General features: G+C 42.8%; 1 protein-coding gene across 2 annotated transcripts; it reads left to right on the forward strand.

Annotated features, from left to right (window-relative positions):
• Nucleotides 1-17174: 17174 nt before the first annotated feature.
• On the forward strand, nucleotides 17175-113807 carry COL3A1 (collagen type III alpha 1 chain). Of its 2 annotated transcripts, XM_081903351.1 has the most exons (51): nucleotides 17175-17403; nucleotides 49748-49950; nucleotides 54723-54773; nucleotides 56749-56868; nucleotides 59933-59995; nucleotides 63351-63413; nucleotides 64692-64745; nucleotides 66763-66816; nucleotides 67705-67758; nucleotides 69543-69596; nucleotides 70618-70671; nucleotides 72014-72058; nucleotides 73779-73832; nucleotides 74833-74877; nucleotides 76979-77032; nucleotides 78768-78866; nucleotides 79771-79815; nucleotides 79927-80025; nucleotides 82320-82373; nucleotides 82545-82652; nucleotides 83325-83378; nucleotides 83513-83611; nucleotides 84845-84898; nucleotides 85309-85407; nucleotides 85869-85922; nucleotides 86019-86072; nucleotides 86871-86924; nucleotides 87941-87994; nucleotides 89761-89805; nucleotides 89967-90065; nucleotides 90164-90271; nucleotides 91042-91095; nucleotides 92183-92236; nucleotides 92342-92395; nucleotides 93990-94043; nucleotides 95633-95740; nucleotides 95842-95895; nucleotides 96874-96927; nucleotides 98400-98561; nucleotides 100304-100411; nucleotides 101760-101867; nucleotides 102695-102748; nucleotides 103113-103220; nucleotides 104787-104840; nucleotides 105643-105750; nucleotides 107815-107868; nucleotides 108035-108142; nucleotides 109602-109875; nucleotides 110672-110859; nucleotides 111715-111957; nucleotides 112621-113807. In XM_081903351.1, the coding sequence occupies exons 1-51, from the start codon at nucleotides 17325-17327 to the stop codon at nucleotides 112765-112767; spliced, it is 4374 nt and encodes a 1457-aa protein (XP_081759477.1). In that variant the 5' UTR covers nucleotides 17175-17324; the 3' UTR covers nucleotides 112768-113807. The 2 variants fall into 2 exon arrangements, with proteins under 2 accessions (XP_081759477.1, XP_081759478.1); XM_081903352.1 differs by lacking the exons at nucleotides 17175-17403; nucleotides 49748-49950; nucleotides 54723-54773; ... (1 more) ...; nucleotides 59933-59995; nucleotides 63351-63413 and adding an exon at nucleotides 63951-64115.
• Nucleotides 113808-121896: the final 8089 nt, after the last annotated feature.

Genomic DNA, 121896 nt, shown 5'->3' on the forward strand with positions numbered 1-121896 from the left:
CTGTGCCACGGACCCAGGGTGAAGGAAAGCTTTCCTCTGTTATTTTAGCTGTAGCATGGGAAAGGATTTCACATGATGTTCCAGCCCTAGTCAACACAATTAGCTGGTTTGACCTACCTTTAGAAAATGCCGACTCCTTAGCGCTGCAAATGCTACTATGTTCACACTGTGAGTAAGCCTGGAGAATCATTTCTATGTTCCACTAAAGCAGGTCATTGTCCAAATAAACTCATCTTCAGATGGCACAGTTTTGGGAAAAAATATGGGAAACTGGAGATGGTTCAGACCTATGAGATCATACAGCTGATGTACACTGCCATGAGTCAGTTGGTTCTTATTATGCAGTTATTTGTACTATTGGGCACTCTGCTTTCATTTGTATCAGGGGACGGTGTGGTTTTATGATCTGAGGAACTCTTATAATTCTCTTCCAAGCCTTGAATTTCCCATGAATTGAGATGGCAAAAGGATCATCTTAATGGTCAACAGGAGAATCTTTGTCTTGGGAGATTTTGTGGGATCTCATGAGAGGGGGAAGTTGGGCTTTTAAAAAAACAACAACGAGTTGTGCCCTCTTAGCCTCTGACCTTCTGTAACCCATGTTGCCACATTCCATATTTCCCAGAGGGTCTTTCAATCCACTTCTGAATCGGTATCCCAATTGGGTATCCCAATTTGCACAAGCAGAAGTGTTTACTGCCAGTGCAGTCACCATTGGAGGCAACCCAAGAACTAAACGTTGACTGTAGTTGCTCCTACAGTAGCTAGTAGTGGGAGAGACTCTGGTGCCATAGAACCTGAACCGCACAACAATCTGTTATGGGTTTTCATTCTCCACCATTTACTCCTTATGGATGTTTTTTGTTGTTGTTTTTAACATATTTTTTTTATGAAAGATTTCTTGGTATGTGCAATGTCTCTTTTTTCAAGTTAATACCTTCCAAAAAAGTTTGGGATGACTTCTGGAGGACATCCGAAGTTAGGCTGATAGCAGGGACACATCTACTTCTAAGCACATCTACGACAGCTGCTTAGATGACACCTTGCAGTTGGATAGCTGTAGCAGCACATACATCATGTGTGTAGGTGAACAGTCAAGTAGACTGTATATAGCAAGCTTCTCAAACTTTTTGCAATGAGAACCCTTCACTTTAAACAAAACTCTGGCGGGAGGCAGTGGAAGACAGGAGTGCCTGGCGTGCTCTGGTCCATGGGGTCACGAAGAATCGGACACGACTAAATGACTAAACAACAACATCCAACCTTTAAAATCTTCAGAGGTCCTGCTTAGCTTGTCCTCATCTTCTGAAGCCAGGTGGATGGCAATGAGGAACAGAGCCTGCGCAGTGGTGGTGCCACATTGGAATGCTCTTCCCTTCTCCCAGCATTCTACTCTCTCCTTATTGACTTTTTCAAAGGACCTGAAGACTCTGCTCTGCAATTAGCACAATTTGATACTGCTGCTGTATTTCATTTCTGTTGCTAATGGCTTTTGTTGTTGTTGTTTGAAGTTCCATCAGCTGCCTTATGAGCGATGAAAAGGCCTGGGACAAATATTTAAAATTATTAAATGGGCAAAACACAAAGAAGCATGTGAAGTGATTGTACACACAATCGTACCAGGACTTCTTTCACATAGTGTCTTACCAGTAAGAGGGTTACCTAATACATCTGAAGAAGTGTATCTGAAGAAGTGTGCATGCACACGAAAGCTCATACCAAGAACTAACTTAGTTGGTCTTTAAGGTGCTACTGGAAGGATTTTTTTTTGTTTTGACTATGGCAGACCAACACGGCTACCTATCTGTAACTAATACAAACTTGCTAGCCAAGGGCAAGGAGAGTCGCCCAGGAGGAGATCAGCTGAGTCAGTCAGGAGCAGAACTTTGGCAGAGTTTGGCAGACTGTGGCGGATAAGAGGTAGAATTTAAAGCAAGCGTTTTTTATGGGGCTGGCTCAGACATTTACTGGTTTCCTGGGGGAATGTGGTTTTATCGGTCTTAGCAGTAAAATAATGCATGGCTGGTATCATTAGACACAGGAGAGAGTGAGAAGGCACTTCTGAGAAACTGGACAATTCAACCAAAGTCAGGCACTATGGACAATATTATTTTACCCAGGGTTCCCAAATTTCTACTTTCAGTTCTAGATGGGATCAGAAAAAAAGCAATGTGAAAACTCAGCATCTACTCAAGAAACATTAATTTCCTGCTTCTTTCTCACAACAGGACACAAATCACCCTGACTTCCAAAAGGCTCTGGGAGACACACGACCATTTTTTACATTCTAAGCTGTCACCAGCTTATTGTCAACCAGTCCCCAGAGTCTTTCTTTCACATGGCAACATACACTAGCAAAAGCATATTTCTAGAATTTTTGTAGGAAGCGAACATAGCAAAGAAGAGAAACCCAACAACGAGGCTATCATGATTGCAGCAAGAAGGGCTTCCATGCTTTTTTTGAACTTTATTCTGTTTGTTATGGCTTTGGGCTCAGCTGCAAAGTTGACGGTTATTGTGATGAATGCTTTCCATGAGTAACCCCTAGCTTTTCTGAAGTTATGACCATGGGAAAGGCCAGAAGGAGAAGATAACAAGCTGCATGCAATTGAGTTTGCATGGGGATGGACGTTCCAGAACTCTAACATCTCATCTCCCATATATATGTTGGAAAGATATTTATTCCCTATTCATTTTGACGCCTCCTAAGAATTTGCATTCCTGAGATCAAGGAGCAGGTTTTTATCTATGTTCTTCACTTATTTATTCATTGTTCCCTGTGCCAACACCTCTCTCTGCAAATCCAAAGTCTAAGTATGTATGCTTAAGATAAATTACAATAGAGAGGGGAAGCCAAATGGGCAAATTCATCTCTTTCAGAGTCAGTGTAAGTGAAGACAGTAAAACAATGATGAACTTACTTTGGATAAATGGCTGCCTTTTAAAAACTGAAAGTATATACAAAACTTGATTTTTTATTTTATTTTTTACAAAATTAACGAACTCCCATATTTTACATAAAACTGATATCCAACCTCAGCTCAACCCAGGTTAGCTTCCATCACTGGGTAATTATGCAACGTTGCTATTCTTCTTTGTTGACCTCCAAATGCCAAGAGAAGGTGAACCAAGGACTTGTACATCTCCTTGCATATTATTATTTTTCAATAACATCTGATATTACCAAGTTACAGATTTGCATTTAGCCATGTAAAATGGTAGAAAGCGAGAAGGAATTAAAGAACCTCTTAATGAGGGTGAAAGAGGAGGGTGCAAAATATGGTCTGAAGCTCAACATCAAAAAAACGAAGATCATGGCCACTGGGCCCATCACCTCCTGGCAAATAGAAGTGGAAGAAATGGAGGCAGTGAGATATTTCACTTTCTTGGGCTCCATGATCACTGTAGATGGTGACAGCAGTCATGAAATTAAAAGGCGCCTGCTTCTTGGGAGAAAAGCGATGACAAACCTAGACAGCATCTTAAAAAGCAGAGACATCACCTTGCCAACAAAGGTCCATATAGTTAAAGCTATGGTTTTCCCAGTGATGATGTATGGAAGTGAGAGCTGGACCATAAAGAAGGCTGATTGCTGAAGAATTGATGCTTTTGAATTATGATGCTGGAGGAGGCTCTTGAGAGTCCCATGGACTGCAAGAAGATCAAACCTATCCATTCTGAAGGAAATCAGCCCTGGGTGCTCACTGGAAGGACAGATCCTGAAGCTGAGGCTCCAATACTTTGGCCACCTCATGAGAAGAGAAGACTCCCTGGAAAAGACCCTGATGTTGGGAAAGATGGAGGGCACAAGGAGAAGGGGACGACAGAGGATGAGATGGTTGGATAGTGTTCTCAAAGCTACCAGCATGAGTTTAACCAAACTGCGGGAGGCAGTGGAAGACAGAAGTGCCTGGCGTGCTCTGGTCCATGGGGTCACGAAGAGTCGGACACAACTAAACGACTAAACAACAAATGTAAAATGTGGATGTGCTAGAGACAGTCTGAATTGGAGCCCCAATACTGCCAGACCCTGTTTCTTCTTTAGTTGTCTGGGAACTGCCTGGGTTCTAATGCAATTGGAGCATCTCATCCGCTCAAAAAAGAAACACTGACTTAATGCATTAGAGATTATATCTTCAGTTTTCTATAAATATATACCTCCAAAGAAAGGTTGTATCACAATTAATTATGTACTAACATTCCTATCTATTGCTTTATATCTAGAGAGAGGTGTACATTCAATCACATAGCTGCAGATTCAGGTTGTGCAATTAATGTTCAGGGGAAAAACCCTGTTTCCATTTTTAAAATCCACCTTTTGTAGTAAGGAAAGCAAAGGGAAAATGCACAGGAAAGCATACAATAGCAACTGCTTGATGTGAAGTCATACAACCTTCCCACAATCAAATCAGAACGAAGGCTCAGTAAACAGGTTGTCCCCACAACCTTTGTGCAAACCAGTCTGAATGAATGCTCAGTAAATAGGTTGTCTGGAAGCGCCCATAAAATGCAAGTTACATTGAGTGGAATTCAACATTGCCCTATGACAAACATCTCATCTGTGCAAGTGTTTGCCAGACTAAATGATCCCCACTCCCTCCATGCACTGTTCTGGAGTTTCTCATGACACACCATCACTCTGATGCAATTTCAGGGATGCAGGAGATGCATCAGGAGAGGATGGAGGGTGAGTGCCATTGAACAAGTGGAAGTCCTTCTGCAGGGCTTCTGCTTATGGGCTTCATAAGGTGTCAGGGACTGGACATCGGAGGAGGAATGGTGGAGACCACCCCTCCCTCTGTCAGGTGTCCAGTCCCTGGCCTGGCTTGAACACACAGTAAGGGCAGTTAACTAAAAAGGATGATTTATTGTCAAAACAAATAGAGAAGAAGAAGAAGAAGAAGAAGAAGAAGAAGAAGAAGAAGAAGAAGAAGAAGAAGAAGAAGAAGAAGTAGTTTTATTTATATCCCGCCCTCCCCAGCCGAAGCCGGGCTCAGGGCGGCTAACAACATTAAAACAGTACAACATTATAAAGCTTTGGATGGCTCTAACACAGCCATCAGATGACCCTTCTGAGGAGCTCTTCCTGTTTTTACAGAAGATATTGAACTTTTGCACTTTGTGTCACTTGCTTTGTTTCTGGTCTAACAGCCCTCCCCTTAGTCGACTCTTATGAGGGATTGGATCAGCTCCAATCTCCTCCCGTAGTCTCCCCAGACTACTTCCTTCTCTGTTCGCGCCTGTCTGAATTTGCTGAGAGCTTCTTTGGCTGGGTTCCCACCCTCAGTCATTCCCTTATCAACCAGCATTCCAAGGGGGGGTGGGGGAGTTGGCACTAGCCAATGTGCATCCTGCATGTCAGTTAACCCTCTCTGTTCCTGGCTGCTTCCTTTAGTTGGCTGCAAACCTTCACTGGGAGCTGGCTCATTCCTGACACCCTCGTCCTTCTCCTGAATCTTTCCGAGAAGAGGAGGGCAGTATAGATTTACAACGGTGGTTTGCAGAAGGTCATGACTCAGAGACAGAAGAGGGACAGAAGAGATAATGGAAGAGAAGGAGGGAACAGCAGAGTCCAAGCAGCTCGCTGACACGTTATCATTAGAAAGCATACCTGACCCCCCCTTCTCCTAGGACCCGGCATGCATTGAGAGTAGCAGAACAGAAAGCTCAGAGGCAGAAAGCACAGATCAGCTGGCTCAGGGATGATGTACAATAGGAGAGACGGAGGGGGTGCGACTTTACTCAGAGCAAAGCCATTGGTGGAATGGAGAGCCACTTTTCAAACCTCTCTCTTTGAATATTGAATAAAGGAACTTGGTAAGAGCTCTTTGTGTTATCTGCTTCTTGGCTGCCCAACGTGGGAGGGATCAGATTTCCTGAAGCCTGACATAAAGTGAATCCTACCCATTTCATAAGAATCAATGGAACAGATATTCTCTCCTCCACCAACAGCCCACCCCAGTCCTCATTATCCCCATCTTCACTGGGCTCTTTTAATAGGCCAAAAGGGCAAGGAATATTTTCAGCACACTCACAGGGATACACACTTTTCAACCTCTCTAAAGTGAAAGGATGTCCCAACATGGAGATGCAATAGTCAGGTAAGCATTTCCTACTGGCAATGGCAAATGAAGCAGGAAAACCTCGTATTTATTATTTCTACATATTCCATCAGGCTGCAGCACAGGGAAAGATGGAAAACAGGGGCTTCTCTATTGGTTCCATTGAACGATCAGCTGCATTTGGCTCTTTTTCTCCCTCAACAGTCATCTGGCTGCATCAGAGGAGAGATGTTGATTTCAGAGCCAATCCATTTATTCCAGAAAGCTTATCTGTCCTTCATCACCTGGCAGCGGTCCTTCCATAAGCTTGCAGCTAATGAAGAGAAAGGGAAAAGAGACCACTCCATTGGCTCTGATGGGAGACCGGTTCCACCAGTCTCCTCCCTCCTCTTCAATCAGGCTGCCATGGAGGAAGAGGTAGAAGCAGGGCCTACTTCATTGGCATTGCTGAGAGGCCAGCTCCTTTGGCTCCCCCTTTCCCTAAAATGTTTGCATTCAAATAGACACTGTTCTCCCACTGTTCTTGGGACAAATTCGAATAGGCATGCAAAGTTTCCCATGCAGAGGGCCATCATCTGCTCATCGTTGGAAGATGGACTATACTGGGCATCCACTGCAGCCTATTTTACAGGGCCCAGACTAGTCTCATACGGGATGGATGATGACTCTACTGCTCTTATCCTCCTCTGGTGCCTAGCATGACTCAGCACATATTGTTTGATGTGGCCAGTTCATAATGCAATGCCCTATCTAGCCTGAATGAATGAAACCATCTCTGATCTCATGTTTTGCTTCTAGCGGTCTAAGCTAAATGTTGTGGCATTATTATTTTTCTATAAACAAGTGGTGTCTGCATTGTTTTAGTCTGTTGCTACCATTAAAAAGTTGAATAAAGTCAACAGCATCATTCCCACTAAATTTAAAAGTGGTTGGGACAGATTCCATGTGGGTTAGCTAGTTATAGATCAACTGAACATTTTTAAGGGAATAGGGAGCAGGCTTAATCCCTGTAATGAATGATCCTATAAGGAATCCTATAAGGAAGTGAGAGGGCAGGTCTTTCTATCTCTGAATCCTTTTATACCTGATAGCCTTCCCCACCCTCGAGGGAAATTCCCCCTTCGCACTATAGGACAACATTCTGATCTATGAAACAAGCACCATCTGAAATGTCGTTATGCTGAATCGATGAGTTTTTACCTCATTGCTATGCGCATGTACACACACAAACAAGCACCATCACCCTACCTATAGCCACCAACATGCAATTGCATCCATTTCCCCATGTTTTATGGGGGGGGGGGAATCCGCCTGCAAATCCATCATCATTTGAGTTTATTCTCTAACATTACTTAAAAAAAAATACAAAAATTAATAATATGCCAGTCTCAAATGTATTTACAGTGGGATTTTCTCCCAGATACATTTCCTGAAGGGCGCAGTCTAAAAAAAGTCTCCCTCACAAAGTTCGCAAGAGCTTTAAAGTGGTTTGAAATGGAAATTTGATTGTGGGATGTGTAGGAAATGAAGCAGCCTTATGGTCTCTTGTGGTGACTAAAGTACGAAAGTTGAAGCCTGGGGTTGTAGCCAACTAAGTTCTACACAGAGTAGACAAACTGAAATGAATGGAGTGAGCCATGCCTACTAATGTCAATGGGTCTACTTTAAGCAGGACTACCACCAGATACAGCCCCCTGTGTGTTGTATCTGTAGACATACCGTACTTTGGGGAGGCTGCAGGTGAGGAAGTTACGGTAAATGTTTGAATGCTGCCCAGAGCCACACATAAAATTTTCTCTGCCCATATAAAACAAGCACACAAGGAAAAAGGTTTCTAGTTTGACCTTCTCCCTGACATGCAAATTGTTCTATATGGGGGAGGGGGTAATCTTATGGGGAGGACCACTCAGGCATTTGGTTCCCACCCACCTACATTCTGAAATGGTACTGCCCAATGACCAATTCATCATGTGTGGTCTTAGCACATCTGTTTTTCATGTAAAACTACCAGAATCTCTTTGATCAGTCAACAGCATGTGGAATTCTTACAGTGAAACTACAAAGCCTTCTCAGCAATGTCACCGAAAAAATCCAAACTTGGGTAAAGCACAATGCAACCATCTAACTGCTTTCCTAAACACTCTAACCTTGGACCTACACCCACCATTTGAGTCCTGTAGGGCAGCCAGGGTCTTGAACCAAAAACCCTGGTGGTATCCCAAAACCGTCATGGTAGCTTACAAGCTCAGGGGCCTGCTTGTCTCATGTCCACTGCATTGTAGCCTCATCACCACTGTGGATGTTCAGTGAAGGTTCCTATCAAGGAATCAAGGCAGCAATACTTTGCATGTGGTGCTGAGCCAAATTGCCTCTCCCCATTTTGCTGAAAACCACAGGAGGAGATGGTGCTCTTGGGCAAGGGCCCTGCTTAGAGATTTCCCACAAGCAACTGGGTGGCCACTGAGAGAACCGGATGCTGGAAGAAGAAGAGTTTGGATTTGATATCCCGCCTTTCACTCCCCTTCAGGAGTCTCAAAGCGGCTAACATTCTCCTTTCCCTTCCTCCCCCACAACAAACACTCTGTGGGGTGAGTGGGGCTGAGAGACTTCAGAGAAATGTGACTGGCCCAAGGTCACCCAGCAGCTGCATGTGGAGGAGCGGAGACTTGAACCCGGTTCCCCAGATTACAAGACTACCGCTCTTAACCACTACACCATACTGGCTCTCAGCAGACCAGATGGGCTGCTGGCCTGATCCAATAGGTAGATAATCAGTGGAACTAACCTTCCCTGCTTTCTGCTCAAGGAAGCCTTTTCTTAGATCAAAGAATTTTCGGTCAGTGATGGGATGCAATTAGATGCAACTCTGTCACAATACCACATTTTGTTCTTTAAAAAACCAACCAACCAAACAAACAAACTTTGATGGAATATTCAAGACTTTTCTTTTGGTCCTGAAAGGCTTTAGGTTTTTATAGAGTCACTGGCACATCCCCTACTTACAGTGTCCACATGGGTCACTTCCAGAAGAAGAAGAAAAATTACAAGGCCACACATTCAGTTTGAAAGATGTGCATTCTTTACAACAGCAGCTTGGAACTAGCGTTCCAAATTATCTGATTCATCACTGGCTAATATCGTAGCTGCAAACAAACAGGGCTCCGCCCTACCGGCATCTCCAACTCTCAAGGGTCAGGACTATGTATGCTAACCAAATGCACATCCAACTCTGTCTCTCTCTCTCTGTCTCTCTTTGTAGATAACCGATCGTTGGTCCTCTCTGGTTCATCCGTTTATAGTCATAATTTTGGCTGTGTTTTAAGAGCCATTACAGCTGTGCTGGACACACCACACTGTCCTCAACGTGATTCAGATGAATAATTGCATTCCATATCATCTCCAACAGCTTTCTTTCTCTCACACCCTCCCGCCCCCACCTCAGATTTAGAAACGTGGAGCTTACATGCAGGGGGTCTTAAAGGAAGGGGTGCAAGCCTTTCCCACTTGTGCATCGAGGGACCCCCATAAACCAGAGCAGATCCCCATTTCCCTTGTTGCCTCATTGGTACAGGCACTGCTCCAAGCTTTTTATGGGAGATGAGAATCGTGGGCTGACATGCTGCAACCCCATCTGGCCCATGCCCTCCCCCTGGCCCATGCAGCACAGGCTTTCGTTTCTTGACCAGAAGAAGGTTGGGAAGATCCAGCCCTTACACGTTATATCTTGCCTGTAAAAAAAAAAATCACGTACATGTTTATAAATGGAGCAGAAAATTTAGAGAAGTGTTGAAAGAGGAGCTGATGGATTCTTGGCCATTTCCCCAAAGCATTCATTTGCTAGACCTGCCCGGTGAGATGACATGTTAACTGAAACACGCCGTTATGGTTGGCCATTTGTGCTTCATGGTCAACCTTAAAATAAGAGGAGTAACAAGATTGCAAATGGGTCCTGAACCCCAGTCATGGTATAGAAATGACTGAGCTCAAATCTGCCTACAAGTCTCTATGAGCTGCCAATCATTCTCAGGACTCTATAACTGCCCCCTCTCAGGGAGAACTACATGTTACACTTTGGCCATGTGTAAAGTTAGCCTGATCGATCCCTTCTCCTTTGAAAAGTGTTGTTCTTCTTACATTTCTAGCCCACTTTCCCTCCAAGGAGCTCAAGGTGGCATACATGGTTTTCCTCCTCCTCATTTTATTCTAACAACACTGCTGTGAGGTAAGTTAGACTGAGAGTGAATGGCTGGACCAAGGTCACCAAGTGAGCTTCAGGGCTGAGTGGAGATTTGAAGTTTGGTCTCCCAGATGTTAGTCCAACCTACTAACCGCTACACCACTGGTGGCTGACAAGTAACTGGCATACTGTTAGGCTGCCATACCAGACAAACAATACGTGTGGTTAGTCAGGAGAAGGCAAGATACATAGATGCTTGGATGTGATGCCCTCAGCCAGGCTATGGAATGTTCATAAGGCAAGCATTGAAATAAGGCCAACTCCTGGGGGCTGAGGTCCTTTCAGGCACCCCAAGAAAATATTTGAGGGGGCCAGGGCCTCCCAAAGTTGATGGGCATTGCCATTCAAATTGTGTTCATGTGCCACATCTTGTGATCAGTTATGCAGGGCAAGGCTTACTGGGCCCCCTGCAAATATTTTATTCAAGTTGGCACCCCTGTGGGACCCCAAGAGAGTGTGAGGGCAAGAAGGCCTCCTTACACTCTGGAAGGTGGGGTCCAGGCTTTGCCTTGCAGTACCTTTTGAGTGGGCAGAATTTGGCTCACCCAAGGTGCAGTTTTGAGAAAAGCTTCCTGCACTTCCCATTTCCTCCGCAACTTTTATCAACAAAATGTGGCCCTCATTCTACTCAAGGCTCATCCAGACTTCCTTTTGTGGCATGTTTCTAGGCACAGGTGTGCCGTGTCTGTGTGCTCCTCCACCCAGCACTATCCCCACAAAATGCCACTCTTTAATGCTGATTTGGAACAAATGGCAATTTGGGGTTTCTGTGGATTCCAATTCAGCACAAAAAAGTGCTCGGTCCCAATGCTTTAAAGCACACACCTGTGCTTAGAATGCACAGGACAAAATGTAAGTGTGGATAAGCCCACATTTTGTGTTTCTCATCTCTTTATTCCTGGGTCTGGTTACAACAGAAACAGGTTCTTAGACTGCTTCTTTTAAAGGTCCCAGTTCCACCCACCACTTGTTCTTGTGGTTGTAAATTGTGTCAACACTGTCAGTTTTTAGGTGTTTAGACAATGGGGCTCCTGCACCTTTCGTAGTTGCATAGACTTTGACTATTTTTAGCTTGTGATGCACTCCTGCTGGAATCCCCTCATGCACACCACTATTAAAGGTGCAGGAACCCTCTCCTCTTGTACATCTGGACACTCTAGTTCAGCCTTTCTCAACCTGTGGGTCCCCAGATGTTGTTGAACTACAACTCCCATCACCCCTAGCTAGCAAGGCCAGAGCTCAGGGATGATGGGAGCTGTAGTCCAACAATATCTGGGGACCCACAGGTTGAGAACCACTGCTCTAGTTGCTTTCCACTGGGATAACAGGTTGGCGATCAACCCCAACAAATATCTGGCAGAAAAACATGTGCTAGCATCATTACTGGGAAGGAGAAATCCCAAAGGGAATACAGTGGTACCTCTGGTTACATACTTAATTCGTTCCGGAGGTCTGTTCTTAACCTGAAACTGTTCTTAACCTGAAGCACCACTTTAGCTAATGGGGCCTCCCGCGGCTGCTGCATGATTTCTGTTCTCATCCTGAAGCAAAGTTCTTAACCCGAGGTACTGTTTCTGGGTTAGCGGAGTCTATAACCCGAAGCGTATGTAACCTGGAGCTTATGTAACCCGAGGTACTACTGTATCGCAGCTTGAAAGGAACTCTCTGCTACAGTACTTGTTGTGTTGTTCCCTTCCCACAAGGCAATGTTTTTCCCCCCTCTTGGGGAAGAGAGTAACAAGGAACATAATAATTTAAGGATGTAAGCAAAATCACAGTAGGGAAAACCTGCTGTTGGCAGGTAATTTGAGCCTCAAATCTGCGTGCCAAAATTCCGGGATGTATGCTCATCTCTTTGACCACCCCCATGTCAACAATATAAGGACATTAAGGGCTATCTGATCCCTTATGCTCCATCCTAATGACTGAGATCTTCTGATAGGCCACGTCTGGTGGTTCCCCATACCCCTGAGGGTTGGTTGGCCTTCACTGGGGACTGAGCATTTAGTGTGGAAAGTCCAACTAGGACAGATATGAGATATGAGAAAATACTTATTCACACAACTCCTAATCAAACTATGGAACTCCCCTCAGAGGCAGGGATGGCCACCAACTCAGCTGGCTTCAAAAAGGATTAGACAAAGTCATGGAGATGAGGGCTATCAATCACTACTAGCCATGATGGCTAAGCTGTACTTCCACAGTTGGAGGCAGCAAAGCTTCCCAGTACCATTTGCTGGAAACCATGGGAAGGGAGAATGGTCTTGTGTTCTGCTTGCTGGTGTGCTGGTCCAGGGGGGAGGTTACCGTGGGGCGAGGTCCAGGACCTGAGTTGAGGGTCGGCAGACAGTCCTCCTCAGGCAAAGTGGGGTCCACAGTGGGAAGCCGGGCAAGGACAGGAACTCTGGGGGAAACAGGACTGGATGCTGGCCAAAACAGCTCATCAACGACGTTGCTCCCGCAACCTGGGACCGGGCTGACTGGCCTTTATCTTCTCTGAGGCCAGGGGCGGTCCCGGCCCCCAGGAGACCCGCCTCTCCTGGCCTTAAGGCGAGCACTCTTCATGGGAGAAACCAGTTCCCTCCGCCTCTCTGCCCTAAGCCTCTGCAGTTCAAGAGAGGCTGAAGGGTTACTGGGCCCAGGGGGAGACTCAGCTGTAGGCACTGAGTCCTCAAGCACCTCTGGAGCCAGAGTGAATTCACCTGGTGCCTGCTCCTGAGGATCCAGCACAGGTGTAGGCGCTTCAGAATCAAGGCCCTGCCACAGTTCAGCCGGCCCTGGAGGCGGGGACTCCTGTGCAGGCTGGGATTCCTCCGGTTCAGCCTCTGAATCGGATTCCCAGGCCATCACAGCTGGCTTCACAGAGGCATCTGGTTGGCCACTGTGAGAACAGGATTCTGTACTTGATGGACCAATGTCTTCATCCAGCAGGCTAGCCCTACATTCTTATGTTAACTCCCTATCAGTCAGAGGGTCAGTAGAATGATAGAGTCATGGTATTGTAGTGCTGGATAGTACCACAAGGGTCATCTGGTCCAACCTCCTGGGATGCAAGAAAAATTTTTGTTCAACATGGGGCTCAAGCCCACGACCCTAAGATTAAGAGACCCATGCTTTAGCAACTGAGCTATCTTCCTTGGTGTCTGGTTGCCCAGGAAAGTATAAAGTATACAGTCCGCTTTTATTTCAAACTTTACACAGACAGACTTATAGAACCCATCCTCTTGGATAATGGCATTGTCTCAAGGGAATCTCCACCCCTCGTCTTGCCCACTTCCTGATTCGTCATCATCATTACCTCCTCTATGGTGCCCTCAGTCTTGGAGCTCTTTGCTCTCCTACTTTTAAGGCTCCCCAGGTTCTGGGAGATGGTGGATCTGGAATGCTTTCTAAAGACACCACGTCAGCCAGCTGTTGCTCTGGCTCTCCCATGATTTTCCAGCTTTCCCCCTCATCTGCCTCTGAGCTGTGACCTCCCGGAAGCCCCTGTTGTAAATCTATGCTGTCTTCCTCTTCCTCCTCCCTGGAAGGGTCCAGATGGGGAGGCATTCTCCACCATTCATCCTCTGCCCTGTCCCTGACACTTGGCTTCTTTTAGACATCTTCTGGAAACTGTGCGGTTCAGATAGGCCTTCACAATATCAGATGCCTCTTTTTAACCAGCCAGTATTTACTGATGCTTCATTGATGTTCCTCATGAGGATTTCATGGATGCCTTTATGGATTTTACTACAATTTTGTATGTTCTATCCAACTTTGATATACTTTTATGAAATTGTGAGTTATAAACAAAATAAACAAACTTTTGTTTATTTTAACTTTGGGTGAATGCTTTGCATAGCACAAAAAGGATGGGTGCAAGCTACATTTACCCAGAAATGTCCTCTCAACAATCACCACCAGTGATCTGAACCCAGGTTTACAATGTGTACAGAGTTCTCATGGGGGTGATTTAACCTAGCAGGGTAAGTGATAAGCACTCATTTCCTCTCATTCCTGGGGATGGGAGAAAAATGCAATTTATTTTTCATTTGAAGGTGAACTTACAATATTTGTGATTTTCAAAACATCATATGAACAGAAACAACCATTGGCATTCACCCTTTTCTGAATTTTGCAGTGCAATTCTGCAGTCAAGCAAAGTGAACAAAGATGCATGTACCAGGGTAAAATGTGCATATAACTGCATATATTAGTGAAAATAATATACAAAAATGAGAATCTGCTTGCAAAAATATGTATATTTGTCAAAGCAGCATTTAAAAACATGCTTTGGGGGAGAAAATTGCCCTAGAATTCTGAAGAAATTCAATAAGAAGTTTTTTATAAAAGAAAACTGCTGCAGAAATCTAGAGAATTGAATTTTAGATTGGAAAAACAAGTCACCGAGAAAACTGATAATTGACATATTTGCCCTTTCCCCTTCTTCACAACAAAGTAATTTTTCCCAAGGGTACTTTGCAAAAGAGAAAAAGTCATTGGATCAGTTTTATACATCACCCATTTCCTTCCTATGTTTGCTCATTTTCAGATTTTTCTGAGGGCTAGCAACTTGCTTCTCTACATAAACTGAAATTTTGACATTAGATTCTATAACACTCTCATAGCCATGCAGATTTCTTACCATTTGATAAGAAACAGACAAGTATTATAACAGAATTCAGTCAATAGCACCATTCAGTAAACATCCTTTCAATTCTGCATGGGCTACTTGATGACAGGAAATGGGAAAAGTGGGGATATATCTTTTCTATTTTTAAAAAAAGTCAATATACTGTGTGATCATATAAAGAAGAGGCTCATTGCCATGGGGAAAAAAAATTATCTATCTGCTCTTAATTTTTTTATAATCTCAGGAACAGCCTCAATACAACCTTTTACATGCTTCTCATGAACATTAGTGAAAACAATTCCACATCAGTCATATCCAAACATTTTAGGAATTTAATTATTTTCTCTATCTGCAGGACCCCAGTTGACCTTAGCAGGTCGAGGGTTCGTGCATTAAGTTAAAACATAAAATTGCGTGGGATGATCATGACCCCTACAAAAATGCTCGCCCCGGGGTCATATATTAAATACAAACCATTCATTGTTAAGTTGATTACCTACGGATAGCAACGTTGTACTGTTATTTCAACACAAATGATGCTAAGGAGTCAAAAGGGAAAGCAAACTATCATTAAAAGTGCAACAAAAGGGAAGAAGATGCATTGATTTAAATGGGTGGGGTTTTATTTATTTATTTTTAGTTGTTCATAGCCCACCTTTCAGGGTACAAATCCTTCAAAGGCAGCCTACAATTCACATTAAATACTTTGTAAAACACACACATACACACACACAATTAGCAATAACAATATATAGAAGGTAATCTAAATCCTTCCCAGAGACCAGCTGGTGACTGATGGGCCAGACTGGGGTGGTGTAGGGGGATAGTTTTCTGAGGCACCTGTCATCCCTCCCAGTGGGCAGTTTAGTGGTCGATGAACAACTTGCTCTATAGAAGTGTCAGAGTCCCTGAAGAAAACCAGTGTCTGAGGGCTTGGACTGAATCATAGTTGACTTCTACACATCACATTGCAGAACACCTGTTGAACGAACCTCTCCAGGACCTCTCCCTTTCTTCATGGTTGTCACATGCAGCAGAAGAGGGGTGGTAGAGTCCTGAGGTTTGGACTGTACCACTTGAGAGGGTTCTGCTGAGGTGCGCCATTTTAAAAAAATGCTCCCCTGTGTTGCAACACACAAACGAGACCTACAAACAACCTGGCAAGGGAGAGGGGAAATTTCTAACCTGGCTTCCTCCATGCCATCGTAGTGTTCTACTTGTATGGGTTCTTGAGCACTTAAAAAACAACAAATTACTCCCCTACCTGTAGTCTGAGGTTCTACCATCCATGCTACCACACCAGGACTCTAGCACTTCTTCTCTTCCTTGTGTAGATCAGGTCACAAGCTGCCCTGGATTCCATTCTTGGAAGACACGGAAGAAATAATAGGTCCTCAGCAGCCATAAACTGCTTCAGCAAGCTAAGGGTGCAGTGGTCAAAAGTTCACTGCCACATTTCTCCTTGTATTCCAAAAACTAATCACAAGGGATTAGTCACTACCCTGGCTAGGAGAGATTAAGGATGACTACACACCGTACCTTTAAAGTGCATTGCTTCCCCTAAAGAATTCTGGGAACTGCAATTTACCCCCTCGATCTACAATTCCCAGTCCAAACTACAATTCCCAAGATCCTTGGGGGGGGAGTCATGTGCTTTAATTGTGCTTCAAATGTATGGCATGCGTGAAGCCCAGAGCTGAGCTCACATTCCCTATAGCCAGTAATTGTATGTTTCTGGAAGGTCTGGTTCACATTTTAAAAGCTGTGGCTTCAACGCTGGTCTCTCCCAGAAAGAATTGCATGGTCTCACATGATTTTCTGGGTTCTCTCCATTTTTCTGTGTGCATGAGAGAAATTTCTAACCTTTCAGGTAAACTCAATCCTCAACATGGTCTTTCTGATTTAGAATCACCATCATCATCTAGAACAAAAACAGTCAACTGCTAAGAAAAAATGAAATCCAGTCTTGTCTGTCGCACTTGCATGCCACACATAAAGAAAATCAGCTCACACACCAAAGCCCATAATCATATAATATAACATATATGTGCATGTTCTGTATTCCATACACACAGAGCAGCCGCTGACAAGCACAAACTCTCCAGATGTGTTATGTAGCTGCTTCAGTTGGCTGTTCCTTCTGCAAGGCCAAAAGAAATATTAATCATTTCATTTAATGCTAAGGGGATGGGACCTCCTCTCATATTTCAGAAAGGGGCTGGGAAGTAAAGGAAGCCAAAGATTTTCCTATTTAAGGCCAGAGCAAAGGAATGTCTGTGGCTGAGTTGTGTGAAGGGCCCGGTGGCTGAAAGGGCAGGAAACAATTGATGGTGCTCTTTTGATTTTTCTTCCCCCCCACTTTTTTTCCTTCTCTCTTTTGCACATAGAGTCTCATGTCTAATAATTTTTAGACATGATGAGCTGTGTGCAGGGAGCCGTTTTGCTTTTCCTTGCTGTGTTGCAACCCTCAGTTATTTTGGCACAACAAGATGGTGAGTAATTCCCACTTACGATTTTTCATGGATTTTAAACGCTCTGTTTTTCAACACTTTGTTTCTCCTCTTGCCATAAAATCAGCCTTGAGCAAAGCCATTTTCCTGTCGCCGGTTGGAGCTATCAAAGAGGGTCCTGCTCTGCTCTGCTTTATTCTGTAGCATGTAGTACTAGCCTAAATAAAACAAACTTTATCTGAGCTTACGCATTCCTGTGCACCGTTTTCTTAGCTTAAGTTCTTTGCATCCTTTGCTTTGCTTGACAAGTTCTGGAAACTTTTTAATCTTCCTTTCTTTTAGCTGTTGGAATAAGATCTGTGAATACTAGTTCAGCAAAATCTGGAAGTCATTTTGACATATTGAACGAGGCTGTATCTTCAGCTCCTTGCAACATGACTGTTTTTTTAATATAGTAAAGTATTGCTTTGGTATACAGGAACATGTACCTTTTAAAAGAAGACTTTAATGTCAAAGGAAACACTTTTGCAAACCAGAATGGTTGTTCCAGCTTTGGGGAAAGATTTTCCAGCTGTGTGTGGTGTGTGGGTGTGTTACTTTTTAGACATAAGCAGAAGGATGGAACATACTGCTCTCATATTGTACCATTATTCACCAGAGGCTGCTTCAAGCTTCTACATGATCTGCTAGCAAACTCCTTTAAGATTAAGCAGAGGGAGACTTACATCTAAGTAATTATACCTAGGATTGGGTTGCTCTTGGTGCATGCAAAGAAAAGATCACTTGAAAATGAATTGGTACTAGATGTCCTATACCTTTTGTAGTACAGATGCTTTGTGACCTGTTTTCTTTTTAGATCTTTTTAATCAGTGGATACATTTTGAGCTTTGAGGTGTGCTATGAGGTGTACCAGAAGAAACTGTGCAACGTTTTATTTATTTGTGCACAGAACTGGGTCGATGAAACCAGTCACAAACTATTCATCACCACCAAACCCACTCACGCAATCCATAGCTGCAATTATTGGAAAGGGTTTCTTGGAACATTCTGAAATCCATGTCCAAAACAGGCATCACGTTTCCTGACAGAATTCAAATTCTGTACAAGCCAGGCACTCTAGAGACCATAAGAAAAGGAACCACCAAGAATAATCTTCATTACCTAGCAAAAACTGCATTGCTGAAACACGTTACTTCAGATCTTATGATTTATCTGAGATGCATGTAATAGCAACACATTCAGCAAACAAGTGCTCAGATTTCAATGTTCACCTAAAGGACACAGTCTGGCTGCAATTCTCTTCCCACTTACTTGGGATTAAACCCCATTTAACTTGATGGCACTTACTTCTGAGCAGACATGCAAAGGCTTGCACCCTCAGATAGCTATCCCCACCACGCTCCCCAATATTGATCATACATGTCTACTGATTTTGTGGTTTCCTCCTGTATGCTTTGTCTTTCATGCAACTATTTGCAGTGTGGATGATGTCGGATGTTCAATTCACATCTTAGTGAATATTAAATATGAGTATCCAACTCCATCCCTTTCTTGGTTAACCATCAGTCATCCATCTTCCAAACTGCAAGAAGGAAAAATTAACCATTTCCAGCAAAGAAGCATGTTGTTTTTCAGTGCAATTGCATGAAGGAAACTTCTCTGCATTTTGGTTGCTTTCCATATTCCATTGCCTATTTCACATAGATATTTGTGCCCTTATGGTTATGACTATGGATTCTGACATGGTGTTTGGCTCTAGTTGGGAGTACACATTCTGGGCAGATGTAGCAAAGGATTCAATGGTGCAGCCCAAAATGACATTTTTGCAGATTGTCTTGTCATGGGTGTTTCATTATTTCAGTGCCAGGTTAGATTTAAGAGGCAAGGACAAAGAGATAAAATTACCCTCATGAGACTGAGTTTTTGTTGGCATGGAATAGCTCAAACGCAATATCAGGTAAAGTACTTTCTTAGCAATGTATCTTCCCATACAATGCAAGTTTCTAGGCTTCTGTTCTAGAAGCAATCTCATCTTTCCTCACTCTTCCTCCCATTTTTTCCTTGCTCCCCACAATGGACAATGACAAATCAAAGGCTGTTCAAAACCTATTTAGAGAGATAATGTAGGCAATGAAGCAGCAGTATATGGTTGGTGGGTGTTAGTGTTTATAAGGATGAAAAAGAGAGTTTCTAATCACATTATAAAGTGCTCTGGATGTGTCAGAAAGAATTTCCATTTGGTCTATATCAAATTTAAGTCAGTGCACTGTTTTTCTTAGCATATCTTGCCAACTGACAACCTCTGGCAAGACATTAAGGAAACTGCTGAGGATATACAGAACTGAGAATGATCAGAAGTAGCCCTGCGCAATGTGCTTCTTCTTTTCCATAATAACTAAAGAGGGGAATGAAATAGACTTGCACCATGATTCTATCCTACCTTCCTATGGTGACAGTCACATCACCACCAGTTGCCCACTTTGTGACATCTACATCTGGCAGCTGAGATACCCTATCCTTTATTCTATGCTGATATAGGTCATCTTAGAATCAGGCTACAATGGCATCTTTGGTCTTAGTTCTGGCTATTGGGGAATATCTGAGTATCTGAATGATGGTTCTTTCACCAGGGCTCTTTCTTCCTTGCAAGTCTTGTTTAATTTGTGGTTCACCAAGATGAAGTTTTCTGGTTTGCATGAACATTTGTTTGAGTCAAGTCTTCTCCCTCACCCCTGCCACCGCTCCAGCTCTAACTAACCAAAGCATCAGCACCTATAATGAAGGGCCATCTAGTGGTTGCTAATTCTCCTCCAAAAGAATACAGTACTTAATCATCCTATGCTCCAATTAGTATTGCCCACTGTACCACATGAGCCTCGTACCTAGATCCATATAAATGATGAAAATTTGCTATATTGGTTAAATAGACCAAAAAGACTTGTCATCCAATAGCACATTCAGAAAGTGATAAGTAAAAGTGTTTTTTTTGGTGGGGAGGTGAGGTTGCCCTTGGAGTAATCTCAGCACTATCAATAACTGCAAAGCTTTAGTTAAATTGCAAATGAAAAAATGCAACATTTAATAACTGGACTGCAGCCATGCTAGATAGGCTTGGGGATTAGTGCCAGCCTTGCCCCTTCATGTTTGAAGCCTCCTTATGGGTGCTTCAAGAACAAGTTATGTGATTAAGAATTGCTTACATCTAATAGCTCTGCTTTCTTGACGATACCTTTCCATTTCAAAGCATTCAAGACATAAGGGGCAAATTGAGTCGTGTTTGGTTCTTGTTGGCACGTTTTCTGAAAAGATATGACCCCATTTGGGGTTTTGCCAACATTCAGATGTACAATAGAAGCATGTTCACTGGGGAGCAATCAGTTAAAGTTGCTTTTGAAACAGAACAAAAACATTTGCAACTATCATTCCCTCCCCCATCCCTTACATCAGCCTCCTCTGGGATCTGATTTATATGATACCTCTATGTTGTGGTTGCCCCTTCCTTATGGCTTAATCCCACAGCACAGCAGTAATGTTTAAGTTGGATAATCATGTAGCATTGTCATGTCAGGTGGGAACCCACCAACACCACACCTTCCTGGGTATTGGTGGCAGTGGATGGATAATGTTCCACACAACCTATCCATCCCATCTGATTATTCAATTTAGATGTCAGGGTTGGGATCTATCCATGGGGAAGCACCAGCTACATGAAACAGAGGTAACGTATCAATCAGCTTTAAATTTCCATTCCTGAAGCAAAAACTTGGATAGAGTCTTATGTCACCTGCAATCAGGATTAGGTCATCTGAAATAAGAATATAATGGACTCTATCCAACTTGTGCAACAGACACCTGTACATGCAATGGAATTTTCTATACCTCTCTGCGTCCCTTCCAGCTTACCACATGCTCTCAAAAGCAGCTCTGGGGGTTTGAGGGCCCCTCCAGAAGAAATGTGGAGGAAAAAAGACATCTCATTGCCCAAGCAGAACTCCACTCACACTACGCTGGGTACAACCCCATGTGATCTTCTGGTTTGTCAGTTACAATACAAGCATTTGATGACCTGCACAAAGCCCTGACATTGATTATAGTTGATGGCATTTAAGCTTTAAATGGTGCAACTGAGAAATAGGCCAAACGCAAAACTTTCCCCATGATACAGGCAAGTAGCATGGATGGACCACATTCATTGGACTGAGGAGCCATTGGCTTAAGACTACTTCATGCATTACCTTTTGCAACTGGTTCTGCTTCTCGTAATACATGTGTGTACAGTGGTACCTCAGGTTACAGACGCTTCAGGTTACAGACTCCGCTAACCCAGAAATAGTACCTCGGGTTAATAACTTTGCTTCAGGATGAGAACAGAAATCACGTGGTGGCGGTGCGGCAGTGGGAGGCCCCTTTAGCTAAAGTGGTACCTCAGGTTAAGAACAGTTTCAGGTTAAGAACGGACCTCCAGAACAAATTAAGTTCTTATCCTGAGGTACCACTGTAGTGTCATTTGTAAAAGACTTCTGTGTGGTTTCAATTAGGGGTGGGGAACCTTAGGTATGGGGGCCAAATGTGACCATTCAGACCACTCTACCTGGCCCTCGGGACTAACCCCAGGCTACACATCCTCCTCAGCCACTCATCCCTCTCTCCAGGTAACATCCCTCACCAATGCAACTTCGCACCCACTTTGAGTGTTTTTGCCTGGCTGAAATGTGTCCTTGCTTGCTTGGCTGGGTGAAGCATAGAGAAGCATGTGCGAGTCTTAAAACACTTGTATCAATATGGATTGGGCTAAGCGTAAGCAACCTATTTTCTCAATTATTGAGTTAGTTGTTCAGAAAGGCAAGCCTTTCCATGTGTTGCTTGAAACCAGGGATGGGAATGAAAGCTGCCAGCTTTCAATCTGCACTTGATTTGGAATCTTTGTTTCCCAAGGCTAAGCATTAAAAGCTGTCATTAGTTCACTGTGGGGTGTGTGGAGGGCACAGCTTGTAGATGGCTCTATGCCCAGAGTGCTGGGGGGGGGGCTATTTGCCTTCTGTTTTCGTTCCCTAATGTGGGAAGCGCAACCTTTCCCATCTCCGCTCAACCAAGCCCACTTCATCTCCACCCAAGGCCTAATCATGGACAACTCATTTCTTTCTTGCATTTTGTGTGGGGATGTGAATTACTGGGAGATGGCTGAGCAAGACATGCTTGAGAATCCCTGCTGTAAAGGCTCCTAAAAGCGCACAGCTGCACATAGCTGGCTTGAGCAATGCTGATTGCAACATTTGAAATGAGAGCATTCTTGAAAGCGAGGGCCTTGAGGGGATTCAGAGTGTTGCACAATGTAACCTTCAGTACAGAAAATGGTCTGTGGCTTCCTGTGATTTAGAAAAGTCCAAATCTAAATTAAGTTCCAGGGAATCCACATCCTTTAGGTGAGTAGGTGTTCTTGGAAATTAGGCCAGATTCATAAGTTTGAGGAGGCCTATGGTTTGATGAAAATTAGATAATTACCCTTCCCTTGCATGACTTTCCATATGTGCTTTTTGACTCGAGCCCAAGATCCATCAAACATTTTCCTTAAGAAGTTGGAGAAAGAATCCATTGCTTTATTGCAACAGGGTAGCGCTGAAGTTTCTTTTTCACTGGCGCAGATATTATTTTACTTATTTTTAACAATGTTGAAACAATTCCATAAGGTGCTCCATAGATCTTGATGCTATAAGCAGAACCTCTCTCCCTTTCCAACTTTCCAGCTTAATCTTAGACTTTGGTGGTTAAAACAGAAGATGGAGAGCAAGAATTCAGATGGAGGGCTCATTTCTTTCTTTCCAAAAGTTGTCATCTAGTCTAATTCTGGCATTCATGTTAGACATGCTATCAGTTATATATATATTGGAGAGCCTTTTGCTGATTCTTCCCCCCCCCCCATGTTTTGGTGACCACTGGGAAGTCAAATGCTCATTCAAAGTGACAAGGTGTTAAAATAGAAAGTTGGCTGTGCCCTGGTCTTCTGAAATATAGACACTTTCTCTGCTAATACAGTTGCTTGGTTTGTTGAGGATCTCAGGCTGTTGTATTCTTGATTTCTACCATGATCTAAGTCATTGGTCTTAATTTCTTGTGTCATGACCTGCAGCTGGGTCACAAGCTAGTTCTATGTTGACATGTTCAAGAGAATGAGAACAGATTTAGGAAGGGGGATAATATGTAAGGCCAACAATTAAAAGTGAGTCCTGGGCCACCAATCAAGATGGCATGTTAAGCTCCAAGGAGATGCAACCCAGGCTTAAACTTGTATGACTGTTCAAGCTGCTAGCATATGCTTAAAAACCTCCCTATCCCTGTGAAATTTAATTTAACAGCAGTTTATTTCTCAGGGTGTCCAAGTTGGCATGTTTGCTCAGGCTATAAAGCAATGTGAACAACCCATACATTCTGTGGCCAAATTTTCACCAAGTGACACTGAGCAGAGCAAGGACAGCTGCAAACAAAATGGCTCCAACAAGGCCTTTTAAGGCTCTGTGGTCCTCGGCCCATTCACTCTGAAACTTCGGTGCATTCAAGAGGTCTGCTCAGTCTATAAACCATGAAAATGCCCCAGTGTTTCCTATAGAATCCTAGATGATTAGTTGTTTCACTTTGTTGTTCTGTTCTATCTTTGCATTTATTTATCACCTTTTTTGGGCATTTTTAAATTATCTGCTCCAAACGCCTCAGATTATCTTATTATCTTTTTATAATCAAACAGAAGCCCTACAGGGTAGATGACAGGAAGGGGTAGTCTGAGCAAGATTTTGGACATAGGTCTCCCTAGATATGACCAATCATTATTTTTATAGATTTATTATGTTTCCATACCGCGTTTTCCTCCAATGAGTTCAAGATGGTGTACATGGTTCTCCCTACCCTGTGTTATCCTTGCAACAATCTTGTGAAGTAGATTAAGTTGAGAGACAGTGACTGGCCCAAAGTCATTCAGTCAGCTGACACACAACCTTCTCCATGGATCTGGTCCAGTTCCAAGAAGTATTAGACTAACTCTTTTGCCTCAGCAGTTCTGAAAGAATTTAAGTCCATAATTTGATCAGTGTCGTGGAGTGCACACAACTTTTAAAATAAAGGAAATTCAATGGGGAGTATCCAAGCATTCTGGTTTCACAACTATTCCTGTGAAAGGATATGCTGTTGAGTGGCATGTGGTGGTTGATTTTCTAATTTTTGCACATTGCTGAGGTCTAAAGACGTGATGAATTTGGCTTGTCTTCCTCAAAATGTTGCTAACAGCTTTTAATTAGTCTTTGAATCTATGGATCCAAGAGCCAAAGTAATAAATTATGTGGCCTGCTCAGAACATTTCTTCAACAAGCTTGAGCCTTAATTTAATGAGAACACCCTCTTCCATTTTTCATCCTCCTCTTTCTTAAGCCAGTGCATTTTGCCCAAATGATGGATTAAGGATACAATAAAGATTTTACAGTTGTGTTTTATGGGCAGAACTGGACATTACAACAGACACAAATGTGTTGCTGGGGTGGAGAAGAATATTTGATGCTATTCCATTCATTTGCCATTTCTATTTCATAGTGTTCATTTTGAAATTAATGAATCTCGAACTCCCCATTTAGTTAAGTTTAGTTTATTATTTGGTCTGAAATGAATGACCTCCACATGGAGTGCCAGTCTTACTCTCTTCCTAGTGATGTCTAGTTTTAACAGCAACCAAAGATATGAGGTGGGGTTGAAGAAACTGTGTTGTATTAGATGTTGCAGTGGAGGAAAGAGAAATGGAGCAAGATGGTAATGTCTAGTTCTATGTTATGCTTAGGGGCACAAAAATATCAGTAGCAAAACATGTTTGGACCCTGGGTGAGAACCCAGAGGCTAAGAGTGGAGTGTACCAAAAGGAAAATGAATTTCTATTGGTTTATATATATATATATATTGTAACTTTGTATTAATGTAACATTTTTATATGTAACTGTGTATTTTTGTAATATGCAGTTGCCTGTTGTTGCTTCTTTATTGCACACCACTTAGAGATATTTTAATAGATTAAGCAGCATAGAAATTAAAGAACCATAATCAAATTTTTAAAATAACATAAATCCAGCAAGAAGAATGAAAAACAGCTTTGGGTCTTCCTCCTTCCCCTAAAAAAGCTCAACAACTTTGGTCAATTCAATGGGTAGATCACTGCCAGTGTTTTTATAATGGGAGTAGATTGCAGTCTCTTGGGAGTTTTACATCCCTGACCTAGCCCAATCCCTGCAATGCAGGAATATCATGACAGACAGTCGTCCAACCTCTACTTAAAAACTTCCAGGGAAGGAGAGTGCACCACCTCTTGTGGGAATCTGTTTCACTGTCAATCGGCTCTTACTGTCTGAAAGTTCTTCCTGAAGTTTAGTTGGAACCTTCCTTCTTGCAACTTGTATCCATTGATTCAGGCCCTAGCCTCCAGAGCAGGAGAAAACAAGCTTGCTCCATCTTCTGTGACAGCCCTTAAGATATTTGAAGATGGCTATCCTATTTCCTCCTGCAAAATGAAGTTTCAGTACACACATACACCTCCTTCCCCACCATATTGTTTTATTTCACAGTGATCCTAAATACATTTGCCTATACAATATGGCAAAGTAAGTGTCATCAATTGTTGCATAACTCATGTGATGTTTCATCCTTGGGCTCCAGTTTTATATTCAAATTGTGATCAAGCAGCCAAAGGTTCATTGCAGAGTGGTGGCCTTGATTCAAAGTAGTCTCTTGTTCCAGGTGAACAGTCTTTTCTGTTGCAGTCTAGCTATTGACACAAGTATCAATCACAACATTTCAGCTAGGCTATGAACTGGATCAACTTTTCTTTCTTACTAAATTTCCCTAAACTTGACTTTTTGGTGACTTGGCATATACTGCACTTCTCAGTGATTGAGGTCATGGCATCATGAAATCTACTTCCCTATCTCCTGGTTCAAATCTACTGCTGAAAGTAACATATCCATTTTTTCTTAAGAATAGTGGTTCCACAATAATTCCAAATCATTGTAGATATGAGCACATTCATCTTTTAGTGTTATGCCTCCCCCCTCAAAGCCCCTGGATAACAAAGACATACAACAGGGGCAATTGTTTGCCAGTCAAAATTCTCCCTGTTGCATGAAAAGCTACATGTACTCTTTTTTATTTTATACTCCTAACACCAGTCAGCTGGGTCCGATTTCCAAAGTTTGGAAACTGTTTCATGTCAAGATGACAATGGAAAACATGATATAACCCTTCAAATAACAGTCATTTTGTAGATTTAGTTTGGGAGTGCTTCAACCACTGGGTTTTCTTGGCTGTGTTTCATGAAACACAGCAAAAGAGATTCCTTTCCTATTAGCTAACAAACCACTTCCATTTTCCAAGATTTCATGTTGAACGAGCACTGCACTATTTTTTAAAGTATTTTTTTAAAAAAAATTGTAAGTGAAGAATAAAGAATATGCAGTGTCCTTTAGACATGCCTACTTCTCTCCTTAGTTACATAAAATATATACATGAATGCTTGCCAGCTTGGGGGAGGTGGGCAGAACAAAGGATCATGTTCCAAAACTTACCTCTTATCATTCAGCTGAATTGCTACACCCCTGTGATAACATATTCTTCAGGTACTACAACTTAATGTTTATTTTGCTAGCAACTGTTGTGCAAAATGGTTTGTGCCTAGAGGGTTGACGGCACAGGCCTGCACAAGCTGCAAGCCACCAAACTAATCTAGCATTCTGAATGGAGAGAGGCTTTGATGGAAATTCAAACACACGTCCTCAAGCACATCCTTTTATGCAGCTTGGTTCTTGCAGGGCTGGACCACCCTCGCCCCACCTTTGAACATTTGAGTAGTTTCTGAATCCGAAGGCTGAGTACAAATTATCTCCCTCCTATCTCCCGTTACAATGCAACTGATGCATAAGGCTGCCACATTTCAAACAGTGTTGAGCTATTTTTGTGGAAATACGGTAAAAATGACACTGCCGACATGGGCTGCCATGTGTCTGGATTTTCCCGGATATTTGTCCGATTTCTGCCCGGACACTGCTGCCAACTGGTGTATATTGTATATGTCCGGGGAAATCCTGATGTATGGCAACCCTACCCATGTAACCTGTTTCCTTACCAAGTCATAACTGTGTTGCCAATAATGGGAGTCAGTAGAACAAGATGATGATGATTTTCCTAGTGATCAAGACCCAAAGGAATGACCACTTAAAAATACCATAGGTTGAGCAAACACCAGAACTACCAAGCGATACCATGCAAGAGGAAAGACTAGTACAGTGGTACCTTGGGTTACATACGCTTCAGGTTACAGACGCTTCAGGTTACAGACTCCGCTAACCCAGAAATAGTGCCTCAGGTTAAGAACTTTGCTTCAGGATGAGAACAGAAATTGTGCTACGGCGGCACGGCAGCAGCTGGAGGCCCCATTAGCTAAAGTGGTGCTTCAGGTTAAGAACAGTTTCAGGTTAAGAACGGACCTCCGGAACGAATTAAGTACTTAACCCGAGGTACCACTGTATAGAAATGTATCTATTTTTATTGTAAAGAGCTACAATTCCCAGAGTTCCTTGGTAAGAGGGGTCAAACTAGTCTGGGAATTATAGCTCTGTGAGAATAGAGGCCTCCTAATAACTACCAGTAGCCTTAATCTCCCAGGATTCATTGGGGGAAGCCATGACTGTTGAAAGTGGTTCTCACTGGTTTTTAAATGTGGTGCAGATGGGGGATGGGTCTTTGTTGTGAGAACTCTCATTCCCTATGAACTTCTGTTCCTATTTCTCATGGGTTCACAGTTCACAGAATGAGTTGTAGGCAGCCTCATTTGCATTCCAGTTCTGTCATCAATACAGTCTTCACTCCAAACTAGGTGCCTATTACAGGTGAGGGAATTCCAATGCATGCAGTCCTTTGTGCGTATAAATCTTTGTACCACTGAACGACACAGCTATGCCACAGAACAAGAGAGTTTCTGAGCTGCTAATCAGTTTCCCGTGGCAAGTGGAGATTAGGTATCAAGAGAAAGCAAGCAATCCCAAATTAATTTGCATCCCTGTTTATATAAAGAGTGCCTAGTTTTTCATAATTCCCGTTTCCCAACTAGGAACTGGAAGCTGAGCTGCATAGCAGTTGGTTGTAGTTACAGATAGTTGGAGGGACTGCACCAGTCATTATTTGTTTTCTCCTTCCCAGCAGGCCTCAAAGCACCTGAGAGGGCCTCATTTGAATATCTGCTACATCCTCCCATGCTCCATTTTACCAGAGGAAGACATGGGTGACCTTTTTCTTTCTTCCCATCCCCCCCTTGCATTTTCAACTATCTGGTCCAGTGTTTCCCAAACTTGGGCCTCCAGCTGTTTTTGTACTACAATTCCCATTATCCCTGACTACTGGTCCTGTTAGCTAGGGATGGTGGGAGTTGTAGTCCCAAAACAGCTGGAGGCCCAAGTTTGGGAAATCCTGATCTAGTCTGATGAAGAATTTAGGGGTACTTAAGTGTCTGATAGCTGAGCAATCTCACCACCTGTCAAAGATGGCCTGTGGGCTTAGGGAGATGAGATGGCATGCTCACCACTGGGAAAACCAGCAGAACTGAACTCCACACATCAGATTCTGTCATTCATTTTTTGTCAGCTGATAAACAGGTGGCTATGATTTGAGTGAAATGACCTCATGAGCCAATTTGGACACGCTGGTGGGCAAAGTCTGGCCCAAAGCAACTTGTTCCCCATCCCTGACATAACTGCATCAATGTAGAAGTTTTGATTCAGAAGCCTTTCAAATGGCCTCCATTTGGTGGTTCTTCAAAAGAGAAAGAAAAAAACCAGTATAAAGGTTCAGGCTGCAAGATAGTTTAAGACTATCTCAATCTTAAAAATATTAAGGTACCACTATAGCAGTTTGATACATTATTTATTTTTAAAGTATCAGTCTGGGATAAAGAAAAACTATCTCCCAATACCATGCATGTTTAGCTTAGAAGACCAGGACAGATGCATAAAGATATTTCAGCAGAAAGTGCATAATGTAATGTATATGAAGAGTTATGTTTTAGTTGATGTGCCCGATAACAAAAAACTTCCATGTAATTTCATTTTATTTTGTAGTCATTTATTTTAGATAGCGAGCTGGATCGCTTTAATGTACATCAAAATGAATTACCTGAGCTAAATTCTCCACTGACTTATAAGCCTTGGAATCATCCAAGCCACTTATAAATTAGCTCAGAATTAGTCTTCTGCCAGGGATGAAATATTGCTGCAGTTTGAGACAGACCAGGAACGCATTTCTTTCCTATCTGAAATATAAATGTACTGCAATATATAAAACCTTGACATCTCTGGAGGAAAGTAAGGTATCTCCATAGAAGTCCTTTAAAAGCTCACTACATAGAAGATGTAGCTCTTTGTCTTGGCAGGAGAAGATCATTTCCCCTACTTTTGAGATTTTTTCCCCATGCTTTCTCATGCTGAACGGGAAACCCATTTGGCAAACTCAGACTTGAAGCAGCTCATATTTTCACTTGAGTATATTTGGGTTTCCAGGTCCACAAAAAGGAGAAATATGCATCACAGGTTAAGAACATAAAAACCAGAGCCTGTCTGCTGAACCAGACGAAAGTCATCTAATCCAGAACATCCTGTTTCCAGTTGTCACCAGCCAGACGCTATCCCCCAACCTTCACACAGTGAGTGTGAAGGTCCGCAAGGAGATTTTGCATCTGAACATAGACAGAATTCTCCCTTTGATTGGGAAATCTAGTTGCACAGGGCCAGGGCTAGTCTTGTAGTGGGCAGAATGAGGCAATTGCCTCAGGCAGCAAATGTTGGGAGGGGAGTGACAGTCCTCACCCCCTAGCTGTTTCTTTCTGAGTTCCCTAACCATTCCTGTCTGTTGGAATGGTTGTCTGCTGTCCTCATATGAGGGGCAGGATGCTGTCCTCATATGAGGGGCAGGATGCTTTCCTGTGTTGCCAGGGTTCAAGCAAGATTCCAGGTCCACTTGACTTCTGTACATGCAATGCCAGGGCATGGCGGGGGATAGATTATGTACTTTGTGGTACATATTACTGCCAAGGGCAGCAGAATGCCTTGGGCCAGCCCTCTATATCTGTGGTTTTCAACCAGTGTGCCATGGCACCCTGGGGTGACTTGAATGATGGTCAGGGGTGCCATGGGCAACACTGGCCTCTGTCCCTCTTTCGTTCCCTCCCTCCTCTGATGTCCTCTCGCGTCTCTGCCTCCCAAAGGCTTGCACAGCTGTTTATTGCAGCAGCCCTGGCTACAAGCTCCTCTTTGGGGCAGTGGTAGGGCAGTTCAGAGACCAGAGGCAGCAGCTACAGCTGCCCAGAGGACTCCCAAGGAGAGGGGAGAGGAGGCTGAGGGAACAATCCACAAGGGTGGGTGTTCAAAAAAGGGTGAGAGGCTGGCAGCTCTGCAGGCAAGGGGTGATACAACTGGGCTCCTGAGCCCCACAGGGTTGCTGCAGAAAAAAATGTAGTTGACCAAGGGAGACTCAAAAAGGTTGAAAACCTCTGCTGTATAGAGTTCCTGTTTTGGGGGAGGAGCCTAACCGCATTATACTGAAGGCAGGCTTTCATCTTCAGAACTTTGCATGGAACACACAGAGTCTGGGAGATCAGCCGGTGAATGGGGACACTGGTGGAAGGACATTTTGAGCTAATGCACATTCTTTTGAAGACCTTGCCATGCGGAATTCAAAAATACGTGTTGCCTTTTTAATTATTCTCGTTCACTCCTAAGTAGTCCATAAGAAAGGCATTTGACTGGGCTTTCTTCAAGGAAACCCATAACACTGGTGTGGTTACATATAAGGCCTTTTGTAGAATGCAAAAACAAATAAAGAGATCATACCTTTGGGAAAATGTTGATTAAGCACTCCCATTTTTACCTGTATGTTTCAACTTTGGGGGCATATCTCTGCCTGCATTTATTCATCCCTTTTGGCTAATGGTTTGCTATACCAAACAGCAATTCATTGACTGACTGAAGACATTTATAAATCACATTTGTCAATGATTTCAGGGCAGGGTACAGTAAAGCCTCATTTAAATCAAAAGTGCCTCTGTTCTTTTTTTTCTCTGGCTGTGCTATAGTTTTTCTCATAGTCTACAAGGCTGCTTCTATGTGCTAGCTTACTGGCAACTTCTTTGTTGCTTATCTCTATCACACAAAGGTGACCAAAGGCGAGCCATTACTCTAATCTAATGTAGAGACTGATGGCAACCTTTCCAAAAGAGCTGTCCCAAAGATATAATGACTGTGGTCCAGAATGGCAAGATTGTACAAATATGGAAATAAATCAGCATTCTAGCCATCTTCAGGCATTTGTTACCTGTGTTAAAGAAATATCTGAGGTGAGCCATGGGGATGAGACTCTAGGGTCCACCTCCACCACCACCACCCCAATCACATTTTCCTTGGCAGATGACCCGAAGTCAGGGTCCTACTTTACTCATTCAGCTCCCCCACCCACCACATTTTAGATTCCACATTTTCCCATGATACTCAAACATGCAGGTACCCTTCACAAGTGCAGGACACTCCTTGCTTCAAAATGCCACCCTCCAACTCTGAAAACTGTACGGGGGTGAAGCTCGCATGCTTCTCCCTGCGACCCCACCCCAGAGAGTTTCCTTAACCCAAATTGTGACTGCTTTAACTAGACTTCACTGTGGGAACAGACCAATTACTCTGAGACAGTTTTCGGGCAAATTAACAACGATGTTCAGCAATTGGAAGCACATGTTATAATCTTCTTGATGCAAGAAGCCAAACATGATCATCGTGTTGTAATTCTTAAATTCATACATGCATGAGAATGTTTACTTGATTCCATCAGGACTTAATTATGGGTAATTAATTTAAGAATGGTGTCTTCGGTTGCAGTGTACAAACCATTTATTCCGGAAAGGTCCCAGTCAAAGAAAATGATTGCTGTTTTGGATTCTCGAGTCTCCCCGATTTGGAGACTGCCCTTTTGTGCATCTCACAAGCATGTGCAGGGAAATGGCTTCATGACAGCATGCTCAGCATCTGACCTACATGATTGTTGCAACATTTGAAGTGGGCAAACTCACATACCAGTGAGCTTCTGATCACATAGAGAGGTTCCTAGACTACCCCAAAATGTGGAATAGTTAACCAGTTCTCCTCCAAATGTTGCTGAGCTATACCTCCCAACAACCCAGACTTTGGGCCATGATTTAAACACAGAAAAAGTTGTACGTAGGTCAGAGTAGAGCCTGCTTCAACACAGCCATCCTTTCCACATACATATTTATGATACCAACAATAACTTCCTGCAAAGAGCTGTGAGAACGGAAAGAGGTACTTGCATTCTTCAGTGCCTTCTCTAAAGCCATTGGTTTCAGATGAAGTTAATCACTCTTCAGTCCCACCAAAATCAGTGGCATTTGAATTTGTTGCAATGCATTTGTTAAATGCAAGACATCTCTCTGGATTAGAGTTCATTTAAGATGCCAATTAAAAAAAACCAGGCTCTGTTTTTATTCAGTAGATTCCTGGGATACATAATGAATAGCATCTAACCTACTTGCCCTGTTTAGAAGTTCACTGGAAACACATGGTGGTGGGAGCAGAACTACACAATCTAACCTGAAGGTCCCCATTCCTACTGGCTATAGGCTCAGACTTTTGTAGTTGACCAGGAAGATCTTGAGAGTTAATATTCTTGTGTCCTGCTGAAACACATGCACAATCCTTCACACTGCATGATTGATGCTCCTCATTGTGTGGAGGATTCTCAGTGTGTTCAGCTGAGAAGCGCATTCCTCTTTTGCCCCTCCTACTCAATATGCAAAGGTTGGGGTAGAGTCAGGAAACATAGCACTGCCTGGAGGCACCATGCCTGAACAGGGCTGATGCATTTGCAACATCCCATTAGTTCATGAATTTTACTTGAAGTGCTAAAGCAGTGCTGGGGAGAATGGTAGACTCAGCTGTTTCTCAGTTGTTGAATTTTGTCATATTGGGCAGCTACTGCTTTTGAAAGCCAGTGGTCCCATAGGAGTCACTGAATCTTCTGATGTGTTGACCCATTTCCTAAGACTCCCCACAAAGTGTCACATGATCAACTCAGCCCATGTGGTCTTAGTCACATAAATGCCTCTGTAGCATGTGTCCTCATCACATTGATGCTGCTTACATTATGCTGAGCATCTCATTACAAGGCCACGTAGCATGTTAGGTCTGATCGCTCTCTCTCTCTCTCTCTCTCTCTCTCTCTCACACACACACACACACACACACACACAACCTTTCTCACAGCCTGCTAAGCAAGCCTGCAATTGGTCTGTTCCTTGCTTACCTCACTAAATCACCATGTATCTTTTGTCTATCCTCAACCTATTTCTGGTCTTCAGCCAGGACGCAAATCAACGTGGAATGGAAGAGAAGGTACTCCCATTTGCTGGTGCAAGTATACCTGAGAAAAGTCTAAGGGCCTCTTCATTGGTGTTGATGATGAGTAGGAGCTCCTCCTTATGCTCATCTTCCTTGCACACAAAAGAAACAATTCATTCCTTATAGTGTCACCAGCAGCATGAAATCCATGCCTGTCCAACATTTTGTAAGTGCTAATTGCTTAATTTGCTTCCACCGGCCTGGAACTGGGGAATTCAGGAGATGAGAGACGGAGAGGGGGAAACATAATTTTGTGAGCAGCCTAGTAGAAAATTGATGTCACTCATGTTCAGTCTAAATCATAAATCAAGTGCTAAGGCGCATGGCAAAGGAGCCTTGTTGAACACATGTATCTGAATTTCAACCTGTGCGCTGTACAACGCAAGCTTTTCTTGTATGGGCAGTCATGTCAACTTTTGCAGCTTGGGGATCAGAGACAATGCATGTAGGAAGAAAAGCCTCATGTAAAATAACAAAACATACTATAGAGTCAAGATAACAACATGGTAAAAACAGGCAGCGGTCAAAACAATGCTTATGTCCCAAAGTCCTAGCAAAATAAAGTTTTAGAAACTTCTTAATTGGCCATCAATACAAGCAAAATGGGATAAATTCTGGTGGCCATGAATTGCCATCCAGCTAGCTATGGGCATTGGTGGAGAAACACCATTGGTGGTTGCACAAGCTCATGGATTAAGTCAGGCACCCCCAACCTTCAGCTCTCCAGATGTTTTGGACTACAATTCCCATCATCCCTGACCACTGGTCCTGTTAGCTAGGGATCATGGGAGTTGTAGGCCAAAACATCTGGAGGGCCGCAGGTTGGGGGTGCCTGGATTAAGTCTATATTCTGATGTCATGTAAACACAGCAGGATGCAGTGATTCTCTTGGTATTTGGGCATTATATTTGTAGTTGTCACTTCTTGTTATTATGAATCAGTCAATTCTGTTTCAATAAATTGGCCTGTTTCAAAGACATCAACCAAGGTCTGAGGATATTGGGCAAAGAGAAAATACTGTATAATCTAATCCAATCTAACATTTCTTGCCCAAGGAAATGCCATTTTGCACATTTTCTTCTCATTTCTCATTGCAGTGGTGCACCATGAGCTTGAGAAAGAAAGAAAAATAGCATGTCTTCAATTTGCAATCCCACCAATCAAAATTGCTCATATCCATTAATTTAAAAAAGCTAGTTACAGGTAGGTAGCCATGTTGGTCTACCGTAGTCGAAAAAAAATAAAAAAAAATATCCTTCCAGTAGCACCTTAGAGACCAACTAAGTTTGTTATTGGTGTGAGCTTTCGTGTGCATGCACACTTCTTCTTTTTTATTTTAAAAAAGCTAGTTTTAGTTGATGGATCTACTAATACAGCCAGTGAAAGAAAGCAACCCAACTAGTATGTGTTGATGCAAAATCAAGCAACTGATGATCAAGTGAGCCAACTGAAGCGACAAATGATAGATCCGATTAAATGATACATTACTTTCACTTTGCCCCGTATCCTCCAATAGGCACCTTTGTTGAAGTTTTGGAAATTTCTTTGCCACTAAAGAACCGAAGCGGTCCCAAACATTTACATATTCACATCTTCATTCTAGGGATAAGATTGTGTTTCATGATGTTGTGATGGCAGAGAAGTACCCTAAGATAGGAGTCAGCAACTAGAGGGAGATTGGTGTGAGCCAATCCAGAAGCCAAAGAAGGGCATAAGAACAGTGTAATGTGGCCAGAATGAACCAACAGTCTCAAAGGTGGGTTGGAGAAGACTTTTGGCTGCCACCCTAAACTCCCTGCCCCGCCCTAGCAAAACTAGTTGATATAAAAATTCCTTCCAGTAGCACCTTAAAGACCAACTAAGTTAGTTCTTGGTATGAGCTTTCGTGTGCATGCACACTTCTTCAGATACACTGAAACAGAAGTTTCCAGACCCTTCTATATAGTGAGAAGGTGGGGAGGGGTATTACTCAGAAGGGTGGTGGGAATGGGTGATTGGCAGATAGCTGTGATGAGCCTGTTGACGACTCTTAATGACTGCAATAGGTCTTACAGGAAAAAGCAAGGGGTGAGAAGGTGAAAAATGGCTTTGTCATGTATAATGAGATACATGACAAAGCCATGTATAGAATGTCCTGGGAGATTGAAGTGTTCAATCTCCCAGGACATTCTATACAAGATCTCAAAGTAGCTGTTTTACTACAAAGGAATTTCAGAAATAGACTGGAAAGAGAAGCTGCTGAATTGCAACTTATCACCAAACTTCAAACCATGGAGAGACCTGGTCTGAACAAAGACCTTGGATTCTTATCTCATTATACATGACAAAGCCATTTTTCACCTTCTCACCCCTTGCTTTTTCCTGTAAGACCTATTGCAGTCATTAAGAGTCGTCAACAGGCTCATCACAGCTATCTGCCAATCACCCATTCCCACCACCCTTCTGAGTAATACCCCTCCCCACCTTCTCACTATATAGAAGGGTCTGGAAACTTCTGTTTCAGTGTATCTGAAGAAGTGTGCATGCACACGAAAGCTCATACCAAGAACTAACTTAGTTGGTCTTTAAGGTGCTACTGGAAGGAATTTTTTTGTTTTGACTATGGCAGACCAACACGGCTACCTATCTATAACTAGTTGATATAAGTTCTTGCTTGGTGTTTCATCTGTTCCTCAATCAGGCTATTTAAGCTGCCAAATACACAGTTTAAAATTCAGTATACAGTAGATTAAATGCATAATATGGTAATAATCATTATCATGCCACCATTTGTGATTTTTTACTTCACTAATTATGCTATTTATTATAAACTAAAGCAATAATCCATCAGGGGAGCGAGGGAGGGAGAATTCTATAAAACATCTGGATGAATTTAAGTGCTGACTGTTCCCTCAAATGATACCAGAGGCGTTACACATGATTGTGTGCATCTGTACAAAAAGAGAACATTGTATTTTTGATTCTTCTTGGCATATAAGCCCCAGAGGAGTGGTGTAGGGAGTAGTGAGAAAATGTTTTGGGGCATGAGTCCAAAACTCATGTGTAGGTGTTGGGATTTGGGATGTGTTTGCTTGCGAATCCTTCCCCCGCCCCCATCCCACTCCATATAGATATTCATACACATAGTGTTTTGGTGCAATGGAATAATTAAGAGACACAGCACTGCAAGTCAATAATTATGGATATAGGGTTTGTTTTTCTTACATAAGGATTACCTAATCATAGCAACTGATGGCTGTGAGGCATTCCTGCTGCATCATAAATACAGGTTATAAAATGGATTTTTCCCATTGATGCACCATTTATTGAAAGAGGAGGAAGGGGTATGGAAAAGAAAATAATCATGACATAAACAGATTCCATCATTATCTCTAGGGCAAAATGAGTTAGAAATCACTACAAAGGACCATTGCAAGATTATTGGGAAATCTCTGCAGTTGCTCCAGCAGGCTCACCGATGAAATTATTTGCTGTAAACAAAAATATTTCTTACATCAGAGTAGGAATCCCAGCTCTACTGTAGACATGGTGTTTTTCAGCTGCAAGCAAGTGGTTGTTTTAAAGAGAGTTCAATTATGATCTGTTTCTTTCAGCTCCCTATTCTGGCCAGCCAGGTGTTGTTGTTTTTAAGTGCTATGCAAAGCCTTCGAGACCTGTTTGCTCAGATGCTATAGTGACCAGAAAAAAACAGGCAGCAACACCATGACCAACAATAGTTCTCTAATTTCAACCCTCTGCAGCAGCAGTTTCCAACCTGGTGCCCTTTGGATGCTTTGGGCTACAACGCCCATCATCCCTAACCAATGTAGCCATGTTGACTGAGGCTGATGGGTGCTGTAGCCAAGGCTGCTCTGGACAGAAACTTAAAAGCTTGTATTATATTCTCCCAGTTAACACTGGTTCAATGGGAGCAGCTTGGGTGGTGCATCTTGTTATTGCTGTTGTGTAGCACCCCGGTACTACTGGTTCTGCAAAGGGCATTTCCCCACACAGAGCCCCAGGTGAACCCTACATTGTATTTGTGGCTCTAATGCAAGTTAGCTCACCTAGTCACTTCAGCTGTGGGGGAAAGCTGAGCGCATACTCCATACCTTCCAACACAACGCGGCCAAAATCTATGGCACCATCTTTCAGGCCTGCACTACTGTGCAAGTCACAGGACCAGTGTTGGATTTATGTATAATCTAAACAAGCTATAGCTTAGGACCCCCACTCTCTTGCGGGCCCCCCCAAAATATACCTCTTCTTAATTGTATTTCACTATTAATATACTTCTTCTTAATTGTATTTCAGTTCAACAATTACTTTGATAAAATACATATTTTGTTATGTGCAAATGGCTTTAGGTACCTATTAGGGCCATAAATATATATATAGCATATATATAGCATAGACAGTGGTACCTCGGGTTACATACGCTTCAGGTTACATACGCTTCAGGTTACAGACTCCGCTAACTCAAAAATAGTGCTTCAGGTTAAGAACTTTGCTTCAGGATGAGAACAGAAATCATGTTCCTGCAGCGCGGCAGCAGGCCCCATTAGCTAAAGTGGTGCTTCAGGTTAAGAACAGTTTCAGGTTAAGAACGGACCTCCGGAACGAATTAAGTACTTAACTAGAGGTACCACTGTATTCAACACACACACAAAAACAGCAACAATTTTTTGTTGACAAAGGACAGCTGGACACATAAAGGGCCCCATTACCTTCCGTAGCTTACACCTTTTCAGGTTAAACATGGTGTCTGTGGGTGCAAACCTAAATCTGGCCCTGCACAGGACCCATGTGAGATCTCGAGTCTGCCCCCAAACAGGGTTTTTCAGATACAATGTCCCAAAACATGCATTTTGGGGCACCATGCCTCCCAAAAGTGCAGCCTGAGATCACACGAGAGGCCACTGTTCTCTTGCGAGAAAAAATAGGATGCCCTGTGAGTATTTCCCCCCTGTTTTTTCCAGGGCAGTGGATGGGTATGACACTGTCTCGGGCATGTCTCTTTTCATTCTCCACTTGGTAGAATGAGGAAGCTGTTATAACAGGGAAGAAATTAGGGATTCTAGTGTTTTTAGTGAGGTCATATCCAAGACCTCACCCTAAGCTATTGCTGGATCAGGCTGAAAAACCTGCAGAATTCTCTCCACATTCTAGCTTTGTTAAAATATTCTTCTGCCTATGGCTTTGCAAGGGGAAAACACCCCACATGAGTATAAAGACTAGAATAATCCACATAAGGACAAAAAGACTCCTTTCATGCATGCTCTTGTGTCATATTCACATCTAATTATAAGTCTTATGAGCACATTTTTTCCACTCGCCCGCACTCAGCACTTATCTAATTGCCCCAAACTGAAAACACTCTGCAGTTTGGCTCAGCGATCCAATGAGTTCATTTTGAGACTATGCTCTGCTTGTATTATGATTCTCGGGATGGAATGAACATCTTAACTTTTCTTGTAAACATTGCCATAATAACAGGCACCGGATTCTTTGGCACCCCACTCCAAGGGAAAATAGATTTTGATCGCCTTCAAATGAAGGGGTACTGAATGAAAAGGGATACTGAAGTGAAAAGGGATACTGTTCCAATTCTCCCCATCAAATGTCTTTCAAGGTGCAGGTGGGAATCCACCCAAATTCGTGGACAGGTTTTGTGTTGCTGTTTGTAAATCCCGTTTCTGTGCCCGTCTCCCCTTCACACGCATGCAAATCTGCATTTGCCTCTTCACACAAGTCATGCAAACGTCACCCTCCTCCATTCATTGACTCACACACATGACCACATGTGCATCCTAGAATATGCATGTATGTATTATATACATCACCTGCCTATTAATGGCAGAGGCAGCACAAATTCTTTTCAGGTTAAACATGGTGTCTGTGGGTGCAAGCGTTTCACTGTCTCCTCCCTTCACCCTAAACAAAGAGCAAGACACAAATAGCCTCAAATGTCTATAGGTGACCCAAGTAAGCAAGCTAAGCTGTGCCCAATAGGTTAGGAAAACAAACCCACCTGACAACAATGAGCACAAGAAACATCCTTGCTGACCTCCAGGGAGATCTCCATCACTGGCACTCCAATACCAACATAACAGAACAATCCTAACCTGCAGATCCACTGGCTGGTGGCAGTTCGGAAGGAGTGAAGGTGCCTGAGACTGGGAGGAGGAAGAGTAAGGCAGTTTAGAATTACAACAGGGGGTTGAGGAAGGTCACAGCTCAGAGGCTGATGAGGGGGAAAGTTGGGAAATAATGGGAGAGGAGGAAGCACCGGGGGGAGGGGTGACAGCTGACAGACACGGTGTCTTTAAAAGCATTCCAAGCACCCCCCCATCTCCCAGAACCCAGCAAGCCTTAAAAGTAGGAGAGCAAAGAGCTCAAAGACGGAGGGCACGTAGCAGCACCCATAGAAGTGATGAATGAGGAAGTGGGAGAGACAGGGGGTGGAGATTAACTCGGGACAACGCCGTTATCCAATAGGATGGGTTCTCAAGCCTCTCTCTGTAAATACTGAATAAAAAGCGGACAGTAAGAAACATTTCCTTGTCTTTGTACATTCTTGGGCAACCAGCCATGGGAGTCACTGGCAGCAGCCTGACACCCCTGCTGCAGGACCGCTTCATCGGCAGTGGGCATGTCTGCCACAATGCCTGTAAATAGCTCCCCGGGTGTAGAGCTACTGTTGGTGGTTCCTTTACCAGCCCAAAGTAGGCCCTGAGGTGGGGCAGTCTAAGCTGGGACAGGACAGGAAGGAGGCCAAGGATCCTGGAGAGGTAAAGGGAAGATAAATAAAGAGAAAATATGTTCAGGGGAGGGGAAAGGAAGGAAGTCAATGTTTATCTGGAAACTTATTCCCAGATAAGTCAAGAAGCCACATCTGCCACCTGTCCAGGAAGTATAAGCCAGGGCTTCAGATGTAGCAGAAAAGCTGCCTTTTCATATACCTCCCCCCACTTAGGATTTTGCTGAAAGACATTAGCCACTGTACCCACTGCTTTCTTTTGAACAGATATACAGTACTTGTTCTCACTCATTAACTACAAGCCAGGGAACCTATCTGTAACTACAAGCCAGGGAACAGTGATTGCTCTGACTAATGCAATATCAGGTGTTTTATCCTTTGCTCTGAAATAGAGAAGGAAACCGCCATTCCTTTGGCCATTCTCCCATAGGTACAGTGAAAACCATTATATTGACGCACACGGCATATGAAAAGTTCTGTGTAATTTTCCATCAACCCTGACTAGTTAAACTAGAAGCAGCTGCCGGACATGGCAGTCTTGAGCATAAGACTGGTGGGGAGAAAGAGGAGGAGATACTTACTCATTTCCCTGTAGGACCTCTTTTCTTCAAAATCACCCCACCCCACTCCAGATGGTTTCTCAGCACCCACATAATTTCCACTGCAGGGTTGAAAGCAGAAGGGAGGGGCCTAATTTTGAATGGTAAAGGTAAAGGTAAAGGACCCCTGGATGTTAAAGTCCAGTCAAAGGTAACTATGGGGTGAGTTGCTTATCTCACTTTCAGGCCGAGGAAGCCGGTGTTTGTCCACAGACAGCTTTCTGGGTCATGTGGCCAGCATGACTAAACCACTTCTGGCACAACGGGACACCGTGATGAGTGCCAGAGTGCACGGAAATGCCGTTTCGCTTCCTGCCACAGTGCTACCTATTTATCTACTTGCTCTGGTGCGCTTTCAAACTGCTAGGTTGGCAGAAGCTGGGACAGAGCTCACCCTGTTGCGTGAATTTGAACCACTGACCTTCTGATTAGCAAGCCCAAGAGGCTCAGTGGTTTAGACAACCCATGTCCCCCAAATTTTAAATGGAGAATCAACTGGCAGGAAACCAATCAGGTTCCTCCTCCTTGATTGATACTAAAGACTCTCGCACAGCCCTTGCCTGATCTTCTCCAGATGTTTTGGACTATGACTGCCAACTGTCCTGCTGCCTCAGGTGCAGTATGGGGGTTGCTACCCCATCATCAGTACTGAAGTCAGCTTATGTATGTGGAATGGGCAGGGGTGCCATCTCATCCTTTGCCTAAGCTAGCAAAATAGACTGAGGAGACCCAGAATCAAATTTCAGTCATGAAGCTCATTTGATGACCTTAGACCAGTCATCTCTCAACCTAATCTACTTCACCGAGTTGGAAGGAAGAAATGGACCAAACCTAAGTATGCCATCCAAAGGTTCTTGGAGGAAAGGGAAAATGCAACCATTTTTTTACAGTGCAGTCCTATAGATGCCTCCTTTTGTGAGGTTTATTCCCAGATAAACTTGTTTAGGATTGCAGCCTTCATGACACAATGGCCCAATTCCCATTGGCCTTGCTTAACTGCTATGTTACAGCAATACCTTTTCCTTCTCAAACTTGCTAAATGTTGTGCTGCCTGATACATTCTTTCTGCACTAAATGGTAAAATGAAACATGGATTTTGAAAAAGCAATCACCATTTTGGCCCCTTCCTCATTATATCAGCCCGTTCTGTTTCTTTAGTGGTATACATGGCAATGTTGGCACTGTTTCAAAATTCTCTTGTTGGGCAGGAGTTTTGATTTCTCTTTGCTTCAACTCAAGGAAAGCAAACACATTGATAGAGATAACCAGTATTAAGATGTGAACGTTTAGGAAAATGCAGTTTTAATCTGCTACATAAATTTTCCAATACTGGAAGAAGAAGAAAATCTCTTTCTCTGAAATGTTTTCCAGATGTCTAACAACTTGTAATTTATATAAACAATTTCTGGCAAGCCTTCTCAATAATTACTCAAAAAGTAAACTTGTATACAACTCTAACGAATGATGCATTGTATGTTGAAAACAAGCTTTTGTGTTTTATAAAGACTTAAGGGCCAAACCCCCGTGTACAGTGCACTGGAATAAATAGATTTAAATATGCCAAACTCTGTTTTGGATCGTGGCCAATATCTTGGATTGCAACCAGCATTCATCCTCCCCTCCTTCCCCATCTGCTCATTATGTTCTGAATCATAATAATCATGGGAGCGACATGAAATTCACAGGGATAAGCAATTGGCTAACTGTTCCTCAATCTTGGGTTCCCAGATGTTGTTGGACTACAACTCCCATCATCCCCAGACAGATTAGCCAATGATCAGGGATGGTGGGAGTTGCTACTCCAACAACATCTGAGGCCCCAAGGTTAAAAATCACTGCCCCCATGCCATGTTTTCTGGATAAGCAATCCGGCCACAATGCAAAAGGAAGTCCTTGTGCGATCAGGAAAGTTTGCAGGGTCCCAATCCCACATTTGTGAAATTTATTTGCTTATTCCTCCACTGGCGGTAGGTTGCCTTGTCTCCTGACAGAATCTCTCTTCCCTCTTGATCATGGCATGTAGTCATTTATTATTATTATTTTATAATAATTTTTATTAGTTTTCCAATACAGAATAAAAACAAACAAAACAACATACACACATAAACAAACAAAAACATATAAACATGTATAATTTCAAATCCTTTTTTTCATGAACATTATTTCTCGGACTTCCCCTTACCTCCCCATCTCTGCATCTCTGTTTTAAATTTTTTTCAACAACCCTTCGCACCAATTAAATAATTACTTATTTTCTTTTTAAATTTCTTCTCATAATTAATCAATCAGATACAGCTGTAATTCTATATTATATATACTATATGGCATGTAGTCGTTTATTAGAGCAGGAGTAGCCAACACAATGCTCTTCTGAAGTTTTTGGTCTCCAGTTTCCATCAGGCCTGCTCATTGGCCACAATGAGTGGTGCTGATGATGAAAGCTGGAGTTCAGCAACATAGTGAGGGCATCACAATGGCTACCTGTAGGCTTGCTGTCACCGAAATGTAAAGGCAGGGGGTACCCCCTGCTACGGGGTAAATTGGAAGCCATTAAAAAAAATCCTCATAGCCTCAACTACAACTGCGCCAAAAGTCTGCCCAATCAGTGAATTTGTTTTGTTCTTTTAGCCCCAAGTCTGGAAACAGACATTTCAACCTGTAGTATCAACTTCCCATTATGTCTACATATTCTTTGCCAGCGCTGGCAGTTTTGTAGAGTGTTTTTCACTTTTTAATTTTTTTTTAAAAAAGGGAAGTCTTCATAGCCAATGTGCAGGGCATTATGTCATCGTGAGCTGACACACAGAGCTACATCTTAACCTAGCAGGGGTTTTGTGAACTGGCAAATCAACCCAGATGGAAGGTTCTCCTGGAAAAATGTATTTAATACTTTCATCCTGCCAAAAGCCACAGAGATTTGTAGTGCGGCACTTCCAGTTTAGTTCTTAACTGATCTAGCAATATCCAGAAAGTTAGAGAGAAGGCTGAAAGTCATTATAACCAGATGTTTGGGTTACATTGCCTTCTGACAGCTCAATTGTGCCACCTACTGTATATGAAGAGAATGACCATGCTCCTAGATTAGACCATTCAGCAAAGAGTCAAAGAGACAATTTCCTGTTCAATAATAGCATTTTTATTTAAAATCGTGTTCTTTTTAATGGCTTTCGTTGGCAGAAACAGCCACTTTTCTAAATCTGATGCCTTCTTATACTAGCAATTTATTGCAGGCAAGGTAGTTCCATAGTTTCCCCATTATTTTTTGCTGAAGATAATAGTTCTTTGGGACATAGTGAGACAGCAAAGCTATTTTATGCTCTTTCTCTCACTATTCTAATAATTTACAATGCAGTTCTCCGCATCTCCATTTACTTCTAAGACCCATTGTCTTCAGGGTCACTTACTCCCAATCAGTGCCTATAGGGTTAAATTACATTTGCTTTAATCTCCTTAATGCAATGGCATTTTTATTAGTTTTAATCTGGCAGTAATTTGGGGGCACTTTGGGGGCGGGGCCCAAAAGCTGGGGTTCCATAGGATTTTCACCCCAGTTATGTGTGCCTGGGACTTTAAATAGTTCATATGCATTCTCCTAACAGTCCATGTCTCACCACCATCATCATTTCATTCCCCTTTGCTTAGGGGAAATGGAGGTAACGGAATGGAATTATTGGGTTTCATTGCTTCACATTCCATAGATGGAATGGCTTCCTTAGTCCATAGAAAGCTTTTGATACAGTGGAGTGACCAAGGGGAGTGGCAACTTTTGCTGATTCTCTGATGCCACTGCAACCCCAGTACAGTGGCCAAGCTGCATGCTATGCTACTGGAGGCAGAGAGCAGGCAGGGATGTGGCTGTCACACACACACACCCCAGGGATGTGATGTGCACCTGGGGTGTGTGGCACACATCCCGAGGGTGTGGTATGCTGCCCGCGAGGGTGTGACGTGCGTTCTGGGGGTGTGACGTGCTGCCTGTGGGGGTGTGGTGCCCGGCACGGGCGGGGGTCCACGGCGTGTCTCCAGGGGGGTTGCCGCAATGGAACCCTACCAGAATAGTGGTGCCGCGGGCGGTCTGCTCCCTCCGCACCACCATTCCTCCCCCAGTGCACCAGTACCCCTCCCACATTGTTCTGGGGGGCACCCTCCAACTTTCCAGAACAGTGTGGGAGGTGGTACTGGGAGTGAATGGGGAAAGAGGAGTTGACAAAAGCTGCCTCCCCCACTGAAATATACTCGGAGTCGAGAGTGGATTTCATGCTCTTTATTCAGCTCATAGTGGTGAGAAGGAATGGAAGTTCCCCCACAATATTTGCTTTATATACATTATTTACACAATGGGCTGCATGTGATTGGCTAATTCCGGGATTCTCCTGTGGGCCAATCAGGTTGTGGATTTATTTCCACCTGGATTGGGTGGCTCCTGCAGACCAATTAGACTGCTGCATTGTTCTAGGACCAACCAGACTGCTGCATTCTGAATCCAATTGTTCTAGGACCAATCAGACTGCTGCATTTTGGATCCTATTCAACTCAGTACATAACACGCACATGCCACCAGCTGGAGGGAGGGAAGCCAGAATGCAACCCACACACTTGTCCATTAAATTCACGTTGGGCTGAGATTTGTTCCAGAGACCTACCAGCTCCAACTAGTCCATTGTTCTGTCTACTGGGTGACACTGCGTCTTGAACTGTACTGGGAACTTTGACAGGAAGGAAGGCCTCTTGTTCCCTGCAGGAATTGTCATAAAAAGGTGTGGTTAGTTTGAAAGGCCACAAGATGCGTTGTAACGGGAAGGATATATGACCTTTTGTTTAATGCTACTAACATTATAAACAAAACACGATGCATAGATTTCAAGTAATCTTTTTATATTAATCAGGCTTATAGAAAGGATTTTGCTTAATGAATATAACTCTTCAGCGAGCTTTGATATTCCTTTCCCCCCTCCTATTTCAGGACTCTGCATTTTATTTCTGAACATTCACGTTTGGCTTGTTTCTTTCATTTCTGCCTTTTACGACTGCTGTTATGCATGGGAAAATTCACCGGGGAATGCTTGGATTCAAGGGCTATAGCCAAAGTTTTTCCAGATTTGCAGATGATTGTTGGGGTCATAACATAACATATTCATAAGAATAAAAGAATGATAATGTTGGAACCTTCATCCATGCATGCATATGAGCCCGATTTCATGTTTTACCAGATTTCCGTGTGTGTATACAGCGGTACCTTAAGGGATGCAGGTGGCGCTGTGGGTTAAATCACAGAGCCTAGGGTTTGTTGATCAGAAGGTCGGCAGTTCGAATCCCCGCGACGGGGGTGAGCTCCCATTGCTCGGTCCCTGCTCCTGCCAACCTAGCAGTTCAAAAGCACGTCAAAGTGCAAGTAGATAAATAGGTACCGCTCTGGCGGGAATTTAAACAATGTTTCTGTGTGCTGCTCTAGTTTGCCAGAAGCGGCTTAGTCATGCTGGTCACATGACCCGGAAGCTGTACGCCAGCTGCCTCGGCCAATAAAGCGAGATGAGCACCGCAACCCCAGAGTCGGCCACGACCGGACCTAATGGTCAGGGGTCCCTTTACCTTATACAGCGGTACCTTACAAAAGCTTCAGGTTACGAACTCCAGTAACCTGGAAGAGTTAGCTCGAGTTGAGAACTTTGCCCCTGGATGAGAATGGAAATTATGTGCCGGCGGCGCAGCGACAGCAAGAGGCCCCATTAGCGAAAGCATGCCTCTAGTTAAGAACAGTTTCAGGTTAAGAACGGACCTCTGGAATGAATTAAGTTCGTAACTAGAGGTACCACTGTGTGTGTTTGTGTGTATCCCCCTCTATTTTTGCTGTTCCCCAAAACAGCTCAGTGAAGATTGAGCATGCTCACTGGCCCCAGAATGCTGACTGCTGAAGGGCAAAAATGGAATTCTGGAGTGGAATGGCAGGAATCCCAAACAGCAGCACTCCATCTACAACATTTGTTGCAGGTCTCACTTCTGTATTTTTGATACAGGAACATCTGTTCAGCAGAGTAACCATCTAATCATTCCTACGTTTTCCCAGCAGCAGCTACCTGGAGGAAAACCTTATCCTGAAACTGTCACTTAAAAGATAATTATGACAGAATCTTTACCACTTGCCAGTAAATTAAGGTGGCAGGGAAGCAAATCTTTAGCATCCTTAGGGATCCTTCTGAAGCACCATAGCTACCCAAATATCCTGTGACTGATAAAATGGTTCGGAGATTCTAGACTCTGTTTTGTGCGTGGAAAGAAATAAAGAGATCTACTATTTCCTCATTCCTCTGATTCCCAAGTTTATACTATATGAGCAAGTTCCTTAAAAGTTGGATAGGTAAAGGTAAAGGGACCCCTGACCATTAGGTCCAGTCGTGGCCGACTCTGGGGTTGCAGCGCTCATCTCGCTTTATTGGCCGAGGGAGCCGGTGTACAGCTTCCAGGTCATGTGGCCAGCATGACTAAGCCGCTTCTGGCGAACCAGAGCAATGCACGGAAACGCCGTTTACCTTCCTGCTGGAGTGGTACCTATTTATCTACTTGCACTTTGGTGTACTTTCGAACTGCTAGGTTGGCAGGAGCAGGGACAGAGCAACAGGAGCTCACCTCGTTGTGGGGATTCGAACTGCTACCTTCTGATCGGCAAGCCCAAGAGGCTCAGTGGTTTAACCCACAATGCCACCCGCATCCCAGAAGTTGGAAAGCAGTGGCCTATTGTACATACACAACCTGGCCAATGGATCGAGCCACCTGGCAAACGCAGAGCGTCATGTCTGACCAAAGCTGAAATACCAACAAAGTGAGCACACATGGCTGGATCAGACATAACATGAAAAAGATTGATGGAGATGCAGAGGCCATAGATGCTTGCGGGAGGAGAACTATTTTAAATGAACTGTACTCCTATGTTGTGAGGGTAAATAACAACATTGGAGTCTGGACTGCTGAGGGATTCTATGCCAACACAGATCCCTCCTCCTTGAGTAGAACTGGCCCACATCTTAAGATACAGGTTGGTTGGTGGTAAGGAAAGTGGTTGTTCAGATACTTGGGTCCTAGGCTATATAGAGCTTTATAGGCCAATGTCTATAAACTGATTGCAGTAGCAAAATTAAATATATGATAATGTGTTTATGTTCATGGGTGAAATGTTGTTCGGAAGTATGTGTATGTAACTATGTATCATTCACCAGAGTCTTCTGTTTTTGTTTGTAAAGTTAAATCTCCTGAAATGTGTAACGTGAAGATGCACATCATTTCCCACCGGGGGAAATTAACATCGTTTTTGTGCTGGCATTAACAATTTATGCATTGTATTTTCATGTAATTGAGCTAAGATTTAAAATATGCATAAATAAGTGTTTTTAATATTCTGTTGGAAGCCACCCAGAGTGGCTGGGAAAACCCAGCCAGATGGGTGGGGTATAAATAAATTATTATTATTATTATTATTATTATTATTATTATTATTATTATTATTATTTTGCATTATTCCCATATTTACAGAAGTGGGATTCCCTCCCCCCTCTAAAACAACTAATGACACTCATTGCTTTGAGATATTAACAAGAGAGATTGCTGTTGACATTGAACAAACTAGAAAAAATGTCAGCAAATTCTACTGATAATCTTTTATTTCAAAAGATTGCTTGTCATGCCACTACTACCATGCTACTATGGTACATACATACAGTGAAACATAGTCTGCAGTCATGACCAGCTTCTGTTTTGAGGCAGCCTTTGAGTATGGCCCCTTCTAAATCAGTGGCCCTGAACCCCAGTCATGAGTTGAACTGGGCAGCAGTTATGAGCTGCCATTTTTATTTCCCACAATGCCCTGGAGCAACACTAGAGACTGCTCAAGGGTGCCTGGTTCTGACATCAATGTTAAATAAGTTGGAGTTCTTGTTATTAAATATACCAAGAAAAAAGCACACCAAGAACTCAGAAATTGATTTGCGAGTAGGGACCACTCCCACTATTGAAACTTACATTGGCCTGAGTTCTTGGTGTGCATTTTTCTTGGTTCTGACATCAAGCTTACGATTTCACGCTATTATAAGCAGAAATTATCAAAAACATTTCACTTTATGTACTGTAGAACTTTATGTTCAGCAATGTTCTCCCCTCCCCCAATTTGTAGATGTGTTCACAATGGAATCCAGTGTTTTTTTAATCTAGTTTTTAAAAAAGAATTGTAGGTGTCCATCTGTCACCCTTCCTAGTTGCTTGTCATCAAACCTTTCACATTTGTCTCTTAGCGTGTAGTGTAGAATTCTTTGTGAAAGTGTTCACCGTTCTCTCTGTGTGGGAAAAGACCCTAGACAAAACACAGAATCTCACGTTGTTTCCTTTCCTGCTATTAAATAGTTGATCTCTAGTGACCACCTCTGCTCTTCAAATGCTAGATCATGGAATCATAACTGCCATTTTAGACTCTGTCAATGATCAAATAGCAATAATCTGCCAAAGCTGTTTGCTATTTCTTCCATTTGTGTTTTACTGATGTGCACCCAGCACCTAATGTTTATTATTTCTCTCCTCCACGTTTTTCTCCCCAGTCGTAGGAGCATGTACACACCTTGGCCAAGTGTACGCTGACAGGGATGTTTGGAAACCGGAACCATGCCAAATCTGCGTGTGTGACTCAGGAGCTGTTCTGTGCGATGACATCATCTGCGACGATATGGAATTAGAATGCGAGAATCCGGAGATTCCGTTTGGAGATTGCTGCCCAAAGTGCCCTTCACCAACGATGCCACCTGTAAGACCTTGTATAAACCTACCACCCTGAATCCAGCCTCAGCTAAGCCTTGATGCCTAAATTTAAAATGGTTTAGGCTACAAACCTATGCACACTTCCATGGGAGTAAAGTCCCACTGAATTCAGCAGGACTTCCTTAAGACATGAATAGGTTTGCACTATTAATCCTATTGAGTTGGATTCAACACAGTGCTAAGGAAAATGTTCCATGAGCGCAGGATTTCTGCTTGCAGAATGGAATGTTCTTCCCCTCTTCTCCCAGCCTCCCACAACCCTATGGAAGAGATTTAAGTATGTCATGGTGGGAGGAGAAGAGGGCAAGATCTATTGCACTGTGGTAATTCTTGTTTTCGTGCTATTATTTTGTTGACTATTGACCACTGGCTTCAAAGGGGTTATATTGGGCTCAATTCTATTTTCTTAGGCTTAACTATTGCTATGGCTCTTGATCAGTGCATACTCAAAATGGCCGTGTGTGATATATTCAAAACCTTCCTTCAACTATTGATTTAGACTTTGTGAGATCAAGCATCAAAGAGGGCCAACTTATTAGGAGCATCATCTAAATACAGCTATTTCCCCATTCTCAAAAGGGCTATTTCATGGAGGTCCGGGAACACTGATTCCTTCCCTTTTCACAATGAATCAGGACCTCTGCACTTCCTAGGCTGATAAAAGGGTTAGAATTTGAACTGCCAGGATATACGGAGAAATATTGTTTTTGCAACACGTTCCAGTCCAAACACCAAGAAGGATGTCTCTCAGCAATCTCCCAACAAAATCTGTTCTCACTAGAAACGGAGAGATGCTATAAACTGTTGAGCATATAAAAACTGGGCAGGGCTTGTTATTCACTTGAATACAAATAAAGCCTGGCAAGTATCAGGACTATCTACTTAGGCCAAAAAACTTTGCATCCAAAGAACACTAAATTCTGTCCCAAGAGAACATCCACTCTCTGCACAATTTGCATTGCCAATTATAAATTTGCAGCTGGAAATTTCTCATGGTGTGTAGATGCTTGGAACAAAGTTCATGTTCAGCGCTTGATTTCCGCTAGCTAAAATGCTCAAAACCCAGATCTAGAATCAAGATGGAAGCTGCCATAAAATGGAGTAGTCTGCATTATGAGTTTTGTTTATGAACTGTTGGGATCTTTGTGTCGTTCCTCCCCTATCCCTCAAATACTGTAAGAATACTTGAGGGATTTGGTGCTGCTAATGAAATAAAAATCAAATGCTTAGAGACACAACCTTTTACAGAGTGTGTGTATATTTAGGAATAAGCCCCACTGAATATAGCCGAGGTGAGGAAATGTTTCTTTGCCAAAGGCCATGTTCTCTCAGGGAATTATCTGTCAGGGACCCTCAGGGGCCACATGGCAGAGATAGGTAAAACCAGAGATTAAAGTGAGCAAGACCACCTCTTTCTCCACTCTTTCCAACAATCCTCTCTCTCTCTCTCTCTCTCTCTCTCTCTCTCTCTCTCTCTCTCTCTCTCTCTCTCTCTCTCTCTCTCTCTCTCCCTTCTGCCCAGTAGGCTGTCATGGAAGGGACTGCTAACTTGTATCCCTGGGATGGCTCAGTAGAGCATGAGACTCTTAATTTCAGGGTTCAAGCCCCACTAGGTGAATTTTGTGGTCCTTTCCAACTGCACAATTCTATGATTCTATAACTCAGAAAGGTCCCAGGGATCTGAACCAATTGCTTGCATAGAACCTTTCCTCCTCCTTGCTTCCATTGTTCCATCCAATTCTACTCCCCCTCCACATTTTTTTTTGCCTGTTCCTGGTCTTCTTATTTTCCTCTGGGCTCCCAATACCCAAATGAAATTAGGCAGAGGGCCACATGTACCTCTTAGGCCACAGATTTCCCACCTCTAGTATATAGAATATTCTTTAGATGAAAGTTGATGGCATAGATTTAAACTGCTGTCTCTCGCTGAACTAAAAGTAACTGGATGTGTTAAAGTTCTCTGTTACTATTCCCTTACCTGAATCATTATTTTTCATCCTAAAATTACCCGCAAGAATGTTAACTAGACTCTACCTTCCCCATATGATGTTTGTATGAATGCACACTGACCTGGCTCGAAGTTTGAGGCCCACTCCTGTCATAGAAGTTTTCATAGAATTATAGAGTTGGAAAGGACCACACAAGTTGTCTAGTACAACCCCTTGCAATGCAGAAATCTTTTTGCCCGGTGTTGGGCTTGAACACACAACTCTGAGATTAAGAGGGTTCATAGAATCATAGAATAGAATCATAGAATCATAGAGTTGGAAGAGACCACAAGGGCCATCAAGTCCAACCCCCTGCCAAGCAGGAAACACCATCAGAGCACTCCTGACATATGGTTGTCAAGCCTTTGCTTAAAGACCTCCAAAGAAGGAGACTCCACCACACTCCTTGGCAGCAAATTCCACTGTCGAACAGCTCTTACTGTCAGGAAGTTCTTCCTAATGTTTAGGTGGCATCTTCTTTCTTGTAGTTTGGATCCATTGCTCCGTGTCCGCTTCTCTGGAGCAGCAGAAAACAACCTTTCTCCCTCCTCTATGTGACATCCTTTTATATATTTGAACATGGCTATCATATCACCCCTTAACCTCCTCTTCTCCAGGCTAAACATGCCCAGCTCCCTTAGCCGTTCCTCATAAGGCATCGTTTCCAGACTCTACTGACTGAGCTACTCCTTCAGTTGCCCTGATGGGAGCAAGCGGTTTAGCACATTCAGTGAGTGCTACACATCTACGATCTTTTAATTTCCCACAATGCCCTGATGCAGCAACAACCACACAAATCTCATGGGAAGAAAATAAACATTTCTAGAGTGCTGTGGATTTCTAATTTCCGCATTAATCTGAAATTAATAGCATTTAAATATGTACATATTTTTGAACTTGTTTTATTTCAAATATATGCATTTCTAAGCATTCTGAAACAAAGTATTGTTTTAAGCAAGGTTTATAAGTGTTTTTTGGAGCCAATAACGGCATCACTAAGTGTAGAAAAGTGTAAATTCCAAAGGAAAACTGTGTTGCGATCTGCAGTTAGTTCTAGGGGCGTAGATCATGTTGGGCTGTATCATTCTCAGAGAACAAAAGAAAGAAGCATTTCTACTGAACACAGGCTGCAATAAACAGCACTCTTTAGCTAAATTGTATGATGACATCCCATCACCCTCAATCAAAAACTAAATGAGTTTATAACTAAAAATGTGGAGTGTCCCCTCATATTGTTTGAAAACATTTGGGCAATTTATTGTCTTTCCTTGAAAACTAAGCAGCTCCTTTTGATAAACAGGGTGACACGGGTTGTAATACATACCAGAATTTATCTCATCTAGACCATATGAAAGAAGTGCTCATTTTCATGGATTTTATTGGAGTTGTACTTGGAAAGCTTAACAATAGCCTTTTCTCTGAATTTTATTGTCCTCAAAACACCAAACGCCAAGCTGTTCAAACAGAGACATTGTGCACTGAGGGAAGAGGGAAGGGAAAAGGTGAGGGGTACCAGGAAAAAGAAGAAAAGGAAAAGAGAACATTATTCTTTATGTCTGTTAAATTTCTGTTCTGCCCTTCCTCCCAAAGGAGCCCAGGGCTTCAAAGAAGTCAACAAAACAATGTAGTTAAAAATAAAATAAAATCTTTAGAATGTTAAGAGTACCCAAAACATTAGGAACATCTTTAAAAAGTCATCACAGCTAATAGTGTTCAGATTGACAGGAACAGTATATTTCAGCAATCAAGCACCTGGGTGAACGTGAAAGCTTTTACATACGTCTTGAAAGTTAATAATGAGGGAAACAGATGCACCTCACCAGGGAGGGCATTCCACAAATGGGGAGCCACTACTGAGAAGGCCCTGTCATGGGTCAATATCAACCAGGCAGCAGAGGCAGAACCATCAACAGTGTCTTGTCTGCCAATCTCATGGCCTGCAATGATTGATCGTTTCCTTCTAGTAGCTATCTCAGCAACTCCTCTTCTGATTTTTGGCATTCATGAAAAGAATGCATTTCTTTTCAACAGTGTGGCCTTCTGGATGTTAGTTAGTTAGTTAGTTAGTTAGTTAGTTAGTTAGTTAGTTAGTTTATTAAATTTCTATACAGTCGTACCTTGGATCCTGAACACCTTGCAAGTCAAACGTTTTGGCTCCCAAACACCGCAAACCCAAAGTGATATGAGTGTTCCGGTTTGCAAACGTTGTTTGGAACCTAAACGTTCGACATGGCTTCCATGGCTTCCAATTGGCTGCAGGAACTTCCTGCAGCCAATCGGAAGCTGTGCCTTGGTTTTCAAACATTTTGGAAGTCGAATGGACTTCCAGAACAAATTCCGTTTGACTTCCGTGGTACCACTCTACTGACTGCTCTTCATCCAAGGATCACAGGGCAGTTGACAATATAAAAGCACAAAATTGCACACCATAGTAACAAACAACCCCCCCCCCCAGTATTATGTTGCTGGACTCCAACTCCCATCAGCCCCAATCAATATGGTTAATTGTCAGGGATGGCGAAAGTTGTAGTCGGACAACATTTGGAGGGGACTCGGTTAGGTAAAGTTGCACCTGGGGATATGCCAGTTAAGCAAAAATGCAGTCTTTCACTTATTTTGGTGGGGGAGAACGATACAATCTTTTTGAAAAGTGCCAATGTGGATGTATATTCCAGTCATGTTTGAAACTCTGGTCAATTTCTGATCACTTATTTTCTTTATGTTTGTACTGACTTTTATTGCTCACCTTGATTTCTTTTTCTTCCTCTAGGGCCCTGATATGAACATTCCAGGTGGTCCTCAAGGCCCCAGGGGAGATCCTGTAAGTTCAATAACTATAAAATCATGTCCTTATTTCTCTTTTTTTTAAAAAAAAAAAGCGAGCCTCGGTTCCCAATAATACTAACACAAGGGAAGAATGAAGGACTCAGGCCACTTGCTTAGGATGTTGGTCTCCTGCCATAGATCAGCTTAGGCTTCAAAGGCCTAGTTTTTCACACTAGGAGAAAGCTGTAACATTTCAGACGTCTGATAGGGACACATATAATTGATTGCTTCTTATTGCAAAACGTGCCCTGCTTCCATATCCCATACTTGTATTCTATACTTGCAGGTGGCGCTGTGGTCTAAACCACTGAGCCTCTTGGGCTTGCTGACCATAAGGTCAGCAGTTCAAATACGCACAACGGGGTGAGTTCCTGTTGCTCTGTCCCAGCTCCTGCCAACCTAGCAGTTCGAAAGCACACCAGCGCAAGCAAATAAAAAGGGAACCCCTGTGGCGGGAAGGTAAATGGGCTCTGGCTTCCGTCATGGTGTCCCATTGTGCCAGAAGCGGTTTAGTCATGCTGCCCACATGACCCAGAAAAACTGTCTACGGATAAACGCCAACTCCCTCAGCCTGAAGCGAGATGAGCGCCACACCCCATAGTCAAATTTGACTGGACTTAAGCATCCAGGGAGTGGGACGCGGGTGGCACTGTGGGTTAAACCACAGAGCCTAGGACTTGCTGATTGGAAGGTCGGCGGTTCGAATCCCCGCGAGGGGGTGAGCTCCCGTTGCTCGGTCCCTGCTCCTGCCAACCTAGCAGTTCGAAAGCACGTCAAAGTGCAAGTAGAAGAGCATTTCCGTGCACTGCTCTGGTTCGCCAGAAGTGGCTTAGTCATGCTGGCCACATGACCCAGAAGCTGTACGCTGGCTCCCTCGGCCAATAAAGTGAGATGAGCACCGCAACCCCAGAGTTGGTCACGATTGGACCTAATGGTCAGGGGTCCCTTTACTTTTACCTTAACCATCCAGAGATCCTTTTCCTTTACCTTTTTACTTGTATCCCCTTATGGTTGTTCACAAGAGCTCACTGCATGCAAGCAGGCAGGAGGCAATGGGGACCTCTCTAATGTTTACATTGACTCCCATTCTTGCTCCTAGTGCCCATGTTTCATGGAACATCACCAAGGGCCTATGCATATAAATTATAATGTGCAGACTGGGTGGGTGGAGGACTGCAGGCAGGGCAAGACATTTGCACATGCCCTCACTGCCCTTTCACACATTGGCCATTGTGGCTTTTGTGTGAACAATCCTAAGTTAGATTTTTTTTTAAAAAAATGTTTTTTATTAAAGATTTTCTTGGTTTACAAAAGTATGTGCATTGTCTCTTTTTCAAGTTGTAAAGTCTTTTCTACAGATCAGGGCCCCACTCTCTTGGGGGCCCCCCAAAAAATTAAAGCAAAAGAAACACTGTACATTTTCAAAATATAAGATAAAAAACAAATAGAATAAAGCCTACACACAGCAACAGTGTTTTGTGTTCTTTAGATCCATAAATTGCCATACAGCATATATTCAACACAAAATACAGCGACAATTTGTTGTTGACAAAGGACAGCTGGACATATAAAGCGCCCCATTACCTTCAGTAGCTTACGGCCTCATCAAACCTAAATTTGGCCCTGGGCAATAGTGTTGTATACAGTATAAGGTTAGGGAAGAAGAGTGGGGAGGGGGTGCTGAAACTTACATTCTTTTCTATAGTGCATGTGTGGGGTTTTGTGGCAACGTCAGCTGGGTAAGTTCTCGTTCTACTCGCTTATTACATTTCCTTGATAGTGAGAGGGATTGTGGGGGCCCAAGCTGACGCAAGTGTGGGTCATCCATGCCTACTTGATGTAAGAAGGGGAAACACATGGGCAACACACACTGTTTTTGTTTTATAGTACTCCGTTCTGGTTATTTGAATGACAAAGGGCTTGAGCACTTGATGCATGCCTCAATTATTATTATTTCAATTCATGTTCAGGGTCCACCTGGTACTCCTGGAATAAATGGTTCACCTGGTCCACCTGGCCAGCCAGGAACACCTGGCACTCCTGGCCAACCTGGAGTCTGCCCAAGTTGCCCCGGTCTTGGTACAGGATCGGTAAGTCACTCTCTCCTTTCTGTTTATGTTTTGGCTCTGAATTTGTTTTAGGTGAAACAGTACTATGTGCACGCCATAGAGTCATGAGAGATACGTTGCTCTGTTCCTCCATAGAACAGCGTTTTGTCAAAGGTTCTGAATGAAGATGGGAAGTTTCTGGAAAGTCATAAAATGTTGTCAAAAAAGTTCTTTTAGCCGATGGGAAAATGGATCCCTAGGCTGCCACCACAGTTCCCTGGCCCCCCACTCTTTATAAACCCCACTCTAGATATTTGTGCTTCTTTAATTTTTCTATTCCAGGGTCCCTGCCACAATAACTCACTGAGCTCCTCCATTTGACTATTTTCTGCTGCTACCCTTTCCCTCAGAACATTTTTGTAGCCTCATGGTGGCTTGGTATGTATGATAGGCTTAGTCATGAGACTGGCACCAATACAGGAGACAGAATGAACTAATAACTAAGATTTTTATTACTACTGTTGTTGTTGTCATCTCAATAATTTTGTTTCTTGATGACAGTTTCTAAGGACTCAAGCGTTGCTGTTGCTGCCACCAGCCTTTAAGCACCTCGGGCCAATTTCCCAAATTCCTAGCCAAATTCACGCACAACTCTGTTCAGCTACTGGGGACAATCTGCCTCTGGTCGAAAAGCTCCACCAGTTGTACTTACAGCTGCTTGGGCAGCTTAGCTGATTTTAAAAACCAACCTGTGTAACTTTCTTCTGCTAAGACCTTTACACAGGGCAACCCCTTAGCCCAAGCATAGGCAAACTCCGGCCCTCCAGATGTTTGGGACCGCAATTTCCATCATCCCTGACCACTGGTCCTGTTAGCTAGGGTTGATGGGAGTTGTAGTCCCAAACATCTGAAGGGCCAGAGTTTGCCTATGCCTGCTTTAGCCCAACAGAGTCAATGGCTCCCTTCATTTAACTTCACCATCAAAGAACTGTTACACATTGGGGTTGAATGGCTTTGTAGGCCTCACCTTGCACTTTCAGTTGAGCTTTCTTTGGTCTTTGTAAAGGACAAGACGGCACTCTGGACTGGCAGTTAAATCTTACTTCAGCTTTGGGGAGGGGGTTGTGTTCTTCACCACACCTGAGACAACAGGCTCATTCAGGAGCTCCAGGATTTGCTGTGAAGCACAGTTCTGTCCTCACACAGAGCAGAATAGCCAGGAAGGAGGAGTTTCGCAGGTCTCTACAGTCCTCACCTTTAGCATTTGCTTAATGACAAGGCTGGTCCTGATACTTCCCGTTCCATTGGATTTTTGTGTCCCACCGCAGCTGAGAACCAAAGAATCCTTCTATCCAACATCTGCTAAATGCACTCAAAAAACGTGTGTCTTTCCAACCAGTAAAATACAAATTCTACTTTTGTATATGGTAACAAAGGGACACAGGTGGCGCTGTGGGTTAAAGCCTCAGCGCCTAGGACTTGCCGATTGAAAGGTCGGCGGTTCGAATCCCTGCGGCGGGGTGCGCTCCCGCTGCTCGGTCCCAGCGCCTGCCAACCTAGCAGTTCGAAAGCACCTCCGGGTGCAAGTAGATAAATAGGGACCGCTTACCAGCGGGAAGGTAAACGGCGTTTCCGTGTGCGGCTCTGGCTTGCCAGATGCAGCTTTGTCACGCTGGCCACGTGACCCGGAAGTGTCTTCGGACAGCGCTGGCCCCTGGCCTCTTAAGTGAGATGGGCGCACAACCCCAGAGTCTGTCAAGACTGGCCCGTACGGGCAGGGGTACCTTTACCTTTATATGGTAACAGCCCTGTTTCCTTTCACGGCAGCTGTAGCTAATGCTGCATTTTACTACCACGTGGTGCACTTCTCGCAATGCCAAAAAGAAACCTTTTGTTAAAGAATTGGTCCGACAAACCTGCCGTTCTCCAGGAATGTTGGGGAAAGTGAGAAACTTAAGTCAAAAGAAGGACATTTCTGGAAACAGACATCCATGCGGGGATCAAACCTGCAACCTTGGCATTATCAGCACCACACTCTAACCAACTGAGCTATTCAGTCCATTAAATGAGCCTATAACTTTGCATGGTTATTATGAAGTGTTATGAAGTATTAAAACAGAGTCCACAAATCCACAAGTGTATGCAAGTCCCCCCTCTAGCAAGCCCTGATCCTTGCTGCATTGAATGCTTGCTGCTGAAGTGTTCAGTAGACCTCCTTCCAGAAACTTGTATGATGCCTCCAGCAAGGAGTCAGAGCTCCGGGAAAACCTCCCCATGCCTGCTGATGTGTATTGGCCCTAGAAGGAACTGCATGAGTAAGCTGTCCATCACTGTGCTGTTATGTTTTTCGGTTGTACGTTTGTTTGTTCGTGCAAATTTGTATTTGTTTGTGCAGCCTTGGTTTGGCTTCTTGGTGTGGATAATTTTCACTTTCTTGGCCTTCTACAGCTGATCACAATGGTATTTCCTTTTCCTGCCTGCCCCTTCTGTCAGTTCTCCTTGCTACAGCTACAGCTCGCAATATCTCCCACGCAAGCTTTGGGCTATGGTTTGCATACATCTCCTTTCTCTCTGATAAAGCAACGTGTGTTCCATGGACTCATGGATCCATGTGAGGCCCTTACAATGTTCTTTCTTTACCCGTTCCTTCTCCCAAACTGCCTCTTTCCCAGCTTAAGGTGCAATACTGAGAATGATGGCGACGATAACACTGCGCGGAGAAAAGGGTTGTGAAAATGGACAAGAACTTTATCTTCAGCCTCCTGGAAGGCTGACCTTTAGCGGTTGAGGAGACAGATTCATTTGCTCCCAAGCTACATTTTGGTCAACCTTGCCACTGTAATCGAGAGCAACAGCATTATCCACGCTAGAGGAAATTATAACCCTATCTTGACTGACCAATCATGAAGATGTGTCCTATGGACTTTGAGTGGGACACCTCTCCATTTCAAATATACAGTATTGCCAGTGGATCTGTGGACAGCTGTCAGCTCCTCATTACATGCTTACATGTGCTGGTTTTGTATGTCATTGCAATTGTGTATGCTGTCCTCCTGTTTTATGTGTAATGTCTACATCTTTTTCGATTTCTTTTTTTTAATTACAGAACTTTTCTCCTCAGTATGAAGGCGATTATACCAAGTCTGGTGGAGGAGGATACGGCCAACTTGTAAGACAATAACACTGTCTCTCATCTTTTCATTGAAATTACTGGTTTTTCCCCCCTTGTACAGATTGTATTGAACATATACTATTACTGCTTAGGAACGTAAGAAGTTTTAAAGCAGGTCACATTACTTTGGATCTGGATTTGAGCAATTCTTTAAAATATTTTGATCAACTTTTCCAGACTTTTCCTTGACATCTCTACCTTACCATTATTTCTTCTTCATTCCCCTCCCCTTTGATTTTTTTTACTTCCTTGCTTCCATGTTCAGCTTCTTCCTTTTCCCCCTTTTCTTTTACTCCTACATTTCCCTACTTTCATTTAAGTTTTTCCCCCATTACCTGCTCCACAAATTTCTCCCTTCCAGTCATTTTTGTCATTTTCTCCATTAGTAACAACATTTCAGACCATTCATTGTGTCTCATTCTCTATTTCCACATGGAAATTTCAACTGATAATGGATCAAAGAATTGTTTATAGCTCTTTTCGCATTAGCAGACTTTTATTGCACCCCCCCCATTATCTATAGCTGCCCAGATCAGTCCATAAGGATTTTTAAATACTTATTCAGCATCGTATATGTGCTTTATTTTTTGCTGGGGGGGGGCGGTGTCCAAGAATTATTTTGATGTAATCAAACCTACATGAAATTTCCTCAGTAAAACTGTGTCATGAAAGAGGCATTCTTGTAGCTCCCACTTTCTATGTAAATTATGCAAGCAGTTAATTTCCCCTTGAATAGGCAATAGCCACCTACAATTGTCGGTCCTTATTTTCTTGAATGGAGCACATGTTTAGAAGAACATTGCAAATTTAGGAATGCAGGGCTAGCCCAAGATATCTTCCTGCATGAACCAGATCCCAAATGATGCTCCCCATAAAAATATCAGGTCTAGCTTGCATCCTGCCTTCATCTACCACCAGCACCATTCATGATGCCACCTGATGCATGTGGTCTCACAACACTACATGGCAGGACTGGCCCTGTTGCAATCAGGTTTGTATTCTGTATATTCTGTTACAAGGGCTGTATTCCATGCACTGGATTATTAAGAAAGCTGTCTACACAAGTGGTCTACAAAGGAGATAAGAATCCTGGTTATTTCCTACATCTTTCCTACTTTGTCCATTTATTAATATGCTCATTAATCACCATATTCATTCACCTTCTGTTCCTCACAGGTTTTTTCTTCCTTTCAGTTTGTTTGTTCATTAATCCATCCATCCATCCATCCATCCATCTAACCCATTCATCCATTTCCAGTTGTTTACCATATTTCTCTCACAGTTTGTGTCATTTGCATTCTGCTGCTTGGCTTCCACATCTGAGATGCGCTGAACCAGAGGGGGGAAAGAAATACCTGACCATTTAATGTTCTTGGTTGCTACATTGCTTGTGAGCTTTCTGTTTGACTTTTGTCGTGTGGGTATGGCTAGAGCTTCAATAGACACAGATCACTAGACGGTGCCAAACTTCGTTTTGTGTGCAGCATTTATTTGTTCTTATTTTTTTGCGACTCTCGGAACATTGATGCACAGCCAGTCCTTGGCCCTTTACCTAAAGAGAGCTTGTTTCTCCATTGAATCACCTACACCTGGAAGAACTTGGTGTGACTGTGTCTGGCACAGCAATCACAAGAAATTCTTACATGCCAGCTACAATGGAGCCTTTTCATGATGGGCCAGCCAATAAGAAAGGAAGCACACAGGTGATTGGCCGTATGATGATCAAGTGTCATGAGGCTCTATGCAAAGAGATCTCCAAACTGAAATCATCAAGAACGGGGGAATTCCCTGTTATTTTGGTAGACACAAAGCAAGCACATCTACATAAATCTGTATCTGTGCCAGCTTGAGAATACTTTCAGATTTAGCTTGTAACTTGCAACTAGCCTTTATTGGCATAAGTGAAAACAGTAAACTCAAAGAAAGTCATCCAAATACATTGATAAGCCAAACACATACAATATATAAAAGACTAGATAACCACTATTGAATAAATCAGGCAATTTTAGATTTAGCTTTAAAGATCTCGGCTAAGTTCCTCGAAACAATCTTGGTACAGATTCAGCTCTTGATATGTGATGATTGCAGTGGAATAATTGACTTGTGCATCAGACTGCACTTTTATTCACTACTTTGTTTACTTACACTGTGCCTATTTGTAAATTAAGATTTACCGCATACAAATCAGCAGTATTGAGTAAGAATGCCTTATAAGTGAAGCATTCGGCTGCCAAATATATTAACTGGTGCAAATCCTTGGATACATTAGCTGCATTAAGGAATATATTACTTTGCCATTCATGTCATTCACTTCTTGTCACACGGAGCATGTCATCTAAGTTGCAGTTCTTGCAATAGGATTCCTGTGCTGCTATCACAGCGGGCTATAATTAAGTGGCGAAAAAATAAATATTCCCTGCTTTGTGAAATATATTTTATCTGTGCTGTAAGTCACAGGATATATTTCCAGTGGTCGGGAATATATTATGTGTGCTTTGACTTATGGACTCAGTGTGTGGGGAGAGCATTGTCCTTTCCCATGGAAATTACAAAAGCTTAGAAGACCTTTTAAGCAGACAAATAAAAGCATAACTGGATATGGATGACAAAATGTGGCTTTTTGCCTAATTATCAAGCATCCACTATACAAATTTGTTGATTTTCCATCAAACCTTTGAGCCTTCTGTGTGTGTGACATGTGTGTTTGTGTGTGTGTGTGTTGTAGATATGTGGGAAAAGGTTGCAGCTCAGTGGTAGAGCATTTGCCTTGCATAAAGAAGATCCCATGTTTAATTCCTGGTATCTCTAGGTAGGGCTGAGAGAGAGATCCCTGTCTAAAGCCTTGGAAAACACTGGTGGTCCATGTACTGTACACAAGACTGAAATGGATCGATTGTGTGACTCCGTATCAGCTACCTAAACTTCTTATGTTTAGCGTGTAGAGATGGATAGATAGAGAACGTGCAGAATAAACCAACAAGAAAGTCATCAATACTACATAAAAATTTGACTATAATTTTAGTACTATCACTTGCAATTCAAAACCACTAGCAGTGAGATTGTTTTTCATCATAGGCAAAGGGCTCACTGTATGATTATGCTACATTTTCCCTTACTCTCAGTGGAGCTGTTTCTCACCAAAGCTCCAATTCTGTTGCCAATGGAATAGATGTGGATTGAGATGGGTTCAAAATTGCCTAGTTAAAGCACACTCTGCCTTTTGCTTCATCTTTTCCAATAATACTGACGAGCCCTTTTGTTACAGCTTGCATTTGGTCTCTACACTCTGTCTCATGGGTATATTCTAAATTCACTGTGTCTGATGGTATTGTTTTTACAATGTTGTTTGTAGGGTGCACCTGGAGCTCCTGGCGCACCTGGCCTCCCTGGTCCTGTTGGTCAGCCCGGTCCACCTGTAAGTACAAGTAATGCTTCTCTAATATCTTTTCTCACTGAGAAATAGGATCACGTTTCATGAATAAGGGCCAAACCAACCAATACCTAGAAGATGCACCATTTCGATTTAGCATGCTTCCAGACTGTCACTATTTTGGGGTGGGGTCAATTATGACATTTCAACCTCTGAAAACTTCTGAGGGAAAGGCCAAAGGAGATATCCAGCTAGTTGTGCCACCACCTTTCACACGGAGCACTTTCGGACATGAAGCTAAGCCAGGGGAGCCAACTTGGGCCCCAGGTTATGGGTGCCCAGTATGCATGATGTCACAATGCCATATTATGACGTGACATTATGACATCATGCACAGCTCCTGGCCTCAGAACCTGACTTCTGGTGGTACCGGAAGTGGGTTTGGAGGTCTCAGAAAGCATCTCCAAGGCTTCTGAGATGCTGTCCGAGGCCTTGCAAGATCTCAGAAGTTGTGTGGGGGCCCTGCAGTGTGGGTGCTAAGCTAAACCATACTTATATGGCCTGCTCTCCTCTCCCTGATCCATCCCCAGCTCCAGAGAGGAAGATTGGAAGCACCCAATTCCACAAATGAGTTCCCTATTTCATCCAATCTCCAAGGAGTCTGGTTCATTTAAACAAGCTAGGATCAATCCATCATTTTTCAAATTAACCAGAATTCTCCAGGTTTGAGCATGACAAGGAACTCTGGTTAGTCTATAAGCAAAAGTGGATTGTCATTATCTCTTCTGTTGCATACCAAAAGGGGAGAGTGGAGGGAGAACTGAGGCTCACTCTCACAGAATTAAACTATGGTTTTAGTACTGTGTCCAAACTGAGCCATTTTTTAAATTCTAAAATACAGTGGTACCTCGCAAGACGAAATTAATTCGTCCTGTGAGTTTTTTTGTCTTGCGAATTTTTCATCTTGCGAAGCAACTGCACCTCTTCAAGCAATGCACCCTGGGTATTAACGGTTTTCAGAAAAAGGAAACAAACTTGCAAGACCATAGGGAAATTCGTCTTGCGAAGCAACTAAAAAAACGAAAAACTCTTTCGTCTTGCGAGTTTTTCGTCTTACGAGGCATTCGTCTTGCGAGGTACCACTGTAGGCAGATAGCACAAATTATTGGATGCTACGCAATGGAATCTCTTTGATGGTGTCGAAAGAATTCATTCTCCTTGACTCCCTCTTGATGTCTCAGAAATTTGGAATTTGTGATTGCAACATTTAATGAGCCACTCAATCCATGATTCCTAAGGTGTGCCATTTGTCTTGCCTAATAGGGACCCCACGGATACCAAGGCCCCCCTGGTGAACCTGGCCAAGCTGGTGCTCCGGTAAGTATCAGTGTACACTGTTAATTATTTGGCCTCACAACTTAATTTTGGTAAATGATCGTGCTGTGTGGAATTGTAGATTAAATACTTCCAGCATTCATTAGCAGGAGTTATTATTATTGGACAGTTTTCTACAATAATTGGAAGAACACAAGTAATGCAGATTTTGTAGAATTGTGGAAACGCTTACCTGAGGCTCGCAGGCACATTTGAAAAGAACCTTATCTCTTGAACTGGTGCAATCGTAAAGCATTGGGGAGAATACCGCCTTATTCTACACTCTGATTGGAAGGTGAAAGTGAAAGCAGAGGAGCATCCGGAATGCTTCTATCCATTTTTGGAGGCTTTGAGCATTTTTATTTCTCAAAAATGCTTCGCTACCCATTGGAAACCATAGGAGAGAAAATGGAGGAAGAGATTTAGTCAACAGTGTGACTAAATTTGTCCCTGGTTTGTGGATGTGTCAGGGGAACATGACAGCTTTGGATCCTTCAGATCCAAGCCTCTCACAGGGACACACCTAGAATGCCTCTGATATGACCCCATTTTTATTTTATTTTTGGCCACATGGACATCAGAGCTCTGCCAGAGGATCAGAAAAGGAGGCTCTGATGTCACTCTCCAATGCTAAGAATTTTGTCTCAGATGTTGGAAAGATGAATTCAGTATTCTTATGGTCCCTGGAATGCCCTTGCAGAGGTAATAGGATTGCACCCTTAATCTGCTGAGGCAAAAGTTGTTGTTATTATTATTATTATTATTATTATTATTATTATTATTATTATCCTGCCCTCCCCAGCCAAAGCCGGGCTCAGAGTGGCTAACATCATACAAGTAAGATAATGCATAAAAATAAGTGATCAATAAATTAAGATACATCCCACAATTAATTCAAACAAATTAAAATTAATATTAAAACTGGACAAGTGGCAATCTTCAAGTTAAAACTGAAGGCAGTTACCAACTATTTCCACTGTATTATAAACACCTGTGAGCGGGCTGGGAACCTCCTTCGTGCTTGTTCTTACACAAGGAGAACTTACTTTGAAAGCTCCAGCTGTGCTCAGGGACATAAAGCCTTTTTGGGAACATATTTTTAAAGGTAATATCAAGTCAATGTTAAAAAAAAAAATCAATACAATATTTATTTATTTACTTTTACTTTTTAAAGCATTTACTTTAAAAAGCACTGAGGGGACAAATTGTCACCTGAGTTAATATTTTTCAGATAAACTGAACTACAAAACCATGGTCAGGCAACATTCTCTGAGAATCATGTTCATGCTAATTGGACTCACAAAAGTGAATTTCTCTAGCTAAAGCCTGAGAATATAGATTAATAAGAAGCTTTGTGGAAAAAATAAGGAATATTGCAAGAATGTAAATGAGGACAGAGAAAATTTATTTAAAGGTAATACTATAATTAAGGAATGTAAAGATAGAAATTTAACTACGGGTGATTGTCAGAGGAATTGAGGGAGGTTCAATAAGTCAAAATATGTCATGTGGAAATTTGTACGATTGGAAATATTATGGAAAAAAATTAATAAAAATTTATTATATAAAAAAGAGAATATAGATTAATAAAACAATGTCCTGCATAATGTTTTGCAAGACTTCTGAAATCCTAGATTTCACTATGTGGTGGGAGGGACAATAACAAGAAATATTCAGCCATGAAATTAACAAACAACATGTGCCATATAATTGACATCACCGTACAAATCCATTGTGGATAGATTCACAGCCACTATATTTTGGAAACCAGTTTCTCAATAGCCATAATGACTACAGACTCCATCTTACTATTCCACAGAGAGGCCATCATGGAAGGTTGTAAACAGTTGCAGAAAAGTAGGGAAAATCAGTTTGGATTCCGACATCACCTGCTTGAACTAAATAGGGACTAGATAATTCTCTGTTGATTGTAGAGTTCTCTTTCTCTCAGAACCTACATAATCTGATTTCCACTGGCTATCATTTCTGTAGACCACCATATATTGTTTCTGTTTTTCAGGGCCCTGCTGGACCACCTGGAAATATGGGTCCACCTGGCCCTGCCGGAAAAGATGTAAGTTAAGTTCATAGTTAACATTAAGCTTATAATATTACATAAGGCTATCTAAGGAGAGTCATTTTCTTCTAGACCGTTGGTTTGAATCCAAAGGTGGATTGTACAGATAGAAAAGTACTTCTCTTGATACAAGGTGTCCCCCATTTCCTGTTTTGCTCAAAGATCGATGAAAGAGACGTCAGACGCTATGAATGCTGATTTGCCATCCACTAGTCTAAGCCCCTGGTTCCTCTTGTCCAACCATGCTTGTTGACAATGACAGTCGAGCACATTTTGCCATGTGGGTTGTGGGGATGGGGAGCACACAAGGGTAGATGGACACACAGCAGAGGAGGAGGCAGTGACAGCTGACAAGAGCAGCAAATGGCAGGCAGTGTGCTCCACAGAAGCCGAATCTGCCACCCCTCCTAGCTGTCTAGAGCTGGCCACCATGAGGCAATTGCCTCACTATGCCTCATAGGTGAGCCAGGCCCATAGCTGTCAATGTTTCCCTTTTTAAAAGGGAAATTCCCTTATTCCAAATAGGATTCCTCGCAAGAAAAGGGAAAAGTTGACAGCTATGGCCAGGCCTGCTTGTTGAGATCAAAGCCAGAGGGTTCTATCAGGCTGCCCTTCCATCATATACACACCTTAGTACACATTGGAAGACCTGCACAGGGTGTTCATTATATGCACAATGAGTTGTGAGAATAGATCAATTAAAGTCAACAAGACATTATTGATCTTCTCATAAAGGAATGCCATTCACAAAACTGATTTTCCTGTTGTAGGTCTGGTCCTTCTTTTGAACTCTTAAGAATTTACTGAGACACTATAGCAAGACAATGCATTATTATTATTATTATTATTATTATTATTATTATTATTATTATTATCTCTCTTTAGGGAGAATCTGGAAGACCTGGCAGAACCGGCGAACGTGGATTACCTGGTACTCCTGTAAGGAAGGAAAAAAATATTTTCTTGATTTTGAGTATAAATATGGGTGGTTCTGGAAACGTGGTCCAATCTGAATGTGGCTGAGGACAGTGTTGAAGTGGTGTTTATCATTAGGGCAGTTCTGATATCTGCCGTCATGCTTTTGAAAGTAGTCGTGTTCCGGCCACCGACATACACAACATCCATGTTGAGTGCATGTTCAGTGAAGCTGTGAAGGGGCTCTTCTCTTGAAATTACCCAATGTCAGGGACTGGGCAGAGGAGGAGTGGTGGAGACTGCCTCCCCATCCCTGACCTTCCCAGGGAGGAAGAAGAGGAAGGCAGTTTAGATTTACAACAGGGGGTTGCAGGAGGTCACAGCCCAGAGGCAGATAAGAGGAAAAGCTGGGAAATAATGCGAGAGGAGGAGGCAGGACCAGAACGGCAGCTGGGTGACACAGTGTCTTTAGAAAGTATTCTAGACCCCTTATCTCCCAGAACCTGGTGAGCCTTAAAAGTAGGAGAGCAAAGAGCTCAAAGACAGAGGGCACCCATAGAGGAGGTGATGACGAATGAGGAAGTAGGAGAGACGGGGGATGGAGATTCACTCGGGACAGCACCATTATCTAAGAGACTGGGTTCTATAGCCTCTCTTTGTAAATATTGACTAAAAAGGGACAGTAAGGAACCTTCCTTTGTCTTTATACTTTCCTGGGAAACCAGCCGGGAGTTGCTGACAGCATTCTGTCACACAAACACATCAAGCTGCTCAGGATCTCCCGTGCATGGAGGAGCTCTTTACATGTACATGTAACTAGGCCCATCAGGTACATCCAAACACTGGCCAGATATGCAGGTAGCAGGGTACGTAACCACACTGCCTGCCAGCAGTGACAAGACTAAGCCCATACAACCCTGAAACTGCCCCACACATTAGTTCAGTGCTTTGTGGGGTTGTTTGAACTCTCTGCTGGAAGCCATGCATTTCAGGATTGTCCTGATGGGGGGAGAGGAAAAACCCACTTCCCAATTTGGAGAGTATTCCCACAGTATCATGTTGTGTAGCAGTTGCAGAAATGTGGCTCTTGGATGCTGTGTGAATAAGACACATGAGACCACATGTGACGGTTGAAATCAAGCCGTTAGCTAATGGTTATACAGCAGGTAAGTAGGGGTGGCATAGCAGTAGGGTGAGGATCAGGTCATATTCCAATCAGCCCTTGCTGTTGGAATAGTGCTCTCCACTTGATGGTTGGGAAACGCTCATTGCAGTCTTGGGAGTTGACCAGTGCTGACTCTGGTGTGAGACAGGCACATCCATAACCTTTGAAGCAACTTAGTATGTGTTATGCATCAAAACTATTGGTTTCAAGCCTTATTGACAAACTCAGGCTTTCACTTCTACAGAGTATGGGAACTTCAAACAACAATCTGCTCAGAGATTTGTTCATCTGTCTGTCTGTCTGTCTATCTGTCTGTCTTTTTGTTTGTTTGTTTCAGTCCCCAGAATTAGCCATGCTTAGAGCAAACCCAGTGAAATCGGTGGATATACTCTGAGTGTGACTTATTTGGATATCACCCTAAGTCACATTTGGGAAACCTTTGGCCCTCCAGATGTTGCTAAATAACAACTCCCATCATCCTTTGCTTGCTGGGGCTGATGGGAATTGTAGTTCAGAAACAACCAGGGAGCCATTGAACTTAGAATGCAATAAAAACTCTTTCAGTGAATATTTGTATAAAATGATCTCCATTTTACATGCGCCTTCACGGATTCTTTTTCTACTACCTCTCATTTCCATTTAGGGTCACAAAGGTCCCCCTGGCATGCCTGGCATGCCTGGAATGAAAGGTCACCGAGTAAGTATTTTAACTTCAGCCAATGCATGGTAGAAGGCATATCAATGAGCAGTAATTCTCCCAGTTCTTGTATATAGCAGAATCTTACTCAAGCCAATGAGATGTTTGTTCACTCAAACACTTTTCTAAGCTAAACTTGCTGAAGCCCCAAAGATCAGAGCCCCAATTCAACCAGTTAGGACAAGGTAACTGCAATTAGCTTTTGTTGGCTTGGGGTCCGGTTATGTTAGCAAGTATTCACTGGCAGACTCAGTGAAAAGTGGAAATATTCTCAGATGAGTACAATTTTTCATTAGCACTGCTGTGTTCAGGCAATTTGTATGGAGAATTCTTTTTTCTATATAGATGGGCTTTGGAGATATGCAAGCCCATTTCCTTGGAGTTTGCATTCCTGGGGTTACTTTTTTCTCTGGCATTAAGAAGAGATTTTCAGATTGTCCCCTGAAGATTCTCCTTTTGTTGTTGTTCTATATTATTTTAATTTGGCGGCTGCTATTTCCCTCCCACAATGCTGTTTCCCTCCCATGATTAGAGAATCCAAAATGGTGGTCAGACTGGCAACACAACTGCTGTTGCTTCCACTTGAGAAACTGTTGGATAATGTTTCCTCCCCCTGTAGAATAAATAATAAATAAATAGAAATTCTGTGAAATTCTTAACCCCCTCCTCCCTGAAGTTTCTTTGACCATAGTTAAGGTAAATGATTTCTATTTGTGCGTCTCTACTCAGATGTAGGCAGTGCTTTTCTTCCAAAAAAAATGTTTAGGAGTACTCTCATTTTGAATCAAGAAACTCACCATTTTATAGTTCAAATCAGGGAAAATAATTACAGTAAATGGACAAAAGTACAAAGATTCAAAAAATGTTTAGTGGTATCCCCCATTTAGTGCGTCCCCCCCCCAGAAAAAAAAGCACTGGGTACAGGGGAAAATGAACAGAGCAAACTCTGTTGTTTATCAAAATGGGGGCGGGGAGAATTAACCAAGGAGATGTGCTAATATATTTATTTCCTTTCACAAAGGGATTTGATGGAAGAGACGGTGCCAAAGGTGATGCAGGTGCTCCTGGTCTGAAGGTAAAATATGTTTATTCTATATACTGTACAGAACCGCTTCTACCAAATTAAGGATTGTTTTAAATGTTTGCCTGAAGGGGCCATTAAGCTGTATTATGAGGCTGCCTGCTTGGTTTGGTTGAAGGAGTGGATGACCCTGAATATGGGATTTTTAAGTGCATTTAGCTAAACATTCGTCTAGCCTTCTCTGCTTGAACAATAAGGTTTCCCAAACACAGGAGGGACTGTAAGTGGGTTCTGCCAAATGCAAAGTTGGGGTGAGAGTGGCATGCACAGCCCCACACCAGTTCCGTGAATAGAATTAGAAATGCCTGAATAGAGTTTAGGGCAGCAATCTTATATACCCTTACCTGGTAATAGGGAAGGGTGACAAATTCAGTTTGGTTCACAAGACATAATATATACGGCTGTCCTTTGGAGCTCTCTGAATTTTGCACTTCTCTGGCATAAAAGGTATACACAATATCTATGTTGTAGGAAAGTGTGCGTTCTATTAATTATTGCATTCTATTACTAAAAATCACATACAAAAATGCCTTACATGAGGGGGAAATTGCTTGCCAAATATGTGTATATTAGGCAAAACTACAGTTAAAATGGTGTGTATATTGTGAGAAATGTGCCTACAAATTTTCATGAGGACATTTTATACATATATATTTCTCAAACTGATACAAAAATGTGTGAACTTAAGAATGCAAAAATGAGAAACTGAGAGAAAACTTGAGACTGACAGGTTCTACTATCCCTACCTAAAAGCAAGCCACGCCAAACTCAGTGGTGTTTACTTCATTCTGAGGCTGAGTAAACCTGTGTATTATTGCACCATAGTGTTTGTCTAATTATGCAACCCCTTCACACAATTAATTTAAGAAGAATAGGAAAATATTTACCATTTCACACAAGGTTCTAATTCCAGAGATCCCTGTGTTCAGCAAAGCCCGGCAGGAACTCTGCGACACACAAAGACCTCTTTACATGCTCACCCAGTTATCTCTGGTGATGTTGATCTTACTTCCCAAGCAAATGATCTATCTCGCCTATGGCCCAATCCAGCCAGTATCACTGCATGTATAGCCCAAGATCGTGCAGGCAGATTTGACCTATGTATTGCATTTTTATTTTTATTTTACATATGAGGGTCTGATCCAAAAAGCAATCCTCATATAAAAGCCTGCTTCCATGAACTTATTGTCCTTGCTGGATCAGGGTAAAATATTTAACAATTCACAAAAAAAGAAAAAAACAGTTTTCAAAACTGTGAAACAATATATGCTGTACATTTATAAAATGTGAAGCAATATATGCTGTATATTTATCCAGTGTTTTCTTTATTAAATAGGGTGAGAACGGTCTTCCTGGAGAAAATGGATCCCCCGGACCAATGGTAATTTGTTTATTTCAAAACAATTGAGTAGGAAGTCTCAAAATAAATACTTGATAGAACATTCAGCTATTGGATTAAATTTATGTGCATTGTGCCCTTTGATATAAATACTTCCAGGGGAGCACACACAGGCAAAACATTAAGATGACCATTATTATTATTATTATTATTATTATTATTATTATTATTATTAAAAATGTAAATAAAACAAGTATAATACATATAAAATAATCACATAGGAACAGTTAAAAACCTGGAAAATTAAAACAGTTTTGTTTTCCTCTGGCTGAAAAAGATAGCATAGTAGATGCCACAAATGGGGGAAGATTCCCTAAATGGAATTCCACAGCTGAGAAAGTCACCTCCCTCACTTCAAAAGGTGGTAATCTCAAATAGAGCACCTCTGATGATTGTGATATCAGTTTATGACAGGCTATTATGGAGGCAGGGTGTTCCTTCAAGTATCAGTCCCATTTCAAGCTGTATAGGGTTTCAAAGGTAAGCACTTACCTTTTGAATAGCCTGCAGAAATGAGCTTATAGTCTGTGGAGTTGTTTAACAACCAGTAATCTATGTTACCGGGATGCGGGTGGCGCTGTGGGTTAAACCACAGAGCCTAGGACTTGCCAATCAGAATGTTGGCAGTTCGAACCCCTGCAATGGGGTGAGCTACCGTTTCTTGGTTCCTGCTCCTGCCAACCTAGCAGTTCGAAAGCATGTCAAAGTGCAAGTAGATAAATAGGTACCGTTCCGGCAGGAAGGTAAACGGTGTTTCCATGCGCTGCTCTAGTTTGCCAGAAGCCGCTTAGTCATGCTGGCCACATGACCCGGAAGCTGTACGCCAGCTCCCTCGGCCAATAAAGCGAGATGAGCGCTGCAACCCCAGAGTCAGTCACGCCTGGACCTAATGGTCAGGGGTCCCTTTACCTTTAATATATGTTGCCACCAGCTAGTCGATTGTGCATCTGTTCCCTTTTGAGAAGAGATTCCATGCTGCTATCTATTTCTGTTGTCCAAAAAAGAGCTTCCTATTACACAAGTTCAACTATCCCTTAGCAGCTAAGTATACATAGAGCTGGTAGGTACTGTAAATAAAATGATGCGGGTGGCACTGTGGTCTAAACCCCTGAGCCTCTTGGGCCTGATGATCAGAAGATTGGCGGTTTGAATCTGTGTGACGGGGTGAGCTCCCGTTGCTCTGCTCCAGCATGCCAGTGCAAGTTGAAAAATAGGTACCGCTGTGGTGGGAAGGTAAATGGCGTTTCCGTGCACTCTGGTTTCCATCATGCTGTTCCATTGTGCCAGAAGCAGTTTAGTCTTGCTGGCCACATGACCCGGAAAGCTGTCTGTGGACAAACGCCAGCTCCCTTGGCCTCAAAGCAAGATGAGTGCCGCAACCCCATAGTTGCCTTTGACTAGACTTAACCATCCAGGGGTCCTTTATCTTTTATTTTATTTTATAAAATGGTGGAAGGATTGGAGTGTGGAGATGGTGTCCTCCTAAATAGACACTGCCTCCTCCAAGCCACCCCAGCTCCTATGGGCAGTGAATCCCAATACACATGATCAAAATAGTCTTACTATGGGGCCAAAATATTAAAGAGTCATTTGTGGTGTTTCTCTCCTAAAGGTTTCCCAGCTATCCAATCAGTGATGAATAATTTTAAACAAATTGTGTTTGATTTCCATTCATTAAGTGAATGTCATATATATTCATTAGGGTCCAAGAGGTCAGCCTGGCGAGAGAGGAAGACCTGGAGCTCCAGGAAGTGCTGTAAGTTACTGAACCAAAACTTCACATTGATTGCTATTTTTAGTCCTTCAGGCAAGGCATCTTCAGTAGGTCTCAAGAATCCTGGAAGGTAACATGCAGACCCAGAATTTTCTCATGTTACCTCTGGTTTTCTTGTGTACTTTTGCATGAGTGTGTTTGGAGAAAGGGTCCGTATGTTACAAAAGGACCATCCATGCAGAAGAGGGAGGTTTCAGCAGACTGAGAAGAAACCCCAAGGATTGCAGAAGCTCAAGAAAAATAATGGGATTGGGGGCTAAACTGGGGAGCGTGTGCAGACAAACCTCTGAATATACAGTGAATCTTTACATGTTCTGTGCAGAGATTTGTCAGTGATTGTTGTTGTTGTTAATATGCTTATTGGTGACATTTTAAAATCAATAGGTGTATTAAAACAACATCTTCTATTATTATTATTATTATTATTATTATTATTATTATTATTATTATTGCAGCAGTCCTAGATAGGATTGCATCCTCCATGCCTTGTTGGAGGCCTGGCTACTGACTGTCAAGAATGGCGAACTGTTTATATATCCTCCAGTCCTTTGGCACTGATGCCCCCAAATTCTGTGTTTTTATTTTCCAAGTATATCCCAAGTGACTGTAGTAAGAATCTATTTATTCTCCCCCTATACCTGGATTAACGCATACTACAGTTTGTTTACTTTGTGGGCTTGGCAGCCATTATTTAAAAGGCATTTTTAAAACTGCCTTTCTGGAAGATTTTGTCCCCTTGTTTCTCCCCTCCCAAACCCATCAGTTCCAGATTCATCACCCAGAGCTCCAATGTGCACATAAAATTCCTGAAGCTCCAAAGTTTCTGGTGAGGAGCAAGTTCAGTGTTCACGATGAGAGGAATTCACACATGGAGTTTTCTTTCTTTCATTACAAACAAATGTTTGTTTAAAAGAGGGACACGTATTGATATTGTTCCGTGTCAGATTTTGTTTGCTCCTAATGTATTTAATTCCATTTGCAGGGTGGACGTGGTAATGATGGCTCTCCTGGAGCAGCTGGCCAACCCGTAAGTAACTGTGCATTGTGTAGCTATCAGCCACTCTGCATGTATTCAAAAGCTGATCTGTTTATAACTCGGAGTACATCTAGCCCGGGACGCAGTTGGCGCTGTGGGTTAAACCACAGAGCCTAGGACTTTCCGATCAGAAGGTTGGCGGTTCGAATCGCCGCAACTGGGTGAGCTCCCATTGCTCGGTCCCTGCTTCTGCCCACCTAGCAGTTTGAAAGCACGTCAAAGTGCAAGTAGATTAATATGCACCGCTCTGGCAGGAAGGTAAACGGCATTTCTGTGCGCTGCTCTGGTTCACCAGAAGCGGCTTAGTCATGCTGGCCACATGACCCGGAAGCTGTACGCCGGCTCCCTCGGCCAATAAAGCGAGATGAGCGCCGCAATCCCAGAGGCAGCCACGACTGGACCTAATGGTAGGGGTCCCTTTACCTTTACGTTTAGCCCATATATTATATTAAGTGCTGCTGAATTGTAAGCGAGACATAAAGCACTTCTGGCTTCCCTCAATGAAGGCAAAGTAAAACTTCAGATGAATTGCACTTTAGATATTACATTTGTTGCAGAGAATCAGTAGCGCCAGGCAACCTGCATCATTAAAACAATGCCTGGCCCTTTTGTTATTCACACTGGTATCTTCTGCTTCTATACATTCATCCCACACCCTAGTAGTCTCTTGTTTTATTCAAACACTTGCTAAGTTCCATCTCAAAATCTAAAGAAGAAGAAGAGCTCACCCCCTGTGCACTCTCTAGAAGTAGTGACAGAAGGGTCGGATAGAGATCCAACAAAAATAAATAAACCTATCTAGTCATGTCTCTCTGAATAGCATTTAGGTTGAAATTCTTCTCAGGTTATTGATTAACAAACAAAATCTAAAACCACAGTTCCCATATGTGCTGAGGAAACCCAGACAATGTTAGGCATGTCTCAGTCCACTGAGCAGAGTGAAATTTAAATGGGTTTACGCCATCTTGCTTTTAACAAGAGTCTTCCCTGTGATTGGGAGTCAAAGTCTGTGGCTGAAGTGAAAGTCTCACCACATGAGAGCAGCTGAGCTAAAGACTCATCCAATTTGCCCTTGCAGCACCACTTTCCCCCGGGGAAACCCAATGTTTACTGCTGAATCAGAGCAAACGTCAGTCACGTTTTCTCCAGACTGACTTTGCTCTGATTTATTCCTAAAGAGCTGGTTTCCCAGGGAAAAGCAGTGGGGCAAGTAGAAAACTGCTCAGACTCATGCTTTCTAGACATGGGACAGGTGCAAGTTTGGATGAGCTCTAAGTCTCCATTCCATCACAATGCATTGAGACTTAGCCAAGAGACTAGAGTGTGCTAAAATATGTCCATATTCAGCATTAAGAAATCCAAGTAACTTATATCTGGCATACTGCAAGGACCAGTGTATAACCATTCACGTGATCATAAAACAAGCTTCCTGAGACCTGTGTTATTTATATATTGTTGTGATATCCATATCCTGCTTTTCAGTAAAAAAATAATAGTCAAGTTTACTTGCAACATATTTAAAATCACAAAACATCAACATGTCGACCACATTTTTAAAAAATGTGTAAGGAACAGGCCATAGGAGATAGATATAAAATCTAGGGATATGTTGTTGTTGTTGTTGTTGTTAAAAAAGACCAGTTTAGGAAGCCAAAAATTTGTGTGAACAAGATGATGGAAGTCCATCAGAGATGAACAAAATGAACCTCTCTTGGTGGGGAGTCCCACAACCTAGGTGTGACCACAGAGAAGGCCCTCTGTAGTTTGCGGTAATCAAATGCGGCTTATGGTTTTGTGAGAGACCCTAGACTGGATACCTGAGCTCAAGCTCTGTGCTTGATGTGTCATTTCCTGTAGGCATCTTGTATCCAATGGGTAGCAGCTCATGATGGTGAAGGTAACCTTTCAGAGTCACACATTCAGAAAGGGAAAGATTTTGTTCATACGTGGGCCACATAGTCTCTTGATTGCTTTCATTAGCAACTATCTATTCTCATAAGAATATGATGTAACACAACTAATACTTTTAAAAAATAATGACCTATATCATGTTTTCTTCCAATAATAATATTGTTGTTGCTGTTTTCTTAAGGGTCCCCCAGGCCCCCCTGGACCGTCAGGATTTCCAGGTTCTCCAGGTTTTAAGGTATCTATCCTATCCCTTTCTATCCTATATGTTTGCCTTTAAATAAATGCCTCATATATGTCTCATCTGTGATCCTAAGGACGGTTTGCTGAAATCCACAAATATATGAAGTTAGGAAGTTTTATCAAAAGTAGCTCTTGGGTCTGGGTTTTTCACTAACGAGGTGTTTCTTATCTATTAATAGCATGTGAGACACGGGTGGTGCTGTGGGGTAAACCACAGAGCCTAGGGCTTGCCGATCAGAAGGTCGGCAGTTTGAATCCCCATGACGGGGTGAGCTCCTGTTGCTCGGTCCCTGCTCCTGCCAACCTAGCAGTTCGAAAGCACGTCAAAGTGCAAGTAGATAAATAGGTACCACTCCAGTGGGAAGGTAAAATGTGTTTCCGTGTGCTGCTCTGGTTCGCCAGAAGCGGCTTAGTCATGCTGGCACATGACCTGGAAGCTGTATGCCGGCTCCCTAGGCCAATAAAGCAGAGTCATCTGCGACTGGACCTAACGGTCAGGGGTCCCTTTACCCTTTACCAATAGCATGTGAAGTGGTTATTCCCTCAAAAAAAAACAACAACCATGCAGTGTGATTTTAATTGAAACACTTGTGGATTTGAATGGCCAAGTTCCAGATATAAAATCTTCTCTGTTGATGCAAATGTAACAAGGTACTGTGTAGATATCTGCAAGAGGATTTTCAGTGCCTTGTTGATTATGGTTTTCAGTATCCCTTTGTGGGGAGAGTCAGAATAGTAAAAAAAAAAAAAAATGAACGTGTTTGGTGTTGATGTATCCTTAGTTTCCACTAACTTTTTCGGAAAACAATTCCATGTGCCCTTTCCTTCACATTCTAAATAGCAAGAATTATTGAGAGATCATGAAAACATATTTGCTGACATTACTTTGTGCTGAAGAATTCTTCTTCTTCTTTGGCGATCACTCGTAGCCGAGTAAGATTGTCTTCCATAAACACTGTTTTAACATTGAGTCCGTAAGTGACTGTAGAGGCCAATTGTGGATCCACACGTCCTTCCACAGTGGGGACATTCATTTCCAGGCAGGAGTTGATCACGGTGTGGATTTGCCAAGCGTGCCTTCCTCTTAGCACGTTTATCCCTTGTGTCCTGAGTTCGAGTGTCTTCAAAGCCCATGACACCTTTGGTAAAGGCTGTTCTCCAACTGGAGCGCTCGCAGGCCAGTGCTTCCCAGTTGTCAGTGTTTATACTACATTTTTAAAGATTTGCCTTGAGACAGTCTTTAAACCCCTTTTGTTGACCACCAGCATTACGCTTTCCATTTTTAAGTTCGGAATAGAGTAGTTGCTTTGGAAGACGATCATCAGGCATCCGCACAACATGACCAGTCCAACAAAGTTGATGTTGAAGAGTCATTGCTTCAACACTGGTGACCTTTGCTTCTTCCAGTACACTGGCATTAGTTCTCCTGTCTTCCCAAGTGATGTGTCAATTTTTTCGGAGACACCGTTGATGGTGTCTGATTGCCATGTCCCTCGTGTGGTGTGATCTTCCATCTAATGAAAGCATCAGAAGAAACTCCAATGAAAATCCTCATTATTACATATTTTACATGGCTGTTTATAACTGTATATATTTTAAAATTTTATAGATGGATGTTTTGTGGCGGCCTATATTTGTAATGCCTGAAAAAGGTTTAGCAAAGTAGGATGAAATCATCGGGCTATTGAGTTTTGTTTGTTAAAACCGATTGCTTGCTCTCTTCTATTCAGGGTGAAACTGGCCCTGTTGGCCCCCCTGGCTCTAGTGGGTCTCCTGGAGCAAGAGGAGAACCTGGTCCTCAAGGTCAACCTGGTGGTCCTGGTCCTGCTGTAAGTATCATATGTCCTTTATAAACTCATACATTGTTTTACTCACCTAGTAAAATCTGTTTCATAGAGACATTTTAAAAGCTGCTTCCATGAATGTCAACGTTATTACCTATTCTCTTTTTTTTTTCATTTCTATTTTATTAAGTTTCAACATTTTTAACTTATACAGTCAAAACACAGTATTGTCTTTTCTCTTATTTTTGTCAACCTCCTTTTCCATGGAGTTGTTGTCTGCTTCACCCTATCTTCTATCTATCAAATTATAACCACAATATTACAATCTAATTACTTCTGTTACTCATAGCTGAAATCCTACTCATGAGTTCGTCATACTATGAAATTTCTTTAAATAGTCCAAAAAAGGCATCCATTTTTCCATAAAACCCTCATCATTAGAATCTCTTGATTTTGCTGTTAATTTTGCCAGTTCTGCATAGTCCATTATTTTACTTATCCGTTCTTCTTCGGTTGGAACTTCTTCTTCCATCCATTTCTGCACATATAGAATCCTAGCTGTTGTTGTTACATACATAAACAACTTATTCACATTTTCGGTGGGATTTCTGCCTCTATAATCCCTAACAGAAACGCTTCGGGCTTTTTCAATAGACTCATTTTAAGCATTTTTTTATCTCATCATGTATCATTTCCCAAAATACCCTCGCTTTCTTGCAAATCCACCACAAAAATATGTTTAAAAAAACCCCATCTACCTGTTTACACTTCCAGTTATTATTAGGAACCTTCTTATACATTTTAGATAATCTGTTAGGTGCTAAGTACCATCTATATGACATTTTCAAATAATTTTCCTTTAGAGCATAGCAAGCAGTAAATTTCATATCTGCTTTCCGCAGCTTTTCCCATGCACTCATTTCTAAACATTATTACCTATTCTCTCTAGGGTCCTGGAGGTAGAGATGGAAGTCCTGGTGCAAAGGGTCCCCCAGTAAGTAATCCTGCTGTCATGCCACATTGGCTGTGCCTGTGGTCTAAGCTGCCATTTTATTCAATATCACAAGGGAATTTGTAAATTTGAGCACATTTTCTTTCCCCACAGGGTCCTGCTGGCATGGCTGGTGCTCCTGGACTGAGCGGAGGTCGTGGTCCTCCTGGCCCCCCGGGTACCAATGGAATCCCTGGACAAAGAGGTCCAGCTGTAAGTTGCCAGCTCATCTTTGTCAAGTTTACATGAAAATTGGATTCAGGAAAACAACATCTGCAATCCTACAGATGTTGCAAAGCAACGCCTGCAATCTATACAGTACTTATAGGCACAAGGATATGATTTGAACCTAATTGGGGAGGATTATCTTTTGAGCTTCCAACTTTCCATGTTTCCTCCTGAAAACTATTACATCTAATAATAATAATAATAATAATAATAATAATAATAAATTTTATTTATACCCCGCCCTCCCCAGCCAAGACTGGACTCAGGGCGGCTAACCACCAATAATAAAAAGTTGATTGAAATACAACTTAAAAACAAGAATAAAATACAACATTAAAACAATTAAGACATTAAAATGCAGCCTCATCACAGGAGGAGAAAGGAAAGAAGAAAAGGGGGGGGGATGGAATCAAATTGATTCTAAGCCAAAGGTCAGGTGGAACAACTCTGTCTTACAGGCCCTGTGGAAAGAAATCAGATCCCGCAGGGCCCTGGTCTCATGAGACAGAACATTCCACCAGGCCGGAGCCAGTGTTAAAAAGGCCCTGGCTCTGGTTGAGGCTAATCTAACTTTAACTTGCTATTATTATTGATATAAGCCTGGGAATAACCTGAATCAGAGGGTTGGGGAATGCATTCTCAGGCAGAGCAGCTCTTCTCTGAAGAGGAGCTGGAGGGGAAAGATTTGTCCGTCCCCCCCTTGTCTCCAGCGGTTTCAGAACCAGGGAGAGACACAGACACTGAGCAGCTTTGGCAGGAGTTACCTAGCTATGAGATAATGGAAAGAGAAACAGAAGGGAGGGAACAGCCAGCAGGGACGTCATTAGAGTGTGAGGGACCCCCTCCCCAAGAACCAAGAGGTCGGTCTGTATTAGAGAACAAAGAATGCAGAGAGGAGGAACTTACTGCTGGTGCCCAGGATGTTGTGGGGGATGGAAGGGGAAGGATTTAGAGTAGCCAACTGCTCTCCTAATGGAGAGATGTGGATTTTGGCTTGCAACCAGATGACTGAATAAAAAATGACTAAAATTATAAACTGCTCTTTAATTCTTATCTGTGAAGTTATCAACGGGAGGGGAGGACTCTCGACGCCTTGACAATATAATACAAATGGGGATGGCACTAGAAGCCAAAAATATTAATGATAAGAAAATATTTTACTAGATATACTGGCACGACAAATAAAAATGCGTAACTTTAGGGTGGGTTCCGTCATGCTTAGGAATAATTCCACGTGCCTTGCATCCTAAATAGCAAGAATTCTTGAGAGATCATGGCAGACAATGGGTCAAATTTGCTGAAAATACTTTGTGCTCAAGATGAATATTCAGCAGCAGATTTTACTAGATTGCTTTTCGCTTGCCTACTCAATACTAAGGGTGTAACCCAAGGGCATTGAAAAGCCATGTTTGAACAAGGCATAATCATGCTTAGAGTAGCTTCATTGAAATTAATGAGACTTAAGTTAGCTGTGACTTACTTGTCCCATTGATTTCAATGGGTCTACTCTATGTATGATTAAGTCCAAGCCACTGTGAGATTTTATGAAAGCTGTCATTGTAGTGTTTGATCTTTGCTGGCTCATTCAAACAAGCAAGTCAAGCGGTGAATGTGCATGTCTGAAACAGCCATTAATCTTTACCGCAGGGGCAGCTACCCTGTTGCAGCAAAATGACAAAGAGTGTCATGGCAAAAGCCTTAGTGCTGCAGAATCCACTTCGCCAAATGCATACAACGTGATCCTAAATTACAGAACAGCACAATTTTTCTCCTAGCGTGTGTGGTTCATTTGGTCTAAGTCAGTGAAACCTCACATTCTATCGGAAGTATAATGTGAGGTATAGGGATGGGGTGGCGCTGTGGTTGTCGGTTCGAATCCCCATGACAGGGTGAGCTCCCATTGCTCTGTCCCAACTCCTGCCAACCTAGCAGTTTGAAAGCACACCGGTGCAAGTAGATACTGCAAATAGGTACCACTGTGGCAGAAAGGTAAACGGTGTTTGCATGCACTCTGGTTTCCGTCACAGTGTTCTGCTGTGCCAGAAGCTGTTTAGTCATGCTGGCCACATGACCTGGAAAGCTGTCTGCAGACAAATGCCGGCTCCCTTGGCCTGAAAGCAAGATGAGCGCCGCACCGCATAGTCTCCTTTGACTGGGCATAACCATCCAGGGGTCCTTTACCTTTACCTTTTTTATAATGTGAGGTGCTTCACCTACTGGAACAATTGCTGTTTAAGAAGTCTTTCGGTTAAATTTTAAGGATTGTATATTCTCTTTAGGGTGAACCTGGTAAAAATGGCGGAAAAGGAGAACCGGGACCAAGAGGTGAACGAGTGAGTATTTGTCAACCCAGTACTTAGTAGGTTTGGACGGGGAGGAGCTGTAATTCCTGCTCATGGAAAATTGGTTTCAAAGGATACCGGTACACTGTTGTAGTGAGATTTTATCTTTGGGACTCCTCCAGCTTTACCAGTTAATAATATTTTATTGTATTTCATTATAAGGGTGAAAATGGTACTCCCGGCGCTGCTGGTCCTCCAGGAGAAGAAGGCAAGGCAGGGGGACCTGGTCAACCTGGCACAAATGGTATACCTGGAAGTCCAGGAGAACGCGTAAGTACTCAGCAGATCAGGTTTTAGACAAAGGGAAACACACCTTTGAAATGACTCGTGGGACCAACAGTGCAACCAGACTCATGTCTGCTCAGAATTAAGTTCAGGCTGAATTCAGTGGACTTACTTCCAGCTACGTATGGATAGGATTGCAACCTAAATCCTGAAGCAGTGAAACATTAGCCTCGCCCAACTTAAGGGACTATTCAGAAGACGGTAAATTCAAGAGAATGAAATAGAGTAAGAGCTTTTTTCACTAGAAAAAAGCCAACGAGATTGTCATTCTTGAATATATATATATAACAGTGTGGATTTGCAGCGTGGTCCCCAACTATAGCACTTTTCACCGTTGGGAGCATTAAATTGTAAGCTCCTCGGTACAAAGACCTTGTCCTTTCATTAGCTGGATCAGGTCCAGTGTACATGAATTCTAGAGCAGCAACAGATAAAGTTTTCATCCAATGTGAAATGTCGCCTACAGTTATTCTTTTGACTAAATGTCATACATCATCTCATATATATACTGTTATGTGGACATCTCAGTACAAATAAAAGACTGAAACTGCATTTGACCTCTCTGCTTCATTGGGATGTAGCATACTTCAACGCATCCTTTTCCTCTGCTATTAAGTGACCCACAACATGAACATTTCTGTTGGTTTTTTCCTTCAGGGTGCCCCAGGTTTTCGCGGCCCTCCTGGCAGTAATGGACTTCCAGGTGAAAAGGTATACTCTTCTCTTCCTGCTAAACTGTTCACTTTCTACTTTGCTTATTGTTTTTCCTCAAATTACAATACAACTTTATATTTCCACAATCTGTTACTAATCCTATATTTCAATTTGTTTCAATATCATTTAAGGGTGGGCCCGGTGAACGAGGATCTCCTGGTCCTGCAGGACAAAGAGGCGTTCAGGGTGAACCAGGACGTGATGGTAGCCCAGGTCTTCCAGGAATGAGAGTAAGTCACAATACCTTCTGGGTGGGATAGATAGATAGATGATATAGATATAGATGATATAGATATGGGTGCGGGTGGTGCTCTGCTATAAACCACCAAACCTTTGGGCTTGCCGATCAGAAGGTTGGCGGTTCGAATCTCTGTGACAGGGTGAGCTCCCGTTGCTCTCTTCCAGCTTCTGCCAACCTAGCAGTTCAAAAGCATACCAGCTCAAGTAGATAAATAGGTACTGCTGCAGCAGGAAGGTAAATGGCGTTTCCATGAGCTCTGGTTTCCATCACAGTTGCACCAGAAGTGGTTTAGTCACGCTGGCCACATGACCCAGAAAGCTGTCTGTGGACAAACGCTAGCTCCCTCAGCCTGAGAGCGAGATGAGCGCTGCAACCCCATAGACCTTTGACTGGACTTATCTGTCTAGGGGTTCTTTACATACACACACACACACACACACACACACAATATTATATATATTCCATATTAGTGATGGCTAAGATGACTAGCTATAGTAACAAAGAGCTCATATGCCAATACTTTATTCTGCTAATATCCAGATACCAACTTTCTAGATTTCTAAATAATTCCCTACCAGTGTCCAAGTCCTTGAGAATCCATTTACATCTATGCACTTAGTGGTCAATCTTATAAAGAGCTGTGCTTCATTATAGAGAAGAAATGGTGGACTTGTTTCTTGACTGCATCACTAGGACATCTTGAATTTGTCAACTTTCAAATTCCAAAAATGAGAGGAGATAAAAAGTTGTAACATGACTTTGGAATTCAAAAGGAATTTTGGTTAAAGTAATGTAATTTAGTTTTTCTAAGCAAGCAAAATGTGTGTGATTCATTGAAAATATTTGCCAAGCACTTGCAATTATATTTTTAATTAATTTATTTAGCATCACCTGACATTTGCAGAAGGGAAAATTCAAATTATTTTGTTTTCTGAAAGCATTTTGTGTGCTATTGCACCAAAAGTAGACATACCAAGCTAATCGTTGTCCAGCCACAAAATAATAGCAGATTTGAATTTTTCACACCAAAATTTTTAAGACCCTTCACTGGAGAGATTAGCAAAAATTAAGTTTCACACCCTAAAATGACATGCCCTACCACTTAATGAAGCTTGTCTTCAAGGCTAATGCTGTAACAGTGGGAAAAATAAAATGGAACCCTAAAATGTCCTCTTACGAAAGGTATCTTTTACACAAATACTATTTTGATTTCCTTGTGCAGGGTTTAACAGGAAGCCCAGGAAGCCCAGGACAGGATGGAAAACCAGGTCCTTCTGTAAGTAAATAACTTTATGCCACTCCTGTTACCATCCTTGATTTTCACATCTGTAATAAAATAAATATAGCAGCTTATTTAAATTTACTGAGTACATTGGTTTGCTCTGAAGTTATATTAGCAAAGCTTTTACTCTGGGTTTTACTAAATGGCACTGTCAACCCTACTTAGCTAACATTCATGGGGACACCAAATATTATTAGATGAATGCATACTTTCAGTGTCTTAGGGTTTTCTTCTTTTTGTGTCTGTGTGTGTTTTAAATCGTTCAAGAATGTTTAAAATGACAGGATAATCTAGAACTGTCTTTGTTTAATTCACAACAGCAAGATGATCCCTTGGGGTTTTCATATTTCTCTGTTGTTTCCTTACATGTCCCTATACATTTAATTTGCATTTGTTTTCATCAGGGGTCCCCGGGAGAATCAGGGCGAAGTGGTCCCCCAGGACCAGCAGGTCCACGAGGTCAACCAGGAGTGATGGGTTTTCCTGGTCCCAAAGGTAGCGAGGTTAGTATAATCTGAAGAATATATACTTAAGAGGCTACACTTACTTATACTTACAGCTTCTATAAAGTCATGGTGCTGTGACTCAGACAACAGAATATCTGTTTCCAGTGCTTTTTCTCCTACAAAAAAGAGGTGCCAGAACTCACCATGAATATCTCTGTTGTTCTCTGTTGTTCTCTTAGAATGGCAATGGCGCCCACCTGAGAGGTGCTGGAACTGAGTTCCAGTGAGTTACAACTGGAAAAAAGTCCTGTCTGTTTCTACTTTGAGTATGGCACCCCTGAATGTCTGTGACTGGCCATTAATTATAGTTCTATCCCATTATTTTGATAATAAATAGAATGTAGTATATTGAACTTTTATTGCTTTCAGTCCACAGCCATTGAAACTTTCCACTATTAAAAACAAAAAAAGATTTCAGAGATACATTTCAACTCTGCCATATGTTTTGTATTTCTTAGGGTTCACCAGGTAAAAATGGAGAGAGAGGTTCACCTGGACCTCCTGGCGGACTGGTGAGTAGAATTACCGTAATCAATCTGCTAGTAATTCCATATTATATCTTTATGGCATTATGCTGACCGTAACTAACACCAATTCTTATTTAACAGGGACAACCAGGAAAGGATGGTGAAGCAGGAGCACAAGGCCCTCCAGGACCTTCTGTAAGTAAGCTTTAGTGAGAAACATGACAAGAATTTCATAGACTCAGAGTTGGAAGGGGCCTCAAAGGTCATCTACTCCAAACTGCAATTACTGTTGCAGCATCCCAATTATATCATATCTACTAAAATTGTAACTATTGGATATAAAAAGACAAAGTAAATTTATCACCTGTCCTATCTGTAATTCTGTCTGGGACTTCACTTGACATCAGGCAGTGGGGCACAAATTTCATCTGGTAACCATGCAAAGTATTTTTTGATATTTAGGGGAAATGAGTATGTTTGTTCCGATAGCATTGGAAATGAGATTGAGGGGAGCAGAACAGGGAATCATTCATCAGGAATTCAGTACTTTTGCCACCTTCTTCTTCTTCTTCTTCTTCTTCTTCTTCTTCTTCTTCTTCTTCCTTCTTCTTCTTCTACGCCAGTGTGGTGTAGTGGTTAAGAGTGGTAGACTCGTAATCTGGTGAACCGGGTTCGTATCTCCGCTCCTCCACATGCAGCTGCTGGGTGACCTTGGGCCAGTCACACTTCTTTGAAGTCTCTCAGCCCCACTCACCTCACAGAGTGTTTGTTGTGGGGGAGGAAGGGAAAGGAGAATGTTAGCCGCTTTGAGACTCCTTCGGGTAGTGATAAAGCAGGATATCAAATCCAAACTCTTCTTCTTCTTGATTAGTGTTGTCCTTTTATTGTTTCTTTATCTCAACATATCCAAGAACCAAACAGTACGGATGTGCCAATGATGAGTAGAGTGCGTTGGCAAACTATTATGACTACTTTCCCCCTCTGTTTTTCCAGGGTCCTTCTGGGGAAAGAGGAGAGCCAGGAGCAACAGGACCACCTGGATTCCAGGTATTTTGATATTCAGCTGTTATTCATTCTTGAGTATATATTTTTTTCCAAACCAGATTCTTTTAAAGCAAGTTAGGGCGAAAATGTGGAAATGCATTTATGACTTGAATCATTTAATTATATTTTGATGTTCAAGTCTGCAATCCTGAACTCATCCCATCAGAATCAGTGGGATTTGAGCAATGTAACTCTGAGCCAATTTCAGCCAGAAAAAAGCAAGGTACCATAGATTTCCCTACTCTGTATTTTTATGCCTTTCCCAACTGCAAAGATACCATCGGCTTATCAAATTTAGCTACTGGTCATCTAAAAGGAGTTGGCCATATTCGTAAAGTGTAAAAGATCCATAAATACCTCCCAAGGAATTTATCTAATCCTATTTGTAGGTTTCCTTCAATATTCCTGCAGATGTTTTCATTGACATAGACCCTTCAGGTTAGCCCAGTGGCGTAGCGTGGGGGGTGCAGGGGGGCCGGCCGCACCGGGCGCAACATCTGGGGGTTAGGGTTAGGGGGCGCAAATCCATGGGTTAGGGGGTGCAAATTACTTGCCTTGCCCCGGGTGCTGACAACCCACGCTACGCCACTGGGTTAGCCTCACATTTGACTATACAAACAATTATTGGTGACAGGCTGCAAACATACCCTTTGTTAGGGTTACTCTTGAACTGCACGTTTATGCTCTATCATGGAAGAGAAATAGTATTGACTCAGAGATGGCGTAGCCATTTAGCATGCTTACGGATCTAGGCTTATTCCCTGACATCTCTAGTTAAAGAATATCAGGTAGGTGGGGAAAATAGGCTGGTGCCAATCAGAGTAGGCAATAACGGAAAAGATGGGTCAGTAGTTTGACACAATATAATGCCTATATTCAGATGGAAATCACAAAGTGGAGGAAGCTACTTTCTACTCTTTCTGAATTTTTATTTATAAAGTCATGCAACACCATTTGGCTGTTTATGTGCTGGAAAAGCAGACCTATATATGAGTAACGAGTTCTTTTGCCTTTCCTAGGGACTACCTGGTCCTCCTGGCGGACCCGGAGAGAATGGAAAGCCTGGAGAAGCTGTAAGTTGTCCTTTCGTCTTCTCTTTTCCATCCTCTTTCCCCTCAATCTCCACCTCCAGAAATAAAATGAAGGGGGGGAAATGGATGCACAGATACACAGTGCTGGGTGGTGTGGTGAAAAACATGCAGGCTTTCCCACATACTATCACAGCAGCATCTAAATGATATCTGGAAATGGTGGCATATATCACTGCTGAAATATCAGCCCTAGGAAACCTGGGACACAAGGAAAATTCCAAGGTGCTATAATGAATTCTGAGTCCTAACTGTATGTTGACATAGAGCCATTTTCCAGGGGCAGTGGCGGGGTGGGGATTAGTTTCTAGTATAGCTTTAATTGAACAATTAATGAGATATTACATACCAAGTAATTACTGCCATGAAGTGATGTGACTCATGAGCCAAATATTTTTTTAAAAAAAACCTACAACATAGTAGAAAAATAAACCATAATAATAATATAAAACTTTAAAAAGAATGAGTAGCATAAAATATATTCCATAGTGGAATACAAAGTTCATATTTATAGAAAACATATCACATAATCATGACTGTTGTCAAATAAATTCATATTTAGTAGGAATGTGATTTTTTAAAAAGCTATATTTTTAAAACAATGTCTACAAAATGTTTCCATCAATATTTGCTTCTTACTTAAATAAAAATCTATATTCTCCTTATATGCCAGGATTTCATACAAACTGTAGGGCATAGAAAACTATTATATCAGGACTAAACACGAGGACAGAAAAGAGTGTGAGTTGTTAGCATTTTCCTACAGGTCAAAAAGGGTTTTGATAAATTAGAATGGAATTATCTTTTTAAAACCTTAAAGAAAGTTAGTACTGGTTCAGTTTCTGGATCCAAATAATGTATAGTTTACTTCAAACCAAAATAACAGATTATTAGATGCATTGTAAGCTTTTGAAGGATGTCTAGTTTATTACTTGTACTGTTCACAGTACCTTCAGCAACTGAAGTGTGAGCAATCCATCGTCTGAAAACTATGGCCATGACATGACCTATAAATCCAATCAGTTACTCAGGATTGCATTGCCAAGTTATATTAAGATGGCTAGGAATGCAATATTATGCAGCTTTGCATGAAAGTAAGATTTACCATATTCAATGTATCTTAATTCCTAGTTAGTGTGTTTCAGAATGCAGCTGTGGTATTATATATATGTTTTCCATTATGGACATTATCATAACTTTTCTATCCATTTGGGCAGATTACTCTTACACATTTATGGCATAAAATTTCACCAGAGAAAGATGTGCCCCTTGTTAATAGCATTAAAAGTAATTTAAAAACAAATATTTATTTTAAAAATAAAATCAAACTTTGAAGTCAATTGCACAAATGTATCCTACTCAGAGCAGCAAAGATTTGTAAACAATTAATTATAACTTTTCATGAAAATTAAGAAGCATCTGAAACAATTTGAAAATCTAAAGTTGTGTCAAATATGAGCAGCAAAAAGTGTAATAAGCCCACAAAATAACTTTATATTGCAATGTCTCCCAATAACACTTGGCAAAGCTAGTCCCTAGGTTTATATAAAATGACTAAAACTTGATCAATGTGATAAAATTGATGAGGTTTATCTGCTTCTAATGGATTGTATTAGTATGACAACTGTATATATTAGGTAATAAACTGGAGACATGGCTCAAAAAAAAAATGCCTGGGTGTGTGTTAAGCATTAATGAATATGTATTTCATGAAACATGTAAGTAATCTATCTGCATTTGGTTCATATCAGGGTCCAAGAGGTGAAAATGGAGCTCCAGGACTCCCAGGGACCAAGGTACATTTTGTAACAACTGCCCCGTGTGTTTTGGGTTTTTGTGTGTGTGTGTGTGTGTGTGTGTGTGTGTGTGTGTGTGTGTTTAAGTATGGAACAGGGGGGCTGGGAACCAAACAAATACATGGAGATCGTGCAAAGCAAAATGTTTTAATTCATATTAGGGTGAAAATGGCATCCCAGGAGAACGAGGTGCACAAGGACCTCAGGGTCCCCCAGGAAATAGAGGTGGAGCTGGCCCTCCTGGACCAGAAGGTGCAAAGGTATGTACAAGTTTATTTAGTTTTGTGCACACCTTACAAAATATTTCCAGTCTTCCTCTTTTGTTGTCGTGTAATAGCTTCTTAAAACATTCCACTAGGGCCCAGGTGGTCCTCCAGGTCCTCCTGGAGGTCCTGGACTACAAGGTTTACAAGGAATGCCTGGAGATAGAGGAGCCAATGGAAGCCCTGGACCTAAAGGGGACAAGGTATGCACTTCTGTACTTACAACAACAACAACAACAACAATAACAACAACAACAACAACAATGCATGCTATTCTAAACTCATAATGATCATCTGGCTAGCTTTACTACTGACCTGATCATAGGTTCCTTGAAAAACTGCATTGCCAGATGAGGCCACTAAAAGCTGCAGGTACTTATCTTTCCTGAGATCCCCACTTTTTGGATACAAAATGATATATAAAAATATTGGGGTCAAATCTTAAGGTAGCATACCTCTCTCACCCCTGCCCTAAGTATATTTACATGGACTTAGCTTCCATTGGAGTCAGTAGGAAACAAAAAGGATTAAGAATTGGCTATTAATCGCCACATTATGTTTATATTAGTGGGATTGGTTCAGTTTGACTCTTTAACCCTGAACTTATTGATCAGATTTGCACTTGAGTTCCATGATTGACTCAGCGTCCTGATTCATAACTTTCTAATACTTCCTAATCCTTGCTTGTATACTTTATATACTTTGTGAAAACCAGTATTTTCTCACAGCTCGCTGTGTACCAGTTCTGTGCCACTGGTAACAATAGGCATAGGAACATAAATTACAGATTGGCAGGGAGGGAATGACCCTTTTCCAGACACTAAGTAGATTGACTCTGTTGGGAGAGTCATTATATCTACAACACTGATCGCAGCAAACAAACTCCTGGTGATTTAGCAATGTTAAGAAATAGCAGTGATGCCTCTTTCTCCCCTTTTCCTGTTCTGGTAACCATATAAGCTTTGTTTGACAGGGAGAGCCTGGTAGCAGAGGTGGAGATGGCTTACCTGGAAAAGATGGTGTCCGAGTGAGTAAAACCTCCCATGGGTTCATTTCTAGATAACTTGGCTACAACATCCCTTTATACATGGCGGGAGGGTGGATTTCCAATAGTTCTCTTCCAGCTCATAATATGAGTTTGGGGAGCTCCTTGCTAACCTTCCCTACCAGTTTCCCCAGTTTCCCAAACTTACCCTTGTCAGGTAAGTCCAGAGGGCAGGAACCAGCAGCGGAGGCCAGCAGGGAGGGTTGGTAGCAATGGGACAGGTCACATTGGAAATAGACAGTCATGTGTATGTTCAGGAGTGTTTACTCCACAGGGAGTGCAGTTTTCCAATATTTCTCTGCTCAGTGGATGAAGCTGGGAGGGATTGTAACCCACACACTCTATGCTCCCATGTAGCAGTGGATGCTCCTGAGCTGGGAGGCAGTGCAAACTTCTATATAGCCCATGCTCCTCAGCGTTAATAGATGTTTGACTGTTTCGAACCCTCCTAGCCATTTCTCCCCAACTTAACACGTGTGTGTGTGTGTGTGTGTGTGTGTGTCAGTGGCGTAGTGTGGGGGTGCAGGGGGGACCGGCCGCACCGGGCGCAACATCTGGGGGGGCACGCTTGCACTCGCAGCTCTCTGCCCCTACCTAGATCCATGGGTTAGGGGGCGCAAATTACTTGCCTTGCCCCGGGTGCTGACAACCCACGCTACGCCACTGGTGTGTGTTTAGTGGTGGGGATCAGCTTTGACAACTGGTAGTGGCTGAGCCTATTTTGAGACGCAGAGATTTGACTTCAGCTTGGTACTTCCAAAGTGGAAGATTCAGTTTCAATCCCTTACCCAATTTGGAATTTCAGCAGCATCACTAATTCTTATAGCATGAAAGTATAAAACAACAACAACCCAGATTTACCCTACAGATCACCTATAAACCCCTGCAAGCCTCGGAGCTGATCGCTTTTCTGCAAAGCGATCAATTCCGCGCTGCCATTACCTCCGCAGGAAACCAAAATTCTGGGGAAAGAATATTCAGAACACTTTGCTTTCCAGACTTTGTTGAAAGTTGTGTTCACATTTTTTATTAAAATTACACTGCTGAATATATATATTTCATCCTGCAGGGTCCTGTCGGTTCCATTGGACCCCCCGGTCCAGCAGGCCAACCAGGAGACAAGGTATGGGTCTCATTCCAAAATGGCAATTATTATTCATATGTAAATATCAACTGTGCACATTTTGAAGAATCCAATTCTGAAAAAAAATATATTATTTTCTTTCAGGGAGAGCCTGGTACAGCTGGGCCTCATGGTCCAACAGGTCCCCGTGGTGGTCCCGTAAGAGATCCTTTATTTTTCAATCAGAATTTATGCCAATTCTTGTTTTGTACTGCTCCTAAAGTATTTTCCAAGGAAGAAATGTAGTTCTGTGCAACCCATGGACTTCACATATAGTACTTTTGAGTGTTGGATTGCTTGCTTAGGGATCAATATATAATAGAAAGTGCCAGAATATCATTTCTTTTTGGCATGTATTTTAAAACTATACATGAAAGTAAATCAATCCCTCTTCTGTACTAAATTATATGCACACTCTCACAAATTTCACTACCAACCAATAGGAACCTGTACACATATTTCCCTCTCTTTTGCCTTCCCCCGCTAACATTTTACATTTATGCAAATTTAAGGAGCCATGATTTCAACAGTACCCTATTCATTTTTCTTATAATAGTCTATTATAAGATCTCTAGTGATAGATTTTAAACATTTAACTCTGCTGGTGGCATAAAATCGTGTAACTAAAATTGATGCCTAGCACACAGCACTGATTATCAACAAAATAAGCATCTTTAGCAAAGCAGTCTGGCCATGTAGATACGTACAAGAATATAATCAACGTTTATTTTTATTTATTTTTCTTGCATTCATATCCCACCTTTCTTCCATCATGGAACCCAAGGTGACATACATGCATATTATCTATTCTTCCCTTTGAGGGAAATTAACCTTATTGTCCTATTTAAAATATTATTGATCCTTTCCTAGCTGCTTGATAAATAATAGTTCATTATTAGAATGTCCATTTGTGGGTTTATCTAACTTTCCTGCCACACAGAGTACAGTTGGACCCCTGAGAAACATATGATAATCTCAAAGGGGGAGGGGAGGAATGCATGACTTTCTTGCATTGGTATACAAAACAGATAAAGAAATAAGAAAGGAACTGAACACAACAGGTGGGGAATGAGTCAATGTATAGGGCATTCAAGCAAAGTCGGTTTAGGCGCTTGCTATCCTTGATAGCCACGCGGGTGGCGCTGTGGTTTAAACCACTGTGCCGCTTGGACTTGCTGATCAGAAGGTCGCGGTTCGAATCCCTGCGACAGGGTGAGCTCCTGTTGTTCGGTCCCAGCTCCTGCCAACCTAGCAGTTTGAAAGCACGTCAAAGTGCAAGTACATAAATAGGTACCACTCCGGCGGGAAGGTAAACAGTGTTTCCGTGCATTGCCCTGGTTTGCCAGAAGCGGCTTAGTCATGCTGGCCGCATGACTCTGAAAAACTGTCTGCAGAAGCGGACAAACACCGGCTCCCTCGGCCTGTAAAGCGAGATGAGCGCCGCAACCCCAGAGTCATTCGCGACTGGACTCAACTGTCAGAGGTCCCTTTACTTTTACCTATCCTTGATCGAGTCATTTCCATAAGAAGTTGCCAAGCTAACAAAGCATAACCAGTTATGAAGGGGTATCAAAGCTTTTGCACACTTTCTTGGATGTTGTAAACAGTTTGATGTCTTGAGAGGAGAGAATAGGGGGACTCCGCAAATGCAGAATATCTGCAAACCAGAGCAGCTGAAATAGGAACAACAATAGAGGTGGTACTTGGCAAACTTCTGAGGTCATTTAATTGTATTACTCGTTGACATTTTCAGGGTGATCGAGGAGAGCAAGGACCCCCTGGCCCAGCTGGCTTCCCTGGAGCTCCTGTAAGTATGGGGAGGGAGGAAGGGAGAGACATAGGTACATAGATACTTTTTTGTATTTTCTTAGTCTTTTTCCATAGAAGCTTTAAGTATACATCAGAAGATCATTATTAACCCATCTTCACTCTCACCTGTCCATAGCAAAAGGAAGGCAGCAGCTTCCTAGAAATATTGAACCTTCTAGTAAATTCAGGTATTGAGTGCTAATAGAACTACAGTTGTACCTTGGAAGTCGGAATCCGTTCCGGAAGTCTGTTCAATTTCCAAAACGTTTGACTTCCAAATCGCAGTTTCTGATTGGCTGCAGGAAGCTCCTCTGCCAATTAGAAGCTGCAGAAGCCCCGTTGAATGTTCGGCTTCCAGAAGAACATTCAAAAACCCGAACAGTCACTTCCGGTTTCCGATTGTTTGGGAGCCTAAACGTTCGAGAACTAGGCTGTTCGAAAACCAAGCCACAGAAACAAGAGAGAGGTTTCAGTGTTCTCTGTGAAACTCCGATATTTGCAGAAGTACAATAAATGTTTTAGAAACAGAAAACAAATGCCTAGCCATAAGGACTGAGCACGCCCAGCAACCACAGAATCTAGGATAATTGTTGGGAAAGACCAGCTGGCTAAGACTCTGAACAACTGAGAAAATAGCTGCCTAGGACCCTGAACAGGAGCTCTACTATTAGGAGAAAGGATGCACAGCAAGCTTTTGGTGCACATCCACTTGTCTAATAGTAATCCAGATGTGCTTGCTTCTGCTTGTGCATCAAGTACACCTGGCTGCTGCTTTTTAAAATATAGCAATTTAACAAAAGAAAAAAACCTCAATGACATGTAAACAGCAATAACCCCCATAGTAAGGTGCTTGTGCCAAACAGAATTTGAGTGCTCCTTTGATCACAGCAAAATGCCCTGCTGCAACCAGTTGCTTCTTGAGGCGATTCTACCCTTTGCCCTGCACTGAGATTGCCTGTAACATCTTTTATAAGCAATAAATGCTGGAGGTGGAGAGCAGAACCAAGGAGGAATCGTGGTTTTTTGAAAAGCCCAGTCTTTGAGTGAAGTTGTCAGGGAAATTAATAAGAAATTAGCTCTGTGCACACTACTTTGCGATAAGCATCTTTAATAGCATTTACAGCGAAACAAACGTTGAGCTTGACAGGTGATTAAATTTGGATTCCAGCTTTCCCAAAGCACTCTTTAATAATAATAATAATAATAATAATAATAATAATAATAATAAAAAAAAAATTTTATTTATAGCCCACCCTCCCCAGCCAAAGCCAAGCTCAGAGAGGCTTTCTACCAGAATCATCCATGACAGGATTTGCAGCCCCCGCAAAAAAGCAGGGGAGCAGGACTCAATAGCTACTGTTAGGTCTCATTATTCACCTCGTAATCAATCATTATTATATCTCATCAGTGCTATTTTTCTAGAAAAAGAGGTGCTGGAACTCCCTTGTTCTCTTTTAATGGCAATGGTGCCTACCTGAGAGGTGCTGTAACTGAGTTCCGGCAAGTTCTGGCTGGGAAAAAAGAAATCCTGTGTCTCCTACTGATAATAATGTTGATGTTTAACATGCATGTCTTACTTTTCTATAGGGACAAAATGGAGAACCTGGTGGAAAAGGAGAGAAAGGCCCTTCTGGTGAGCGTGGTGAACCTGGACCCCCCGGTGCTGCTGGTCCCTCAGGAGGCCCTGGAGCACCCGTAAGCATAGATATCCAAATCTAATGTTTATAAAGTCAATGTATTGCTGGTCTGTATTTTCCTTCTGGCATTATGATGTATCGTTCTCATATCCTGTCTAGGGTCCAGCCGGTCCCCCAGGAGGAAAAGGAGAGCGAGGTTCACCAGGCCCAGTAGTGAGTATTGTTTTTTCAGTCTCTTCTTTATTAGTAAGCAATGGTGATGCATATTCCAGTTCCAGTCAGATGCAAGTAGTTGCACTTGCTAAAGTATACTGTGATCTAAGAGAAGCATGCTAGAGTCCCCTGACATAGATAAATAAGAAAGTAGTTTAGATAGTTTAGGTACTACATGCTTGGCTCAACTGGCCTGAAAGCTCTAATTGACAAAAGTATTTTGATGGATGCTTTGACATACACCGAAGGCCTTCTGGCAGTTCCCTTTCTGTGAGAAGTGAAGCTACAGGAAACCAGGCAGAGGGCCTTTTTGGTAGTGGCACACCTTCCCATCAGATGTCAAGGAGATGAGTAACTATATAAGCTTTAGAAGACATCTGAAGGAAGCCCTATATAGGAAAGCTTTTTAATGTGTAATGTTGTATTGTGTTTTGTTATATGATGGAAGCTATCCAGAGTGGCTGAGGTAACCAGTCAGATGGACGGGTTACAAATAATAAAAATGATTATTATTTAGTTAGACCAGCCCATCCATTGTAAAATGTTGACCTCCCGTTCTTACGTGGAGATAAAATGGAAATGCATTCATATCTTTTCACAACATGGCTACATATTGCACAAAGATGCTCTAGCATTGGTCTCTTAATATATATCTGCCAACAGAGGATAACGCTTCCTGCATCTTATCAAGTCCAGAAAGGTTCTGCTGCAATACTTCTAGGAGTCTTTAGGTTGCCACAATAATCTTGTGGTTCCAGACGTGTTTATGACAGGCACATTCGCCATATAAATCTCAGTTAGTTGCCATGTAAAAAATGCAGTTATTTTTCACTCTCATGTAGTAACTACCAACATAGTCATCAAAGTAGGTGATTTAATTATGTATTTAAGGATATTTCAGTCTCTTTCTGCTTTTCGGTATTTGAAGATACTAATGTTTTATGAGCTGTTAACTTGAGCATCACTTATATTTTTTAGGGTCAAGCTGGCTTTCCTGGTACTCGTGGCTTACCTGGCCCTCCAGGCAACAGTGTAAGAATACCTACCATTTCTTAATCCTTTCCATGCTACTAATGTCTCCAGTTGCCTTTGAGTTCTCAAGTGGCCAAGGATGAGTGCCCACCTCCATGGACATGAATTTGAAAATTTACTTGCCCATAAGTTGAGCACATATTGCTTGTGAAGTCTTAATCAACTGGTTTTTGTTTTAATAAATTATAAAACAATCTTCCTGATGGAGAAACACCAACCTGCCCCCAGGCTACAGAGCCTCCGATATTGCCTGCTTAGGTTCTTCCAGACTCACCTACATCAGAGCTGTAAGGAAGAAATCTCTGGGTGGAATTCAGGGTCACACTCAGGCCAGCAGCTGGTGTGCCTCTTCGTGACTCCCTGTGCTTAAATCCTACCCAACGCCATTTCCACACAAGTTGTGAGATATGTCTATGTATCAGGCCCAACAACCCCACGTAATCCACTAAGTGAAAAGCGAATCTTCTCAACCAAAGGCCAGTTGTGGTTATGAGTCAAATTCCTTCTGGCTCTGAAAACCAGCAGCCACTCAATGCCTCAGTGGAAGACTCTAAACCAAGGGATGGAAGGCTGCAAAACTGGCCCACGATGTGTGGAAGAGGTGAATGGTGGGCTGCTCTGCCACTCCAACCCCTTCACAAGAACCTGTTGGCCTCTATGAGAGGTCAAAAATCTCAGCAATGGAACTGGGAGGCCATGGCGGCATCTGTGCCACCCTGCAATCTTTCTCCAGGACATTGCTTCTTTCCTTTGCTCCTATGCCACCTGGTTTGAGATCATGCTGTCGCCAGTGTGGTGTGGTGGTTAAGAGCGATAGACTCATAATCTGGGGAACCGGGTTCGCGTCTCCGCTCCTCCACATGCAGCCGCTGGGTGACCTTGGGTTAGTCACACTTCTCTGAAGTCTCTCAGCCCCACTCACCTCACAGAGTGTTTGTTGTGGGGAGGAAGGGAAAGGAGAATGTTAGCCGCTTTGAGACTCCTTCGGGTAGTGATAAAGCGGGATATCAAATCCAAACTCCTCTTCTTCTTCTTCTTCTTCTTCTTCATCATCATCATCATCATCATCATCATAACAAAATGTCCTTTTGCAACTTGGCTTGAACTAAAGCCTAGCTGTGAAGAACAATTCCTGCAGCTGGATCCAAGCAAGACTTAGGACAAGAAATAAATACATTTTTAAAATAATAATAATAATAATAATGTTTGTGTTCTGCTAACAAACCCACCCCCATTTGCTATTATGTTGTTCATCCATAGTCTGCTTTACGCTGAAAGCATCTCTTCTTTTTATGAGTTACTTTTGAATGTGTTCATAGAGCACAATTCAATCCATACTGAAGGGTGGCAAGTCTAAATCAAGGAGGTCTATCTCCTTTGCACATATCATGAATTCTCCATTATTTTGGTACTCTAAGAGTGTTGATTCAAATACTGTATGTCAAGCATCACTTTCAAATATTGACTCCTAGGGTAACCCAGGACTTCCTGGCAATGCGGGTCCCCCAGGCAAGGATGGTCCTCCTGGTCCAGCTGGTTCTACTGGTCCTGCTGGTGGCCCAGGAGCTGCTGGTCCCAAAGGTGAGCCTGGCCCACCAGGTGAAAAAGGTCCGGCAGGTGTAAAAGGAGAACCAGTAAGTACATTATTTGGGAGTCTATAAAATAGAGTTAAAAATATTCAGTGAAAGATTACAGTTTTCCTGTGATGTCTTACTTCTGATACATAAAAATTATAAATGCAGTGATTCCACTGATCTGTTGTGGGTGTGTGGGTGTGTGATAAATTAGGACCAATCTTTACAGCTAGTCATAGCAGCTCTTCTTCTTAATCAATGTATTGCCTTGCCTGCATGTCAAAATGGCTGCTCATCACTCTCCCAGGGGTGGGGGACAGATGCAGCCCCTTACTCTTGGCCTCCTTCCTCTGATGGCTTAGGCATAGGCCACTGAAGGAGATTCCCCATGGACAGCGGGAGTTCAGGGGCAGTCTTCCTGCCCATGACACCATCTCCTGACAGGCTAATCAGTGGCCCCACCTGGAGGGCAGTGCCTGGCTGGCTGGCTGGCTGGCTATTGGCTGCTGTCTCCTCCAGTCTGGCAGCAAGGCTTAAGAGGCTAGCTGCATGGAGATTTAACAGCACTACAAAAAAAAATCATTTACTTAAGTTTTTGTTAACACTCTTCAAATAGTAAGGAGCAAACATACACATTCCTGCTAACCTAGCAATTCGAAAAAGTGCAAGTAGATAAATAGGTACCGCTCTGGCGGGAAGGTAAACGGCGTTTCCGTGTGCTGCTCTGGTTCGCCAGAAGCGGCTTAGTCATGCTGGCCACATGACCCGGAAGCTGTACGCCAGCTCTCTTGGCCAATAAAGCGAGATGAGCGCCGCAACCCCAGAGTCGGTCACGACTGGACCTAATGGACCTAACATACACATTGTTTTATCTATATCACAGGACTGGATAATGGTTTTCGATCCTAGTTTTCAGGGCAAGCTCAAATCATAGTTTGCCAGTTCACATTAAATGGTAAACTATGGTTGGCCTCAAACCAGGAAATGAGGGAAGAGTTTCCCAGGCTCATGAACAGGAGAATACTTCAAGCTCGATGTTTCTTCCAGGCTCATTCACATAGCGCCAAACTATGGTTCTGCATTATGCCTCAACCATTCCTCTGTTTCTTAGAAATGTAACAACTCAGAATGTAAAAAGTATCCCCCCCCCCAACATAATTGGTGAGAGGCAAGACTTTAAGTCAGCCTTCCTCAATCTTTGGGTTCCTCAATGTTGTTGATCAGCCCCAGCCATCTGGATAAATGGCACAGGATTGTGGGGGTTGCAGTCCAACAACGTCTGGGGACCTAAGATTGGATTAATCATTATCTAAAAGCCTTAGCAAAAGTTTTATCAGAACACTGTTTCTAAGAAATATGGAGGCTGAAATAAGCCCATAATCGTGGACAGCCTTTTGAGATCCATAGGCCCATTTGCTCACTGGAGAAGCAGTTATGGGCCCCACACAAACACTGCAACCAAGCACACACCACTCTGTTCTGTTGGCTACAACACACCGCTTCTTTCAAGCCTAATCTTAATGTGGAGAGGGAGACCTTGTTGGTGTCAGGGAAGATGGTCTCCATTATGCTCTGCAAGGCATGGAGTGCATTTTCATCTGTACCATCTCTGCTCAGCTGAGCATGTTCTGCAAGAGAAACCTTCCCCCGTCCCCCCAGCTACACATATCTCAGTAAGCTTCAAAAGCCATTTTCAGCATCTGTATTTGTTGGTCTGGGGAAAATGTTTATTGTCCAAGGCTATAAATACAATCAGTAAATAAATTCCATAAACAGATTTGTTTCTGTATTTCTCTTCATAGGGTTTTCCAGGTCCTTCAGGATTGGGTGGCATACCTGGGCAACGTGGTTCTGTAGGGCTGCCCGGCCCGAGAGGTCCCTCTGGTGCCAATGGCGCACCTGGCGGAAAGGTAAGGCATTACCCCCTTACTTTTAATTCTCCAAATTATTTAACATAACAAACGTTTTGTGTTTTAGAAATTAGGTCTTGAAGTGATGTGTGTGAGAGAGAGAGCTTCATAAAGAAATGTGTGAGGAAGCTGTCTTGTGGACAAGTCTCCAGTGATCAGTGATTTCCTCCAGAGTTATAAAACACATAATTCCATGTTAGTGTCAGTATCAGCAGTTTTGTGGTAATATAAGGTGACATTATGTCAGTGATGGTCAGTGTGGTGGGAGAGATGATAGTAATCACTTGCCTTCACTGAACAGAGTCCAAGGAAGAACAAGCTTAATTATTTACTGACATGCAATGCAATACTGTTGGAGGCAGGCGAGACCAGGGAGAAGAGTCGGTAGAAGATTGGAAGAAATTTAAAGACTATCTACAGAAACACTGTAAAATTAAGGAATGTTAGAAGGATGCTGGAATGAAGTTATGTGGTTTTAGCAGTAATGTTACAAAGGGGTATGTAAAAATGGATTGTTAACAGGTGAGACTGTAAAGTTACAATATATTAAGATAAATTATTAAGATAAAAGCAAAAATGGAAAGGATTTGCTGAAACAACTAATTGAACTAGAATACAAAAAAAGGAGGTGTGAGGAGGTCAGGGAAACAAGTAAATGAAAGACAAGACATGGAAAGACCAATTTGTTTTTAATTGTTTTTATTTTTCTGTATTTTGTATTTTTTGTTTCTTTCTTTTTTCTTTTTTCACTTTTCTAACTTTTTTGAAACTTTAATAAATATTATTTTTTTTAAAAAAAATACTGTTGGAGGCAGGAAGTGGCTGGGTCAGTATAATTAGCCGGCATCAAGGGAACGGGAGTTTCCCCCCCTCCCCCGGTAGTTTTGGAGTTTGCTTATGATGGGCAGAAATGTTATTGAGCCCTTTTGCATATCCCATTGCTTTAAAGCTCTTGCCACCTCTCTACCCCTCTAGCAATGAACAGACCACACACTCAAGTAAATTTAAAAGCTTTACTTACTAACTCCTAAGGTCTGATTCATGCGTTGTTCCATGCAGCAGCAAGGACAACACAGATAGATTACTCTTGGGTGCGTAATATAACATATAGTTTCAAACATGCACATTCAGATCCGTCCGTCTTGGTGGATTACATAGTGAGAAGAGAGAGTGAGGAATAGGAAAAGAAGCAGCTTCACTTTCTCCCTCGAGAAGGGGTTTGACCTAGCTGAGTCTAGGAACAGATCTCTCTGGTCTTAACTTCTTCATGCCTACAATAGCTCACATTTAGCAGGGTTTTTTAAAAAAATGTCAGTATGTCATTAATCCATCTGTTTTTCCATTGCAGGGTGAAGATGGCAAACCAGGATCCAATGGTAGCCCAGGAGAACGAGGACCTCAAGGTCCACCAGGTCCAATGGGCCTAAATGGAGCACCCGGAGAACCAGGCAGAGACGTATGGAAAGAATTTCATCTTTGTTCTATCCTAGGGATAAACACACACTGCATGTAGAAATTTTGCCCACCTAAAATGAGACAAATTAGCCTCATTCAAAGATCCTGTTGTACATCCTAGTACGGAGACTAGGAAAGACTTGCTCTTCCTTATGTGGGAAGCTGGATACTGGTTTGCACCCAAGCATGCTCATTGCTTGATTTCTTTGAATTTGATTACTATACAAGACAAAGGTCCTTACTTCCTGGGAGACCCATTTGTTGCTGTCACCTGGGTTGGAGGAAGAGTTGGACAAGCTTCCTCTGGTGTGCCTGAGTGACTGTTGCTTGACTGTAGCACTGTTTATTTTTCACCCCTGTGGTCAGTCAGTTGCAACAGCAGGCCTCCTGGGGGCAGGGACTCCAAGCAGACCGGAGAAGGAACCTCTCCCAACTGGTCTACGCCTAGACATTAAAGGCTTGTTTGCACATCTTTGTGCTTGGTTTCTCTTCACATAATTATGGTTTAATTCAGACTCACAGCTGAACATAAGACCAGATTCAATGAAGAGCATTGTGTCAGAGGTAGCATGGAAGTTTAATTTGTAATTCCCTATTCAGGCACGCATATCAGCATGTGGTGCTGCGTTCCTCTTCATGGGTGATGTGTGGGAAATCCCTTAACGAGTGAGCAATCTCAAAAAAGCAGCAACAGCCTATTTTGACATGCCATTAGGACCATGATAATTTCAAAGTTAAAGTGTTGGTGGAAATATCACTCAAGTCTTTCCCTTTGCTTCAATCTTTTTATACTTATATTTAAAGCCTTCTTTCACCCTTATTTCTCAGGGTAACCCTGGATCAGATGGTTTACCAGGTCGTGATGGGTCTTCAGGACCAAAGGTGAGAAGCAACTTAACCATCACGGTCCTGTGTGCTCTTTCAGATCCCAGTGATTGTGCTTACTACTGCTAGTCCTAATCAATACAGTGGCACCTTGGTTCTCAAACTCAATCCATTCGACTTCCAAAATGTTCACAAACCAAGGCGTGTGAACAATGCCAACAGCCAAAACGGATGTTCGGCTTCTGAAAAATGTTTGCAAACCAGAAAACTTACTTCCAGGTTTGTGGCGTTCAGGAGCCGATTTGTTTGTCAACTAAGCTGTTCGGGAACCAAGGTACCACCGTACTAGCATTTGACTGGGTTTATGGTCATTTAGAAAATTAAATGAATTCCTCACGTTGGCCATTTGCTGTCTCCTCAGGGTGATCGTGGTGAAAATGGTTCTCCTGGTTTGCCAGGGGCTCCGGGTCATGTCGGTCCCCCAGGTAATACTGGTCCAGCTGGGAAATCAGGCGAGAGAGGACATCCAGTAAGTATGAAAACAGTGCTGCCTTCCTATGTTTTCTTAATAGCATCTACGTGATAGTAAACTAGCAGGGTATTAACAGTATGCCATGCTTTTTCCACCTCTGTCTAACATCACAAGGAAGCGGGGAAGCCATCAGCAATACCACAGCGAGGAAGGCACCATATTTTTCACTCTATAGGACACACCCAACCATAGGACACACCTTGTTTTAGAGGGGAGAACAAGGGGGGGAAATCGCCCCCTCTCTGCTCAGCTCCCCTTCAGCGAAGCGGCAGGAGAAACGGAGCCCCTTCCGTTTCTCCTCCCACTTGGCTGAAGGGGCGCTGCGCAGCTCTCCCTCTGCTGAAGCCAGGAGAGTCTTGCTCTCACGGCTTCAGCAAAAGGAACCTGAAGCCTTCGGAGCGCAGCGCAAGTTCCCGCTGCTCTCCGAAGGCTTCAGGTGGCTATCCCTGAAGCCTGGAGAGCAAGAGGGGTCGGTGCACACCGACCGCTCTCGATCTCCAGGCTTCAGCGAAAGCAACGCAAAGCCTCCGGAGCGCAGAGGGAGCACTCCCTCTGCGCTTCGGAGGCTTCGTGTTGCTATCGCTGAAGCCAAGGAGCCTGCATTCGCTCCATAGGATGCACACACATTTCCCCTTCATTTTTGGAGGGGAAAAAGTGCGTCCTATAGAGCGAAAAATACAGTAGCTTGCCCGTTCAGTGGATTTTCTTCGGGTGAATTGCTTCAAGTCGATCCCACTATCTAGCAATTGAAGAAAAAGAAAGCATATCAAAACAGGAATTTTCAAAATGATTTTGTTATTTGTAATGTCATTTCCTTTGAAATGCTGAAAACAGTGGGATGTGACCATGTGTCATACTCTAGTGCTCTAGAACAGATTTTCCTCCACTGAAACAACTTGAATTTGGTTTCTTCAACGACCTACTGCCATTTTTCCCGATGAAAAAGCCACTTCAAGTTAAATCCAGGGGCATACACCAAAATGACCTGTGTGCACTGTGAAAAACTATGCTGCCTACAAAGTGTTATTTTTCTAGAACAAGAGGTGCCGGAATGCACCATGAATGCCTCCTTTTTCTCTTATACAGTGGTACCTCAGGTTAAGTACAGGTTAAGTATGGAGGTCCGTTCTTAACCTGAAACTATTCTTAACCTAAAGCACCACTTTAGCTAATGGGGCCTCCTGCTGCCACTGCGCCGCGACTGCACGATTTCTGTTCTCATCCTGAAGCAAAGTTCTTAACCCGAGGTACTATTTCTGGGTTAGCGGAGTCTGTAACCTGAAGTGTCTGTAACCCGAGGTACCACTGTAATGGCAACGGCACCCACCTGAGAGGTGCCAGAGCTGAGTTCCAATTAGTTCTGGCTGAAAAAAGCCCTGAGCATACATGGTTTTTTTGAAAATGGAAGTCATTGAAGCGATGTTTGTTCATTATGTTTGCTAATATATTTGGGAGCTTAATAGTAGAGATGTGAATGTTTTCTCTCTTTTGTGACACATCCAGTTTATATCCAGAAAATCGATGCTCGGCATAGACATAATCCTGTGTTGTTGTTTGTTACAGGGACCTGCTGGTCCAGTCGGCCCCGCTGGCCCTGCCGGTGCCCGTGGTGCTCCCGTAAGTCTCTGCTTCAGAACTTTGTATGTATGTGTCCAGGGCAGCTGTTTATCAGCTCCATCTGGTATGCAGGCTGAGACCCTACCTGCCCACAGACTGTCTCACCAGAGTGGTGCATGCTCTAGTTATCTCTCGCTTGGACTACTGCAATGCGCTCTATGTGGGGCTACCTTTGAAGGTGACCCGGAAGCTACAACTAATCCAGAATGTGGCAGCTAGGCTGGTGACTGGGAGCGGCCACCGAGCCCATATAACACCAGTCTTGAAAGACCTACACTGGCTCCCAATACGTTTCTGAGCACAATTCAAAGTGTTGGTGCTGACCTTTAAAGCCCTAAATGGCCTTGGCCCAGTATACCTGAAGGAGCGTTTCCACCCCCATCGTTCAGCCTGGACACTGAGGTCCAGCACCAAGGGCCTTCTGGCGGTTCCCTCACTGCGAGAAGCCAAGTTACAGGGAACCAGGCAGAGGGCCTTCTTGGTAGTGGCACCCGCCCTGTGGAACGCCCACCCACCAGATGTCAAAGAGAAAAATAACTACCAAACTTTTAGAAGACATCTGAAGGCAGCCCTGTTTAGGGAGGCTTTTAATGTTTAATAGGTTATTGTATTTTAGTGTTTTGTTGGAAGCTTCCCAGAGTGGCTGGGGAAACCCAGCTAGATGGGCGGGGTATAAATAATAAATTATTATTATTATTATTATTATTATTATTATTATTATTATTATTATTATTATTTTACTAGTTCTCATTAAACCCAAGTATACTCTTATGAAAACTCTTTGTCAATATGCTTCTACAAGGGCCCTGCGGGTGCACGTGGTGACAAAGGTGAAGCCGGTGAACGTGGCAGCAATGGGATGAAGGGCCACCGAGGATTCCCTGGTAACCCCGGACCCCCTGGTCCAAGTGTAAGTTTGCAGAACTCTCCTGCCTTCCTTGCGTAAGAGGGGGGAAATGCTGGATTTGTTTCATGACCCCAGTGTTTAGCACAATATGTAATTTTGACAAGAACGAAAAGTATCACAAGTGATCCCTACAGTGCCTGGATTATCCACCAAATGATGTACAATTTAATGTTTTGGCAGAGGAAAACAGGAGTGATTTTGCAGGCGTTCTGGAATTTACCAGCCTGTTTCCTGAGCCTTCGTTATGTTTCATGGAGGAAACATGCCTAGCAATATCACTTGGGCATATAATTATTTCATTTTTGTAGGAGTAAAGTTGAACCTTTTGGGATATCCCAATATCCTTAGCAGCAATGCATGAGAGAAACCCCTTACTGTTTTGTTACTGGCATTTATAGACCACTCATTAATGGGTAGGCCACATTCAAAACAACAAAGAAATTTTAAAAATGGCATTTCAGTTTTCTGATACCACATACGCACAATGGCTCTAAGCCAGAGGAAGTTTGTTGTACTTAAGCATCCTTGAAATCCATGTAAAACATTTGTCACAATTAACTGAAGTGTCATTGATTTCAGTAGGACTTAAGTCCCGCTAACTTCCTTTGATCCGTGGAGTTACCTACCTTTAAAGCCACTGGTACCACCTATATTCTAGAATGGAAGCGTTCAAATTGTATTTAATTCTGAGAACATTTAGCTTCTAAACCATGCACATTAACATGGCTTATGGTCCCATACAAAACTGTAATAATGAACACAGAGAACCATTTTATTTATATTTGACCCGGCCTGTGTAATAGCTCAGAAGTGGGGATCTTTTTCTTTCTGTCAAGCTAGATTGTTGTCTCCCCACTACAGTGGGTCACATTTCACAGCTATGCAAGGCCACCCACCTGTCATTCACATGAGGTCATGATGGTGTCAGGTGATGCTGCACTTTGAAGCCCCGGTTTTCGGGACGTCAAAGTGCAGCACAGAGCTGCCGGAAAGCCCTTTTGCAAACATCCCTGCACTACTATTTGAATCTCTAGTTTTCAGAGATTTGAAGAGCAGTGCTGTGAGGGAGAAGCTCTATCCTACGGAAACTGCTTTCCCCTCCTGGTAAAAGGTAAAGGTAAAGGTACCCCTGCCCATACGGGCCAGTCGTGTCCAACTCTAGGGTTGTGCGCCCATCTCACTTAAGAGGCCGGGGGCCAGCACTGTCCGGAGACACTTCCGGGTCACGTGGCCAGCGTGACGAAGCTGCTCTGGTGATCCAGCACCAGCACAGCACACGGAAACGCCGTTTACCTTCCCGCTATAAAGCGGTACCTATTTATTTACTTGCACTTAGGGGTGCTTTTGAACTGCTAGGTGGGCAGGAGCTGGGACTGAAAGGGGATTCGAACCGCCGACCATACGATCAGCAAGTCCTAGGCACTGAGGTTTTACCCACAGCACCACCCGCGTCCCTCCTCTCCTGGAGCAAGGCATAAATCCACCCATCTCAGTTGGATGGGCAGGGGGAGCATGCCTTGCTGCACAAATGAACAATCAGGATTTCGATTTAAGCTCCCAGTTTGTTCTTTTGAAGCCCCACCCTTACTTGCCCCATACCTGATGCCATGCATCTGATACCTAGAGAGGTTCTACTGTTGGAGTTTGATGTTCCAGTTAACTTGCATGCCGAATAACTGTAGATACACACCATATTTTTCACCCTATAAGACGCACCAGACCATAAGACGCACCTAGTTTTTGGAGGAGGAAAACAAGAAAAAATAATATTCTGAATCTCAGAAGCCAGAACAGCAAGAGGGATCACTGCGCAGTGATCCCTCTTGCTGTTCTGGCTTCTGGGATAGCTGCGCAGCCTGCATTCGCTCTATAAGACGCACACACATTTCCCCTTACTTTTTGGGAGGGAAAAAGTGAGTCTTATAGAGCAAAAAATATGGTATATATTCATCTTCTATGGATTGCCAGATCTTGTAGTGAGTGCAACAATACAGGTGCTCCAATGTAAAGAAAAGAATGAAAAAACTGGATTTTACTAGATCTACATCATTATTATTTTTTTGATAGGGTGCATTGGGTCCCCAAGGTCCAAGTGGAAGCCCAGGACCTGCTGGTGCAAGAGTAAGTAACCTGTTGATTCTGTTCAGCCTGAATGCATGCTCAAATTATGACTAGACAGTTGAGAGAGAACTAACTTTCTTCTTCCTCCTCCTCCTCCTCCTCTTCTTCTTCTTCTTCTTCTTCTTCGTCTTCGTCTTCGTCTTCGTCTTCGTCTTCTTCTGTTTAGGGTCCCCCTGGTCCAAATGGCCCACCTGGAAAAGATGGTACAAGTGGCTACCCAGGTCCCATTGGGCCTCCAGGTCCTCGTGGAAGCAGAGGCGAATCTGGTGCTCCGGTAAGGGAATCAGATGATGAAAAGTGAGAAGCATCATCTTGAAAGCTAGTCTCCATACCATCTGGGAGCCTAGCACAAGACTTGACAAGAAGGGAGATCAAGTTTGTGCCCAAAGGGATCTGAACAGCTCTTCTCAATAAAGAGTGGTAAAAATAAAAGCTGCAGAGTTTAGCCTGACCATGCTGAATTTCAGGCAAATGTCTTTTCCTTATGAGAGCTGTACCTGAGCCACAGTTATGGTACCCAATCCTGAGTGTGGGAATTAGGTGGCACTAAACAGACAGCTTCCTCCCCACAACTAGCCACATGCACAGCTAGTTACAATGAAAGTGAAGGTGGCCTACCCAGCTGGCCTCACTATTCAGATTTATTCAGATTTGTTGCTCATAAAGCTCAAGCCGGGTGACAGGAGATTCTTGTGTATTTCATCAGTATGATGATAAAATAGAAGGATTAATAAAATAAAATAAAAAATAGATAATGATTATTATATCTGCTGTTTCTATTGGGTGACAGTACGTTTCTGAGCACAAGTCAAAGTGTTGGTGCTGACCTTTAAAGCCCTAAACGTCCTCGGTCCTGTATACCTGAAGGAGCATCTCCACACTCATCGTTCTGCCCGGACACTGAGGTCCAGTGCTGAGGGCCTTCTGGCGGTTCCCTCACTGCGAGAAGCCAAGTTACAGGAAACCAGGCAGAGGGCCTTCTCAGTAGTGGCACCCGCCCTGTGGAACGCCCTCCCACTAGATGTCAAAGAGAAAAAACAACTACCAGACTTTTAGAAGACATCTGAAGGCAGCCCTGTTTAGGGAAGCTTTTAATGTTTAATAGGTTATTGTATTTTAATATTCTGTTGGAAGCTGCCTAGAGTGGCTGGAGAAACCCAGCCAGATAAATTATTATTATTATTATTATTATTATTATTATTATTATTATTATTATTATATAACAAGGCACAGTTATGGACTGAAATATCACTGGGGAGAGGACTAGTCTGAAACATTTCCTATCTAAATAGCCCAGTGGCATGTGGTTAGTGGAATAGGGGGACTAGGCTAGTCCCCTAAATGTTCCCAGTAAATAAGAGTATGAAAGCATTAAAGCGTAGTGCCTCCTTCTCAAAGCCTGGGAAGCTTCTGCCTGCTTTAGGGAGGGAGGTGCGACACTCATCACCCCCACCCACCCCATCGCCTTCACAAGTTGGCCCTAACTGTTCAACTATTAAAATTTCACCACACGCCACTGAAATAGCCACATACAAGAGCAGATCAAAGATAAGCTTGACCAAAGGATAAATATTGAGTCCAACCCTCGGTGGAGATTATGAGCCTGGTGTCTTGCAGCACAAGGCTAAAAGTGCCAGTAACACTGACTGGTCCTCTCTTTTTTTGAGTGTACAGGTGAACTAATGTACATGGTGCATTTTTGAGTTATGGGCGGGGCTTGTTTTATTTTCTAGGGTCCTGCGGGTCATGGTGGTCCTCCAGGGCCTCCTGGTCAACCTGGAGCTCCTGGTCCGTGCTGTGGAGGTGGTGGCCCAGAGAACCTTGAAAAAGGACCATCCTACTACAGAGACCAGCCAGATGAAGACAAAATAGCCATGAGCGATATTTTAACTTCGCTGAAGTCAATCAACAACCAAATCGAAAACATCGTTAGCCCCGATGGCTCACGGAAGAACCCAGCTCGGAATTGCAGAGATCTGAAGTTCTGCCATCCTGAACTTAAGAGTGGTATGTTCGTTTCTGTTCTGATCCAGGTCATAGAGAAGTCAGTGAGAAATATGCGGTCTCAAGAAAAGAACCGGGCATTGTGAGGGACACAGAACTGCCCCATATATCTCTTTTCCCTCTCTTTCTGGTAAAGACTAGTAATATAAAATGTGGTGCTCCTTTGGTACACTATGCATTTCTTAATCAATTACTGTACAGCAAATGATGCTGCTCAATGTAATCATATTATATATTTCCATGAAGAGGGGAGAAGGAGGGATCGACTAGTGGCTGATTCCTGCACTTAGCCACAACAGGAGGCAATGAACTCCATTAGCTCCAAGTCTGGAATAGTTTCAGGGCTGGATTGCAGGCAAATTGTGGAAATAATAGGGCTTGGGATCCTATAACTATAATGTTTGATGTTTTATTTTGTTTCTGTATATGCTGGAAACTGCCCAGAGTGGCTGGGGCAACCCAGTCAGATTGGCGGGGTATTATTATTATTATTATTATTATTATTATTATTATTATTATTACCAAAGTGCTTGATGTGCCTGATAATGAAGAAATGTGTCGGGGGAATGTGTAGCTGTTATTCAGTTAAATTAGACTTTGAAGGAAGTGTAAAGATTAACAGTACTTAATATGACTCAGCAAACATTAAGAACATACAAGTGTAGGGTAATATTATCATTTAGGTTTGTATTCTTCCCAAAGTAACCCCACAAGGCAGCAGAAGCCTTTGGCATCCAGCACAAGGAAGAATATACCGTAATCCCAGGTTAAAGAATGCCCTTTTGCTTTGTCACTTTAGGGGAGTACTGGATTGATCCCAACCAAGGTTGCAAATTGGACGCCATTAAAGTATACTGCAATATGGAAACTGGGGAGACGTGCATCAGTGCTAATCCTATGAGTGTTCCAAAGAAGAACTGGTGGACAAGCCCAGGACCCGAAAAGAAACATATTTGGTTTGGAGAGTCTATGAATGGAGGCTTCCAGGTAAGAAGAACGATGCGTCTCTAGCCCTATCGTTCAGCCCGGACACTGATGTCCAGCTCCGAGGGCCTTCTGCCCTGTGGAACACCCTCCCATCAGATATCAAGGAGATAAACAACCATCTGACTTTTAGAAGGCATCTGAAGGCAACCCTGTTTAGGGAAGTTTTTAATGTTTGATGCTTTATCATGTTTTTAATATTCTGTTGGGAGCCACCCTGAGTGGCTGGGGAAACCCAGCCAGATGGACAGAGTATAAATTGTTGTTGTTGTTGTTGTTGTTGTTGTTGTTAATATTATTAATATTTGGTCAAGCAAACCTTGACTTGAGAGTGTAATTAAATTGCTTCTCAAGAAAGAAGCAACTCTGGATCCATTTCTAATTGAATGAAAAACATAATTGTCTTCTCTCCCAACTACCATAGCAACTTCCATGGCCCTTGCCATTTTTATCAGATGTTTCTTGCATTGCTAATGCTGATTTTTAAAAATATTTAAAAATATAATGTTACGTGCATGGATATCTATATATATTTCCAAATTTATACGCTTGAATTTAAAAGGGGGTGTACTGGGGGAAGGCATTGATTGGAAAGACCCCCCAATAATAATAATAATAATAATAATAATAATAATCAGGAAACAACCTTTGCCAGCTCTGGAGCTGGTATCTTTTCTTCACTTTTATTTCTTCTCCATTGTTTCCAATGGCGGTGATGGGGTGGTGGTCTTTAAAAACTGGGGAAAGCTCTTCCAACCTCACGGCAAGAGCCCAGCATGGCTTTGGTTTTGGTGCACGGACTGCCTATGCCGTCTACAACCATCTACAACAAACAAGCCTTCTGTGTTTGCCCCACAGTTCAGCTACGGAGACCCAGATCTTCCAGAAGAAGTTGCAGATGTTCAGCTGGCCTTCCTCAGAATTCTTTCTAGCCGAGCATCTCAGAATATCACCTATCACTGCAAAAACAGTATAGCTTACATGGACGAAGCCAGCGGGAATGTGAAGAGAGCCCTGAAGATGATGAGTTCTACCGACAGCGAAATCAAGGCGGAAGGAAACAGCAAGTTCACATACACTGTCCTGGAAGATGGCTGTACTGTAAGTAAACATTGCAAAACAAAATTGAGATTCGGTTCATTGTTCCATTATGAAATTTCGGTTTTGCAAACCTCCTATTCTCCCTCCTAATCTTGTGCATTTTAAAGAGCCTTAAATTTGTAGTTATATCTTTCGATTGGATTTTATAGTGCAGAAGAACTTTAGCATTTTCCCTAGCTGACTATAGAGGGGCCGATCACAAGAGTGAGAAGTGGAACAGGAAAGTAAAACTTTGGGGCAATGCTTGCTAGCAGGGTGGTGGGAACTTTGATTCAAGCTTCCACACATATAGTTACGTACAGACATATCATCCTCTTCACTGGGTGACCAGTGACCAGTGAGCTACCCCCAGCTCAGATTGGACTGATGAATAAGGCTATCAATGGGAATAGCAAGACTATCAATGGCTACAAGTCAGGATGGTTCTGTGCTACTTCCTTTATCAAAGGCAGTATGCTCTGAATTCTACTTGCTGCTGATTAATACTACTGATAATAATAATATACACTTTATCCCTCACATATGACTCAGAAGTCTGGGGAGGAGAATCACGATAGGTCGTTCATACTTCCTCCTTCCACCATGGAAGAGCCTGATAGATATTAATCCAAAGTATTGCTAATCAAACCTTTTTAAAAGCACTTTCTGCTTTGCATTTCACAGAAACACACTGATGAATGGGGTCGAACCGTCTTTGAGTACAGAACACGCAAGACAATGCGGTTGCCGGTGATAGATATCGCACCCTTCGATATCGGCGCTCCCAATCAAGAATTTGGTGTGGACATTGGCCCGGTTTGTTTCTTATAAACCCGAGAATCATGCTCATTCCGAACCCCAACAAACAAATTCACACTCCCACCTTTGCTCTTCTTGTCTTAACCTTGTCAGCTATTAAGAGTCAAATCAACTGTATCCCAGTTATTTATTTGCAAAAAAATTCTGGAGAGAGGGAGGAAAGAGATAAATTGAGATAAAAAAATACCATTTTCTTATTTTGCTCTTTACACGTCATGCAACAAAATCCCTTCTGCTGTTTCTTTCACCAAAATTGGAAAAAAAACCCTTCCAACAGTATCTCCATGGTGCTACATTACAACCTCAACACTCAGTACAGCAAAACTGTAATAATAATTGAATGCTTGCCCACCAATCAAGCACTGACGGATTCCAGCATCCAAGTTTGCCCTCCAATATAAGATGCAGTTCATAAAGCTAGAGAGAATTCCCCGTTTCAACTACCTCAACATGGACAGAAACTGGGATGAGTTTGATGATTCACACCAAGAAAACCAACTCAAAAGATGTTGGAACCAATGAATACATCTGGTCAGGTGGTTTTGTTTCTGTACTGATTATTGATGAACAGAGTACAGTCCATCTGAAGAAGTGAATGCCCCTATTGTCAACAGACTAATATAATTTTATTGCTGGACTGCATTGTGTGATTTTTTTGATTTATTTTTTTTACCGGGTGCTCCTATACTTTCCTGTCATTGCTGGTCAAGACCACTAAAATGAGGGAAGTGTAAAAAGATTAATGTGATGGTGCTAGTTGTGTGATTTTTTTTCCACTTCTAAATCTGCGAGCCAGGTTTATTGGCTTGCGTTAAAACATCAAGGCTTGACAACAATTGTAAATGTCTCTCATCAAAAGTCGTATCGTCAGTAGGCCATTGCTGAGGGCTTTTTTTCCTTCCCTCTGTAAAAGTCAATAAAGATGCAAAATCGTGAGCTTCTTTTGTCACATTAACACATTTATAGTGTTGGAGGTTAACCATCTTTGTAAGCTTTTATATGGTTGTTGGTCTTTTCCTTACAGAGACACATAATAAAATATTGTAATAAAACTCTAGCATTGCCGTTTATGTGTTTTGCTAGATAAATCTCTTTCTGTAGGTTTCATCAACAATTAATTTAGCATAATGATCATTTATTTCTCCAGTGCCATCCAGGTCAATGGCATTTTACAGAGGAGCCAGGCAAACTAGGCAAGATCTCCAAAAAGGAATTTTACAATCTACATTTCAACTGAGGAGCGGGGTGGAGCAGAGGGAGAATAGTGGGGGCGGAAAGGGAGCAAATGCAGCTTCATGTATTTAGCAGGGCCGTCTTACCCATAGGCGCTAGGGGTGCAGGGCACCCGGGCGCCAGGCTCTCAGGGGCGCCAGGCCGAGAGTCCAGGGCCTGAGAGTTGAGTCTGGGGAAGAGCCCGCCCATAGGTCAGAGTGCCACAGCGGGCTCTGCTGCTGCAGGAGGGAAGGCTCTGTGCCGTGAGTTCAGGGGCGACCGAGCCAGCAAGACACTGAGGCGGCCGGCTGCCTCTGCCCACCTGCATGCCTGGGACTAGGCAACTGGAAGGGGCGTTGAGCGGATCTTTGCACCCTGACGCCGCATATGCTTAAGACAGCCCTGGTATTTAGATATCATTTGGCTAAAGATGGGAGCAGATAACGGCCAAAGGGGAGAGATTTGAAGGGAAGCGTTATCGTTGTTCTTGAAAAAGAACATAATTCTTGCAGGCTTAAAAACATTCAGCTGCCAGTTGGCACAATTTCCTTTCAAAGGAATATATTTTGTGTTGAGGCAGGTGCTACACTACCTAGATCAGCCTTTCCCAACCTGATACACGCCAAATGTCTTGAGCTCCAACTTCCATCAATGATAGCCAGCACAGGCTGCGACTGCGAGGGAGCATCCCGTGGCCTCTCCATGGCCTCCACTGATGGCATCCTTCCTTGGGCAGCTCATAGTGGCTGCTGAAGAGTGAGCAAGGAGGAGGCAACAACCACCAAGATCCAGCCTTGTATGACATGCCAGCTCCAAGAGGCAGGCAGAGGGCAGGGCTAGCCTTGGAGGGAAGAAAGGTGAAGCAGAGCACAAGGAGTCTTAATTTCTTTTCAATTTCTTTTTTCAAGACATTTTATTCATTTTACTAATAAAGAGTACAAATAAACACACATCAATAAAGTCATACTGGATCCCAAGACTTCCCTCCATCCCATCCATGGAGTCTTATTTTGAACATCTACAACTGCATATTAGTCCGTACTCCAGTTTTTTTTATATATCAAACCATATTGTCCATAATGCTTTTTACACTACAAGTGAGTCAACATGCTGCTCTTGTTTCCATCTGCTGACAGTGGTCTCCTAAATAACTTACAATTTTTTCCCATTCTTTTATAAAGTTTGTATCCTCTTGGTTTCTAAGGTTTCCCGTCAGCTTTGCCATCTCAGCATAGTCATGGCTTGCCACTCTTCTCTGCTAGGGACTTTGACATCTTTCCAACTCTGGGCCAATAGCATCCATGTGGCTGTTGTTCCATATCTTAATTCCTATTTTTTTAAAAATGCTTTGTGCATCCACGTCTAATCCTGCAGTTATTTACTGGTGTGTGGTTTTCTTTTTATAAATCTACCAAAGAAAAAAATAATACAACACAATATAATATAATATATACTAAGGGGTTTCCTTAGGATGGTTGAAAACAGTTGGGGGGGGGAGTGATAAATGTCCCTATTTTCATCTGAGAAATCATCATCATTTTTTTTATTTGCATGCCGCCTTCCCACAGTTAAAAAGCAATGCTCAAGGCGGCTTACAGCATAACAAGATTTACATAATTACAAAAGTCATAAACAATAAATAAACCACATAAAAAATACACAACCAAATGGGAAACAATTTCCACATAAATCAAAATCTAAAACTAAGAATGCAGCATTAATAGCACAGTTTAAAATGACATAGGTAAAAAATAACAGCAATTTAAACAAAAAACAAAAACAAAACAAAACGGAGCCCTCTCTGCCTGGCAGCAGCAGCAGCAGCAGTCCTTTATAGAGCCCATCAGCCCCTGCCCTAGGCCAGGTGTTGAGTGGCCAGACTCGGGCCCTCAGGTGCTGAGCAGGGGAGTCCTCCTGGGTGGTAGCCGCAGCAACAGAAATGTTGGAGGAGATGCATTCCTAACACCGTCACTTCCCGAGGCAGGGCAGGCATCAGTTTTGTGTGGTCCATGCTGTGTCATCATGACCCTACCTCCATTCCATGGACAACAGGCAAGCTACAGATTTTCTCATATGTCCTCCTGCCCCTTCCCTCTATCAAAGTCTGCTGCTGGTGGAGTGAGAGGTGTGCTGGGTGTGGAGGAGGTGAGGTGTTGCCTCCACCAACCAAGGAACCAGAAGTGGCGGCAGCACCGTGAACAGAACAGAATTTATTAATTTCAGTCACAGACTGGTTCCAGCTCACATACAATATCACAGAAGTCATAAAACACAATAGGGATACATTTGAATTTGCAGTTGGGTATAACAGGGGCAATACAGATATAGCAGCAGTTAAAAATATATAAGTTAAATCTTAAGCACTAAAATATAACCTAAAATTGTCACTTAAGGCCTTAGTCATTACGGTAGCACAGCTTGTTCCCTAGGTTTTACGGCAGTCGCGCAGAATTGGCCACCCTTAGAGTGAACTCTGGATCCCTGTCCTCTACCAGGGATTTTAGACATTGGAGATTTTTGCATAGCAGGGATGATAAATGCAGTGCGTATAACCCCGTAGAAACCACAGTGTAACAAGGCACGAGAGACAGCTTCTACCTCCATCAAGCCCCAGGGGCAGACTCGTTCCGCATATGATTTACCCTCGAATCTGCCCAGTAATAAGGCAGATGGCAGAACATTAAATCTAGCGAGGGTAAACAACCGTCTGTATTTAAGTATTTGTAATTTTGACAGATATTTTGCTGAGGTGAACCCTCTCCCATTATCTTTTATTGCTGGGTTTTTATTCATTTCACTCACGTGACACACCATGAACAGAAAAGCTAGAGTAGGAGCAAGCAAGTGCTACTGGTCCGTCAACAAGGCAAGTGCCTGACTATGTGACCAGGTGCCAACAGGCCTGGCCTGAGATACCACACAGTTCTCTCTTTTTTTCCATTTTTTTTTATTAATTTCCTGCATTTATAACAAAAATAACATTACAAAACACACAACAAATAAAAAACACATTTCAATACAAAAAACTAAACACAAAAAACAATTGCTTCTTCAGATACCTAATTTTTATAACACTGTTAACTGACTTCCTCTAATCCCTTCTAACTGAATTTCATTATATCACTTATGTAACAGTTCTTCAAATTCATATTTCTAATAATATTAGAAGATTCTGGAGAGCCAGTGTGGTGTAGTGGCTAGGAGCAATAGACTCGTAATCTGGGGAACCGGGTTCGCGTCTCCGCTCCTCCACATGCAGCTGCTGGGTGACCTTGGGCCAGTCACACTTCTCTGAAGTCTCTCAGCCCCACTCACCTCACAGAGTGTTTGTTGTGGGGGAGGAAGGGAAAGGAGAATGTTAGCCGCTTTGAGACTCCCTAGGGTAGTGATAAAGTGGAATATCAAATCCAAACTCTTCTTCTATTAACTCCTTTCATATACTAACCTCTTCTCCTTCATTAGTATTCTAATCCTTAGTGCTTACTACTACATATTCTTATTCTAATCTCAAACCTAATTGTTACTCCAAGTACATTCTAATTATCTCATATTACAATATTTAGCTAAATATTCTTTAAATTTCTTCCAGTCTTCTTGTGTCTACTCATCTTTCTGGTCGCAAATTCTTCCACACAGTTCTCATTTTCAACTCAGGCAAAGATTTCTCATAATCCCACAAATCCATCAACACTTTATGAAACTGTTTTAACGTAGCCTATCAATGCAACATACCTTTTGCAATGAAGAGGGGTTTCTTGAGAGAATGAAAACAATTCTTTTATCAGGCGGTGCTTGGACGGATGCTGCTACACATGGGCACTTGGGAAGGCATCCGTTTATATTGTTTCCACAGCCAACTCCCCTTTCTCCCAAGAATCTACACTGACATATTCACACATGCTCCAGCATTAGGCAGGGTCAGGTCTCTGCCTTGGGCAGCAGAAGCCTCCCAGGTAGCACTCTCATGGGCTCTCCACTGCCCTATCACCCCCCCCCCCAAGTGATGGAGAAGAGGCGCCGCCATCGACATTGATTTTGGGCAGGTCCGTGTCCATGCTGGGTGAGAGTTCACCTGAAATCGGCGCCAATGGCGCTGGTGCTCCTCCACCAGCGGTAGATGCAGCAGGGTGCTCAGTGGCAGCAAAGCGGGTAGTGGTAGCAGCAGCAGCTATAGTGGTGGCGGGACATGTGGCAATGGCAGGGTAGGGCAGCACTCCTCGTTTCACCTCAAGCAGTGCAAAGGAACGTGCTGCCCCTGGCATGTTCACACCCTAAAGCAGAGGCAGTTAACCTTTGGCCTTTTAGGTGCTGCTGGACTATAGCTTCCATCATCCCTGACTACTGGCCATGTTTGCTAGGTGAGTTGTAACTTGAGAGAGAACTCCTGGTTATTAGGAAGAGTTTCAGAGGGTCCATAGCAAAAGACATAAATTGTCAGGCTTCGGGGAATCAGCTCCCCCCCCCCCGGCAGTAGAACAGCAGTCGCAAAATTAAAAGACGCCTGCTTCTTGGGAGAAAAGCAATGACAAACCTAGACAGCATCTTAAAAAGTAGAGACATCACCTTGCCAACAAAGGTCCGTATAGTTAAATCTATGGTTTTCCCAGTAGTGATGTTTGGAAGTGAGAGCTGGACCATAAAGAAGGCTGATCGCCCTGAGTGCTCACTGGAAGGACAGATCCTGAAGCTGAGGCTCCAATACTTTGGCCACCTCATGAGAAGAGAAGACTCCCTGGAAAAGACCCTGATGTTGGGAAAGATGGAGGGCACAAGGAGAAAGGGACGACAGAGGACGAGATGGTTGGACAGTGTTCTTGAAGCTACCAGCATGAGTTTGACCAAACTGTGGGAGGCAGTGGAAGACAGGAGTGCCTGGTGTGCTCTGGTCTATGGGGTCACGAAGAGGCGGACACAACTAAACGACTAAACAACAACAAAGCAGAACAAAGGAAAGGAGTCTTCTTACCAGTTAGAAATCTTTAATGAGCACAGCAAGAGAACAAAGGATTCCTGTCCTAGGAATTGTGGAGCTCCTAATTAAGGGTTCCACCCACTTCCTCCCTAGTCATCCACATCACTACTACGTTTTGTAACCTGATCTCGTAACTACTGTGCTTTTGGTGCTGCCACCTTATCAGCTCTTCTTGACCTTGGGCTGAGCGGATGAATGTTTTACAGAGACAGTGAATCTGTTAACTCTCTCTCTCCCAGCACATCTTCTCCTAGCTGTTCCCCATCCAGTATTTCCCAGCTTCTGCCTTCTGAACTATGTCCCTCTGCAAACCGCTATTCCAAATCTATACTGTTCTCCTGCTCCTGGGAAGATTCAGGATCCTGGTCAGAACCAGGGGGAGGGGGAGGCTCCTACCATTCCTCCTCAGTGCATTCTTCCTCAGCACAATCTCTGACATAAATGAGGGCTCCAATCCCCAAAGAGAAAGTTGGTAGAAAGGCTAGAACTCCATATAAATCTTCTCACAATGTTTCTTCAAGTTAGGCACTCTCTCGTGAAAGGGTGGAGGCCTGTTCTAGTAGGCTCAAAACAACGGGGCCAACAACTGTGATAATATGAAATTTCTCAAAGGAAGCTGCCTCAAAACAAGTCATTCCATTGGTCTGTCTAGCTCAGTTTCATATAAAAATGGAGCACTTCCTTGCACATGCCATGAATTGCACCTGAGACCCAGGAGAGCCAGCTTTAGGAGGTGGAGGAGACCGAACCGCCAAGCTGAGCGCGACACAGCATCAAAGGCAGGCTCCTCCTGAGCACAAGAGAGGAGAAGCAATGGCCATTGAAGCTGCACAGTGGTGGGCAAGACCTCCTCCCAATGACTTGCCTCCTCCTGACGACACAAACATGACACAGGTTGTGTGTGTGAGACGTCTCAGGCATCCACCACTGGCCTCTCCATCTTTGGTCCAAGGTAGCGCCTCTGCTGAAATGTTGCAGAATTCTCCTTTCACACAGGCATGCCTTGCCTTGCATACATACTCCTTTCTAGGTTCTTCACCCATGGAAAGACATCTTTGGATGCTCGAGGCATGATCTTTCACTTGAGAGTGGGCTCAGCGTGAAACCACAAACACTGGCCAAGCGACTTTTCATCTCCATTGTACTGCAGAGTTTACTATAGTGGCTTGCCTGTTCTTTGTGATCCTGATTTCCAGAACAGGGTGAGGCAGGTTACTTGCAATACAACAGGAAGGCAGAACATGGAACTTGCATTATGCTCATCCTCTGTCTAGGGACGCTGTTGGCGCTGTGGGTTAAACCACAGAGCCTAGGACTTGCCGATCAGAAGGTCAGCGGTTCGAATCCCTGCAACAGGGTGAGCTCCCATTGCTCGGCCCCTGCTCCTGCCAACCTAGCAGTTCGAAAGCACATCAAAGTGCAAGTAGATAAATAGGTACCGCTCCGGCGGGATGGTAAACGGCGTTTCTGTGCCCTGCTCTGGTTCACCAGAAGCGGCTTAGTCATGCTGGCCACATGACCCGGAAGCTGTACGCTGGCTCCCTCGGCCAATAAAGTGAGATGAGCGCCGCAGCCCCAGAGTCGGTCATGACTGGACCTAATGGTCAGGGGTCCCTTTACCTTTTACTGTCTAGAAAGATTTTCTCTTTCCCTTCACTAGGCACATTCAGCACAGCTGCACTAGAGTTCAGAAGGGGCTGCTTTTTTATAAGGGCCTCCATCATTCGAAAGTACCCCACACCACACATCAAAGGGATCTATTGATGAAGCACAACCATTTTAATCAAGTCATTGGATTCTGCAAAACAGAAAAAGTACTCTCTCTGCCGCCACCTCAATCTTGTTACACTAGGTACCAAGGTTTAGAAAGCACAGTTAGATTGAGGTATCATTGCTGTTGCAGCCTAAGTCAGCATTTTAAAACTGTGGAGATGTCATGTGCCTCTTTTGGTGCTTTCCTGATGGGGCCTTATCTATGCCAGTCTGGAACCAGTATAGCAAAACACTATAAGAAAGATAATACTGTGGGCTTTGGATGTGACAGTTGATTCACCACTTTGCTCCTCTTAGACCGCAAAGGGTTGCGCTTTGGTCTAAACCACTGAGCCTCTTGGGCTTGCATATGAGAAGGTCAGCAGTTTGAATCCCCACGACAGGGTGAGCTCCCATTGCTCAGTCCCAGCTCCTGCCAACCTTCAGTTCGAAAGCCCACTATTGCAAGTCAATAAATAGATACCGCTGTGGCAGGAAGGTAAATGGCATTTCTGTGCGCTCTGGTTTCCATCATGGCGTTCTGTTGCACCAGAAACAGTTTAGTCATGCTGGCCACGACCCAGAAAGTTGTCTGTGGACAAATGCTGGCTCCCTCGGCCTCAAAGCGAGATGAGCACCTCAACCCAATAGTCGCCTTTGATTGGACTTAACTGTCCAGGGGTCCTTTACCTTACCTTAGACCTCTCTTAGGATTGCTTTGTATATTTCTGTTCTCCCTGTCCACTTGTCATTTCATCGATCCTTGCATTTTCAGAAGCCCATTGCTACTGAATAATGAATAGGAATTGAACCTAACATTTGACAAGGCAATGTTGTGTAAATACTACGGCAACTCATGAAAACATCTCCCTGGTGGTTACAGAACTGCAAGCACAGACTCCAGATCATGTTAGATCTAATACTAGGAGTCTCAACAACAGCTTCTTGAACCGTATAGCCTGTATCTTCTTTGCACTGTTTTTTGGCTAGAACGCCCAGTGTGAACCTTCAAATATTTCAGATTATAGCATGTAATGAGCAGGACAATCCTAAGCTATTATCCACCATGCTGGAAGGTGTTTGGATGAATCGGAAGTATCCCTCAACAAAGTTTTACCAAGCTCCACCAGCAGCAGAGAAGCCAACTCCTAGGAGCTGTGGTCCCTTCACCCTCCTCTCATGAAATATTTGAGGGTCCCCCACAA

Source organism: Podarcis melisellensis (genome assembly GCF_964234715.1).
Source record: "Podarcis melisellensis genome assembly, chromosome: 1".
Classification (NCBI taxonomy): Eukaryota; Metazoa; Chordata; class Lepidosauria; order Squamata; family Lacertidae; genus Podarcis; species Podarcis melisellensis.

Excerpts from the sequence above, each read along its gene's own strand:
- COL3A1 (XM_081903351.1), top strand. The coding sequence starts at position 17,325 with ATGATGAGCTGTGTGCAGGGAGCCGTTTTGCTTTTCCTTGCTGTGTTG. Across the intron at positions 92,237-92,341 it reads CAGGCCAACCAGGAGACAAG|GGAGAGCCTGGTACAGCTGG; the intron begins GTATGGGTCTCA and ends ATTTTCTTTCAG. Across the intron at positions 111,958-112,620 it reads TCCTGGAAGATGGCTGTACT|AAACACACTGATGAATGGGG; the intron begins GTAAGTAAACAT and ends TGCATTTCACAG.